The sequence below is a fragment of the Hyperolius riggenbachi genome, chromosome 2 (genome assembly GCF_040937935.1).
Source record: "Hyperolius riggenbachi isolate aHypRig1 chromosome 2, aHypRig1.pri, whole genome shotgun sequence".
NCBI classification, from domain to species: Eukaryota; Metazoa; Chordata; class Amphibia; order Anura; family Hyperoliidae; genus Hyperolius; species Hyperolius riggenbachi.
The window spans coordinates 227,138,293-227,282,471 of NC_090647.1; the positions used below are offsets into that span (position 1 = coordinate 227,138,293).

Genomic DNA, 144,179 nt, shown 5'->3' on the forward strand with positions numbered 1-144,179 from the left:
TGCATTGAATGCATAACATACCAGGATCAAGTATAACAGTAATGTGGTTAGCTCATGTATACACCTCATTGATTAATGTGTTGTATTTATGATTTCAGTCAAACACAGTTAAGTAAGGGGCAAAAAGTGCTTTCAATTACATTCCTCCCAAAAATACTTAGCCCCATGATATAGATAACTGGAAACTATTCTTACCTGGACACAGACATGCGGGTGTAGCCAAAAAAACTTGTCTGGATGCTGCCTCAAATCTCTATATAGGGTCCTAAATTGACCCTTCCGGCGCCGCTCTTGTAGCATGGGATGCACCCAGTATCTCCTTGTCCTTGGCCTACGTCTCATATATGCTGCTACACAGAGCAATAACAGCACATCAGGAAACATTTTCAAAAACAAGTAACTATTCTCTCAAAACCACAGTGTCACCTCTCCTAAACTAACCCACAATGTTGTTAAGGACCCCACCCTTTTTATATTGGTTTTTTCACTTCAATTGCTCAATGTGCTTCACATGTGTCATGAATATATCTCACTTTAACCCTTTGTTTAAGGTCTTTCTACCTCTTTACATGCAAAACGCAAAACGCTTCAAAAAACGCTAGCAAAAACGCATGCAAAAACGCGACCAAAACGCGACCAAAACGCCCCATCAAAATTACAAAAAGTGTTTCAAAAACCGCTAGCGTTTTGCGGATCTGCTAGCGTTTTTTGGTGTGCACCAGGCCTGACTTCAGTCAGAGCACCTGATCTGCATGCTTGTTGAGGGGCTGTGGCTAAAAGTATTAGAGACACAGGATCAGCAAGAGAGTCAGGCAACTGGTATTATTTTAAAAGGAAAAATCCATATCCTTCTCAGTTTAGGTTCCATTTAAACATATGTTTACAAGTATACTGTATTTAACTATGATTGCAATTTGCAGACATTACCAGAATGGGGTAGCCACATTCAGGGCTCATTCACATGGCTCTGCGATCGGAACACAATGTGCATGATCGCACGCAGGGGCGTAACAAAAGACCCTGCAAGGGATGCAGCCGCAGGGGTACCCAGAAGCCACAGGGGACCCCGTCCTGAGAGACTGACAACTAAGGGCTAGAGAAAAAAAGTTCTGCTCTCTGCACAATTATTCTAATGACTGCATCTGCTCAGTCACATAAAACAAATCATACAAAGTTTTATAGAAAAGGATTTGTAGGCAGTCCCTATTCAGTGTGCAGCATGGTCTTGTGTACAGCCCCTGGCCCCCAACCTCTCTACCCCTCCCCAAGTGCTGTGTACTGTAGTGATGCTGGAGCAGTCTGCAGAGCCAGTTCTGCTTCATCAGAGATGGACAGAGTGAGTGTAAAAAGCTGAGGCTGGGAGCACACTCGTCTGTCGGTTTTCTGTATGTGTTTTCTGCACACCATGTGTGTCTGTATGTGTGAAAACATGCACGTTTTATCACAGAAGCTAATGTAATTGATAGAGCAAATGCATGCAGTGCTTCACTGCTATCTGTTTTTATCTGCATGGGGAAAACACATTCAAGTGTGCATTAGCCAAATGAATAACATTGGTTCTCAGTTTACCTGTGCAGAAAGCGGGGGAAGGGGGAAGGGTTTGGCGTGAGGTGGCCCCATCCTAAGTTTCGCAGGTGGGCCCAGTGATTTATAGTTACGCCCCTGATCGCATGCCATCTGCACTGCTGTGCACTGTGCTGCTAATCCCATTCGCTGCAGTGAATGGGATCAGCTCTGCGCTTGGCCAAAAAATGCACTCAGCAGTGTGTTGTCTATGCACTTCGGCCATTCATATGTGCTGCTGAAATGCACACAGAAGCGCCTATGATGTGAACGAGGTCTAAGAAAAAGAATGATTATTGAAACTCCACTTTACATACGGTATATGAAACCTGGCTAAACAGATATGAATTCTCATTTCCCTGATAGATTTTTCTCCTTCTTCGGTGATAACCAGATGCGCTTATGGGAACGGGAATATGACATGCTAGCTACACCCATTACATCAATATGATGTGTCCATAAATGTTTCCTTTAGATACCAGTTCTGTAAAACAGTAACTTCTGTGATCATAGAGTTTATATGGAATTGTGAAAAGTGTGAATGTTTATGCAAGTCTTATTTGTAAAATACTGGAGGCTGGACAGCAAGTTTAGCTGTTAAAGCTGGAGGTGATTTGTAGCAAGCCGGCCATAGAAATGATAATGTGGATTGTGAAGGCATCTGAATGCTGGACTGTGGTTGCATCTCGCTGATCACTGCTAACAGATCAGGTCATTTCAAATGTTTCGATCCAAAAACAAAAGTGCAGTAAAAAGTGTAAAGTGTAATAAAGTGTAGTACTATATCCAGTTCTTGAGCAGTTCAGCTTTATGGACCCACATTATGACCTCTTTTCTCACTGTCCATATTTTAATTATTTATTTAAGTATTTATATAGCTCCAACATATTACACAGCGCTGTACAGAGTTTTGTCTTGTCACTAACTGTCCCTCAGAGGGGCTTACAATCTAATCCCTACCATAGTCTTATGTCTATTTTTAGTGGAAGCCAATTAACTTATTTGTATGTTTTTGGGATGTGGGAGGAAACCGGAGTGCCCAGAGGAAACCCATGTAGACACAGGGTGTACATACAAACTCCTTGCAGATGTTGAGCTGCCTGGGATTCGACCCAGCACTGCAAAGCGAGAGTGCTAACCACTACATCACCGTGCTGTCCATAGACTTATGTTTCTGTCATTAGTCTTCAGTGTGTATTTAGTGCAGCTCACTGTCAGATTGACGTGGGGCTGGAGGCATACGGTATCGGATATTCTTCCAGAACCTCGTGTTTGGAGAAAGCGATGCTTCTGTGAATTCTCCTTTCCACCGGACAACGCCTTGCTTCTGTTTTATATATTTAATGGACTCAGGCATGCACGAGTAATCAGTTATTTTTTCCAGTTCTATCAAAATCACTTTGAATTTGTTCCGTATTAAAGCATCATACATGGCAATTTTTTGTTCAAAGTCTTCTCCTAGAGTGCTTTCATTGGACACGTTTCCCAGAACGATAATCAGTCTTCGGCTTTGTGAAATTGCTTCATCTACTACATCTGCCATAGCTGAAATCACATACAAAATACCAGTAGTTACATTGTGTATGCATTAAATACATGTACCTATTTAACATCTTATAATACACAAAATAGACTTGACTGAAGCGAAAGTGTAGTGAAAGGGATATGGAGGCTGCCATCTTGATTTCATTTTAATCAATACTAGTTGCCTGGCTATCCTGCTGGTAGCAGGAAAAAAGGGCGCCGGCTGAGGGTGGATGAAAAGGGCTACGCCATTGACTCTACTGCAATTATCGTTAATATGGTGAAAAAAGTAGAAAAAAGGGTGCCGCAATAAATATCGTTAACAACATTAGAACATTAAAGTTTTTAAAGTATGTTATTGTTTTAGAAGCTTGCAACGTTATAGTTTTTATCATATTTTGTTTGTACATATTTTACATTATCAAAGATATTATTGTTTCTATGTGTAAAAGGTTGTTTCTGCAGAGGGAGTGGTTAGGGTTAGGCACCACCAGGGGGAGTGGTTACGGTTAGGCACCACCCAGTAGTGTTGGGCGAACAGTGTTCGCCACTGTTCTGGTTCTGCCGAACATCACCCTGTTCGGGTGATGTTCGAGTTCGACCGAACACCTGACGGTGTTCGGCCAAACCGTTCGGCCATATGGCCGAACTAAGAGCGCATGGCCGAACGTTCCCCGAACGTTCGGCTAGCGCTGTGATTGGCCGAACGGGTCACGTGGTTCGGACCCGAACGCGCTCTGATTGGCCGAACGGGTCACGTGGTTCGGGTAAATAAATACCCGATCCACATCATTTCTCCGCCATTTGTCTCTGGGTTTAGCTTTGGGTAGGCAGGCAGGGTAGTTCTCTCTCCAGCCAGGCTAGCCAGGGTCCCCCCAGTCATTGTGTCGCTGCTGGGAACAGTAGTTACCCGCTCACCCACACTATATAGCATTGTGTTTACTGCCACTCTGTGTACACCACTCACCCACCACTGTATAGCATTGTGTTTACTGCCACTCTGTGTCTCTGCTGGGAACAGTAGTACACCGCTCACCCGCCACTGTATAGCATTGTGCTCTGTGTCGCTGCTGGGAATAGTAGTACACCGCTCACCCACCACTGTATAGCATTGTGCTCTGTGTCGCTGCTGGGAAAACTAGTACACCGCTCACCCACCACTGTATAGCATTGTGCTCTGTGTCGCTGCTGGGAATAGTAGTACACCGCTCACCCACCACTGTATAGCATTGTGCTCTGTGTCGCTGCTGGGAACAGTAGTACACCGCTCACCCACCACTGTATAGCATTGTGCTCTGTGTCGCTGCTGGGAACAGTAGTACACCGCTCACCCACCACTGTATAGCATTGTGCTCTGTGTCGCTGCTGGGAATAGTAGTACACCGCTCACCCACCACTGTATAGCATTGTGCTCTGTGTCGCTGCTGGGAATAGTAGTACACTGCTCACCCACCACTGTATAGCATTGTGCTCTGTGTCGCTGCTGGGAATAGTAGTACACCGCTCACCCACCACTGTATAGCATTGTGCTCTGTGTCGCTGCTGGGAATAGTAGTACACCGCTCACCCACCACTGTATAGCATTGTGCTCTGTGTCGCTGCTGGGAATAGTAGTACACCGCTCACCCACCACTGTATAGCATTGTGCTCTGTGTCGCTGCTGGGAACAGTAGTACACCGCTCACCCACCACTGTATAGCATTGTGCTCTGTGTCGCTGCTGGGAATAGTAGTACACCGCTCACCCACCACTGTATAGCATTGTGCTCTGTGTCGCTGCTGGGAATAGTAGTACACCGCTCACCCACCACTGTATAGCATTGTGCTCTGTGTCGCTGCTGGGAATAGTAGTACACCGCTCACCCACCACTGTATATCATTCCCAGTCCAACAAACTTCCACCTTTCAAAGGTCAATGGAACAGCCAGAAATGTTGTGCCCGGATTCACAACCATTTACTGTGGGAAATGCACCGCGCACTGAAATGCAAGGCGAGTCCGAGGACTTTGAAACCCAAATCCCAGAGCAAGTTGGGCAGGAGGGGTTTCAATTGCAGGAGGTCGGCCGAGAAGATCTGGAAGACGACGTTGGAGTGAGCTGCGCAGAGGTTGTTCTGGGGAGCTCTACTCCACGGCGGCGGCCCACAATCACATATGACGAGTTTGAGGAGATGGAAGAGGAGGGTTTGGACAATGTGGACACAGACCCAGATTTTGTATGTGAAGGAGAACATCGCCGTCGTAGCAGCACAGATGAGTCTGTTGAAGAACCCACTGCTGCACGAGTTCGCCTTGTGCCACAAGGTAGGCGGCGCGAAATTTCAGGCACCACATGCGTGGACGTTCAAGTGAGACGCAAAAGAGGCGCAAACATAAATCGCCAGCAAGGCAGGTGCTCCAAAGTTTGGCCTTTCTTTGAAGACTGCAGTGAGGATGGTACCATGGTGATTTGCAAGGTGTGCAAGACCCGCCTGAGCAGGGGGAAAAATATTAACAACCTCTCCACCACCAGCATGACCCGCCACATGGTATCCAAACATCCCACTCTGTGGGCAAACACGGCAGGACAGGGTACCAGCAACACTGCCTCCCTTGGGGTCACCAGACTCACCACCAGACCCTCCTCAGCAGCAGCAGTAGCCCAGCCATTGTGTGGATTACAACAACATTCACAAACATCAGACGATGCTGACACTGTCACTTTCCGGAATAGTGCTCTTGAGGTCTCCCAGTCTTCATCAAACACAACAACCAACAGCCCTTCAGTGTGCAGCCCTACGGTTCAGTTGTCTGTCTCGGAGATGTTTGAGCGCAAGAGGAAATTGCCAGCAAATGACCCCCGGGCCGTGGCACTAACAGCCAGCATAGCCAAGCTTCTGGCCTGCGAAATGCTGCCATATCGAGTGGTGGAGACAAACAGCTTCAAGGGCATGATGTCAGTGGCCATGCCACGTTACGTGGTTCCCAGCCGCTACCACTTTGCGCGCTCTGCAGTGCCTGAGTTGCATGAGCACGTGGTCAGCAAAATAACCCGAAGCTTGAAGAATGCCGTTGCCTGCAAGGTTCACCTCACCACTGACACCTGGACGAGTGCGTTCGGCCAGGGTCGACACATCTCCCTTACCGCGCACTGGGTGAACCTTGTGGAGCCTGGCAGCGATTCCTCACCTGCTACGGCGCGGGTGTTGCCCACGCCGCAAACAGCTGCACCGCCGTCCCTCCCACTGGATAACAACAGCAGCACCTACCTCTCTGACTCCTTCTCCTCCAACGCATCTCAAAGCTGTACCTCATCCGGAAACGCTAACCCAGCAGCAGTAGGATCGTGGAAGCAGTGCAGCACAGCTGTTGGCATGCGTCAGCAAGCGTTGCTGAAGCTGATCTGCCTTGGGGATAAGCAGCACACAGGGGAGGAAATTTGGAGGGGAGTAAAGGAACAGACGGATTTGTGGCTGGCACCGCTGGACCTGAAACCGGGCATGGTTGTGTGTGATAATGGGAGTAATCTCATTCGCGCTTTAAGGTTGGCTAAGCTGGCACACATCCCTTGCCTGGCGCACGTGATGAACCTAGTAGTTCAGCGGTTCCTGAGGACATACCCAGGCGTGGCCGATCTTCTGTTGAAGGTGCGACGAGTGGCCAAACATTGTAGAAATTCCAGTACTGCTTCGGGGGCACTCGCCAAGATGCAGGAGCGCTTCAATCTCCCCCACCATCGCTTGGTGTGTGATGTCCCTACGCGCTGGAATTCTACGCTGCACATGCTAGCCCGCTTTTGCGAGCAGAAGAGTGCAGTGGTCCAGTACATGACGGCGCAGTACCGAGGCACATCCGGACAGCTGCCAAGCTTCTGTGGATCCGATTGGGCCAACATGTTGGACCTCTGCCAAGTCCTCCAAAATTTTGAGCAATCCACGTTGCTTGTGAGCAGTGACAACTCTTCAGTCAGCATTACCATACCACTGCTGTGTTTACTGAAGAGGTCAATGTTGAAAATCAAGGAAACAGCTGTCATGATGCAACTGGGGGAATCTGAAGGAGAAAACGATCAGCGTGATGATACCAACATCAGGCCATCTGCCTCAGGAAACGCTGGCCCCAGCAGCTATGATGAAGAAAAGGAGGAGGAACAGTTGGAGTTGGAGCAGGAATTTCATGCCACCACTGACGAAGGCCAGAGCGGTACACGTTGGACTTCCACAATTCAGCGCGAATGGTCAGCAGAAGCAGACCAGGAAGAAGGTGACGACTATGATGCATCACAACTATCACAACGCTCACAAGAGGATGATGAGGATTCTGGCAGGACTCTGGCACACATGGCTCAATTCATGCTAGACTGCATTGAACGCACGCATTGTGCGCATTCTGGACAACACCAATTACTGGGTTTATACCCTTCTGGATCCACGGTACAAACACAATGTTCAAAAACTGCTTGAAGAAAGAGTCAGACAGGTCAACATGGAAGAATACCAGCAGGCCCTTGTGGAGACTTTAGAGAGGAGATTGACATCCTCCCCCTCCTCTAGCCAGTTGTACGCCGACAGACTGACTTCCGCAAACCCAGGACGACCAGGAGGGCAGCAAACAACACAAGCCGCAGCTAGTGCCCAAAAGGGAATGGTATCGGCAGTGTCCTTGGAGTGGGAAAATTTTCTGACACCCATGCAGCAGCCCACAGAACAGCAAGCATGCAGATCCACCTCCAGCACCGATCACCTGGAGAAGATGGTCAAGGACTACATGTCAGATGGCGTAGCTGTGTTGAACAATCCATCTGTACCCTTCAACTATTGGGTATCGAAGCTAGACACCTGGCACGAACTGGCAATGTACGCAATGGAGGTGCTGGCTTGCCCGGCAGCCAGCGTTATGTCGGAACGCTGTTTCAGTGCTGCCGGAGGCATCGTCACAGATCGGCGTATCCGCCTCTCCACAGAAAATGCAGACCGTCTGACTCAAATTAAAATGAATCAATCCTGGATTGGAAACGACTATGCAACGCTCCCGGACCCCAACCAAGTAACATGAACAATGAACATCTGTGATGGGTTAGCGTTTCCGGTCCCTGTTTATTGAACCTCTCATCTGTATTACATTTATGACTGCATGGCGACAAAATGCATTGCTATCCGCACGCTTCTTGTCCTCATGCAAGGCCTGGGTTGTGTCTCAAAGCGTGGCCTTCTTCTCCGGCGCCGCCCTCCTGTTCCATCACGTGTGCTGCTGCTGGGTTAGCGTTACCGGTCCCTTTTCCTGGAACCTCTTATCTGTATTACATTTATGACTGCATGGCGACAAAAAGCATGTTACCTGTGCAAAGAAAAATGACATTTTCCGCATTTAAAAGACATTTTTTCCTTTGAAACTTTATAAATCAATTTTCTCAAAAACTATGAGCTCTTTTTCAAATATTTTTTTTCCTCTTGTACCCACTCCCAAGGTGCACATACCCTGCAAATTTGGGGTATGTAGCATGTAAGGAAGCTTTACAAAGCACGAAAGTTCGGGTCCCCATTGACTTCCATTATGTTCGGAGTTCGGCACGAACACCCGAACATCGCGGCCATGTTCGACGAACGTTCGCGAACCCGAACATCCAGGTGTTCGCCCAACACTACCACCCAGGCAGTGGTTAGTGTTAGCCAACACCAGGGGGGGTGGTTAGAGTTAGGCACCACCAGGGGGGTGGTTTGGGTTAGGCAACACCAGGGGGTGGCGCCACCAAGGGAATGGTTAGTTTTAGGCACCGGCAGGGGAGGGTTCTGTGTGAGAGTAGGGTTGGGTTAAGCTGTATTGTTGAATTACATAATGATTTTTAACGTTAATCGTTTCGTTATTATTTCCCGTCTGTTTTACAACGGTATGTATCGTGACAACGATGTTTATCATTATCAGATTTTGTTATCCACCGGCGCCATTTCATTATCCAGCTGTGTCTTTCTTTCCCGGCGCCCTTGTTTCATGCACGCATCCTGCTGATTGTCTGACTCTAATACTTTTAGCCATAGGCCCTGAACAAGCATGCAGCAGATCAAGAGTGTGGACTGGGACCCACTACAAAGTGCAAAGCGTTATGGTTATACCTAGTGATTTGTAGTGTCATTTTGCAAGTGATTTTGGAAGCGTTTTCCCTGCTCCTATACAATACATTAGAATAGAAACGCTCCCAAAATGCTGCATGTCCTGCAAATGCAATTTGCCTAATCACAATAGCTCTAGCAGAATCAGTCTCATCTATTTACACGTTTAGGGAAATCGCTAGCGATTTAAAGCGATCCATAAATGCTCAAAGAAAAGCTCTATTGGGTACCTACCCTTTATGACATTATTTTCAGATTCAACAAGATTAGTTGCATCATGCTTGTTTGTGGTGTGAGTCAGACACTACTGCGGCCAAATAGCTTATGCCAGGCTGCCAGGCAACCAGTATTGTTTAAAAGAAAATAAATATGGCAGGCTCTATATCCCTCTCACTTCAGTTGTCCTTTAACTAGGCTCTCCTGAGCAAGGGAACCTCTCAAACATAAGAGATCATAAGTGAGCCTGCAAGCCTGGCCTGGGCATCTTAAAAATGTATTGCTACATGGTCATAAACATTTGTGGTTCAGATGTAGGTCACACTGCACTATAGCTACTGAGTTAGCATTTTTGTTACCGGAATCACATGCACACACCCTACCACCCCACCCCTTACCCCTGACAGTCTCTATTTTGATTGTGCTTTACACTGTGCTCCATTGACAAAATACTTCTGTAAATTGTAAATGAATTCACAGGCTATCTCGCACTCAGGGCCCTTTTCCACCTGCAATCGCTAGCGTTCATGCTGAACGCTAGCGATTGCTGAATCGCAAAACCGGCGATTCCCCCGACGTTTGCGGCCGCGATTTTGCTATGCTATGCACTGCATAGCAAAATCGCGGCAATTATCGCTCCGCCGCGCGTTCGCGTTCCCGACAAAAGCGAATCGCGGTAGTGGAAATGACCTACCGCGATTTCTATGTTAGAAAGCAAACCGTAGCGATTGTAAAATCGCTAGCGGTTTGCGGTTTTGCGATTCAGCCAGTGCAAACGCGCTGGTGGAAAAGGGCCCTCATAGGAGATTATAAAGCTTATAGGCAGACCCAGAGGGGGCTCTTCTGAACTACACTGATATTTCATGCAAGATTTGAAGCCAGACAATGCAAGAAGCTAAACAGGAGGGTTAGCTGCAACTGCAGGATTTTATGTCAACAATTTGTAATAATAGGCTATTGGATTTCTGCTTGACCCATTGGAAGCATCATCATCACATTTTTAATTAAAGTAACTCTTGAAGTTAAATATATTTGTGCATTTTACGTATAGTTATACTGATCAGTATTCGTCTGTAGTTCTAATTGCCCCCTAGGGGCTATTAAATTATATCCTTCTGCAATGTGGATTTTATCATCATTTACTATGGTAAACGTATTATTCCAATGTGTGAATCTTTTTGCACACTTTTTAGGCATTTATGTATGTACACTTGTTTTATTGATTTGTATTAATCTCATACATGGAGATTTTAATTGTATTGAGATTACATTAGTTCTGGATACAGTCATTCGCCAGCTTTTAGGCCACAGCCAACCTTGTGTTTTTCTGATCATGTTTTTAGCAACACACAGGGAACATCATAAGTGCATAGACTGCGCTGTCTATTTACATTGTGCATTGTTATTCAACATGGGATTGCAACACATGGTTTTACGCAATTTTATGCAAAAGAAGGCAATTCCATTCATTATCAATGAATGGGATTGCACCAGTATTGCTGTGAATTGCACTGGTGTTGCATGTAGTGCAGAAGTGGGGAAGGGGCCTTATGCTACGTACACACATGCGACAACGATCGTTCGTTAAGAACGACGAACGAACTTTTAATTGATGAAAGAACGACCTAAGTAAAGGTAGTTTTAAAATGTGTGTAACGATCTGATCGTTAGAACGAACGTTACATCACAGAAAGCAACTATTGCGCCTGCGCATAAAAATGAGAAGTTCCATGGAGAAATAGTGAAATGCGCATGTCAAGCCTAGTACGAACGATCGTTTCCAACGATGTACTACTTTTGCAAACGATCGTCGTTGGTTTAAATCCGCCGAGACAGAACTTTCTTTTGTAGCGATTTGGCTCGTTCGTCGTTTGCCTTAATAGTCGGTGGTTCGTTTTTTGTAACGATCGTCGTTGGTAAAGATCGGGGAACGATCGTTACAAACGACTATAGTCGCATGTGTGTACGCACCTTTAGTCTATTTTTGTAACTTCTGCTTTTCAAATTATGTGTTTTTGCAGATTTTTAGCACTAAATAGAAGTTGGCATTACAAGGAAATTCAGCTGTTGTATTATTTTGTGTGCCTGGCCACCAACATAAATTCTGAAGTTGTCATGTGATACAAATTGGAATAATTGCACACTCAAATTTAAACATTACTCCAATGTGTACATCAATAATATTCGTATCTCTTAGATTTACTGTCAAGTTAACGTCCATAGCCGCAGCCATAAACCACAGTATATGCATGAGTTTAACCCTTTCACTGCCGATCCCTGCCTCCCAAATTACACACATCTACACTACTTATTTGATTGATATTGCACAAAAAGGCAGGTCTGATTTTCTAAAGTCGGATACACACATCACATTTTGAATGTTAATGACTGGCCAATTTTACCTACACTATCTGGTCATAGTTTTCAAAATGTGTTGGCACTCATACTACATGGAGGTGGTAAACTTGGGCAAACATTGGCCAATCAAATATTGGATGTGTGTACTAGGCTTAGAGCCTGATTCATCAAGCCGTACTGCGAAAGCTTAATGTGCTGTAGTGCACGCTATGCATGCCTTACATAGCAGCGCTCGCTGCCTGCCATGTAAGGAGAGAGCCTTCTTTGGTTACACGCATTGCTTCCTCAGCAATGTGTGTAACATATACTGCGGGTGTTCCTGCTCCTGAGAAGTATTGCTACTGTGATACTTCACTCGCAGTCGCTACTGTTTTAATTTACATTGTCATGTAATTTAACACAGTAGCGGCCGCGAGTGAAGCAACGCGGTAGTTATACTTGACAGGAACAGGACCACCTGCAGTTAATGTTACACGCACATTGCTAAGGAAGCAATGCGTGTAACTAAGGGAAGGCATGCTCCTCACATGGCAGCGAGCGTTGCTATGTAAGGTGTGCATAGTGCGCACTACATCACATTAAGCTGTGCTGCTTTAGCTTGATGAATCAGGCCCAAAGTCTGTACAGCCTAGCAAAACTATTGATTTAGCATAGGTAAAAAGAAGGCCGATTAACTCATTAATGTACAGTACAGGAAAGACTCTACCCTGCAGTTTGTTTGTTTTTTCATTCAGATCACTATAGTGAAAAATAAATTACACTGGCTTTGTTCTGTTTGTCTTTTATCAGCTAATTGTTTTACTGCCTTTTGATAGCCATAGCAACAAATCTTATATATTACAGCAAAGGGAGGAATACAGAGAAGTGAATGCCGGTGTTATGCTGGGAATACACAGTTCATTTTTGAGGCAGATAGATGGTTAGATAGATATATTCCGACATGTCCGATCTCCCGTTCAATCGTTTTGCCGCTCGATTCCTGATAGAAGTGAATGGAAAAAGATAAGAAAAACGAGCGGTTATAGGAGAATCGACTGCAGAATCGAGCAGCAAAAATGATCAAGCGGAGAATCGAGCGGCAGAAATAAACTATGTATGCCAGCACACCACTTGATACTGTGGGATTCACTGCTCAGAGAGGTAATAAAATAATTTGTCAGCTGAAACATACAGGTCAATTAAACAGTACTGAAATATCTGTTTATAGAATCCAACAATTCCATTTCTCTTGCAGCAGCTGTTCACCCCTATTCCCTCTATTCTTTCTTATGGGATGTTCCTGAATGCCTATAATGCATATTTACTTACTATAGTGATGTGTACATTAGAAGTAGTGGGATTTTACATAATGTAATTTATTTAATAAAATGCAGTTACATTCATATTAGTGGTCCTTTAACCCAGCTTCAAATAAATTCTCTTGTTTGAGATAGTGCACTGCTTTTGACCTCAGTTAGCAGAACTCGTTGTGTTGTATATTCTTGGAATGCTTTGATGTCTCTTTGCTGGCAGAGGATATAGAAACTAAAAGCAGAAGTTATTGTCTCACACTGCCCCCTAGTGACAAGTGACCATAAATACACATTACAGCAATACACATTAAAATAATTGGCCTGGAGCACTAAGTTGCAAGCCTCTAAATAAATTGGCAGCTGGTGACCCTCAACCCACAAGCAATTTGCTGGGTGGATGCCATCGTTCACGCTGCTCCTCCGCCCACCGCAGGTGATGCATGCGCTGCTTGTTGATCCTCCATTGCCCTCCCGCACGCGTGTGCGCAGCCCATCCCAGTAATGTCGCCCAACAGGAACAGATCCTGATCCTCCATGGGCAACATAAGTTGGTAGCATGTACTCGGCTTAACAGGAAAGTACTATGAGTACAATAGTCAGGAGAAAACAAACCAGTACAGAAAATATTAAACATGAGCACTCCCCTCTTTTGTACCTGAGGTGCTTTTACCAATAATCTCCCTCAGCAATACAATCAGTTGGGGAAAAAAAAGAAAATATTGTACAAACTATATAAGTATTGTACAATACATACCAGCTTGCTGTAATAAAAGTTTTCCCCCAGGCTCTCCCCACTTAGCTCAGTCACCCAGATGCTCTTCATTAAGGGCAAAGGAACATCCTCCCATTGTTCCCAACAAGGTCGCTGTCCGCTGCCTCTGATTGGACATTTTTGCAGAGGGGGCGGGACTGGAGGCTCTGAAAATGCATGGCTATTCTAGCGGCCATGCACACAAGGTACTTGTTGCTGCGGAGGGAGCGGTGATGGAGGGGTGGGCTGCGGGCATTTGAAAGAAGCTCTGCTTCTAATGGAGGAGGCAGGACTGGAGGCTTCCAGCTTGCGTGATCACTGCGCACGTCACAGTGAGTTACACAGCCGTGGCTGCCTGCGAGTGAAGTTAGTTACAGCAGCTGGAGCTGGATTGCAGTGAAGCAGGGGACTACGGCCTGGCACAACATGTCCTGCGGCCAGGGGCGTAGCAATAGGGGGTGCAGCGGTAGCGACCGCATCGGGGCCCTTGGGCCAGAGGGGCCCCGAAGGGCCCTCCCTCAACTACAGTATTAGCTCTCTATTGGTCCTGTGCTCATAATAATCACTTCTTTAGATACTTTGAATAGTGGTAATCATTAACAAACTGTTTCCCATCCCCTTCTTGCACCTCTGACACTGTAGTTGCCATTGGCAGGTTTTGGTGCACCGTATCAATTGCTATGTATAGAGTGCTTGGGGGGGCCCCATTGTAAAACTTGCATCGGGGCCCACAGCTCCTTAGCTACGCCACTGCCTGCGGCCTTTGGGTTGGGGAACCCTGTGTTAAAGGACACCTCACCTAAAGTGAGAGGGCTAAGAAGGCTTCCATATTTATTTCCTTTTAAACAATACTAACTAGTTTAGTGTCTGAATCACACGCCTGAAACAAGCATGCAGTAAATCTTCAATCAAACATTTAATCTGCATGCTTGTTCAGGGTCTATAGTTAAACGTTTTAGAGACAGAGGATCAGCAGGAGAGGCAGGCAATTTAGACAAGACAAGACACAGAACATTTTTTTCTCCTGGTGGACTCAAAGTGCCAGAGCTGCAGCCACTAGGACATGCTCTACAAGCAGTAGCAGAGTGAAAGGGAACCTAAACTGAGAGGGATATGGATGTTTCCTTTTTAACAATATCAGTTGCCTGACTCTCCTGCTGATGTCTTTAGCTGCAGTAGTGGCTGAATCACAGACCTGAAACAAGCATGCAGCTAATCCAGTCTGACTTCAGTCAGAGCACCTGATCTGCATGCTTGTTCAGGAGCTGTGGCTAAAAGTATTAGAGGCAGAGGATCAGCAGGACTGCCAGGCAACTAGTATTATTTTAAAAGGAAAAATCTATATCCTCAGTTTAGGTTCCCTTTAAGGAGCCTTTACGTAAAGGTCTTCTACTGAATAGGTGCTGGCTTATTGAGCAGGCAGAGCTGAGATTCAAACCCAACTCACCTGTGTCAGAGGCAGAGCCCTTAAAGGACATCTGAGGTGAAAATAAACTGATGAGAAAAACAATTGTATCTATCCTCCTTCACCTAAAAATGACTTTTTAAGATATCCCACAGTTTTATTTTATATTTAACTGTTTTTACTGTTTCATTGTCTCTGCTCAATGACTCCTTCATTGATGTATGTCAGAGCTCAGATCTTATGAATTATTGACCCCTTTTTTTATCTCTTTCTTGCTCTCAGAAGCCATTTACTGAGTACTGACAGGGAAGTGTTTTATGGCTGTTTATCAGTGACGGTTATACTAAAGTCTGACCCAGTCCGACCCGGTCCCGACCTGGACAGAAACTGTCACTTGCAAACCTGATGTTTAAATCTTTTAAGCAGAGGAAGAAAAAAGTAACACAGCATAGTTATTTGTGTGTTTGGCACTGTACATACACATGTCTAATCTCATAATGTCACATGACACCTCACTTGTACATATTACACTATACAGCCACATTTACATAAAAAATAAAAAAAAACTCTGTCCCACTCAGGTGTCTTTTAAACAAATCTTCGGGTCTAACCTACCGGAGATGTTCCATTTTCTAAATGGTGTACACTGGTACTGAGAGCCTGCAATTTAGTGTCAACACATCACTCTTAAATTTGTTTTTTTTTTACAAGCTTTTCATAGACATTGCTATTTTTGTGAAAGTGTTGAGGTGCTAAAATAAATATTTTCCTTTTTTCCATTATTTTTGTGACAGCATCTGCTTCTCTGAGCTCTTGAAAATTAATTGTTCTCAATATTGTTAGTAGTATTATTAGGCCTGATTTATTAATGTAATCCAGGACTGGACAGAAGTACAGAAGGTAAATAAATCCATCAAATCTGGCCAGGATTTCCTTCTGATCTGTCTGCTTCTAAGGCATTGTGGAAAGGTTAGTGAAATGGCAGTCATGTGATTCCAGTTGCAGCCATGAACTAGCAGCGGTACATGTCAGGAACCGGCCCGCGGCACGCCTGCGTATACGGTTCCCGACTGCGGGTTTGACCAGATTAAGCGGGGAACAGCCTTATTTAAGCTACAAACAAGGCTGGAACCCCTCAAAACACCTCTCACTGCCACCACTAGCGTTGCTAGACACTTCCACTCTGCTGTCGAGTCCTCAGCGCGCACTCCGCGTTTTCGTATTTGGGTCAGCTTTGCGCTTAGGCCAAATACGGGAACGCCACGCACCCACACACACACACAGTTGCAATCTTACACTGTCGTGAAGCAAAGACCCACTAACAGTCGTTCCGAACGATACTGTTAGCTACTCGCACTGGCGTTGTTCGTACGTTGGGTCAGCTGCGCGCTTAGGCCAACGTATGACAAACGCCCCCACACACAATGCAATTACAATTTCCTACGGTAGTGTTGCTCAAGCGTACAATTAGGCATGAACTTATACACGGTTACACTTCAGTCTCTTCTAGGCTATGAGTGTTAGTTTAGTACGGCAGAAGTCAAACTTATTAAATAATAATTTAATATTCCAGAAAAAACATAGAACAGTGCAGAACTGAATATATACAAAAAAAATTACAAAAAAACAAAGTAAAAATAGTTACAAGATAAAATGTACAAAGATAACACACAAAGCGATTTTGCTTACCAAAATAAACGGGAAATAAACGTACCAGCGTATCGATCTGGTGTTGTTGCGGGCGGTACGCACTTCTGGTCAGGAACCAGGTTAGTTCTAGCCGTGTGAGCTACCTCCAAGAACTACAAGTTGTGGCTATCCTAGCTGCGGTTTTATACTATGAAATACGCCTGGAGGCTGTAAGCCTGTGTGGACGGGGGGAAGCTAGATTTAATAACATCCTCAGACATAATTTGATTTCCCAGAGATCTGACATCCACATGTGAACAGTGTCCTATACAACAAAAGACTTTGTTAACCTCCAATCTCCCCAGTTTACAGGTGACAATTGATTAAGGCTTTCACATTGCAGCAGGATGTCCTGTGTGATCTGCTTCAAAGCAACTGTCTGATTAAGGGTTTCCTAATTACCTGTTTTCTGGCTGTCCAGAGGAACTGTATGCTAATGTCCCAGCCCCCTGCTTCCAGAGATATTCAATGCAAATGTAGTACAGCCAGATAACCATCCCTTCAAAGCAGAATACACATGTGAGATATAGCAGACAGAAAATGACAGAGATATGTTCCTGTATTTCCTAATATCATCAGCACCTCAATATATTCCTGACACGCCCCCTCTTCCAGACGGCGCCGGCAGATGATTCTAACGAATCGTCCTGCCAAAGCCGACACTGACGGCCGGGCCTGGGGGGGTAACTCCTTAGCTCCAAGCTACAGGAATGGAAAAGTTGGTCAGGTTGCTGCAATGTGTCGTTGCCCTTGGCAACCTGACGTAACCAACCAGGGGAATGCGAGTCAGTGACAACCGTGAATTTGCGACCATAGAGACAGTGCTGCAGCTGGGGAAGGGTTCCAACCGTCGCTACACGCACTTCCTCTATAGTGGCAGGAGCTATCTCTCGGTCCCTTTGGGGAACGATTATCTGCCGGTCTGCCTCCTCCACTTCGGACAGCTCAGAGGGAATAACTCCCCAGGACCCTCTCAGCCCGCCCCTCCCAGCTGGTGACCTGCTGGCTAGCCCCCTGAGCTCTTCCAGGCTGCTGTCAAATCGAACAGCCCCAGAGAGCTCAGTGCTGCCTGTCACACATTCCAGGAAGGCTGCAGACGGAGAGGCTCCTGGGCCCTCCGGGCCAGGTTCCGGATTGGATGTGGCTGACCCAGCAACATTTGCCACTTCGGTGGACAGTCCCTGTGCGGTAGACCCACTAGCGCTGCGGGTTACCACTGCAGCTGAGGGAGCGTCCACATTAGACGTATCATAAACCACCTCACCTTTGGTCTTAAAAACATCGGAAGGGTGAAGACCCGGCCTGGTGCCGTCTGCCCCTTCAGTGGGCAATCCATCTGCTGCAGCCCAGCGACCATTGCTGGTTACTCCTGCAGCCGACGGAGTGTCCACAGGACAAGCATCATTATGTAGCACAACACATATGATATCAACATTATCCGTCTTATACATATTGACATTTAGAACATCACATAAAACATCCACATTATCTGTATCATTACACACATTGCTACTCAGCACTTTACAAGTAGCCTCAACAGTTCCTGCATCGATCACCTCGATAGTCCGTGTGTCATGAATGACATCATCAGTTTCTGCATTCTCCATATCAACATGTCCCACTCCAGGCCTAGGCACTGGAGAATCACTAGGGCTGGCTCCTAGCACACAGTCCATAGCCCCTGGGGCCTCACCAGCACTCCCCACTTGCACTGCGTTATCAAATAGTACCTTGCAAGAGTCCTGAACTTCTGCTGGGGATGCAGGCTCCACGGGGGTTGGATTAGGCTCATACCGGGCTACTAACCGTCCCAGGTCAGTACCCAGCAAAACGTCAGTGGGGATTTTGTCAGTTACCCCAACTTCTTTCAGTCCACTGCCGGCCCCCCAATCCAGGTGGACCAAGGCGGTGGGTATGGCTGGGGTGACACCCCCAATTCCTCTGACAGCAATCATTTTCCCAGGTATGTACTGCTCTGGGTTCACAAGCTGGGGATGTATGAGAGTCACTTCTGCTCCAGTGTCTCTCAGCCCAGTGGCAACTGTACCCCCAACCGTGACAAGCTGCAGATTCTCTGCATAGCCAGTAGCATTCCTGGTAGCACACAAAGCCGTTGGGACTTCACTGGGGTTTGAGGCCTCACTGGATTTTGGGGCCTCCCTCTTCCTCTCTGGGCAAGTCGTGCTGATATGACCCACCCTGTCACATACAAAGCATTTCCGAGTGTCAGGTTGCTTGAATCCAGGAGACAGCGGTGCTTGCCTCCTCTGGGTGCTGGGTGAAACAGGTTTAGCAATCTGTTCTCCTCTCCAGCTGGGCGTAGTAGTCCTCCGGGACTCAGGTGCTCTATGGGCGGTGTAGGAATCGGCCATTTCCGCAGCCTCATCCACTGTCTTTGGTTCTCGATCCAGCACAAACAGCCGGACCTCAACAGGACAGGTGTGGAGGAACTGGTCTTTTATCATCAGTTCCTGCAGGGCATCTAAAGTTTCCACTGACAGTCCTTTTACCCACTGCTGGAAGGCAGTGCGCAGGTTGCAAGCATGATCCAGGTAGCTGTCATTAGGACCTCGCTGCACTGTCCTGAAACGTTTGCGATACACTTCTGGCGTGAGGTGGTATCGCGCAATAATGGCTTTCTTAATTGCCTCAAAGTCTGTTTCTTCCTCCTGGGGGAGACTCACAAACGCCTCCAGGGCCTTGCCTCTCAGCCCTGGTGTGAGATATCTTGCCCACTGCTCACGGGGCACCCCATACTGCCGACAAGTCCTTTCAAACCCCTGTAGGAAAGTGTCTATGTCAGAGTCCTTGTCCATAGCGGGGAACTTATCCAGGGGGATTCTGTGGACTTGCTCACCTTCGCGTTCTGCGGGTCCAGCAGACCGGTTCTGTTGCTGAAGTTTAGCCAGCTCCAGCTGGTGTTGCCGTTCAGCTTTTCCCTCCTCTGCTCGGAGTCTGTCCCTTTCGGCCTGGAGTCGCTGGGCAGCTTGTTCCCTCTGGGCTTGTCGTATTTCCCTCTCTGCTTGCCGATGTTCCAGAATCAGCTTTAGGCGCAGTTCGGGCTCAGCCGAACCTAGTAGCTGTAGGTCGGCTTCCAGAGATGTCATCTCCAAGTTCGGTGGATCATCCAGGACATCGTCTCCACTCGCATTCTGTGGCAGGAGCGATTCCTCCTCTGTCGTGTCGTGAGCTGCATCCGCTGACGTTGAAGCACGGGCTTGCTCTGCCGCATCATGCTCCTCGAGCGCACGAACTAACTGCTCCTTAGTCTGGCCGCTCACCGTCTCGATGCCTTTGTGCTCACACAGGTTGAGTAGTATCTCCTTGTTTTGCCTTGCATAGCTGGATGCTTTCTGAGCCATCGTGTTGCAAAAAATAAAAAGAAAAAAAAAGGGGGGGAGGGAAAGCAAACACCAAGTGTGTATCTTTGAACAAAAAAAAAAAAAAAAAAAACGTATATAGATTCTGCACTGAGTAGACTTCTGTAGGCTAGTTGCTTCTAGCAAGCTTCCAGCCTTTAGTACTCAGAATAGCGAGCTAAACTGCGTACTAATGTACTAAACGATGCCACCACTGCCAGCCAATTATGTCAAGAACCGGCCCGCGGCACGCCTGCGTATACGGTTCCCGACTGCGGGTTTGACCAGATTAAGCGGGGAACAGCCTTATTTAAGCTACAAACAAGGCTGGAACCCCTCAAAACACCTCTCACTGCCACCACTAGCGTTGCTAGACACTTCCACTCTGCTGTCGAGTCCTCAGCGCGCACTCCGCGTTTTCGTATTTGGGTCAGCTTTGCGCTTAGGCCAAATACGGGAACGCCACGCACCCACACACACACACAGTTGCAATCTTACACTGTCGTGAAGCAAAGACCCACTAACAGTCGTTCCGAACGATACTGTTAGCTACTCGCACTGGCGTTGTTCGTACGTTGGGTCAGCTGCGCGCTTAGGCCAACGTATGACAAACGCCCCCACACACAATGCAATTACAATTTCCTACGGTAGTGTTGCTCAAGCGTACAATTAGGCATGAACTTATACACGGTTACACTTCAGTCTCTTCTAGGCTATGAGTGTTAGTTTAGTACGGCAGAAGTCAAACTTATTAAATAATAATTTAATATTCCAGAAAAAACATAGAACAGTGCAGAACTGAATATATACAAAAAGATTACAAAAAAACAAAGTAAAAATAGTTACAAGATAAAATGTACAAAGATAACACACAAAGCGATTTTGCTTACCAAAATAAACGGGAAATAAACGTACCAGCGTATCGATCTGGTGTTGTTGCGGGCGGTACGCACTTCTGGTCAGGAACCAGGTTAGTTCTAGCCGTGTGAGCTACCTCTAAGAACTACAAGTTGTGGCTATCCTAGCTGCGGTTTTATACTATGAAATACGCCTGGAGGCTGTAAGCCTGTGTGGACGGGGGGAAGCTAGATTTAATAACATCCTCAGACATAATTTGATTTCCCAGAGATCTGACATCCACATGTGAACAGTGTCCTATACAACAAAAGACTTTGTTAACCTCCAATCTCCCCAGTTTACAGGTGACAATTGATTAAGGCTTTCACATTGCAGCAGGATGTCCTGTGTGATCTGCTTCAAAGCAACTGTCTGATTAAGGGTTTCCTAATTACCTGTTTTCTGGCTGTCCAGAGGAACTGTATGCTAATGTCCCAGCCCCCTGCTTCCAGAGATATTCAATGCAAATGTAGTACAGCCAGATAACCATCCCTTCAAAGCAGAATACACATGTGAGATATAGCAGACAGAAAATGACAGAGATATGTTCCTGTATTTCCTAATATCATCAGCACCTCAATATATTCCTGACACGCCCCCTCTTCCAGACGGCGCCGGCAGATGATTCTAACGAATCGTCCTGCCAAAGCCGACACTGACGGCCGGGCCTGGGGGGGTAACTCCTTAGCTCCAAGCTACAGGAATGGAAAAGTTGGTCAGGTTGCTGCAATGTGTCGTTGCCCTTGGCAACCTGACGTAACCAACCAGGGGAATGCGAGTCAGTGACAACCGTGAATTTGCGACCATAGAGACAGTGCTGCAGCTGGGGAAGGGTTCCAACCGTCGCTACACGCACTTCCTCTATAGTGGCAGGAGCTATCTCTCGGTCCCTTTGGGGAACGATTATCTGCCGGTCTGCCTCCTCCACTTCGGACAGCTCAGAGGGAATAACTCCCCAGGACCCTCTCAGCCCGCCCCTCCCAGCTGGTGACCTGCTGGCTAGCCCCCTGAGCTCTTCCAGGCTGCTGTCAAATCGAACAGCCCCAGAGAGCTCAGTGCTGCCTGTCACACATTCCAGGAAGGCTGCAGACGGAGAGGCTCCTGGGCCCTCCGGGCCAGGTTCCGGATTGGATGTGGCTGACCCAGCAACATTTGCCACTTCGGTGGACAGTCCCTGTGCGGTAGACCCACTAGCGCTGCGGGTTACCACTGCAGCTGAGGGAGCGTCCACATTAGACGTATCATAAACCACCTCACCTTTGGTCTTAAAAACATCGGAAGGGTGAAGACCCGGCCTGGTGCCGTCTGCCCCTTCAGTGGGCAATCCATCTGCTGCAGCCCAGCGACCATTGCTGGTTACTCCTGCAGCCGACGGAGTGTCCACAGGACAAGCATCATTATGTAGCACAACACATATGATATCAACATTATCCGTCTTATACATATTGACATTTAGAACATCACATAAAACATCCACATTATCTGTATCATTACACACATTGCTACTCAGCACTTTACAAGTAGCCTCAACAGTTCCTGCATCGATCACCTCGATAGTCCGTGTGTCATGAATGACATCATCAGTTTCTGCATTCTCCATATCAACATGTCCCACTCCAGGCCTAGGCACTGGAGAATCACTAGGGCTGGCTCCTAGCACACAGTCCATAGCCCCTGGGGCCTCACCAGCACTCCCCACTTGCACTGCGTTATCAAATAGTACCTTGCAAGAGTCCTGAACTTCTGCTGGGGATGCAGGCTCCACGGGGGTTGGATTAGGCTCATACCGGGCTACTAACCGTCCCAGGTCAGTACCCAGCAAAACGTCAGTGGGGATTTTGTCAGTTACCCCAACTTCTTTCAGTCCACTGCCGGCCCCCCAATCCAGGTGGACCAAGGCGGTGGGTATGGCTGGGGTGACACCCCCAATTCCTCTGACAGCAATCATTTTCCCAGGTATGTACTGCTCTGGGTTCACAAGCTGGGGATGTATGAGAGTCACTTCTGCTCCAGTGTCTCTCAGCCCAGTGGCAACTGTACCCCCAACCGTGACAAGCTGCAGATTCTCTGCATAGCCAGTAGCATTCCTGGTAGCACACAAAGCCGTTGGGACTTCACTGGGGTTTGAGGCCTCACTGGATTTTGGGGCCTCCCTCTTCCTCTCTGGGCAAGTCGTGCTGATATGACCCACCCTGTCACATACAAAGCATTTCCGAGTGTCAGGTTGCTTGAATCCAGGAGACAGCGGTGCTTGCCTCCTCTGGGTGCTGGGTGAAACAGGTTTAGCAATCTGTTCTCCTCTCCAGCTGGGCGTAGTAGTCCTCCGGGACTCAGGTGCTCTATGGGCGGTGTAGGAATCGGCCATTTCCGCAGCCTCATCCACTGTCTTTGGTTCTCGATCCAGCACAAACAGCCGGACCTCAACAGGACAGGTGTGGAGGAACTGGTCTTTTATCATCAGTTCCTGCAGGGCATCTAAAGTTTCCACTGACAGTCCTTTTACCCACTGCTGGAAGGCAGTGCGCAGGTTGCAAGCATGATCCAGGTAGCTGTCATTAGGACCTCGCTGCACTGTCCTGAAACGTTTGCGATACACTTCTGGCGTGAGGTGGTATCGCGCAATAATGGCTTTCTTAATTGCCTCAAAGTCTGTTTCTTCCTCCTGGGGGAGACTCACAAACGCCTCCAGGGCCTTGCCTCTCAGCCCTGGTGTGAGATATCTTGCCCACTGCTCACGGGGCACCCCATACTGCCGACAAGTCCTTTCAAACCCCTGTAGGAAAGTGTCTATGTCAGAGTCCTTGTCCATAGCGGGGAACTTATCCAGGGGGATTCTGTGGACTCGCTCACCTTCGCGTTCTGCGGGTCCAGCAGACCGGTTCTGTTGCTGAAGTTTAGCCAGCTCCAGCTGGTGTTGCCGTTCAGCTTTTCCCTCCTCTGCTCGGAGTCTGTCCCTTTCGGCCTGGAGTCGCTGGGCAGCTTGTTCCCTCTGGGCTTGTCGTATTTCCCTCTCTGCTTGCCGATGTTCCAGAATCAGCTTTAGGCGCAGTTCGGGCTCAGCCGAACCTAGTAGCTGTAGGTCGGCTTCCAGAGATGTCATCTCCAAGTTCGGTGGATCATCCAGGACATCGTCTCCACTCGCATTCTGTGGCAGGAGCGATTCCTCCTCTGTCGTGTCGTGAGCTGCATCCGCTGACGTTGAAGCACGGGCTTGCTCTGCCGCATCATGCTCCTCGAGCGCACGAACTAACTGCTCCTTAGTCTGGCCGCTCACCGTCTCGATGCCTTTGTGCTCACACAGGTTGAGTAGTATCTCCTTGTTTTGCCTTGCATAGCTGGATGCTTTCTGAGCCGTCGTGTTGCAAAAAATAAAAAGAAAAAAAAAGGGGGGGAGGGAAAGCAAACACCAAGTGTGTATCTTTGAACAAAAAAAAAAAAAAAAAAAACGTATATAGATTCTGCACTGAGTAGACTTCTGTAGGCTAGTTGCTTCTAGCAAGCTTCCAGCCTTTAGTACTCAGAATAGCGAGCTAAACTGCGTACTAATGTACTAAACGATGCCACCACTGCCAGCCAATTATGTCAAGAACCGGCCCGCGGCACGCCTGCGTATACGGTTCCCGACTGCGGGTTTGACCAGATTAAGCGGGGAACAGCCTTATTTAAGCTACAAACAAGGCTGGAACCCCTCAAAACACCTCTCACTGCCACCACTAGCGTTGCTAGACACTTCCACTCTGCTGTCGAGTCCTCAGCGCGCACTCCGTGTTTTCGTATTTGGGTCAGCTTTGCGCTTAGGCCAAATACGGGAACGCCACGCACCCACACACACACACAGTTGCAATCTTACACTGTCGTGAAGCAAAGACCCACTAACAGTCGTTCCGAACGATACTGTTAGCTACTCGCACTGGCGTTGTTCGTACGTTGGGTCAGCTGCGCGCTTAGGCCAACGTATGACAAACGCCCCCACACACAATGCAATTACAATTTCCTACGGTAGTGTTGCTCAAGCGTACAATTAGGCATGAACTTATACACGGTTACACTTCAGTCTCTTCTAGGCTATGAGTGTTAGTTTAGTACGGCAGAAGTCAAACTTATTAAATAATAATTTAATATTCCAGAAAAAACATAGAACAGTGCAGAACTGAATATATACAAAAAGATTACAAAAAAACAAAGTAAAAATAGTTACAAGATAAAATGTACAAAGATAACACACAAAGCGATTTTGCTTACCAAAATAAACGGGAAATAAACGTACCAGCGTATCGATCTGGTGTTGTTGCGGGCGGTACGCACTTCTGGTCAGGAACCAGGTTAGTTCTAGCCGTGTGAGCTACCTCCAAGAACTACAAGTTGTGGCTATCCTAGCTGCGGTTTTATACTATGAAATACGCCTGGAGGCTGTAAGCCTGTGTGGACGGGGGGAAGCTAGATTTAATAACATCCTCAGACATAATTTGATTTCCCAGAGATCTGACATCCACATGTGAACAGTGTCCTATACAACAAAAGACTTTGTTAACCTCCAATCTCCCCAGTTTACAGGTGACAATTGATTAAGGCTTTCACATTGCAGCAGGATGTCCTGTGTGATCTGCTTCAAAGCAACTGTCTGATTAAGGGTTTCCTAATTACCTGTTTTCTGGCTGTCCAGAGGAACTGTATGCTAATGTCCCAGCCCCCTGCTTCCAGAGATATTCAATGCAAATGTAGTACAGCCAGATAACCATCCCTTCAAAGCAGAATACACATGTGAGATATAGCAGACAGAAAATGACAGAGATATGTTCCTGTATTTCCTAATATCATCAGCACCTCAATATATTCCTGACACGCCCCCTCTTCCAGACGGCGCCGGCAGATGATTCTAACGAATCGTCCTGCCAAAGCCGACACTGACGGCCGGGCCTGGGGGGGTAACTCCTTAGCTCCAAGCTACAGGAATGGAAAAGTTGGTCAGGTTGCTGCAATGTGTCGTTGCCCTTGGCAACCTGACGTAACCAACCAGGGGAATGCGAGTCAGTGACAACCGTGAATTTGCGACCATAGAGACAGTGCTGCAGCTGGGGAAGGGTTCCAACCGTCGCTACACGCACTTCCTCTATAGTGGCAGGAGCTATCTCTCGGTCCCTTTGGGGAACGATTATCTGCCGGTCTGCCTCCTCCACTTCGGACAGCTCAGAGGGAATAACTCCCCAGGACCCTCTCAGCCCGCCCCTCCCAGCTGGTGACCTGCTGGCTAGCCCCCTGAGCTCTTCCAGGCTGCTGTCAAATCGAACAGCCCCAGAGAGCTCAGTGCTGCCTGTCACACATTCCAGGAAGGCTGCAGACGGAGAGGCTCCTGGGCCCTCCGGGCCAGGTTCCGGATTGGATGTGGCTGACCCAGCAACATTTGCCACTTCGGTGGACAGTCCCTGTGCGGTAGACCCACTAGCGCTGCGGGTTACCACTGCAGCTGAGGGAGCGTCCACATTAGACGTATCATAAACCACCTCACCTTTGGTCTTAAAAACATCGGAAGGGTGAAGACCCGGCCTGGTGCCGTCTGCCCCTTCAGTGGGCAATCCATCTGCTGCAGCCCAGCGACCATTGCTGGTTACTCCTGCAGCCGACGGAGTGTCCACAGGACAAGCATCATTATGTAGCACAACACATATGATATCAACATTATCCGTCTTATACATATTGACATTTAGAACATCACATAAAACATCCACATTATCTGTATCATTACACACATTGCTACTCAGCACTTTACAAGTAGCCTCAACAGTTCCTGCATCGATCACCTCGATAGTCCGTGTGTCATGAATGACATCATCAGTTTCTGCATTCTCCATATCAACATGTCCCACTCCAGGCCTAGGCACTGGAGAATCACTAGGGCTGGCTCCTAGCACACAGTCCATAGCCCCTGGGGCCTCACCAGCACTCCCCACTTGCACTGCGTTATCAAATAGTACCTTGCAAGAGTCCTGAACTTCTGCTGGGGATGCAGGCTCCACGGGGGTTGGATTAGGCTCATACCGGGCTACTAACCGTCCCAGGTCAGTACCCAGCAAAACGTTGGTGGGGATTTTGTCAGTTACCCCAACTTCTTTCAGTCCACTGCCGGCCCCCCAATCCAGGTGGACCAAGGCGGTGGGTATGGCTGGGGTGACACCCCCAATTCCTCTGACAGCAATCATTTTCCCAGGTATGTACTGCTCTGGGTTCACAAGCTGGGGATGTATGAGAGTCACTTCTGCTCCAGTGTCTCTCAGCCCAGTGGCAACTGTACCCCCAACCGTGACAAGCTGCAGATTCTCTGCATAGCCAGTAGCATTCCTGGTAGCACACAAAGCCGTTGGGACTTCACTGGGGTTTGAGGCCTCACTGGATTTTGGGGCCTCCCTCTTCCTCTCTGGGCAAGTCGTGCTGATATGACCCACCCTGTCACATACAAAGCATTTCCGAGTGTCAGGTTGCTTGAATCCAGGAGACAGCGGTGCTTGCCTCCTCTGGGTGCTGGGTGAAACAGGTTTAGCAATCTGTTCTCCTCTCCAGCTGGGCGTAGTAGTCCTCCGGGACTCAGGTGCTCTATGGGCGGTGTAGGAATCGGCCATTTCCGCAGCCTCATCCACTGTCTTTGGTTCTCGATCCAGCACAAACAGCCGGACCTCAACAGGACAGGTGTGGAGGAACTGGTCTTTTATCATCAGTTCCTGCAGGGCATCTAAAGTTTCCACTGACAGTCCTTTTACCCACTGCTGGAAGGCAGTGCGCAGGTTGCAAGCATGATCCAGGTAGCTGTCATTAGGACCTCGCTGCACTGTCCTGAAACGTTTGCGATACACTTCTGGCGTGAGGTGGTATCGCGCAATAATGGCTTTCTTAATTGCCTCAAAGTCTGTTTCTTCCTCCTGGGGGAGACTCACAAACGCCTCCAGGGCCTTGCCTCTCAGCCCTGGTGTGAGATATCTTGCCCACTGCTCACGGGGCACCCCATACTGCCGACAAGTCCTTTCAAACCCCTGTAGGAAAGTGTCTATGTCAGAGTCCTTGTCCATAGCGGGGAACTTATCCAGGGGGATTCTGTGGACTCGCTCACCTTCGCGTTCTGCGGGTCCAGCAGACCGGTTCTGTTGCTGAAGTTTAGCCAGCTCCAGCTGGTGTTGCCGTTCAGCTCTTCCCTCCTCTGCTCGGAGTCTGTCCCTTTCGGCCTGGAGTCGCTGGGCAGCTTGTTCCCTCTGGGCTTGTCGTATTTCCCTCTCTGCTTGCCGATGTTCCAGAATCAGCTTTAGGCGCAGTTCGGGCTCAGCCGAACCTAGTAGCTGTAGGTTGGCTTCCAGAGATGTCATCTCCAAGTTCGGTGGATCATCCAGGACATCGTCTCCACTCGCATTCTGTGGCAGGAGCGATTCCTCCTCTGTCGTGTCGTGAGCTGCATCCGCTGACGTTAAAGCACGGGCTTGCTCTGCCGCATCATGCTCCTCGAGCGCACGAACTAACTGCTCCTTAGTCTGGCCGCTCACCGTCTCGATGCCTTTGTGCTCACACAGGTTGAGTAGTATCTCCTTGTTTTGCCTTGCATAGCTGGATGCTTTCTGAGCCATCGTGTTGCAAAAAATAAAAAGAAAAAAAAAGGGGGGGAGGGAAAGCAAACACCAAGTGTGTATCTTTGAACAAAAAAAAAAAAAAAAAAACGTATATAGATTCTGCACTGAGTAGACTTCTGTAGGCTAGTTGCTTCTAGCAAGCTTCCAGCCTTTAGTACTCAGAATAGCGAGCTAAACTGCGTACTAATGTACTAAACGATGCCACCACTGCCAGCCAATTATGTCAAGAACCGGCCCGCGGCACGCCTGCGTATACGGTTCCCGACTGCGGGTTTGACCAGATTAAGCGGGGAACAGCCTTATTTAAGCTACAAACAAGGCTGGAACCCCTCAAAACACCTCTCACTGCCACCACTAGCGTTGCTAGACACTTCCACTCTGCTGTCGAGTCCTCAGCGCGCACTCCGCGTTTTCGTATTTGGGTCAGCTTTGCGCTTAGGCCAAATACGGGAACGCCACGCACCCACACACACACACAGTTGCAATCTTACACTGTCGTGAAGCAAAGACCCACTAACAGTCGTTCCGAACGATACTGTTAGCTACTCGCACTGGCGTTGTTCGTACGTTGGGTCAGCTGCGCGCTTAGGCCAACGTATGACAAACGCCCCCACACACAATGCAATTACAATTTCCTACGGTAGTGTTGCTCAAGCGTACAATTAGGCATGAACTTATACACGGTTACACTTCAGTCTCTTCTAGGCTATGAGTGTTAGTTTAGTACGGCAGAAGTCAAACTTATTAAATAATAATTTAATATTCCAGAAAAAACATAGAACAGTGCAGAACTGAATATATACAAAAAGATTACAAAAAAACAAAGTAAAAATAGTTACAAGATAAAATGTACAAAGATAACACACAAAGCGATTTTGCTTACCAAAATAAACGGGAAATAAACGTACCAGCGTATCGATCTGGTGTTGTTGCGGGCGGTACGCACTTCTGGTCAGGAACCAGGTTAGTTCTAGCCGTGTGAGCTACCTCCAAGAACTACAAGTTGTGGCTATCCTAGCTGCGGTTTTATACTATGAAATACGCCTGGAGGCTGTAAGCCTGTGTGGACGGGGGGAAGCTAGATTTAATAACATCCTCAGACATAATTTGATTTCCCAGAGATCTGACATCCACATGTGAACAGTGTCCTATACAACAAAAGACTTTGTTAACCTCCAATCTCCCCAGTTTACAGGTGACAATTGATTAAGGCTTTCACATTGCAGCAGGATGTCCTGTGTGATCTGCTTCAAAGCAACTGTCTGATTAAGGGTTTCCTAATTACCTGTTTTCTGGCTGTCCAGAGGAACTGTATGCTAATGTCCCAGCCCCCTGCTTCCAGAGATATTCAATGCAAATGTAGTACAGCCAGATAACCATCCCTTCAAAGCAGAATACACATGTGAGATATAGCAGACAGAAAATGACAGAGATATGTTCCTGTATTTCCTAATATCATCAGCACCTCAATATATTCCTGACAGTACATTTTTGTAATATAGCCAGGTTGTCCTGGTTTTTAGAGATGGCTCGAACCTCCGATTTTCGGTTCGCGAACCTCGAACGTGAACCTCTGCAAAAAGTTTGGTTTGCGCGAACTTTCGCGAACCGCAATAGACTTCAATGGGGATGCGAACTTTGAAAACTAGAAAAATTTATGCTGGCCAGAAAAGTGATGGAAAAGATGTTTCAAGGGTCTAACACCTGAAGGAGGGCACGGTGGAGTGGGATACACACCAAAACTCCCGGGGAAAAATCTGGATTTGACGCAAAGCAGCGTTTTAAGTGCAGAAATCACATTGCATGCTAAATTGGAAGCCTAAAGTGCTTATCTTGCATGTGTATACATCAATCAGGGCATGTAATTGCTTCACACTGACAGACCAAACTCACTGTGTAACGCACCGCACACAGCTGTTTGTGTAGTGACGGCCATGCTGGACTGGTGCGCACCATGGCGAGAGTGCAGGCCATGGCGGTTTTCAAGCCCATATGGTCGCCGGGCTGAGGAAGCTCAATGACAGAACAACAGCGACTGTCCAGCTGATCGAATTTGGTCTGTCCACAATGAAGCAACAGCCTTATTATCTTGGGTGTGCAGACACTCATATAGCCGGCGGTCATTGCTTCATTGTGATTTAAGGTAATGATCACGAAGGGGAATTGGCACATGTATATGCATTTTGTTTTGTTGTTGCAGCTGCAGTGCAGCCAGAAAAATTATTGCTAGCAGCGGCGTTAAAAATTCAGGAATCCGCCTGGAGTCTTGAACCCTGTTGGTGGTGGTGGAGAAGGCAGTCAAGCGGCCTGCAGGCAGAGATGCTGTGTGTGGGGACTGACTTAGTCTTCGGGCACACCTGAGCGTGCTTTGCAAACCAGGCATTCGTGGTCAGATGGACCCTTGACCCAACGCTGTGTGCCAGTGATGTTACCACTTGCCTTTCAATATCACGGTACAGTTTAGGTTTCGTATTTTTTGAGAAATAATTGCGGCCTGGTATCTTCCATTGTGGTGTGTGGCTTTGCTTTTGCGTGCGTTTTTTCCTCAGGTGGTCATCCCATTGCAGTTTGTGCTTTGTAATCCTGTGCCTTCGTAAAACATCTTGCATGTGTATACATCAATCAGGGAGTGTAATTAGAGTACTGCTGCACAATGACACACCAAACTCACTGTGTAACGCACCACAAACAGCTGTTTGTGTAGTGACGGCCTTGCTGGACTGGTGCGCACCATGGGCAGAGTAAAGGGCCATGGCGGTTTTCAAGCCCATATGGTCGCCCAGGCTGAGGTAGCTGAATGACAGAACAGTGACTGTCCAGCTGATTAAATTTGGTCTGTCCAATGAAGCAACAACCTTATTATCTTAAGTGTGCCCCCCCCCCCAAGAGACACTCATATAGCCGGCGGTCATTGCTTCATTGTGATCCAAGGTAATGATCACGAAGGGGAATTGGCACATGTACATGCCTTTTGTTTTGTTGTTGCAGCCGCAGTGCAGCCAGAAAAATTAGGCAGGCATGTACATGCACCAGAAAAATTATTATAGCGGCCGCTGCTAGCAGCGGCCTTAAAAATTCAGGAATCCGCCCGGAGTCCTGGACCGTGTTGGTGGTGGTGGAGAAGGCAGTCAAGTGGCCTGCAGGCAGAGATGCTGTGTGGGGAGCGACTTAGTCTTTAAGCAGGCAGTCACACGGCGTGCAGGCAGAGATGCTGTGTGTGGGGAATGACTTACTCTTCGGGCAGGCCTGACCATGCTTTGCAGACCACGTGGTCAGATGGTCCCTTGACCCAACGCTGTGTGCCAGAGATGACACCACTTGCCTTTCAACATCATGGTACAGTTTGGGTATCACCTTTTTTGGGAAATAATTGCATATCTTCCACTGCGGTGTGTGGATTTGCTTTTGTGTGCTGCTTTCCCTCAGGTGGTCATCCCATTGCAGTTTGTGCTTTGTAATCATGTGCCTTTGTATGGTAGTTGTCCCTACGTGGGTCTTGGTCTTTCCATGGCTCAATTTTCGGTGGCAGTTTGGTGGTGGTGGCCGACTGAGTGTTAAGTGGGGTGCCAGAATCAGAGCAGGAGGAAGAAGATATGTCACGCTTCCGTGCGGAAGCTGAAAAAGATGAGGTGTTCTGTGTTAAATAGTCAACTACGTCCTGACAATATTGGGGGTTGATGGCACGTGCCTTCTTCTGAACACTGTAGTTTGGTCGCGGGCCGCACAAAATCACGACAGCGCAACCTCGAACAGACCTGCCAGGTGGCCTGCCTCTGCATTTTGTTTTGTCCATATTGGGGGTGATGAAGTGAAAGGTATGCACTGACTTGACTTATACAATGTGCAGTCAGTTACACAGGTGCAGTTAACAGGAAGTTCGGTTCGCCTCCATAGTGTTCTCAGCCCGGCGACCATATGGGCTTGAAAACCGCCACGGCCTGCACTCTGGCCATGCACGGTCGTCACTACACAAACAGCTGTTTGCGGTGCGTTACACAGTGAGTTTGGTGTGTCAGTGTGAAGCAGTACTCTAATGACACTACCTGATTGATGTATACACATGCAAGATGTTTTAAAGCACTTTAGGCCTGCAATTTAGCATTCAATGTGATTTCAGCCCTTAAAACACTGCTTTGCGTCAAATCCGGATTTTCCCCTGGTACTTTTGGCGTCTATCCCACTCCACCATGCCCCCCTCCAGGTGCTAGACCCCTTGAAACATCTTTTCCATCACTTTTGTGGCCAGCATAAATTTTTCTAGTTTTCCAATTTCGCCTCCCCATTGAAGTCTATTGCAGTTTGCGAAAGTTCGCGCAAACCGAACTTTTGCGGGAGGTTCGCGACCCGAAAATCAGAGGTTCGGGCTATCTCTAGTAGGTAGGTGCACTGAACAGGTGAGTATGCAGTGATTGGTATTACAAATGTGCAGCTGCCTTTCACACACAGAGGTACCGTGAACAGGTGCAGTGACACTGCGTGCGCTCACGTAGGTGGGTAGGTGCACTGAACAGGTGGGTATGCAGTGATTGTATTAAAATTGTGCAGCTGTCACACATACAGGTAGTCACTGAATGTGCTGGGCCTGGCAGTGGCACAGTAGGAATTACCAAGGGGCCAAGGTCCCAGCAGCAGCTGCGGCTGACTGACAGGTCTGTATATGCAACACAAGTGTTTGTGGGACGCACACACACACAAAAATAGATCACAAGAATAACATTAGCTTTCAAAAGAGCTGTTGAGGATGAGGAGTGCTTTTTAGCAATAAGATCAGCAAGAAGGAGCAACCTAACAAGCCTAACACAAGAGCCTAACTAAGCTTTCCCTATGTCAGCAGCAAGGTTCCCTCCCTTCTCTAATTACTGCAGCCACACGAGTGAATTAAATGGCTGATGCTGCCTGCGTTTTATAAGGGGGGGGGGGGCTCCAGGAGGGAGTGTAGCCTGATTGGCTACCCTGTGTCTGCTGACTGTGATGTAGAGAGTCAAAGTTGACCCTAATGATGTAGTATAGGGGGTGGGTCGAACGCGCATAAAGTTCGCGTTCGATTGCGAACACGAACCACCGAAGTTTGCGTGAATAAGTTTGCGTGCAAACCATTCAGGCCATCTCTACTGGTTTTATTACAAATAGTTCTTTTCAGGGGAGTAACTAGAAATTACTGGGCCCCTCTGCGAAAGTAAACTGAGAACCAATGTTATTCAGTTGGCTAGTGCACATTTGAATGTGTTTTCCCCATGCAGATAAAATCAGAGAGCAGTGAAGCGTTTTCTCTATCAATTACATTAGCTTCTGTGATAAATCGTGCATGTTTTCACACATACAGACACACATGGTGTGCAGAAAACGCATATAGAAAATCGACAGAAAAGTGTGCTCCCAGCCTCAGCTTATTACACTCACACTGTCCATCTCTGATAGAGCAGAATTGGCTCTGCAGACTTCTCCAGCATCACTACAGTACAGAGCACTCGGGGAGGGGTAGAGAGACTGGGGGTAGAGCAGTGCTGTACACAACAACCTGCTGAACATTGAATAGGGACTGTCTACAAAACTTTGTATGATTCCTTATCAGTGGCTAAGCAAATGCTGTCATTGGAGCAATTGTGCAGAGAGCAGGAAGTTTCTTCTCTCCGTGCCCTTAGTTGTCAGTCTCTCAGGACAGGGACAAGAAACTTTTCCCCCATGGGGCTCCCCCTGTGGCTTGTGCCCCCCAACCCCCCCCCCCCCTTGCGCGCGGCTGCATCCCTTGCAGGGCCTATTGTTACGCCCCTGAGCTTTTTAATGCTTGTATGCTATATACCTTCAATTATCCTTGCGGACACAAGAAATTGTCAATTAAAGCCATAGACCTAGTTCAGTGATCTGCAAACTGGGCTCTCCAGCTGTTAAGGAACTACAAGTCCCACAATGCATTTGCCTTTACGAATCATGACTGTGGCTGTCAGACTCCTGCAATGCATTGTGGGACTTGTAGTTCCTTAACAGCTGGAGAGCCAAGTTTGCAAATCACTGACCTAGTTCATGAGCACACACATATGTCAGCAAGGAACTGACACCAAGCCTTGTGTCCTAGCTAACAGATATTTATAGATATGCATTATGGTTTTGTTTTGTTTTTTCCTACAGACTATTCTTTATAGGTTACTGTATATAATTCAGAGAGATTATCAGCTTACTACATCATTAAAGATCAACGAATTGTATTGAACGATCTTGTTTAGCAGCCAGCATCATACATAAGATCTCAAGATACTTGCCTTGTCCTGGTAAATCATCTCTTCCTATTATAAACAGTCGATAAGCACACTGTGTCTCTAAAACATCAGGAAGTATCTTAAGCACAAACAAATCCATTTCATAAGAACTGTTCCCAGTGGCATTTTTAGGGTACATAATGTAGGAATCATATGCTTTCCCATCTGTAAAATATATCAGTATACATCTCTAAATATATTAAACCACGTTCATTACATGTAGTTTTATTGAGCAATTATTAATTTGTACAAATACATTCTGTATTAGATTTACATTTGCACCAGAGTAAAATACACTTTAAATGACTTTTTCCCTATGTAGCGATCACTTACAGTAGATATCATTAATATGATTGCTAGTAGTACTGTGCAGTAAGCCGCGTACAACGTGGGCTTGATTGACAGCAGCAGTTCACGCAGGTGCAGTGCGGACGACCTCGGGGTTGGCTTCCGCACCGAGTACGGAGACCAGGACGACGGCGGGGAGCAGAGCAGTTGGCGTGGGACAGAAGGCTGCTAGGAGCTGGAGAAAGCCCCAGGTGAGTAAAGCTCATTTTTCCTATTTTAGCTGATAACTCGTTTAAGGTTGTCTTGAATTATCTTATCAGCCTTGCAGGCCTGAGAATGAGAAACTTGAAGCATGAAAATGTGTAAAGGTGGCTATACATCAGTTTATTATAATCAAATTGGATGAAAATCAAGTGCCAAGTGCATGCCCAATGGCATTGTCGATTGCCCATGCTTCAAGATGTCGTCCCGAAGTTGGTTGGTCAGGTGTGCAGCGGTACGGCGGCCGATTTTGGAACGAGCGACAAAACAAAGAAACCCCTGGTGATGCAATGTATAAATGTGCACCTACACCCCCGCGCCCGTGTTTGTGCATTTATACATTACCTGTCCGATGTCAGCCTCCATGCGGTGTCTGTCCATTTCTCCAGGTTCCGCATAGACTCATACACGCTAGCGGACGGTCACCATGTGGAGGCTGCTACAGGACAGGTAATGTATAAATGCACACACTGGGGGGGCACATTTATACATTGGGGGGCAACGGCGGTGTGGACGCGGCGGGCACAGTCGATTCCCTGAATATGTCATGTTGAAATCGGATGGGAAATGGCCTGTAGTATATCGGCAGCTTCGACGAGATTCGTCAAGAGACAAATTTATCTCTAATCAGATTTAATTAGAGATCAATTTGTCTCTTTGCCGAATCTGCCCATAATCTTCAGGTCTATGGTTACCTTAAGAAAACACTCATCCTTTACTCACTTAGCAGATTTTACAGTCATAATTATTAATAACAATAACTATTATTCTTTAGTGCTGTACTTTGATTTCAGATTTGATGGTTTTGCAAGCTTACACAATATCAAATCATAAAAGATGTATTAAGTATTATTATTACAATAATTATAATGTATTTTCCAATTTTTAATAAATATTTTTTTCTGGTTTCATTGGCTTTCCCATATGTAAACATACCATTTAGATGTGGACGAGAAAACAGGGAACTTCTATACCAGAGAACGATATCAACTTGAAAGAATTTTACAACAATTAAAGAGGTAATGATCAAGAAAGCCCCCACAGCAAAGATTGCAATCAAAGGTCCTCGGAAATTTGGATCTGCGGGCAAAAGAAAAATGCAATTTGTGAGCATCCACTTACATTTTCTGAAAAGCAATACAGAGCACTGACCAAACATATTTCTCTTTTTTTTATGATTTGGACGCCTCAGCCAACTTTAATCAAACCTGTGTACGCGGCTTTAGCGAGTCTTGCCCCATGACTCCTTACTGAATAAATACTTGCTATAGGAAGAGCCTAGATTTGAACCCTGGTCTCCAATGTCAGAGGCAGCAACTAGTACACTATCCAGCCAGGATACACAAGCACATATTAAATGTGGGTTTCCTGGGGTTTAACCACCCTGGCGTTCTGATTAAATCGCCAGGGTGGCTGCGGGAGGGTTTTTTTTAAATAAAAAAAAAACTATTTCATGCAGCCAACTGAAAGTTGGCTGCATGAAAGCCCACTAGAGGGCACTCCGGAGGCGATCTTCCGATCGCCTCCGGCGCCCAGAATAAACAAGGAAGGCCGCAATGAGCGGCCTTCCTTGTTTTGCTTATATCGTCGCCATAGCGACGAGCGGAGTGACGTCATCGACGTCAGCCGACGTCCTGACGTCAGCCGCCTCCGATCCAGCCCTTAGCGCTGGCCGGAACTTTTTGTTCCGGCTGCGCAGGGCTCACGCGGCTAGGGGGGCCCTCTTTCGCCGCTGCTCGCGGCGAATCGCCGCAGAGCGGCGGCGATCAGGCAGCACACGCGGCTGGCAAAGTGCCGGCTGCGTGTGCTGCTTTTTATTTCATTAAAATCGGCCCAGCAGGGCCTGAGCGGCAGCCGCTGGCGGTGTTGGACGAGCTGAGCTCGTCCAGACCGCTCAGCTGGTTAACTTATTTCTAAATATTATTTCTAGCCCATAGCACATTACCTGTAAAAATGTGTTGATCCATTACAGTTTAATTGCATTATGGTTGCAGGGGTGTAACTAGAGAGAAGCTGTCCCATGTGATTGTAGGTGGACCCAGAGCTGTGGAGGCCCCAACTACTAACCTTCCTGCCAGCCCCGTTTCTTGGACTCTGAGGGAGGAAGTAGAGTGTGCATAAGCGGCTTTGCAGAGGAGACCAACGGCAAGTAATCGTCGATTGGAATGAGCAGGGAGGTGAGTAGCTCAATAGGAGGTTTCCCTGCGCTTACGCTGCAGTGGAGGAAGGAGCATGGAGGGCGGACCGGAGGAGAGGAAGGGAGGAAGAAGCCGGGCTGCCCTCCCCGTTGCTGACTCCTCCCACTATTTGGGGGGGGGGGGCACCTACCTATCTCACCTATATTGCGGGCACCTACCTATCTAACCAATACTCGGGGCATCTACCTATCTAACCTATACTGGGGGCTCCTACCAATCTAGCCTATACTAAAGGCACCTTCCTATCTAACTTATACTGTGGGCACCTACCTATCTAATCTATACTGGGGACACCTACGTATCTAATCTATACTGTAGGCACCTACCTATCTAATCTATACTGGGGGCACCTACCTATCTAACCTATACTGGGGACACCTACCTTATCTAACCTATACTGGATTTCCTACCTATCTAGCCTTACTGGAGGCACCTACTTTTCTAACTTATACTGTGGGCACCTACCTAACTAACCTATACTGTAGGCTCCTACCTATCTAACCTATACGGGGGGCTCCTACCTATCTAGCCTATGCTGGAGGCACCTACCTATCTAACTTATACTGCGGGCACCTACTTATCAAACCTATATTGGGGCACCTACCTATCAAACCTATACTGTGGGCACCTACCTATCTAACCTATACTGTGGGCACCTACCTATCTAACCTATACTGTGGGCACCAACCTATCTAACCTATACTGGTAGCTTCTACCTATCTAGCCTATACTGGGGGCACCTACTTATCTAACTTATACTGTGGCCACCTAACTATCTAGCCTATACTGTGGGCACCTACCTATCTAACCTATACTGGGGGCACCTACCTATCATGCCTACACTGTGGGCACCTACCTATCTAACCTATACTGGGGGCACCTACCTATCTAACCTATACTGGGGGCACCTACCTATCTAACATATAATGCGGGCACCTATCTAGCTAATCTATACTGGGGGCACCTACCTTTCTTACTTATACTGCAGGAACCTACCTAGCTAACCTATACTGGTGGTGCCTACCTATCTAACCTATACTGGTGGCAACTATACCTATATTGGAGACACCTACCTAGCTAACCTATACTGGGGGCAACTATACTGGCTACCTACAGTATATTGACGGCACCCACCTAGCTAACCTATACTGGGGGCACCTACCTATCTGACATATACTGGGGGCACCTGCCTATCTAACCTATACTGGAGGCAACTATACTGGCTACCTATACTGGAGGCACCTACCTGGCTAACCTATACTAGGGGCAATTATACTGGCTACTGCGGGGGGATTCAGGTTACTGTACTTTAGTCCCTTTGATTCAGGTTACTGTACTTTAGTTCAGATGTGTTTTGGGGCTACACTTGTTATGGGTGTGAAAATCATGATGGCCACACTTGCGTAACAAAGATTGTGATCCAAGTCTACTATGGTACCAAGGCAAAACTAGACTGTACCCATACTTCAACTAGTAGTGATGGGCGTCTGGCAAGGTTTCTAAAGAGTCTTCCAGAAATAAAAACACAAAGAGCCCCATAGGGTGTAGTATAGCAAAACAAAAAATGTGTAAATAATATATTATTATTATTATTATTTAGTATTTATATAGCGCCGACATCTTCTGCAGCACTGTACAGAGTATATTGTCTTGTCACTTAACTGTCCCTCTGAGGAGCTCACAATCTAATCCCTACCATAGTCCTATGTCCATGTATATATTGTGTAGTGTATGAATAGTAGTCTAGGGCCAATTTAGGGGGAAGCCAATTAACTTATCTGTATGTTTGTGGGATGTGGGAGGAAACCCACACAGACACAGGGAGAACATACAAACTCCTTGCAGATGTTGACCTGGCTGGGATTCGAACCAGGGACCCAGCGCTGCAAGGCGAGAGCGCTACCCACTACGCTCCTACAGATGGATAAGTTCCTTAACAGAGACACTGTATTAACCTGATGAAGCGGACAGCAACCCATGAAATGCGTTATTTCCAGTGCTAATAAGGAATATTGAATTATTAATTTTAGTAGTTTACTGCCTTCAGGTAAGCCTTTTTTTAGTTATATATATCATTCATTTAAAGGGGCTCTATGGCGAAAAAGTAAAGTAAAGTGTAGTAGAGTAAAATGAGCTATTAATTACTTTTCTCCTATGTTGCTGTCACTTACAGTAGGCAGTAGAAATCTGACAAAAGCGACAGGTTTTTGACTAGTCAATTTCTTCATGACCTGTGGATGGTTATTTTGACTTTTTATTTTCAGTTCAGGTTCTCTTTAAATCCTTTTAGGGAATATCCTTATAAAGAATAAAAGCTTTGCTGAGAATCCCCTATGAAGAGATGGAAGAGATGGACTAGTCCAAAACCTGTCACTTCTGTCAGATTTCTACTACCTACTGTAAGTGACAGCAACATAGGAGAAAAGTAATTTATGGCTCATTTTACTCTGGAAAAAATGTACTTCTTATTTGTCTATGTTTGCACATATTTTAAATTTCACAAATTTTTGCCATAGTGCCCCTTTAAGTCATCTTTTCTTTGGGGAAACTCTTTCCTCCCAGTTTCAACTATGGGTACACACAAAAGGCTAATTATCAAGCAAGGGAGGTTCTAAGGTTTAACTATGGCCATCTGAATTAAGATAAAGACCAAATAAAAAAAATGACAGCATAATAACAGTTAAAGAAAAAAAAAATCTTTGTTACAGCTGATACAAATCCTACAATAATTCTACTTCCTGCTTTCATGGATGCAGATATATTGCTAATATCCTGTTCTTTCAAATAAGCTTATCTGCCTTATCTGCTGTGGTAGTCAGGTGACACAGGGAGAGATCAAATTACAAGCTGTGATTAGACACAGATGAGGGGGAATTAAACAGGCTAAACTCTCAAAATACATACTGGGTGCATTTCTCTGTTTCCCTTCTGTCCTGTGCACGAGTTCAGGTTCAATACTCTGCAGCCAATCTTATAGCCATGTAGAACTGCAAGGCAGAAGAAATGGTGCCCACAGCAGGTCATGCCATACTGCTGGTTGTGGCTTTGCGGGGATTTATCGTTCACTTCCAGGATTGCCAGCTTTCCCGGAGTGGACCTACTTGCTGCACACACATTTGTTGACATCTGATAGAGGTACACTGATTTGGCTGCATGTCGCACTAGTGCTATGCATTACAATACACAAGTTACTCCTACTTAAACCATACTAAGATGCACAGGTGGTTCCTGCACTCATGGGCTAATCAGGGATCCCCATGTGCAGGGCTAGTTCTAGGTAAAATGGGGCCCTGGGGCAAAAAAAGATAGTCTCAACTCTCGGATTCCATCTGGTGCAAGCCAGCAACAGCGCGCTTCTTCTCCTCGCTGGCATGGAAGCACGGACCATGCCTGCATCACATGGGGGAAGCACTGCTATTGCTGGCCACGTCACCCACATGTATGTACAGCCAGGGAAACATTGAGGCCAGGACGCCAACACCATCAGGAGGAATCAGGTATGTATGGTCTCTCCCTGCCTCCCTCTCCACCTCAGTCGCATTCGCTTGAACCACCGCCACCCAGCCCAGGCAGACCACATGCATCTGGTGGCTGCCACGGTTACAACAAACGTCGTCAGGCAAATATCTTTGCTGGCAAAGGGGGACTCTAGGGCCCAGGGGCAATTGCCCCCTGGCCCATGTGCCTAAATGTGACTTCCTTCAACTACTGTGATTCCTTTTGTAGTACAGAGTGAATGGTGAGCATCTTTGATAATAATCACTGAACTGGAGTCTGCAGCTGTTTGGGGGTTTCCAGGAATGGCGTCACACAATAAGAACATGGGGCCTCCCAGCAAAACAGTAGAGCAGTATAGTCAAGCTACTTTGAGGGCCCATTTCCACTAGAGCGAATCTGCATGCATTTTTTGCATGCAGATTCGCATAACCAATATAAATCAATGAGCCTGTTTCCAGAAATTCTGTGTGGTGGACTGTGCAGAAAAAATCTGTACAGCAGAGCCATCAGAATTCGCACACCGCAAGGCTAGTGTGAGGTTCGCCTGTAATGTATTTAATAGGAAATTTACCTGCGATTTCGCTATGCGAATTTTCCATGCAAATTTGCGTACCTTTTCACTTAAAATCAATGTAAAAGCACACAGACAATGACATGGTTACATTTGCATACTTACAAACAGATGCGAATTTTAACGCATTTTCACAACATACGCATACAAACGCGTACGAATTTGCATCCGCATGCAAACACTTTTTCGCAATGGAATCGCACCGCACTAGTGGAAACGGGCCCTGAGATTTTGCCATGTTTAACAATACATTGATTAGGAGCAAGAGAGCACAGAACTCACCTGGATACTTCAGTATTACATATGCCTCACTAATGCCAGCATCATTTCTAGCCTCACATACAATTTTTTGGTTGTAGTCCTCTCTTTTCACTCTTAAAAAGGTTAGGTTATGGTAGATAAATCTTTTTCCATCTGCAGTAACTATGTTCCTATTAAAATGGAGATCACATTGTCAGTTCTCACAAATGTCTGCCATACTCACATACTCACATACAAAATGTTTTTTCTTGGTTATACGTTGGACATAAAACAAGACTTCTGTTCTAAGACTTTTTTCTTATTGTATTTCTACTATTTAGCAGCCCCAGTGCTAGACTGAAATGAGATCTGCTCCAACATTATGGAACTCCAGTCCCTACCTCCACCGATTAGGGCAGCCCCCTCCTTCAACATCTTCAAGAAGGCCCTCAAAACTCACCTTTTCACACTGGCCTACCACTCCTCATAAGTGCTCTAAACCCACAGCCACAGCTGAACTCTGGTCCCCTACCTTTCGTGTCCTTACCTCTCCCTCTAGATTGTAAGCCTTTGGGCAGGGTCCTCCTCCTTTTGTGTCCTACCTGATCATGCACCTCCATTACTGTGAACCCATGCTATGCACTTGAGTGAACCTGACTTGCCTAATCTCCATGCTCAATCCAGTGACTGACTAAGCATTACCTTGTACTCATACTGTGCTGCATGATCTGGTCTTTCTTGTATTCCTGTATTGTCATTTTGCTGTATGTCACCCCTAAATATTGTCTGTAACCTAAACTAATGTCCAGCGCTGTGTAATATGTTGGCGCTTTATAAATACAATAAATAAATGAATAATAAATAATACATAAATAAATCTGTAGAGTATGGAGGTAAAAGAGAACTTCAGCCACCAGCCCAGGCTTCTTCCAATGCTCCACTGTGCAGTTTTGATGCTCATGTGCTCATTGTAGTTACTTTTAGCAGAGGACAGAGCTCAGCAAGAGGATTCTGGTCTGACATCTGATCAAAAACACACGATTGGTTCGCACGATGACCTGGGGCCCCGGACCTCTCTCACTGGCCGGGGCCCCAAGGCCAATATGCGATACCTGGAGGGGAGTGCAGGTGGGCCTGGACCTCTCACACCCAGGCTAACATCTGATCAGAAAGGGATGTATTACACACTGCACATTGATCTTTACTAGCATGATATCTTTTAAAAAGCTATAGTACAGCTGCTTCCCCAGAGCTGTTGATGGGCTCCACAGGTCTCTCCCCCCCAACCCCCCCTCCCCAAGCTATATTGCTCCCCCGGAGTACCTGGTGAGTGTCACAATTCTTGAATCTGTCAGGGAGAATTGTATAGTGAATAGGCATCTTTATGCCCTGTATATGTTAGTGGTTTTAATTAATTGATCTTACTTTCGCAAGAGTACAGTCAAGAAAGTGCCAGATTCCGCCTAACATTATACTTATATTTAAAAACAAACATATATGTGATTAGCGGAAATATTATGTTTGGTATATATATATATATATATATATATATATATATATATATATATATATATATATATATATATATATGTACACAGTGCAGCCCATAATTATTCATACCATGGGCAAATTTTGACTTAAAGTTACTTTTATTCAACCAGTAAGTAATTTTTTGACAGGAAATGACATAGGTGTCTTCCAAAAGATAATAAGACGATGTACAAGAGGCATTATTGTGGGGGAAAAAAACATTTCTCAGCTTTTATTTACATTTGAGCAAAAAGTGTCCAGTCCAAAATCATTCATACCCTTCACAAACTGGCAGAGCCTGTGGGAAAATCCAAAGTTCTGTACCATTCCAAATAGTCCAAGCTGTTCTAATGCATCCTAATTACCCTGATTAATTGGGAACAGTTGTTTTAATCTACTCAACAGGTGAAAAACAGCAGCTCTCTGCAGTTTGTTTGTGGACAGTCATGGCTAAGACAAAGGAACTCACTGAGGATCTGTGGCTGCGCATTGTGGCTGCTCACAAGTCAGGAAAGGGCTACAAGGCCATTTCTAAATGTTTTCAAGTTCCAGTGGCTACATTACAAAGTATTATTAAAAAATAAAATATGTTCCGCACTGTGGAAAATCTCAGAGGACGTGGTCAGAAGCCAAAAGTGACACCTATGCTGGCCAGGAGGATAGTGAGAGTGGTGAAAAACAATCCAAGGATCACCACCAAGGCCATCCTGGTGAATCTGTGCTTTGCCTGTGGCAATGTCTCAAGGCAGACAATCCAAAGGACACTGCACACTGCTGGGTTCCACGGATGCAGGAGGATGCCACTTTTCCAGATAAGGCACACAAAAGATCGCTTGGCCTTTGCAAATGCTCATCTGGACAAAGAAGAAGACTTCTGGTCTTCTGTGTTATGGTCAGATGAAACAAAAATTGAATTGTTTGGTCACATTGATGTTTCCTTCATTTAGCATAAAAAAGGAGAAGCCTTCAACCCAAAGAACACCATCCACACTGTCAAACATGGTGGTGGGAACCTAATGCTTTGGGCATGTTTTTCAGCCAATGGATCAAGGAACCTATACACAGTAAACAGCACCACAGCACCATAAAAAAGAGCTATAAAAAAAAGGATTCTCAACGAGAACATCATGCAGTCGGCAGAGAAACTTGGCCTTGAGCATCAGTGGACATTTCAGCATGACAATGACCCAAAACACACAGCAAAAGTGGCGAAGAAATGGCTAACTGACAACATTAATGTTTTGGAGTGGCCCAGCCAGAGTCCTGACTTTAATCCAATTGTGAATCTGTGGAGGGAGCTAAAGGACAGGATGATGGCAAGAAGACCCTCCAACCTGAAAGATTTGAATAAAAAACGTTAAGTCAAAAGCGAAATTGGCAATCTTTTTAATTCTCATGATTTTCCTGTATAAATCGTTGGTAGTTACAATAAAAAATGTCAGTTAAATATATCATATAGGAGACACACAGTAATACTAAAGAAGTGAAATGAAGTTTATTGGATTTACAGAAAGTGTGCAATAATTGTTTAAACAAAATTAGGCAGGTGCCTAAATTTGGGCACCAAAAAAAAGAAATAAAATCAATATTTAGTAGATCCTTCTTTTGCAGAAAGTAAAGCCTTTAAACACTTCCTGTAGGTTCCAATGAGAGTCTGGATTCTGGTTGAAGGTATTTTAGACCATTCCTCTTTACAAAACATCTCTAGTACATTCAGGTTTGTTGGCTTCCGAGCATGGACAACTCTCTTTAACTCACACCACAGATTTTTAATTATATTCAGGTTTGGGGACTGAGATGACCATTCCAGAACATTGTACTTGTTCCTCTGCCTGAATGCCTTAGTGGATTTTGAGCAGTGTTTAGGGCCGTTGTCTTGTTGAAAGATCCAGCCCAGGTTCCGCTTCAGCTTTGTCACTGATTTCTGGACATTGGTCTCCAGAATCTACTGATACTGAGTGGAATCCATGTGCCCTCAACCTTGACAAGACTCCCAGTCCCCACACTGGCCACACAGCCCCACAACATGATGGAACCACCACCATATTTTACTATAGGTAGCAGGTGTTTTTCTTGGAATGCTGTGTTCTTCTTCCTCCATGCATAATGCCCCTTGTTATGCCCAAATAACTCCGCTCCTTATTCTCAAATGAAGCTGGCTTGTCCAAATGTGCTTTAGCATACCTCAAGCAGCTCTGTTTGTGCCGTGGGCGGAGAAAAGGCTTCCTCTGCATCACTCTCGCATACAGCATCTCCTTGTGTAAAGAATGGTTGAAGGATGCACAGTGGCTCCATCAGCAGCAAGATGATGTTGTAGGTCTTTGGTGCTGGTCTGTGTGTTGACTCTGACTGTTCTCACCATTCAGTGCTTCTGTCTATGCGAGATTTTTCTTGGTCTGCTACTTCGAGCCTTAACTTGAACTGAGCCTGTGGTCTTCCATTTCCTCAATATGTTCCTAACTGTGGAAACAGACAGCTGAAATCTCTGAGAACGCTTTCTGTATCCTTCCCCTAAACCATGATGGTGGACAATATTTGTCTTCAGGTCATTTGAGAGTTATTTTGAGACCCCCATGTTGCTACTCTTCAGAGGAAATTCAAAGAGGAGGGAAACTTACAATTGACCCCCTTAAAAACTCCTCATAATTGGATTCAACTGTGTATGTAGGTCAGGGGTCACTGAGCTTACCAAGCCAATTTGAGTTCCAATAATTAGTTATAAAGGTTTTGGAATCAATAAAATGACAACAGTGCCCAAATGTATGCACCTGCCTAATTTTATTTAAACAATTATTCCACACTTTCTGTAGATCCAATAAACTTAATTTCACTTCTCAAATATAACTGTGTGTGTCTCCTATATGATATATTTAACTGACATTTTTTATTGCAACAACCTACAATTTATACAGGAAAATCATGAAGATTAACAAGGTTGCCCAAATTTTCGCACCCCACTGTATATATTAGTTGACCTCAGCCCATTTAAAAATGGGCTCTAGGTCTCTCTCTCACCACCGCCACATGTCAGTGCGCATGCGCGTGCACCCGCTGCGCGCTCACCTGCCTGTCGAGCATTGACCCTGAGTCGGGTCCATGGAAGGTGTATAATGTGTAGCCTTGCGAAGAAAGAGACGGGACACCACTGCCTGCAAAAACGTTGCTGTGTATTGCGGAACAGGAGCACTAAATTACAGACTGTAGTCCTTCATCAGGTGCATAATCAGGTGTTATGCACCTGATGAAGGACTACGGTCCATAACATGTAGTGCTCCTGTTCTGCAATACACAGCAACGTTTTTGCAGCCAGTGGTGTGCCGTCTCTCTTTCTTTGCAAGGGTAGACCCAGGACCATTTGAGCAATCCGGTCAAGACTTGGCACCGGCCTATTCACAGGTCTCATACACCTGAATTGCTGTTTCTTTGGCACCACACATACAATTGTATAACGTCCAGATCTATTTAGCGGTATAACTTTTTGGGTCTAAAAGCTTGCGAAAAAATTGCACCGCTTTTAGACAATAAAATCTGGAAGTAATCGTACCACTAGGGAGGTTAATGGCTGCACTTGGGGACCAAGAGGGGTTAACAGCTACACTGCATAAAATACTGCACCCATTAACCCCTCCTGGTACCAAAGTGCAGCCATTAACTTCTCCTGGTTCTTAAGTTTGCCCATTAACCCTCCTGGTCCACAAATGCAGCAACGATCTACTCCCCCCCACTTTTGAACCTTAGAATAGAGTGTTACCATTATTTGTCCTTCTCCCCTTCCTTGTTAACTAGCAAGGCCAGTACCTACACCCCATCACGTGACATCGGGAGCCTACAAGCGTACATACTATCCCTGTAGCCGCTAAATTCTCCGGCAGTATTAGATACTATTCCCCCTCTGAGTCGTTGCAACTTGGAGGGAGGTGTAATTCTGGGTCAGAGCCCCAAATTACTCTCACAACATTGCAAGTGCTAAGTGACAGTGGCAAGCTATGTTTGTATTGTCTTAAATGTCTTGCCCAAGTCCAACTTAGTCAGTAGGATTGTTATTAAAAGACACATGAGATTTTAAAGAGGACAAAAAAAAGATACTTCAGTAGGGGAAGCCTCTGGATCCTAATGAGGCATTCTCCGTCCTCCTCCAGCTGCTCGATCCAGCTCAAAGACCTCTTTCCACAACGATAACAATCCTTTGGCACGTGACTGCACAGTGGAGCAGACCTGGTCAGGCTCAGTTATTTCCGCCAGAGCCTGAACAAAATGCTGCTAGTGCACCTGCGGGCCAATGGATTGTTATGGTTCTTGGAAAGATGCTACTGCTCATGCATGCAACACTGACAAGCCCCGACAAGTGGATTTTTGGGGTCCCAGCGCTGAATCCCCTCTGCTGGGGAGGAAGGGGGAAGCATCTTTAATCTGAAGCACTTAATTTGTGCTCTGTAGGCGGCCTGGTAAAATGGCACTCCCAATAGCGCTAATGTTAATAGCTATGATTAGCGGCTATTAAGGGTAATTTTGGAGGCAGAAGTGCACATTATTTGTAGTGGCAGTTTGTATAGCGAGTGGCCCTGGGGCCTGCTGTAATAGCTTATTAAAAGACATCTAAGGCGGTGCCCAAAATATCTGCAGATAGGATTAGGCATTGACGGGGGGCTTTAGGGTTAGGCGCCGATGGGGGAAGGGGTCCTTGGTCCTTAGTGTTAGGCATCAGCAGGGGGTCCTTAGTGTTAAGCATTGTGGAGGGAAGGGGTCTTAGGGTTAGGCATCTCCAGCGGGGTCTTAAGGTTAGGTATTTCTGGGGGGGGGGGGGTTCTTAGGGTTAGGCATCAAGAAACATGGCTTATGTGAGGGTAAGGTTAGGCTAGGTCATGGTAATGTATCGGTAAAGACTACTGATATTTTTACTATCCGAATTAACAGGTGGAATATCCATAATTTTACAGATTCCACTAGCGGTGTTTTCCGTTGCCCAAATTACAGCAGTGCCCTTTTAAATGTACACCTTAAAGGATACCGAGGTGACATGTGACATGATGAGATAGACATGGGTATGTATAGTGAAACTTTTTATGACAGTTAAGGTTCCCTTTAAGGACCAGAGTTATTTTTTCCTATCGTAAACAGTGATTACTGTGATTGGCTCACGGTCATCACAAGGTCTAGAGCCATAGAAGTTGGCTTCTGACTGAGATTTGGAGCTCTGCTGTCAGTGCTACAGCAGAGCAAGCGAACAGCTGCGTCACAGTTTTGGTGGGGACAGCAGCCACGTGGAATGCGGATGTTGAAATCTACACCCTGGCAGACTTAGGCCAACGTACCAGAGCATAGATTTCAAGTATGCTAGTCTGGTACCAGGTAATGCCGATCGACTCTCCCGCTCGATCGTTTACAGCAGTGCCCTTTTAAATGTACACCTTAAAGGATACCGAGGAGACATGTGACATGATGAGATAGACATGGGTATGTATAGTGCCTAGCACACAAATAATTAGGCTGTGTTCCTTTTTTTTATTTCTCTGCCTGAAAGAGTTAAATATCAGGTATGTAAGTGGCTGACTCAGCCCTGACTCAGACAGGAAGTGACTACAGTGTGACCCTCACTGATAAGAAATTCCCACTAGAAATTCCCAGAAAACGGCTTCTGAGAGCAGGAAAGAGATAAAAAGGTTAATAATTCATAGATTTTAGCTCTGGCATACTTTAATGAATGTGTCATTGAGCAAAAATAATAAAACAGTTAAAACTAAAAAAGTAGATTTAAACATTTTAATGTTTGCCTACTTACAGTTTAAGCCGTAAGTAGGCAGAACTTAAGCCAGGGAGGACAGCTCTATTTGACTGACAAACCAATATTGGTATATATACTGTACTTCACAATATGTATATAATTTCCCAATATATCCAAGCTCACTGAGAAAAAGCAGTGTTATTTTCTATGTAGCCAGGTTAAAATCAAATAGTTTATTAATATATATTGCTTTAATTATATCCTGAAATGTTTACACTCTAATTTCTAGACTTTTTGCTGCTTGAGGCAAACTTGTGAGGATGCTGTCTGTTTGTTAATAAGGAAGTGCTGAATAAAGTTGTCACAGCTGAATGACTTTCAGAAGGAAGAGTACCATGATCTCGGTCTGCAGTCATTCCTGTATTGGAGTAAACTGAAATTCATTAGATAACACCAGGCTCCCCAAGTGTCCCAGATCCTGCGGGACTGCTCCGGGTTGGGGGGGTCTGAACTTCTGTCCCACGGCACTCCTTGTGTGTCCTGGCTGGCTGGGGAGAGGAGAGAAAAAACAATCGAGGCACCAGCCACCGGTGGCCGCTGAAGTGTAATGCGGGGAGGGGGGCCGACATCACTTCTGCCTCCCTCTCCATCATTGGCTTTGTTTCTCTTACTGCACCTACGCCGGACACACTTGACGATGGTAACACGTACAAGGAGACGCGTGGATAGGGGCCAACTCTTAGCTGAAAATGAAACTAACCCACGGCAGGGGAACTGAGGATTGTCAAAGACCGACGAGGACACAGGGTGGCTGCAGGGGGCTTGGGGAAGCCTCAGGTAAGTGAAACTTTTTTTTTAATGACAGTTAAGGTTCCCTTTAAGGACCAGAGCTATTTTTTCCTATCGTAAAACAGTGATTACTGTGATTGGCTCACGGTCATCACAAGGTCTAGAGCCATAGAAGTTGGCTTCTGACTGAGATTTGAAGCTCTGCTGTCAGTGCTACAGCAGAGCAAGCGAACAGCTGCGTCACAGTTTTGGTGGGGACAGCAGCCACGTGGAATGCGGATGTTGAAATCTACACCCTGGCAGACTTAGGCCAACGTACCAGAGCATAGATTTCAAGTATGCTAGTCTGGTACCAGGTAATGCCAATCGACTCTCCCGCTCGATCGTTTAGTAGCTCAATTCCGCAGTCAATTCTCTTATCTTCTGCTCTTTTTTCTTATCTTTTTTTTCACTTCAATCTGGAATCGTGCGGCGAAATGATAGGGCCCGATATCGGACATGTCGGAAATTATCTATCGAACCATCTTAATGGCTCAACATTTAAATAAACTGCCATAAGAATGTAAAGAAATTACTTAAAAAATATCAACCCAGAGCTTGTTCCCACCGTATCATATTTACCTTGGATACCAGAATGACCAGATTTGTATAAGTAATTTAACAAACTTTATTGATTGGGGTTGTTGTTTCTGCCTTTTTATCATTTTATGTACCCTTACCCTATAGCACATTCTGTACCTATTGACTAATAGTATAGTACCGCAACAATTCATGTTTGGTATAGTTCTTGTCCGCTTTCTTTGGTTCCTTACTACATCATTTATCTTGAATATGTCAGCATTTGTAAAAAAAAAAAAAAAAAAGATACACATTAACGCTTTACTTCCTGTAAGCGTAATGGTACACTTACAGGGTGCTTAGGAAAAAAAATGAGGACATCTTGTGGCCAAATAGTAAAATTACTCCTACATACTTTTATTTATTAAAAAAAAGCACAATTACATTTAAAATTCACTCTTTCCCTCCCACACTCTCCCATAGTACCCCCCCCCCCCCCAAAAGTTTTGCATAAAAAAAATGACAAATAGTTACCTTAGGGGCTGAACTTTTTTAATACGTATGTCAAAAGGGTATATTACTGTTACTGTGGTTTTTTTTTATTATTATTATTTTATTAAACTTAGTGAGTTTACAACACAGTATTATTTTTTAAATTATAGGCGCAAAACTGATGGACGCAAAACTGAAAAAAATGTATCTTTATTTCCAAATAAAATATTGGGGGCATACATTGGGATAGGGAAATCATTTAAACAGTGTAATAACCGGGACAAATGGGCTAATACAATAGATGGGTTTTAATTATGGTAGCACAATGGCTGAAAACTGAGAAATGATATTTTTTTCCATTTTTTTATATTATTCTCGTTAAAATGCATTTAGAATAAAATAATTAGTTATTTTAAGCATAATGTAAGACCCACAGTAAGCCTAATTGGTGGCGAAAATAACAAGATAGATAATTTTACTGTGATGAGTAGTGATAAAGTTATTGCTGATGAATGGAAGGAGTGTTGAAAGGTTTAAAAAAAAATGCTCTGGTGCTCAAGGGGAAGAATCCCTCAGTGGTGAAATGGTTAAACTCCTATTCATGCATTCAGTATTAGAGACCGAGAGTGCAAAATAATAACTTAAACCAAGAATCTCAAAATACTCGTATTGGTACCACTTGTATTCAAAACATAGGTAGACTTATACTATAGATAATGCACAGATGTTCATCCTATTTATAGAGAGAAATATAGTCTGCATCTACAGGGCCGGAAACCAGATTTTGGTCCCCCCCCCCCCCCCCCCCCATTCATCCTCTTCGCACACACACAAGTCCATAGGCAATTCACCTTTTCTCCTGAGATATCTCCTAGGAGATAAGTTTCATCTTCGCTTTAAAATAATGTAATTTTCAGCATTTTACAATTGAAAAAGTACCTAAAAGTTAGTGAAAAAGTGCTATCAAAATTGTTTTTTCTTGCTTGCTGGGGGTTTAAAAGTCATTTTATGACAAGCTGTGAAAATATCTCCTAGGAGAAAACTCAGGAGAAGAAGTGAATTGCATATAAGCCACTTACTTTTGTTTTAGCAAGAATAAATAGTAACAGCAAAAACCAATAAACAGCCGTACATGTTTATGGAAACATGCTCTGTAGTCATTATAACAGATGACAAAACTCTGAAATGGAAATTAAATAAAAAGGAATATAAAAACTGAGCACAGGAGGATAACCATTAACACCCCCCCCCCCTGTTTAGTACATATAGTCAGCCCCCCACCACCACCTTTAGTGTATATACCGTAGGTAGATCCCCCTTAGTGCATATAGTCAGATCCCCCTTTTAGTGTATATATGGAGATCGCCCCCTTTTAGTTTATATAAGCAGATCCCCCCCCCCCCCGCTTAGTGTACATATGCAGGTTTCCCCCCTTTAGTATGTATAAGCAGATCCCCCCCCCCCTCCCTTTAGTGTACATAGGCAGATTCCCCCCTTTAGTATGAATAGGCAGATTCCCCTTTTAATGCATATAGTCAGATCCCCATTTAGTGTATACAGGCATATCCTCCCCTTTAGTGTATATAATCAGATCCCCTTTTACTGTATATAGCCCCCCCCCCCCCCCCCCCCCCACTTCCCCAACCAGGGGGCATTTGGGGAACCTTACTTTTCTGTTTGTCTGCTGTGTAGCTGGGGCCAGAAGATGGCCAGGAGTCAGGAGTGACAAGTCTCTGATTTGAAGTGCGCATCTCCGGAGCTGCCTGTATTCCCCATTGAAGCAGCCATCTAATCAGACATCTCTGTGAGCAATTGTGAATGCCCGTTCACCCCCCTGGAAGCCGGCGCCCTGAGCGACCGCTCCAGTCGCTCAGGTCAAAGGCCGGCCATGTGCATCTACATTATGTTATGAATATATATAGATGCAAAGTTTGTGTTATTTGGCTAATGTTACGCATATGTATCCCACAATTCAATCTAAAATGTCTGTTTTTTTCGACGTTATAAACTTATGTTTTTACAATATTAATAAAAGTTACATTTTAGGGTGGACTTTTGCCAGTACCTCTTTGTGCTCTTTTGCTATAGTGAATTTTTAGTAATAGATCATGCATAAGAATACAGTTATCTAAGCTGCTTCTTAGTCGATTCCATTCCATGACTTTCTAAGGGCAGTAAAAAACATATTGTATAATATAAGATATTATATAATGCAGTTATACTTACACGTTCTTTCCCTCTATCACTCTTTCACCATCTGTGTAATTCCGAATCCAGAACACAAAAGTGATTCCACTTTTTTCTGCTTTACAAGTTAGAGTAAGAGGAGCTCCTTAGAAAAAAAATGTATTGTTCATAATACAGGATTAACACATACTTAACATTTCAAGATACCAACTTTTTGTTGCTCATATAGTGTTCCTAGCAGCCTTTATCCCAAAATAATGTAATCTGTGTAAAAATCACATTTTCTTATGGCACAGTACTGGAAACAACCATTGTGTGTATGCTTTACAGGGCCAGCCTTTTCCCTGAGCACCACCCAAGCTGAGTGCCACCCAACAGCCACCCAAGGTCTGGGCCTTTGCGAGCTTTCCACAAATCCTGCTCTGGTAGAACAGATGAATAAATCGGAAGTTTTACACAGAGATAATTTTATGCCATTTAACCCTTACTGTGCCATTATCCCTGCAAAGCTTGATAATCTTTTAGTAAATCCAGCAAAGTCAGCACAGAAAAACTTACCCAACTCCACACTTAGGTAGTTGTTTGTAGGATATATTATGTTGGATTTTCTTGCCTCTGGTGTTGCTAAAAGAATGAAAAAAAAAGTCATTACATTGCCTGTACTAATTTTCACATTCTGGTAATGACATCAGATTGCATCGTGTGCTGCCAGCAAGAAATATAAAAGGCAATGGCACTTAGGGCCCTTTTCCACTAGCAGTCGCTAGCGTTCGCGCTGAACGCTAGCGATTGCTGAATCGCAAAACCGGCGATTCCCCCGACGTTTGCGGCCGCGATTTTGCTATGCTATGCACTGCACAGCAAAATCGCGGCAATTATCGCTCCGCCGCGCGCTCGCGTTCCCGACAAAAGCGAATCGCGGTAGTGGAAATGACCTACCGCGATTCCTATGTTAAAAAGCAAACCGTAGCGATTGTAAAATCGCTAGCGGTTTGCGGTTTTGCGATTCAGCCAGCGCAAACGCGCTGGTGGAAAAGGGCCCTTATTCAATTCAATTTTTCTCCTGAGTTTTCTCCTAGGTGATATATTTTAAAATAACTTTCAGCACTCTGCAATTGAAAAAGTATCAAGAAGTAGGTAAAAAAAAAATTGACAAAATTACCATAGTATTTTCTTGCTTGTTGTTGGCTTAAAAGGCATTTTATTAATAAGGCGAGAAAATATCACCTAGCAGGTTTTTTTTGTGTTTGGATTGAAAAAAACAACACAAAAAATCCAGTCGTGCAGTGCGTATACACCCAAAATGCCCTTTGCCCATAGGGATTAGAATTTCATCCCTTGGGCGACAGTTTGGGCCTGAGTGCTGTACAGATGGGTTGCTAGGCTACAGCTGAGTGATGCATTCTGTTGCTATGGAGGGAGAAGAGGAAAGACAATGCAGCGCACAATAAAGCAACTTCCAGCTAGAGATGATTCGGCACTCTGGCTTTTTTGGCTACACATTGGAGCTGTTAGATCCGTGGCAGAGGCCGCCCAACAGGCCACCTCTACTAAGTTTAACCTAACATGTGTAGAAGGCTTAGGCCACATTCACAGTGACTGCTGCACTGCGTTCCCTGTGAGAGCAGACACGCAACGGATCGGGAAAGCGAGGCTCCATGTGACCGCAAACAGTGAAGCATACAGTCAATAAAAGCCTGCTTCACTGCAACCATTAACACCTGCGGTTTGCGATAACACACTTCATGCATTGCGTTACCATGCTGCACCCCTTTGTACCGCAACGCACCCAGCGCACTGTGAACGTCTCACAGGTGGTGCATTGCAGTACAGTAAGCCATGTTACATAGTATCCATTGCACCGCAACGCACCACTATGAACACGGCCTAAAAATCTAAACTACAGGAAGACACCTACCATGTTACAGAGCTGCCAGTAATATTCACAAATGCTTGTGTACAAATGTCTGAGAATTCTACTAGAAAAGGCTGGTTCCTGGAACTCACAGGTATTAAACTATGAATACCACAAAATTGTGGGAGCATGGGACTGGCAATGGAAAAACCAGAAACAACAATCTATAAGGACAGACCCTGCTTCACATTCAGTAGAAAAAGTTTTATTAAAGCATGAAAAACATCACTGCATGAACACCAAAATGTTACTTTAAAATCATACTTCACTGCTGATGTAAACAAGCGCAGCCGGCTGGGCTCACACATGCACCTTACACTTGTATCACATCAGTCACACCCGGGATCCCATCACTCATCCACTATGTAGCAGGGGACTATCTATAAGTGCAGCATGCCAGAGTTCAGCAAAGTTCCAAGCAAGGAGATGTAAAAACCCACATGGGGCTTAGCAAGCCAGTGGAAGCACATGCAGGTCACAAGGGGCGAGGGCAAAGCATAGATTCATGTAGCCTGAAGCATAGAAGTGCAATAAACCAGCTCGAATCTGCCTCACTGAGGCTCTCACCACTCAGGAACGTTTTCTGGTCATCTCCCATCTACTGTGTCAGAATCATGGCAGTCTCTTAACAGGCCGCTTCCACTCCCCTGGGTAGTCCACATGCTCAGCAGGGCAGGCAGGGTCCTTAGGTGTCTCATATAGCTGATGGATAGCGTGTGCACACGTGTTTTGCCAGCCAGTAACCTCTCCGGCCACACAGACCTTCTCTTGTATGTCCTCCCACACGGTCAGCCGGCGCCAGGCTCCGTGGTCGGCTTCATGCAGGGTGTGTGGTCAGGCAGCGCTTGGTAGTCAGTGAAGAACGTCTTCACCACGCGTATCGGCCGCTTCCGGCCTTAATCATGTGATCTGGAGGCGGTGGTTGAGAGCTGCTATTTAAAGGGATACTGTAGGGGGGTCAGGGGAAAATGAGTTGAACTTACCCGGGGCTTCTAACAGTCCCCCGCAGACATCCTGTGTTGGCGCAGCCACTCACCGATGCTCCGGCCCCGCCTCCGGTTCACTTCTGGAATTTCAGACTTTAAAGTCTGAAAACCACTGCGCCTGCGTTGCCGTGTCCTCGATCCCGCTGATGTCACCAAAAGCGCACAGCGCAGGCCCAGTATGGTCTGTGTCTGCGCAGTACACTCCTGGTGACATCAGCGGGAGTGAGGACATGGCAACGCAGGCGCAGTGGTTTTCTGACTTTAAAGTCAGAAATTCCAGAAGTGAACTGGAGGCGGGGCCGGAGCATCGGTGAGTGGCTGCACTGGCACAGGATGTCTGCAGGGGACCATTAGAAGCCCTGGGTAAGTTCAACTCATTTTCCCCCGACCCCCCTACAGTATCCCTTTAAGTAACGTCACGCACCAGTGTGATCCAAACGTCACCTCTCTTTGCTGCCATCATGTGGTTGTTTTCTTTATTGCAGGACATTTTCTCCGTCCGCATGAATGCGGCCATTAGGCCGCCTCCTATCATCGCCATCTTGTGGATAGTACTCTAACTGCATTGTATCATTATTTTCCTAAATGCAGTGCGTTTAATTGTCATCATATATACGCATCAATGCGGCCAATGGGACGCTTTCAGACATCCCCATCTTGTGTTGATTTTCTTAATAGCATTTCACGAACTCATATATATCTATCCAAATAGCAACAGTTCAGTCCCAAGGCCTATTTCCTATTATAGATGGTAGAAATGGTAAAAATGGCAAAAATGGTAGACACAGTTCCGATCGCATTAGGTTCCAAGGGGTTTGGGATATGTTATTATTATACTTCCTGTCCTTGGCTAGGTTATCATACTTAAGCTTTGGGCAGGTATTTTTCCACTTAGCACACACACCCTAAATGCATACAGTCACTCCATATTAAGAACCTTCGCTCCCATGCAAAGCCACTAGTCCATTACCAACCATGTTTGCATCCATTGCTATCTGGGCCACAATGGTCTCATAGCTATTTGTGACCTATGCAATAGAGTCCCCTAGGTACACACCGACCTCACATCACCATACCCATCCCAAAGTTTGGGACATGGCTGACTCCAACACCATTAAGTCTGTATTGGGACACATATATGAGCCGTGCTGGCTTTTATATGTGGGGAAAACATATGTGGGGAAAATATATGTGGTGTTGGAGTCAGCCATGTCCCAAACTTTGGGATGGGTATGGTGATGTGAGGTCGGTAAAATGGAGAATCAATTTTAAGATCTGCCTGCTGACATTCAAGGCTCTACACCACATGGGACCCAAATACATAGCGGATCTATTGGAACTTTATGCCCCTCCACGTACCCTCCGCTCTGCCAACAAGATGAAGCTGGTTATTCCCAGGATACACCTAACATTTGGTGCTCGGGCCTTTTCCTATGCAGCCCCTACTCTGTGGAACTCACTTCCACAATCAGTACGAGAGGGTTCTTTCTTCTCTGGACAGCTTTAAAAAAGGCTAAAAACTCACCTCTTTCCCCTAGCCTTTGAGACTGCATAATGCAGAGTCATAGCGCTTGGAGTCCCCAGGGAGAAAAGCGCTATATAAATATTATTGTTGTTGTTATTCATTTTTCAGTTATGTAAATCATGCTCTTTTCCCCGGGTCTCAAACTGAGTCAGCTGTATTTTCTTCTTTACTTTTTGCATACTTAAAGGAATTATCAACCAAATACTGCTGCCCTATAATATACTTACCCGGGGCTTCTTTCAGCCCCTTGCAGCTGACATGTCCCACCACGCAGCATCTCCGCTCGCAGCCGTCGGCCCAGGATTCCTGCAGGTGCAGAGGCCGACCTCAAAGTCGTCCTCTACTACGCAAACGCCGCTGTCACTCAAGTCCACAGCATACTGCGCATGTGCAGAACTACTGTGCCTGCGCAGTACACTGTGGACAACGTGGACTTGACTGACAGCGGCACTCGCACATGCACAGTAGAGAAGGTCGGCCTCTGCATCAGCAGGGACCCCAGGCTGGCGGCTGCTAGCGGAGATGCTGCGAGGGACATGTGGGCTGCAAGGAAGACCCAGGTAAGTATATCATAGGGCAGCAGTATTTGCCTGATAATTCCTTTAAGAATACATATAAAGCTTACAACAGGAAAAAGAACTGAGAAATGTAAAAATATATTTGCATATAACAATAAATAGTTATAAATACCAGTGATAATACAATTCATGGATCGTGTGATTTTATATTCTGTTCCACGGTGCATCAACGAAGTTTCACATGTGTAGATTCCTGAATCTCCTTTCGTCACATTAATTACATTCAACTTATTGTTGCTGCTGATATAATATTTGCTTCGGCCACCTGCCAGATTCAACGGCTTGCAATCCTATTCAGAAATATTACAGTTGCAATTGTGTAAATATAGCATGTACCGTATATGTTTCTGACAAAATCTTATCTCTGCTTGTGAACTCCAACTCTAAAGCCATACAGGGATCGGGACTTGATGGAGTGGTGCATAAGGAGTGTTACAGAGTGGGCGGGGTGAGTGGGGAGAACAATGCCCTTGGTAAGGGCTTGATCGAGTCGATCTACTAGGTGGGTCACTTGCTAACGCATCGAGGGGGATCAGGGGCCGCTGTACACATGCTAGATTTTCGGCAGAGGCAATTGTAATCTGTTGCATCAGCTGGAGTATGGAACCATGTCTGCTTATTTATAGCAATATCATTGCACTCCAGTGGGAAACAGACAAGGACTAATAGCAGGGGATCGCAGTAATAAAAGGGTGACCTTCCCCTAAAAACATACACAGAAAAGGACCCCTGCTCTTCCTCACTCCACTCAAGTTCCAGATAGGAGTGAATACCCTGTAAAAAATGCACATAGTGCTGAGTAGTTCCTAGTCAGAAACACAATTGGCACCTTGCGCTACACTCCATAGGGTATTGATGGCCAATGGGGCAGAGCTACAGACTGATAGCTAAGAAGCCTTGCCTCCCATCCATTAAGCTCCACCTCCCACCAGAAGGAGGCTCTGATTCTACCCAGGACACAGTGGAGAGACTGTCGGGACACAGAATACCCAAGCAGCTCAGGGTGACCTAAAACCCCTAGGACTTGTCTGTTGACAGAGGCGCTCTGCTTGCTATAACTGAATTGCTGTTGTTTATCCCCTGCTTATTGCCTGAAGAAGTGGGCTGCGCCCACGAAACGCGTTGCATCTTTGGGGTATTTTCAATAATGTGTATATCTATATATTTACAGTCCTTGGTGTCTGCTTTAACAGAGGCAAGTCCACCACTTCCTCCCAGCAATTTTTTAAAAATTGTATGTACTTTTATCCTTCTGGCACCTCTGTTCACCTACCAATATATTTGAGTCCACCCCAGGTGGAGGGGTGATCTACCCCCTTTCTTCCTATCTACAGAGAGCGACTTCTTAATCCTGAGTGAGGACAGGTCTAATCTCCTCACCTGCCTAATGAGTGGTTACCTAGGTGGTAACCCGTGTTTGTAAGTATTACCATCTCACTGTTTCATTTATCCAATCAATTTTGACATACTACACCATATTGGGCTCTCGATTTCTCTTCAACTTTATTTTTTTTTTATATGCATTTTAAAGGGAAAAATAAGGGGGGAGAAAATGAAAAAAAAATCCACTAATTCTCCATTTTTATCTATTTTAATGGTACTGTCTTTTCTGTGATGCAAGTGTCCCATCCTAAAGGTGGCCACACTAGATACAACTAAATGATCCGATTTTACGGCAATTCGATAAAAACGATCGGATCTTCTGAAAAAATGGCAAGTTTTTTTTTCCCTCGACTGAAAAATAAGATCGGATTTCCTGTTTTCTTCGATTTTTATTGATCCAGAATGCCAGATATTTTTCTTCAATATTTCTAAAGATTGTATGGTGTGTGTTAGATTGTCAATTTATTAATATACAAACCTAGCAATTTTGTCAGAGTTTCCAATAATTTTTATCATAACTGGAGAAAAATTGAACATATGTGTGTGGTACATTGGTCATATTTTTGAAATGTTACAATCAGTCAGCAAAATTGATTTCAATTCTTAAAATGAACAGATATTTAAAAAATTGTATGGTGTGTGGCCACCTTAAGAATGCTAACTGTTACTGGTTGTAAAAGAGATCATTCACAAAAAAAACCCAAAAAACAGGAACAAATTGGCTCAGGAAACACATTTCCTTGTGCCCATCAGTGCTGCTTTGAGAGTCATCAGGCACGTCTGTGTACACCAGAACATGTACACACCAGCCATGCATGAATGTGCAGGATTGCATGTACATGTGCGCAGTTGTGTGTATGCAGGTGTGATCGTGCATATAAGCTCACAATTGTGCACAGGAGCAGCAAAACTGCAAGTATGTGAGACCTACGTTCTTGTGCTAGTAGAGGTTGGAAAAGAGGACATGAATATCATGTCCAATTTCTGTAAGTGGAGAATGATCATTGTTACTGGCTGTAAGACATAATTCGAGGTCCGGCTATTGCCTGCCGACACCCAAATTACATTGAAAAATCCAGCTGCGCTGCTATAGCTGTAATTCATATTACAGTATGCAGTGGCGGACAAAGCCAACGATGGGCCCCTGTGCAGAATAAATGAAGCAGGCCCTATGTGAGTGGGCGTGGTCATAACAGATCATGGTTGGATCCAAACAATGCTGATAACATAAAAGTACATGAAGCTAGGTCACATTCTGTAGGTAATATATTAATTTAGCACACATTTTAAACTTATATCTGACTGGGGTACAAGTTATTATCACTGTTTCTCTTGAGTTTCAGAGAGAAATACATGGAGAAAAGTCTAGAGGAAAATCAGGCTCTAAGTGGTGCAATTGCATGGGCCCGAGAAGACATCTCCTGTGCGGTTGGCCTATGTCTGCCTCTGAGTCTATGGGAGTGCCCAAGTCAGGCACCGCGCAGTATGGATCAGGAGCCTAGATGACCTGATCTGCCTACTCACTCCCTCATTGCAGAGTACTGAGAGAGGATAGGATGTTTACAGTCTGGGAAGAAAGCTCCCAAATTCAGCTGGCCAGTGACACCCACTTGGCAAGAGCAGTATTTGTGCCAAATCATGGCAAGAAAGAGAAACTATATTACTGCACAATACTCAATTCCTACATTGCTAACAATGCAGTGTGTATTCTAACATTGTGCCTGGTTTAACCACTTGAGGACCTAACCTTTACCCCCCCTTAACCACTTGAGGACCCATCCTTTACCCCCCCTTAAGGACCAGCATTATTTTTTGTGATCTGTGCTGGGTGGGCTCTGCAGCCCCCAGCACAGATCATGTTTCATGCAGAGCGATCAGATCGCCCCCCTTTTTTCCCCCCTATGGGGATGATATGCAGGGGGGGTCTGATCGCTCCGGTCGCCCCCCTTTTTTCCCCCTATGGGGATGATGTGCAGGGGGGGTCTGATCGCTCCGGTGGGCAGGCATGTTGCGGGGGGGGGGGGGGGCACCTCAAAGCCCCCCTTCGCGGCGAAATTCCCCCCTCCCTCTCCTACCTGCTCATCCCCGGTGATCGGGGCTGCACAGGACGCTGTCACATGGCGGCGATCCCCGGCCGCTGATTGGCCGGGGATCACTGATCTGCCTTACGGCGCTGCTGCGCAGCAGCGCCGTACAATGTAAACAAAGGAGACAAACGTCTCCTACGTTTACATTTAGTCTGCGAACCGCAATCAGCGGCTCGCAGGCTATTCACGGAGACCCGCTCCATGATCTAACAGGAAACAGCCGCTCGCGCGAGCGGCCTTTCCTGATTAATTAGGGAGGCACCTGGCGACGCACAGTTGCTTCGCTGGTCCTCCAGCTACCACTTTGCCGCCGCACAGTATGAGTGTGCGGTCGGCAAGTGGTTAAGGACCAGCGCTGCTTTTTCAGATCTGTGCTGGGTGGGCTCTACAGCCCCCAGCACAGATCTAATGACAGGCAGAGCGACCAGACCGCCCCCCTTTTTTCCCCACTAGGGGGATGATGTGCTGGGGGGGTCTGATCGCTCCTGCATGCTGTGGGTGGCAGCCGCTCTCGCGAGCGGCTATTTCCTGATTAATTAGCCTGCAGCCGGCGACGCAGAACTGCATCGCTGTTCCTGCAGCTGCCACTTTGCCGATGCGCGGTATGAGTGCGCGGTCGGCAAGTGGTTAAAGGATGTACAGATTTTCACATTGCATTTGTTCCTGAAAGTAGATAAAAAACTTGGAATCTGACTGTTCCAGGAATCATTTCAACATTCCTCCAGTTTTCATTGCATCAGTCCAATGTTCTAATACAGTTTGCAGGCAGTTTGTATTAAAGAGGAACTCCAGTGAAAATAATGTAATTAAAAAAAAGTGCTTTATTTTTACAATAATTATGTATACAATGATTTAGTCAGTGTTTGCCCATTGTAAAATCTTGTAAATCCCTGATTTACATTCTGACATTTATTACATGGTGACATTTTTACTGTTGGCAGGTGATGTAGCAGCTACATGCTGTTTTGGCAGTTGGAAACAGCTGTAAACAGCTATTTCCCACAATGCAAAAAGGTTCACAGACAAAAAACTGCCAGAAGTACCACGGTACTCAGAGCTTCTTGTGGGAGGGGCTTCACCACAATATCAGTCATACATCGCTCCCTGGTGGTCTGTTTGTGAAAAGGAATAGATTTCTCATGTAGAAGGGGGTATCAGCTACTGATTGGGATAAAGTTCAATTTTTGGTCGGAGTTTCTCTTTAAAGAAAACCTGAACTGAAAATTAAAAGTCAAAATAAGCATACACAAGTCATACTTACCTTCCATGTAGTCTACTCCTCAGTGTCTTTCTCCTGTCCCACTTCCTGTTTGTTCACTGTGATCAAGGGAATTTTCCGTCCTCCATTTTGAAAATTGCCATTACCCTATAACAGCTTTCTGGTCAGCACACTGTTAAACTGTAACATCGCCCACTTGAGCCATAGGGAAACATGGACATTACCTGGTACATCAGTTTTCCTCTCAGCTATAACTGACAGCAACTGATATTTTACTGACAGCAACTGATATATTTCAGATCTGACAAAATATTGTCAGAACTGGAAGGGATTGTTGTCAGAAGAAAATGGTGAGCTTCTGAGAGGAACTGATGGCAAGGTAACTATGCAATGTTCATTTGAAGTTACCTCATGTGTTTATTTTAAATATTTTTACTCAGTACAGGTTCTCTTTAAGCCCTTGTACATAAAACTTATGCAGCAACAGTTAGACGTACACTACAAATGACTCCATCTACTTAATCTTCATAAAACTGTAAACAGATATGTGTAAATACCTTATACCACTTTGGAGACTTTCCAGCAATGTTATAAGCCTGTATATCTGGACATGAAATTGTTATAGATGCAGTCTGAAAGTATTTAAAAGGGTACCACATCTTGGAATTATAGCACAAGCCATCATCATTCTGAAATACATTAAGTTCAATGATATACTGCTGGCAGCCTGCTGCATTCCTGTGGAAATAGAAACAAACAACAATGTTTTAATCCTAAAATAAAAAGGATTATTATATCTGGCTACAAACACTACATCACTCTATTACTTTGGTATGTACAACACTGAAAGTCATTATAAGTTTGGATCTTTGTGGAAGATTTGCCTTAAAGTGACACTAAGGCTTCTTGCACACCAAGACGTTGCATTAGGTGGCACGTTAAGGTCGCATAACGTGCACCTAACACAACGTATGGTGCTGCAAGAGCCGACGGTAGAGTGAGCCGCGTTAGGCGGCTCGAGTCCTATAATGTCTCCCAGAGTGGCGCTGATTGGCCAGCGTGACCACGTACAGCTGTTGCGTTGGCAGGGCTAAGCTGTAGCGGTGTGTGGAACATCATCCTATGTAATAGAAGTCAACTATGTGTACGTTGCTTTAGGATCAAGGATTACTGCAGTGCCGAGTGGCTGTTTGTATGCACATAAAAAAGATATACAGTATGTTATAATTGGGGAAAAAAAGTCCTTTCAAAAGGAAGGGCCAAAAGCTACTACCCTTAATAGCAGGGGCGCCTCTAGCCATTTTGCCACTCCAGGCGAGAAAACCTGTGGAGGTACAGGGGGACAGAAGAAGGCATAAGGGCCAGAAGGAGGCACAAAAGAGGACAGCTGTTGCGTTGGCAGGGCTAAGCTGTAGCGGTGTGTGGAACATCATCCTATGTAATAGAAGTCAACTATGTGTACGTTGCTTTAGGATCAAGGATTACTGCAGTGCCGAGTGGCTGTTTGTATGCACATAAAAAAGATATACAGTATGTTATAATTGGGGATAAAAAGTCCTTTCAAAAGGAAGGGCCAAAAGCTACTACCCTTAATAGCAGGGGCGCCTCTAGCAATTTTGCCACTCGCGAGAAAACCTGTGGAGGTACAGGGGGACAGAAGAAGGCATAAGGGCCAGAAGGAGGCACAAAAGAGGACAGAAGGAGACACAGGGAGATTGAAGGATGCATACAGGGGGACAGAAGGAGGCACAAGGTGGGGCAGAAGGAGGCACAGAGAGGGGTAGAAGGAGGCACAATGGGGGACAAAAGAAGGTACAGGAGGAAATTAGGAGGCACAGTTGTACTGAAGTAGGCACACAGGGGACAGAAGGAGGCACAAAGGGGGAAGAAGGTGGCACAAAGGGGGCAGAAGGAGGCACGATGGGGGGCAGAAAAAAAGCACAAAGGGGGGGGGGGCAGAAGGAGGCACAGCGAGACAATAGGAGGCACAAAGGGGAACAGAAGGATGCAGAAAAAGGGACAGAAGGGGGCACAAAAGGGGGACAGAAGAAGGCAGAGGTGATGTAAGGAGGCACAGGGAGGCAGAGGTGTACAGACAGAGCCATGGGGAGACAGAAGGCACAAAGGGGCACAGAAGGAGGCACAGGGAGATAGAGGAAGGCACAGGGGACAAAGGTGGCACATGGGGACTGAAGAGGCACATAGAGACAGAATGAGGCACAAAGGGAAACAGAAGGAGGCACATGAGGACAGAAGGAGGCAGAGTGGGACTGAAGGAGGAACAGGGGGGTAGAGGTAGCAAGGGGGACAAAGAAAGGCACAAGAGGACATAAGGAGGCACAAAGGGGCGCAAAAGGAGGCAGAGGTGGCACAGGGAGCCTGAAGGAGGCACATGGAGACAGAAGGATGCACAAATGGAGACAGGAGGCATAAAGGGAGACAGATGTGCAAACAGTCAGACATGGTACAAGGAACTGAAGGAGGCACAAAAGGGACAGAAGGAGGCACAAAGGGGAGAAAAAGGATGCACAAGGCAAAGGGGGACACAGTGGCAGCTGTCTGCAACTTATGCTAAGCAAATGCAGCAAAAGCAAGTAATAGATCACCCATGAGGGTGGGGCTTAGTCAGGGGGTGGGGCTTCACTCAGGGGGCGAGGCTTAATCCATCAACATGGCGCCCCCAGGACTAATGGAACTCCAGGCAATAGCCGCCTGTACTGCCTAAGCGTCCCTGCTTAATAGGGTGATCCACTTCACCCAATTTGAAAATTAAACTAATCTTTGCCATTAATAGTAGCAATTTCTACAGCTGAACTGAAGGTATTTAATTTCTGCCTCAGAATTAGAATGTACATCAAGCATCTTGATTCTAGTATTTGCATGCCTGTCACACAGCACATTACAGAGTACACTGAGCAATTCATGTCGCCAGTTGTTCCTCAGGGCCCTTTCACACTGGTGCTTTGCATTGGCCTATTTTACCTCAGGCCAATGGTACGCCAATGAAAGTCTATGGGGCCATTCACATTGACGCAGTGTGATGTAAGTGACATTTTCACCGCTTCCCCGATGCAAATGCATACCTACGTTAACGGGCAATGACAGGAAGTCGTGCAAGTCTATGGCAACGCGTATGTTTTTAAACTTTCGCCATAAGTTTTCAAACTGCCACCTGAAGCATCAAGTCCGGTCCGTGCAGGCAACAGTAATTGTGAGTGTGTACACACACTTTTCTTTTCAAAGGCAGTGTTCTCCCCAAGCCCTATTAGCCGGGTGATCCACTTGTCTAGTTCTGTGAGCGCCCAGCTGCCATGGATCTCTTATCAGGGCAGCAGATACAGAGGAGGTGGGGCCAGCCAGCAGACCAGTGAATAAGAATTAAGGGGTGGGGTTACACACTCACAGCTCTGGTGCCCCACATCAGCAGTAGATCAGGAGAGTGTGTGAAACATTGTCTCCTGTACCTGTGTACAGCACTGCTGCCGCCTAGAGTTTGCTAGCTGAATTACCATCATGCCAACTAGAATCATGTAATTCAGGCAGCAAACTCTAGGGGGCAGCAGCGTTGTACACTGGCAGTAGAGATGGTTCGAACGGTTTGCATGCAAACTTATTCACGCGAACATTGCGGGTTCGCTTTCGTGATCGAACGCGAACATTATGCGAGTTCGACTCGCCCCCTATACTGCATCATTGGGCTAAACTTTGACCCTCTACATCACAGTCAGCAGACACATGGCAGCCAATCAGGCTGCACTCCCTCCTGGAGCACCCCCCCCCCCCCTTTATAAAAGGCAGCAGCGTCGGCCATGTCCTCACTTAGTGAGAGAAAGAAGAGACATTGGAGAGATAGGGAAAGCTTAGTTAGGAGGTCTGTTAGCTTGCTTCTTGCTGATACTTATTGCTAAAAAGCAGCCCAAAACAGCTCTTTTGAGAGCTAATGTTCTTGTGATGTTTTTTTTTTGTGTGTGGCCCACTGACACTGCATATACAGCCCTGTCTGTCGCAGCTGGCCCTTGCTAATTGCTATACTGTGCCAGGCCCAGCACATTCAGGGCCTACCTTTTCACTGCACCTGTGTGTGTGTCAGTTACACATTTGTAATATCAGTCCGTGCATACCTGCACCTGTGTGACCGACCGCACGCTGTTTTATATACCAGTCCGTGCATACCTTTGAACTGCACCTGTGTGTGTGACAGCTGCACATTGTATTTTAATACCAGTTACTGCATACCTTTCACTGCACCTGTGTGACCGCACATTGTATTAGTCAAGTCAGTGCATACCTTTCACTTCATCACTCCCAATATGGAAAAAAACAACAGGCAGTGGCAGAGCCAGAGGCAGGCCACCCGGCAGGTCTGTTCGAGGTTGTGCTGACGTGATTTTGTGCGGCCCTGGACCAAAGTACAGTGCTCAGAAGAAGGCACGTGCCATCAACTCCCAAGATTGTCAGGACGTAGTTAACTATTTATCCTCCCTAGCGTTATTGACGGTTATACATGTCAATACAAAACATGGTGTGAACAGTATTGATGTGCATACACGTCAATACTCTCCTGCACTGTATACTAGACCCTTGCTTTTGGCAAGTTACAGGGAAAAAAAAGGTTATGAAAATTAACTGGATCACTTTTTGCACAAAAATCCTGGGGAAATTGAACGCTAGGGAGGTTAACATAGAACACCTCATCTTCCGCAGCCACCAGCGCTATTACAAGCACCACATCCGCTCCATTTGGCTCTTCACAGGAGTTATTTGGTGGGGAACTAACTGATTCACAGCCATTATTGTTACAACAAGATGAAGGCGCTAAGCAAGTTACAGCACCTCATATGTCTAAGTTAAGCGTCACTATGGCCATAAGGTGTGAGGAGGATGATGAAGTACCTGCTGTTGGTGCAGTTTATGAGGTGTCTGATACAAGTGAAGCTGTGGAGGATGATTATGATGATTACAATTATGATGATACTGCCATGGATGTCACGTGGGATCCAAATAGACATGATGACCAGGGGGACAGTTCAGAGGGGGGGGGTCAGAGAGGAGTAGGAGGAGACGAGTTGCTGAAAGAAGCAGGGGGAGCTCGTCATCAGAAACAGCTCATGGCAGTGTTCGGCAGCATGTATCGCTGTCGTCCTCCTCCTTGGCTGACTGGCAGTGTTACTCTACTGGTGCTGTGATCTCCTCTCCAGCTACACAGCCCCACCTCCCCAGGGCCTATGCTGCATGCCAGGTACGACGGTGACACGCCATTTTGGACATGTCTTGCCTCAAAGCCGAGAGTCACACTGAAGCAGCTCTCCTGGCTGCTCTAAACAAACAGTTGGATCAGTGGCTGACCCCGCACCAACTGGAGATTGGCAACGTGGTGTGTGACAATGGCAGCAACCTCATTTTGGCTTTGAGTTTGGGAAAGTTGACACATGTACTCTGCATGGCACATGTGCTGAATCTAATAATTCAAAGATTTGTGTCTAAGTACCCAGGCTTACAGGAGGTCCTGAAGCGGTCCAGGAAGGTGTGTGGGCATTTCAGGCGGTCCTACACGGCCATGGCACGCATGGCCGATATTCAGCAGAGAAACAACTTGTCGGTGAGGCGTTTGATTTGCGATAGCCTGACTCACTGGAATTCAACCCTCCTGATGTTTAACCGCCTGCTACAACAGGAGAAAGCCGTCAACCAGTATCTATACAGCTACAGTGAAAGGTCATGCTCTGGGGAGCTGGTGCTTTTCTGGCCGAAGTACTGGATACTCATGCATAATGCCTGCAGGCTCATGCGTCCTTTTGAGGAGGTGACAAACCTGGTGAGCCGCAGTGAAGGCGCCATCAGCGACTTGATCCCATATGCTTTCTTCCTGGAGCGTGCCGTGCATAGAGTGGTGGATCAAGATGTGGAGGAGCGTGAACAGAAAGAGGCGGAAGAGTGGGAACAATTATCAGCAGAACCAGATGTTTCCTCAACACCTGCAGCAGCACAGAGGAGGAGGGAGGAGGAGGAAGTGTCGTGTGGGCAAGAGGAGGAAGATTTTTTTTTGAGGAGGAGGCAGAAGAACAACCGCAGCAGGCGTCGCAGGGGGCTTGTGCTGCTCACCTTTCCCGTGGCATTGTTTGTGGCTGGGGGGAGGAGGAGAACTTACCTGACATCACTGAGGAAGAGCAATAGGAGATGGATAGTACGTCGGCATCCAACTTTGTGCGGATTTTTCATGCTGTCCAGCCTATTGAGGGACCTCCGTATAAAAAAACTCAAGGGGAATGACCTGTACTGGGTGGCAACGCTACTAGACCCTTGGTATAAGCACAAAGTGGCGAAGATGTTTCCAAATCACCACAAGGCAGGAAGGATGCAGCACTTGCAGAACAAGCTGGCAACTATGCTTTACAGTGTAGGGTGATGTCACTCCTCCCATGTCCACGCAGGCATGGACAGGACGCTCTAACGATTTCATGGTGATGTCAGACTTGCGGACATTCTTTAGTCCCATACCTCGCCTTAGCCCTTCCGGATCCACCCTCCACCAACGCCTCGACCGGCAGGTAGCCAACTACCTGGCCTTAAGTGCGAATGTACACACTATGAGCAGTGATGAACCCCTGGACTACTGGGTGCGCAGGCTTGACCTGTGGCCAGAGCTGTCACAATATCCAACTTCTGGCTTGCCCTGCCTCAAGCGTCCTGTCAGAAAGGACCTTCAGCGCAGCTGGAGGCATTGTCAGTGAGAAGAGAAGTCGCCTAGGTCAAAAAAGTGTTAAATACCTCACCTTTATCAAAATGAATGTGGCATGGATCTCGGAGGGCTACTGCCCACCCCGAAGACTAAGTCAGTGTCAACACACAGCATCTCTGCCTGCATGCTGTGTGACTGCCTGCCCCAAGACTAAGTCGGTCCCCACACAGCATCTCTGCTTGCTGCTTGACTGCTTTCTCCGCCACCACCAACAGGGTCCAGGACTCCAGGTGGATTCCTGAATTTTTAAGGCCGCTGCTAGCAGCGACCACTATACAAATTTTTCTGGTGCATGTTCATGCCTGCCTAATTTTTCTGGCTGCACTGCGGCTGCAACAACAAAACAAAAGGCATGTACATGTGTCAATTCCCCTTCGTGATCGCTACCTTTCCACTGTGAAGGGGCTTGCGTATAACAATGAAGCAATGACCTATATGAGTGTGTTGGGGGTCACACCTGACCAGTGGCATTCCTACTGTAGTGCGCAGGGGGGCGTGGCGCACCGGGTGACAGACAGCTAGGGGGGTGTCACCACGACCCCCCACAGCAGCAGAGCAGGAGGGGGGAAGCAGCGCTAGAAGGAGGGGCAGTGGCGGCAGCGGTGGGGAGGGGGGAAATATCCCCCCCTCCCTCACCTGGGACCCCTCCTTTGCCTCTCTTCCCCTCCATAGAGTAGCGGTGGCAAGTGCGGGCTCGGCGGCGGGGAGACATGCGCAGAATTACTCACCACTTCCGCGTTCCAAGCGCCGGCAGCGTCATGTCGTCACAGATCTCCGCCTTCAAAGCCGCCCACTGTGCTTCCTGATTAGCGGAAGCACAGTGGGCGGCATTGAAGGCGGAGATCTGTGACGACATGACGCTGTCGGCGCTTGGAACGTGGCGTGGTGAGTAATTCTGCGCATGTCTCCTCGCCGCCGAGCCCGCAGTTGCCACCGCTACTCTATGGAGGGGTAGAGAGGCAGAAGGAGGGGTCCCAGGTGAGGGAGGGGGGGATATTTACCCCCTCCCCACCGCTGCCACCACTGCCCCTCCTTCTAGCGCTGCTTCCCCCTCCTGGGGCATCTATACTGGGGGCAACTATACCAGCTATACTGGGGGCAGCTATACTGGGGGCATCTATACTGGGGGCAACTAAATTAGCTATACTGGGGGCAACTATACCAGCTATACTGGGGCAACTATACTGGGGCAGCTATACTAGCTATACTGGGGGCAACTAAACTAGCTATACTGGGGGCAACTAACTAGCTATACTGGGGGGCAGCTATACCAGGCCAGCTATACTGGGGGCAACTATACCAGCTACATTGGGAGCAACTAAACTGGCTATACTGGGGGGCAACTAAACTAGCTATACTGGGGGAAGCTATACTAGCTATACTGGGGGCAGTTATAATGGGGGTAACTATACTAGCTATACTGGGGGCAACTATACTAGCTATACTTGGGGCAACTAAGCTAGCTATACTGGGGGCAACTATATTAACTTCATTGGGGCAACTAGTTTCACTGGGGGCAACTATACTAGCTTCACTGTGGGCAGCTATACTGGGGAAACTACTAGCTATACTGGGGGCAACTATACTAGCTATACTGGGGCAACTATACTAGCTAATACTTTAAATTACAGTTAGCTCCGCCTTCATCCGGTCATGACCACGCCCATTTTTGCCGCGAAGCCTGCTGCAGGTTGTGGCCACGCCCATTTTTTAGGGGGGGGGGGGTCTTTTAATACCCAGAACCGGGTGCCAAATGCCCTAGGTACGCCACTGCACCTGACCCAAGATAATAAGGTAGTTGCTTTATTGTGTGGACAGATCAAATTCGATCAGCTGGACAGTCACTGTTCTGTCATTGAGCTACCTCAGCCCAGCGACCATATGGGCTTGAAAACCGCCTGTACTCTCGCCATGGTGCGCACCAGTCCAGCACGGCCATCACTACACAAACAGCTGTTTGAGGTGCGTTACACAACAAGTTTGGTCTGTCAACATGAAGCAGCACACTAATTACACTACCTGATTGATGTATACACGCGCAAGATGTTCTAAAGCACTTTATGCCTCCAATTTAGCATGCAATGTGATTTCTGCCCTTAAAACCCTGCTGTGCATCAAATCCAAATTTTTCCCCGGGACTTTTGGCATGTATCCCACTCCGACATGCCCCCTCCAGGTGTTAGACCCCTTGAAACATCTTTTCCATCACTTTTGTGGCCAGAATTAATGTTTGAAGTTTTGAAAGTTCGCCTGCCCATTGAAGTCTATTGCGGTTCACAAAGTTCGCGGAAGTTCGCGTTCGAGGTTCGCGAACCTAAAATCGGTGGTTCAAGCCATCTCTAACTAGCACCAGAGCCAGATTAAGACCACACAAGGCCCCAATCAGAGCCATAAATTTAGAGCCCCCCTCCTCAGCCACCCTGTTGAAAAGATGTCCCCCCACCAGTATAGATGACCGGATGTCTATGCAGTATAGGTAGTTGGATGTCCCCCTACTATAGGTAGTAGCCAGATGTCCACCCAGAATAATGAGACAACCCCCCAATAAGGGCCTGTTTCCACTACACTCAGATTGGATGCAGAATGGATGCAGAAAAACTGACTCCGCATTCATTGGAGTCAGTTTTTCTGCATCTATTCTGCATCCAATCTAGGCCCTATAGGTAGCCAGATGTTCCCCCAGTATAGGTAGCCAGGTGACTCTCCCCCACTATAGGTAGCCATATGACCTCCCAGTATAGATTGCCAGCTGTTAACCCCCTCCTCAGTATAGGTAGCCAGATGACCCCACCCCCTTACAGGTAGCCAGATGTCCCCCCACCCAAGCAGCATGCTATTTCCACAGTATAGGTGGTCAGATACCCCATTAGTATGGATAGCCAGACAACTCCCCCAGTAAAGGTAACCAGATCCAAATTTCTCCCAGCCAGTGTCTCACAGGTGGGTCACATGATAAGAAACCCTACCTGTCACCATGGAGAACAGACACATAAGGTCCGTACACACGCCGGACTTTAGGCAACGACGGGTCCGTCGTTGCCTCCCGCTGGGTGGGCGTGCCAGCGACAGTCCGGCGTGTGTACGCTTTGTCGTCAGACTGATACGGCTGTTTCTGAGCGATCCGCCCGGCGGATCGCTCAGGAACAGCCGTATCAGTCTGACGACAGAGCGTACACACGCCGGACTGTCGCTGGCACGCCCACCCAGCGGGAGGCAACGACGGACCCGTCGTTGCCTAAAGTCCGGCGTGTGTACGGACCTTAATAAGCACTGAGGAGAACTTACACCGAAGATGTGGCACGGGCATGGGCGTAGGGCCCGTGGTCGCAGTGGTCGCCTTGGCGACCGGGCCCGGCTCCTGAGGAGGCGGGGGAGGGGCCCGGGGGGCCCATCTCCGTTTGGAGGGCCATGCGACCGTGCGCGCTGGTAGGAGGGAGCCGCAGCCGCGAGGAGGGCAGCCCGACCTCTCCCTCCCTTCCTCTCCCCGGGCCCCCCCCCCCTCAGATGCAGAGTGCAGCTCACGGAAGCGCTGTAGGCAGAACTCACCTCCCTGCGTTCCACTCGCCGCTGATCTCCTCTCTGGCTGGCTCTGCATAGATGTTGTTATACACGCAGCTTCCGGCTAAACAGGAAGCTGCGTGTGTAAGCATCTATGCAGAGCCAGCCAGAGAGGAGATCAGCGGCGATTGGAACCAGGGACGGAGGTGAGTTCTGCCTACAGCGCTTCCGTGAGCCGCTCACTCTGCATCTGAGGGGGGGCCCCGGGGAGAGGAAGGGAGGGAGAGGTCGGGCTGCCCTCCCCGCAGCTGCGGCCCCCCCCTCCATTATGGGGACGGGGCACCTACCTACCTGCCCTATCCTGGGGGGCAGCTACCTAATCTATCCTGGGGGGCACCTACCTAATCTAACCTATACTGGGGGGCAGCTACCTAACCTATACTGGGGGGCAGCTACCTAATCTATCCTGGGGGGCAGCTACCTAATCTATCCTGGGGGGCAGCTACCTAATCTAACCTTTACTGGGGGGCACCTACCTAATCTATCCTGGGGGCAGCTACCTAATCTATCCTGGGAGGCAGCTACCTAATCTAACCTAATCCTGGGGGGCAGCTACCTAATCTAACCTATACTGGGGGGCACCTACCTAATCTATCCTGGGGGGCAGCTACCTAATCTATTCTGGGGGGCAGCTACCTAATCTAACCTATACTGGGGGGTACCTACCTAATCTATCCTGGGGCAGCTACCTAATCTATCCTGGGGGGCATCTACCTAATTCTGGGGGGCAGCTACCTAATCTATCCTGGGGGGCAGCTACCTAATCTATCCTGGGGGGCACCTACCTATTCTAACCTAATCCTGGGGGGCAGCTACCTAATTTATCCTGGGGGCAGCTACCTAATCTATCCTGGGGGGCAGCTACCTAATCTATCCTGGGGGGCAGCTACCTCATCTAACCTATACTGGGGGGCACCTACCTAATCTATCCTGGGGGCAGCTACCTAATCTATCCTGGGGGGCAGCTACCTAATCTAACCTATACAGGGGGGCACCTACCTAATCTAACCTATACTAGGGGGCACCAACCTAATCTAATTTATACTGGGGGCACCTACCTATCTAACCTATACTGGGGGCACTTACTTATCTAACCTGTATTGGGGGCACCTAGCTAGCCTATACAGGTGGCAACTAAACTGGCTACCTATATTGGAGGCACCTACCTAACTAACCTATACTGGGGGCACCTACCTATCTAACCTACGCTGGGGGCAACTATTCTGGCTACCTATATTAGAGGCACCCACCTAGCTAACCTGTACTGGGGGCACCTATCTATCTAACTTATACCGGCGGCGCCTGCCTATCTCACCTATACCGGGGGCAACTATACTGGCTTACCTATGCCTGACTACCTATACTGGGGGTACCTATAGCTGGCTATAGGGATTTTGATATGTGTGTGCATCCGTCGGGTGTTGCCGGGGGAGGGGGGGCTGTTGTTGCCGGGGGGGGGGGGGGGCACATCCAGATTCCGCATCGGGGCCCAGAGGTTTGTAGCTTCGCCACTGGGCACGGGAACCTGGAGAGGTAATAGACACTTTACTCCTCTCTGCTCACACTCTGCGAATTACATATTTTTTGCCACTAGGTAATGTCACAACATGTCAAACTAACAAGATTCACGTCTGAGCATGGCTGTGTCCACGCTCAGGTATAGCTCGGGTGATAAAACTGAGGCTAATTAGCTCAGCAATGACAGGAACCAATTGTAAACATCACAAACAAAACTCTAGACTGGGAGCACACTTGTCTGTGTTTTCAGCCCGGAAAAACTGAGAAGGTGATTTTCCTATCCAGAAAAAAAAAAATCTGACAGCAGTGAAGCAAAGTGTGGATTTTCTATATCAAAGTAGCTTCTGTGAAAAATGTCTGGATTTTCCCACATACAGAAAAACATGTTGTGTAAAAAATGCCTGCAGAAAAGCGCACACAGAAAACTGTGCTCCCAGACAAAGGCTTTTTATCAGAGCAGCCTGTCTAAATGATGATGCTATCATGGAAGAAACGTTAACTACAGATGTACCTGTGTATCCTTCCTGGCTAGCAAGCAGCTTTGCTGTTTGAACACTGGACAGAGATCACACAGATAATATTAGTCATTCCAGCCACCAGCCTGTGTCTGACAGCTAAACTAAAATCAGCCATACACTGGTCGATTGCCACCAGATCGACCAACAGATAGATCCCTCTCTGATCGAATCTGATCACAGAGGGATGGCTGACCATTACTGCACACAGATTTTGAATCGATTTCAGTTTGAAATTGATTCACAACCTGTGGAGCTGCCATCTACTCGCCGCCACCGTGTGCTCCCCCGGCCAGCAGCAATACATTATCTGTCCGCCGGCGCGAGTCACCCAGTCCGTGCTGTCCCTTTCTCCAGCTGGCCTGTCTCCTCATTACTTCCTGTCCCATCCTGTGACAAGCGGAAGTACAAACAGTAGAGGGAGCTATACTGTTTGAACTTCGGCTTGTCACAGGAGGAGACAGGAAGTAATGAGGAGACAGGACAGCCGTAAAAAGTGTCAGCATGGACCAGGGACTCGCGCCGGTGGATAGGTAATGTATTGCTGCTGCTATGCTGCGTCAGTCATTGCCGAATCAATCGCCACTAAAAATGCGCTCCTGACCCGCCGGCGATCGAGCAAATTTTTCTAGCGAGACAGATCGACTTAATCGATCGATTTTGGATGGAAATCAATCGATCGGTCAACAGTGATTGAATCTGCTGTATATCGACAGGAAATCGACGTAGTGTATGGGTAGCTTAAGGAGAGGAGGCAGGAGGGGTGGAGGTTCCAGGAGGGAGAGAAACACTGTATGTGTCTTATTTATGTTACAGAGAGCATTCCTGCAGACTTTGTTTTTAACGGACCATAAAGAGTTACATGAACAGGGACAATAAATCTTTTTTGGGGTAGCAGGGCCCCTGACCTTTCACTAGATTGAAGCAACTGCCTCTGTTGCCTGGTGGATAATCCAGCTCTGACTGGTACAGGAGACAATGTTACTCATCCTTTCCCCCTTTGTTGCTGACACACGGACTGAAGAGGTGCAAGTGTGTGCATCCCACCTATTTGTCAGTTAGTTATTTTAGTTATCTTAGTCAGATAGTTCTCTACTCTATATACACACAAAAACAGGCTGAAAATATGTTTGCCATTAATCCTTGCAATATTTAGAACCAAACTGAAAATAGTCATTCTTCTCAACAAAGGTACACTATTACTTATAGCACACTGTACTGTCAGGAGAAGACTTTGATCAAGCTAACATCAGTATTTCTTACTGGAAAATGCAGGTAAAGAAGCCATTATCGTCCCGTCTTGCTGGAATAATCTTCAGGTAGCCATTTTCTTGAAAAATCCTTTCTTGTGTGTCTGTAGAGATAGCTGTCTGCGAGCCATTTCTAAACCAGGTGATGTTACTGTCCACTGATGGGTCAGGTGGGCATTTGCAAAACAAGGGTTCTCCTTCGCGTACATAACAATGGTCATTGATACCTGCAAGTGAAAGCACAATAGACACATGCTAGTAATATCTATACAAACATTTCATTACGTATAAAGAAACCAGTGCGAGTGAACCAGGTGCAATAAATACATGTTACATACATGTACACCAGTTAAAACAAAAAGAGAGGCGCCACACTGGTTCAGACGGGCGTCTTAAAGCGGACCTAAACTTAGAACATCTTCTCTGCTCTAAAAGATACGAAACAGCATAATAACCCTTAAACAAAACATTTCTTTGTTACAGCTGATACAAATCCTAAAATAAATAGACCCAGACATATTGATAACATCCTGTGCTTTCAAATGAGCTTATCTGCCATGGCAGTCATGTGACACGTGAGGAATCAAATTACAACTTGTGATTAGACACAGATGAGGGTGAATTAGACCGGCTAAACTCTCTAAATACATACAAGGTGCATTTCTCTCTGTTTTCCTTCTGTCCTGTGCAGGAGTTCAGGTCTACTTTAATAGACAGTACTTAAAGAGACTCTGAAGCGAGTGAGGCTGCGTAGCTCTAGGGTCTCCCCCCTGATCCACGCTACAGGAAACAGCCTGTAGCGTGGATCGGGGGGGGGGGGGGGGGGGGTAGGCCCTAGAACTGCGCAGCTGCACTCGCGGCTATGCGGACTGCGCAGCCGCGGCCAGCTCATGCGGCCATGTTAGTGGAGGCAGGGGAGCATGACCCGGGCCGTGCGGTCGGGAGCCGTCCCGGGGGGCTATTGAGCGGCGGGGACCCGGCAGAACGGCATGGAGGGCGCAGACAGCGTCCTCCGTGCCTTCAAATGTGATGCAGGTATTTAACTTTTTTTTAGAGTTGGCCTCGGAAGTCCTTTAAAAATGCATGTTTTATTGCATAATATTCAAAAACGCATTAAAAAAACGCACATAATGAAAGTCAATGGAAATGCAATGGTATGCCTTTTTTTATGCGTTTTCCATGCATTTTTATATGCTTTTTTTTATTGTATTTCCGCTTCCTGTTAAATTCCTAGTTATTTGCATAAAACAACTCACACAAAGAAAACCGCACATGACACAAAACGTGACCTTTCATGTTATGTTATCTGTGCACCCAGCCTTAATGTTCTCACATAACATGCTGCAGCTCAACACAATAGCACACTGGCTGTCTGTGAGTCTGTAACAAACAAACTGCTCACCTTCAGCCACTCTAGTCCTCTTCAGTCAGGACAGCAGTGCCTCCTCCTCCCTTCTGCTGTGCAAGTCAAATGAAACACTCCTCCCTCTCATCACTCACTGTCAGACTCCTCACACAGCACAACAAGCTGCTTTTCCCCAATGATGATCTCTTCACCTCTCTCACTCTCCTCTTGCTTCTCTTCCTACTCTGACTGCATGCTGTTAGTGTAAACACAGTAGAAACATGCTGCCCCTGTATTTCCTGATGCAAATGTTTCACCTTGCTTCATGAGAGAACCGGCTCTGGCTGTAAGAAGTTCAACATCGTTTTCTCGCTGTGTCAGGTATACAATGATTGTACATGTGTAAAGAAGCAAAGAGTCTGGAAGCACATTTACAATGATGTAGCAATGTTTCTAGGGATGCACGTATAACAAGGTGCCAAAATATCTAGGAATATGTGTGACCAGATTGCAAAGCTTCTAGGGACTTATATAAATGAGGCTGGTGTATAGGGGGGAATGCATGAATAACCAGCTGGCGCCAGTGTTTACAGATGTACTGTAAGTGTAAGGGGGCACAAGTGTAGTGTGATGTCTTCATGCTAATGCTAACACTGTGATTGGGGTACGTAGATGACAAGTTGGTAAGGTGTCTGGAAGGCAGCCCATGCATAACGAATTTACATAGTATCTGGGAGGAACCATATAGTATTAGTGATCACCTATTCAATTTACTTTTTTTTGCATAAGATATGTTTTCATAAAACACCTTTTAAGCCCCCAGCAAGCAAGGGAATACTCAAAATAAGCCCAGGTATTGCTTCTTTACCTACAGTTTGGTATTTTTCAATTGTTAATTACTGAAAAATGATATTGTAGTTACGATGATAACTTATCTCCTGGGAAAAGTTGATTGATAAGGGTCCATGGTGTTGAATAAGGATGGTGAATGAGATGCAAATAATTCTGAGATGATGTAGGATTGGGCACATTGTATATGCAAATGTATGCAGCTGGAAATGGACCAATCAAAAGAACCTTAAAGGGATTGGTCCATTTACAAGCTGCAGAAATTTGCATACAAACTGGGCATAATCCTGTATCAACAGGGAATTATTTGCATCCCATTGACTATCCCTAGTGTCCAGAGACACATGGTATTTTAACTCATTTAGGACAGACCGTCTCTGGCCCTTTAAGGACAAGAGCCTTTTCTTCATTGTTTACTTCCTGACCACTTTGATTGGCTCACAGGGATCAGCGGGTCAGAAGCCAACTAAATTGAGTTTTGTGCCAGCGGGGATGCACTATTGCATGGGGGCCGTGGCATTAAAATTATGCTGTATCAGGCTTAAAGAGACTCTGAAGCCAATTTAAAAACGTCTTTTTACCTTTTATTTATGTTAGGCATATTTGCCCCTGTTAAAACGCCACTATCTCCCGGCAGAATGAGGGCTTTTTACCCCCCAAATCCAGTGGGGCACATTGCGGGGAGCGCTTCAGTGAGAGGCAGAGCTTTTGGTTGCAGCTCTGCCTCTACTCACGTCCATCAGCGCGGATCGCCGCCTCTCCCTGCCCCTCTTAGTCTTCCTTCACTGAGAGGGGTAGGGGAGAGACAGCGATCAGCGCTGATTGACACACATGGAGGTAGAGCTGCAGTCGAAAGCTCTGCCTCCCTAAGCAGCAAAATCCACGACCAAGAAAGTCGTGGATTTTGCACAGGGGATTTGGGGGGTAAAAAAATCCTCGTTCTGCCATGGGATAGCGGCGTTTTAACAAGGGCAAACATGCCTAACATAAATAAAAGGTAAAAAGCCGTTTTTTAAGAGCCTTCAGTGTCTCTTTAAGCAGCCACAAGTGCAGCCTAGTTTTAATTACATGTGGTTCCAAATGGGTTAAAGTGTATTCAAGGTGAACTTAAGGCTCCAAAGGTTTACCACATCATAAGACTCGAAGTGTGCTGCTTCCTTGTTTCCTGGCAGTGTGTTTCCCCTTCATAGCTAAAGGTGTCACATTTGAATAAGTACCATATATCTTCTTCACAGAACTAGGACATCACTGTTTATCCTATAATGTATTATCATTAGAAATTGTTTTCATTACATCTTGACATGTTGATGCTTACATTGCTGTATAATTGTCTTCCTTCATGCTTGACCTGTATTTTACCTTCTGCCTCAGTTCGGACTGATTTATGGGGAATATATAAGTAGACGCACCTCTAAGTGCTAAATGATCTCTAAAGGTGCGTACACACGCACTACGGCCGCCAACGACGGGACCGTCAGACCCTCCCGCTGGGCGGACTTTCAGCAGACTGTAGTGCGTGTGTATGCACTGTCAGCGTACTGATGAGGCGGTTTCTGAACGATCCGCTCAGCTCCTCGTAATGCTACAGCATCGTGCTATTATTCATTCCCTTCACAAACTGTCACAGTCTGTAGGAAAATCCAAAGTTTTATACCACTCCAAATAATCCAAGCTGTTCTAAAGCATACCCTGATTAATTGGGAAGAACTGTTTTAATCAATTCAACAGGTGAAAAACAGCAGCACTCTGCAGTTGGTTTGTGGACTCATGGCTAAGACAAAGGAGCTCACTGAGGACCTGCGGCTGCGACCTGCGACTTGCGGCTGCTCACAAGTCAGGACAGGGCTACAAGGCCATTTCAAAATGTTTTCAAGTTTCAGTGACTACAGTGCAAAGTATTATTAAAAAATACAAGATGTTCTGTGGTCAGAAGCCAAAAGTGACACCTGTGCTGGCCAGGAGGATAGTGAGAGAGGCGAAAAAGAATCCAAGGATCACCACCAAGGCCATCCTGATGAATTTGAGCTCTGCTGGTGGCAATTTCTCAAGGCAGACAATCAAACAATCACTGCACATTGCTGGGTTCCACGGATGCAGACCAAGGAGGACGCCACTTCTCCAGATAAGGCACACAAAAACTCGTTTGGCCTTTGCAAATGCTCATCTGGACAAGGAAGAAGACTTCTGGGCTTCTGTCTTGTGGTCAGATGAAACAAAAATTTAATTGTTTGGTCACAATGTTGTTTCTTCAACCTAATCACAGTAAACGGCACAATGAAAAAAGAGCAATACATGATGATTCTCAACGACAACATCATGCAGTCTGCAGAGAAACTTGGCCTTTGGCACCAGTGGACATTTCAGCATGACAATGACCCAAAATACACAGCAAAAATGTGAAGAACTGGTTAGCAAACAACAACATTAACGTTTTGGAGTGGCCCAGCCAGAATCCTGACTTGAATCCAATTGAGAATCTGTGGAGGGAGCTAAAGATCAGGGTAATGGCAAGAAAACCCTCCAATCTGAAAGATTTGGAGCTCATTGCTAAAGATGAATGGACAAAATACCTCTATAGACATGCAAAAAGCTGGTCTGCAGACTCTGCAGTTACAGGAAGCAGTTAGAGAGAGTCTGAAGCCAGATTAAAAATGGCTTTTTAGCTTATATTGAGCAGGGGCATGTTTGCCCCAACTAAAACGCAGCTATCCCGCAGCATAATGAGGGGTCTTTACCCCCCAAATCCCCCCTGCTACCTCCGGGGAGCACTTCCGTGTGAGGCAGGGCTATGAGCTGCAGCCCTGCCTCACACGTGTCTATCAGCAGCGGATCTCCGCCTCTCCCGCGCCCCTCTCAGTCCGCCTTTGCTGAGAGGGGCGGGGGAGAGGCGGAGATCCGCCGCTGATAGACACGTGTGAGGCAGGGCTGCAGCTCATAGCCCTGCCTCACACGGAAGCGCACAGGGGCAGCAAAATCCACGACCAAGAAAGTCGTGGATTTTGCAGGGGGGATTTGAGGGGTAAAGACCCCTCGTTATGCCCCTGTTGAATATAAGCTAAAAAGCCATTTTTAATCTGGCTTCATACTCTCTTTAAATGCTGTAATAGCCAAGAAAGGCTTTTCTATTGATTATTGAGAGGAGTATGAATAATTTGGGACTGGACACTTTTTGCTCAAATGTAAATAAAAGCTGAGAAATGTTTTTTTTTTCACCACAATAATGCCTCTTGTACCTTATCCACCTGTGTCATTTCCCATTCCCATCAAAAAAATTACTTGCTGGTTGAATAAAAGTAACTAAGTCAAAATTTGCCAGGGGTGTGAATAAATATGGGCAGCACTGTAAATGTTTAATGTAAGACACTGTGAAGCTGCAGCTCACTGCTGGGGACACTGTGAAGCTGGGACACAGTATGTGCTGGAGCTGCCATAGAGGTAAAGGAGACAATTGGCCCAGGGCCCCTGAGCTCTGCAGGGTCACCTGCACTGCTGGACCCCAAGTTGCCTTCCCCTCCTCCTGCACACATTCCAGCTTACAGATGCTAGAATGTGCTTGAACACATACATTAGTATTTATGACATTTAAAAACTATGACTAGTCCTGGACAAATGTTACTTTTTTATATACAGTATATTTTTTTATTTAAATCTTCCTTCAGTGATGGAACTATTTGAGGCTTGGCTGGATGAGTGCATGTTAGGTAATGAATGCTAAGTTTGCTATGTTTTTAAAGCATACACAATTAAAGTACACACTATTTAAATTATTAATAACAAATAATTTTGTATGCGCATAATTCTTTAACAGCGCAAAGTATTACGCGCATTAAAAACATCAACGCTCTTTTAATGCTAATGGCTGCTGGATGTGGTATGGCAGGTAAAGGGTGTATGACAGTGCACCCTGATTGGCTGACGAGCACCTGCTGACCACTTATATGTAGCTGGATGCATGTACTGCTGTGTTCTATTGCTTGTGTGTGTTGAATTTAGCATTCAGTATGGAGGCAGTGTTGGTGGGTTTTCTGGATGTGAGAGGTCCAGAGCCTGGGTGTGAGAGGTCCAGGCCCACCTGCACTCCCCTCCAGGTATCGCATATTGGCCTTGGGGCCCTGGCCAGTGAGAGAGGTCCGGGGCCCCTGGCCATCGTGCGAACCAATCGTGTGTTTTTAAACGTTTTCTTTCAGCTCTAGGACATGGCGGACAGGTGAGCGGTTAGGGAGGGACTCCTGTGGGAGGGATGCCTGCATGGGGCGGTCTTGCTAGCGACGCAATCTTGCGATGGCGTCCAACTGAAGCCTCCCACCTGAATGCTAATGGCTGCTGGATGTGGTATGGCAGGTAAAGGGTGTATGACAGTGCATCCTCATTGGCTGACGAGCACCTGCTGACCACTTATATGTAGCTGGATGCATGTACTGCTGTGTTCTATTGCTTGTGTGTGTTGAATTTAGCATTCAGCATGGAGGCAGTGTTGGTGGGTTTTCTGGATGTGAGAGGTCCAGAGCCTGGGTGTGAGAGGTCCAGGCCCACCTGCACTCCCCTCCAGGTATCGCATATTGGCCTTGGGGCCCCGGCCAGTGAGAGAGGTCCGGGGCCCCTGGCCATCGTGCAAACCAATCGTGTGTTTTTAAACGTTTTCTTTCAGCTCTAGGACATGGCGGACAGGTGAGCGGTTAGGGAGGGACTCCTGTGGGAGGGATGCCTGCACGGGGCAGTCCTGCTAGCGACACAATCTTGCGATGGCGTCCAACTGAAGCCTCCCACCTGAATGCTAATGGCTGCTGGATGTGGTATGGCAGGTAAAGGGTGTATGACAGTGCATCCTGATTGGCTGACGAGCACCTGCTGACCACTTATATGTAGCTGGATGCATGTACTGCTGTGTTCTATTGCTTGTGTGTGTTGAATTTAGCATTCAGCATGGAGGCAGTGTTGGTGGGTTTTCTGGATGTGAGAGGTCCAGAGCCTGGGTGTGAGAGGTCCAGGCCCACCTGCACTCCCCTCCAGGTATCGCATATTGGCCTTGGGGCCCGGCCAGTGAGAGAGGTCCGGGGCCCCTGGCCATCGTGCAAACCAATCGTGTGTTTTTAAACATTTTCTTTCAGCTCTAGGACATGGCGGACAGGTGAGCGCTTAGGGAGGGACCCCTGTGGGAGGGATGCCTGCATGGGGCGGTCTTGCTAGCGACGCAATCTTGCGATGGCGTCCAACTGAAGCCTCCCACCTGAATGCTAATGGCTGCTGGATGTGGTATGGCAGGTAAAGGGTGTATGACAGTGCATCCTGATTGGCTGACGAGCACCTGTTGACCACTTATATGTAGCTGGATGCATGTACTGCTGTGTTCTATTGCTTGTGTGTGTTGAAGTTAGCATTCAGCATGGAGGCAGTGTTGGTGGGTTTTCTGGATGTGAGAGGTCCAGAGCCTGGGTGTGAGAGGTCCAGGCCCACCTGCACTCCCCTCCAGGTATCGCATATTGGCCTTGGGGCCCCGCCCAGTGATAGAGGTCCGGGGCCCCTGGCCATCGTGCGAACCAATCGTGTGTTTTTAAACATTTTCTTTCAGCTCTAGGACATGGCGGACAGGTGAGCGGTTAGGGAGGGACCCCTGTGGGAGGGATGCCTGCACGGGGCAGTCCTGCTAGCGACGCAATCTTGCGATGGCGTCCAACTGAAGCCTCCCACCTGAATGCTAATGGCTGCTGGATGTGGTATGGCAGGTAAAGGGTGTATGACAGTGCATCCTGATTGGCTGACGAGCACCTGCTGACCACTTATATGTAGCTGGATGCATGTACTGCTCTGTTCTATTGCTTGTGTGTGTTGAATTTAGCATTCAGCATGGAGGCAGTGTTGGTGGGTTTTCTGGATGTGAGCGGTCCAGAGCCTGGGTGTGAGAGGTCCAGGCCCACCTGCACTCCCCTCCAGGTATCGCATATTTGCCTTGGGGCCCCGGCCAGTGAGAGAGGTCCGGGGCCCCTGGCCATCGTGCAAACCAATTGTGTGTTTTTAAACATTTTCTTTCAGCTCTAGGACATGGCGGACAGGTGAGCAGTTAGGGAGGGACCCCTGTGGGAGGGATGCCTGCATGGGGCGGTCTTGCTAGCGACGCAATCTTGTGATGGCGTCCAACTGAAGCCTCCCACCTGAATGCTAATGGCTGCTGGATGTGGTATGGCAGGTAAAGGGTGTATGACAGTGCATCCTGATTGGCTGACGAGCACCTGTTGACCACTTATATGTAGCTGGATGCATGTACTGCTGTGTTCTATTGCTTGTGTGTGTTGAATTTAGCATTCAGCATGGAGGCAGTGTTGGTGGGTTTTCTGGATGTGAGAGGTCCAGAGCCTGGGTGTGAGAGGTCCAGGCCCACCTGCACTCCCCTCCAGGTATCGCATATTGGCCTTGGGGCCCCGGCCAGTGAGAGAGGTCCGGGGCCCCTGGCCATCGTGCAAACCAATCGTGTGTTTTTAAACATTTTCTTTCAGCTCTAGGACATGGCGGACAGGTGAGCGCTTAGGGAGGGACCCCTGTGGGAGGGATGCCTGCATGGGGCGGTCTTGCTAGCGACGCAATCTTGCGATGGCGTCCAACTGAAGCCTCCCACCTGAATGCTAATGGCTGCTGGATGTGGTATGGCAGGTAAAGGGTGTATGACAGTGCATCCTGATTGGCTGACGAGCACCTGCTGACCACTTATATGTAGCTGGATGCATGTACTGCTGTGTTCTATTGCTTGTGTGTGTTGAATTTAGCATTCAGCATGGAGGCAGTGTTGGTGGGTTTTCTGGATGTGAGAGGTCCAGAGCCTGGGTGTGAAAGGTCCAGGCCCACCTGCACTCCCCTCCAGGTATCGCATATTGGCCTTGGGGTCCCGGCCAGTGAGAGAGGTCCGGGGCCCCTGGCCATCGTGCAAACCAATCGTGTGTTTTTAAACATTTTCTTTCAGCTCTAGGACATGGCGGACAGGTGAGCGGTTAGGGAGGGACCCCTGTGGGAGGGATGCCTGCATGGGGCGGTCTTGCTAGCGACGCAATCTTGCGATGGCGTCCAACTGAAGCCTCCCACCTGAATGCTAATGGCTGCTGGATGTGGTATGGCAGGTAAAGGGTGTATGACAGTGCATCCTGATTGGCTGACGAGCACCTGCTGACCACTTATATGTAGCTGGATGCATGTACTGCTGTGTTCTATTGCTTGTGTGTGTTGAATTTAGCATTCAGCATGGAGGCAGTGTTGGTGGGTTTTCTGGATGTGAGAGGTCCAGAGCCTGGGTGTGAGAGGTCCAGGCCCACCTGCACTCCCCTCCAGGTATCGCATATTGGCCTTGGGGCCTCGGCAAGTGAGAGAGGTCCGGGGCCCCTGGCCATCGTGCGAACCAATCGTGTGTTTTTAAACGGCTCTTTATTGTTTCCATACCAACCAATATCTAATGAACGCGCGCTATACCGTACTTGCTGCTAGCGCAATTGCTTGTAGCGTTATGCCAATAGTGAACACAGCGTTAACCCGTACGCGCGTTATGAAATAGCGCTGTTTAGTGAATCAACCTCATAGATTTCAGAATTAACTCTAAAATAATAATAACTCAGTAGGCAACAGTCCTAATCAGGATTTTTAAAGGTGCGTACACACACACAATAACTGATCAGTACTTAACCACTTGGGTGACAGTTCAGGGCCAAAAGGTGTACAAATGTGTCACTAGGCTATAGCCTACCAATGTGCTCTGTTGCTATGGAGGTGAGTGGAGAGACTTAGCTCTGCAAACGACAGAGAGGATTCCTGGGAACGGGGTAAAGAGAGAAACAATGCACTTGCCACAGATTATGCATTACTTTGGATTGCTTAGTATTGCATTGGAGCAGCTGTACACAGGCTAGATTCTCAGCAGACATGGCCCTCAACAGCCACCTCTGCCAAGCGTAGACTAGCATGTGAATGAGGCTAAAGAGAGGTTAGAGTGCAAAGATCAGGGGAGGTTTTGGTAATCATGTGTTATTTGCACATTGAGTTAAAGAGACCCTGTAACAAAAAAAGTTCCCCTGGGGGTACTCACCTCCGGAGGGTGAAGACTCAGGGTTACAATGAGGCTTCCCCTCCCCTGTAGCTGCAGGCAGTCCTGCGCTGGCTCCCCCGAAGTGTCCTGGAATCCTTCCTCGACAAGCCTGACAAGCGCTGATTTATTTACCTTTCCTGGCTCTAGCGGGGCGCTGTTGCGGCTTTCTGCACGGAGATAGGCGAAAATAGCCGATCTCCGTCGGGTCCGCTCTACTACTCATGCGCAGGAGACTTGCGCCTGCGCAGTAGAGCGGCCCGATAGAGATTGGCTATTTCCGCCTATCTCAGTGCAGAGAGCCGCTGCACCTGCGCTGGAGCCGGGGAGGTAAATATTTACATCACCGGCGGAAGGATTTTCGCCGCCGCCGTGGGACCGAGGAGAAGAGACCGCCACTGTGGGACCTGAGGGGAAGCCTCAATAGGATCTGGAGGCTTCCCCACCCGAGGTGAGTACCCCCCAGGGGAGATTTTCTTCGTTACAGGTTTTCTTTAAGCACAAAATTGAAGATATTGCAGAGAATCCATGCAAGTTTAGAATATAAAAATCTACTCTGATTCTTTCTTATAATAACATAATATGCAGCCTCACTTCTATCCTTCTTTCATTGCAAGTTTCACATTTAGCTGCTGGGATATGTAAGAGCTTCCATTTCTGGACTCTTGTGCTTCTACTTTTAGCATCTGCTCTAACAGTCTGGAATATCACTACACACTTGCTTCTAAACTGAGCTGATCTAACAAGCAAAATATGATCTGGGATTGGCCTAATTCACCCCAGAAGTAAAACTAGTGTGACTTTCAGCTTGCATTATAATGCAGTCCCAATTGGTTTGATCCTGCCACAGGGGTGATGTTTATCAACTGCCAACACCAAGCACAGCCTGAGAATCCTCAATGTGCACAAAATAGAGTTGATTTTGAGTATAAGCCAACCCAAAACTCTGAAAAGCATTAAAAACCTCCTACTGAATGGTTAGATGGTGTGATGCCACAACAGAAGGGTATAAGGAAAGTACTGTGCAGCCTTTCCCAATGTACGCAGTTTGGACTGTTGTGATCTAGTCTCTGCTCCCGGCTGTACAAGGTTGCTTAGTGTGATTACATCTGGCACAGTGCTAGGGTGAATTTTGGAACCAATGGATGCAGGTTGTGTGTAAATGTGAAAACACTGATTCTGCATTCACAAGCTACTGTATTCACATTCCATTCTGTGCTTTTGGGCACACATTCTTGGATCTTCATGGGACAAGTCAGAGTAAAGGGGACCATACATCCAGTCGACCATCCAATTTCATTATTTTAACAAAATTTGATGAAAATCTGTGCCGCCAAGAGCATGCCCGCTCAACAGTGCAACCAATTTTGGGCCGATATTGGTCACGTGTATCGATCGGACATGCTGCCAGATGTAAAGCCGACATGCTCGATCTGGTGCACAGTGGTAATGTCGCGTGATATCGGGATGAGCAACAAAAGCAGCAAAACCCCCGGCGCTGTCCCCCCTAGTGCAAAATGTGCCCCTCAGTGCTGTGTGCTTGAATAATTTTCCTGTCGATGTCCACATCTGGGTCCATGCTCCATCCACACACAAGCGCCCCATGTGGTTGCCGTTGTATACATGGTCATGTGTGTGACACGTGCACCCACGTTACGCTGGTAACCACATGGGGCGCATGTATGTGGACGGAGGAAAGTACATGGAGCCAGCGGCAGATACCAATGGGTAAAGTACTTTATACTGCGGTGGACAGCCCCGGGGGCAGTAAATGCAGAGTCACAATACCGATTCCCAGGAGATTTCATGCTGAAATCAATTGGGGATTGTCCTGCGGTGTATGGGCATGCAACAGATCTCAGTCCCTCCGATCAGATTTGATCGGAGACAGATCTGTCTCTTGGTCAATCTGTCCATACATGCAGAGCCCTTAACCACTTGAGGACCACAGTCTTTTCGCCCCTTAACCACTTCCCGACCGCCTAACGCACAGAGGCGGCCGGGAAGTGGAGCCCTTAAGGACCGGCTCACCCACAGAGGCGGCGGTCCATTTAAGGGCATGGGCGGAGCGATCGCGTCATCCGTGACGCGATCCTCCGCCGGCGCCTGTCACCGCTCGCTCGCCGCAACATCCCGCCGGCTATACGGAAGCGCCGGCGGGATGTTAACCCCGCGATCGCCGCATACAAAGTGTATAATACACTTTGTAATGTTTACAAAGTGTATTATACAGGCTGCCTCCTGCCCTGGTGATCCCAGTGTCCGAGGGACCACCAGGGCAGGCTGCAGCCACCCTAGTCTGCACCCAAGCACACTGATTTCTCCCCCCCCTGCCCCAGATCGCCCACAGCACCCATCAGACCCCCCCCCTGCCCACCCCCCAGACCCCTGTTTGCACCCAATCACCCCCCTAATCACCCATCAATCACTCCCTGTCACTATCTGTCAACGCTATTTTTTTTTTATCCCCCCCCCTGCTCCCTGCCCCCTCCTGATCACCCCCCACCCCTCAGATTCTCCCCAGACCACCCCCCCCCCTGTTTACTGTATGCATCTATCCCCCTGATCACCTGTCAATCACCTGTCAATCACCTGTCAATCACCCGTCAATCACCCGTCAATCACCCCCTGTCACTGCCACCCATCAATCAGCCCCTAACCTGCCCCTTGCGGGCAATCTGATCACCCCCCCACACCAATAGATCGCCCACAGATCCGACATCAGATCACCTCCCAAATCCATTGTTTACATCTATTCTCTCCTCTAAACACCCACTAATTACCCATCAATCACCCATCAATCACCCCCTATCACCACCTGTCACTGTTACCCATCAGATTAGACCCTAATCTGCCCCTTGCGGGCACCCAATCGCCCGCCTACACGCTCAGATTGCCCTCAGACCCCCCCTTATCAATTCGCCAGTGCATTAATTACATCTGTTCTTCCCTGTAATAACCCACTGATCACCTGTCAATCACCTGCCAATCACCTATCACCCATCAATCACCCCCTGTCACCCCCTGTCACTGCCACCCATCAATCAGCCCCTAACCTGCCCCTTGCGGGCAATCTGATCACCCACCCACACCATTAGATCGCCCGCAAACCCGCCGTCAGATTACCTCCCAAATGTATCGTTTACATCTGTTATCTTCTCTAAACACCCACTAATTACCCATCAATCACCCATCAATCACCCCCTATCACCACCTGTCACTGTTACCCATCAGATTAGACCCTAATCTGCCCCTTGCGGGCACCCAATCGCCCGCCTACACGCTCAGATTGCCCTCAGACCCCCCCTTATCAATTCGCCAGTGCAATATTTACATCTGTCCTTCCCTGTAATAACCCACTGATCACCTGTCAATCACCTGCCAATCACCTATCACCCATCAATCACCCCCTGTCACTGCCACCCAACAATCAGCCCCTAACCTGCCCCTTGCGGGCAAACTGATCACCCACCCACACCAATAGATCGCCCGCAGATCCGACATCAGATCACCACCCAAGCGCAGTGTTTCCATCTATTCTCTCCTCTAAACACCCACTAATTACCCATCAATCACCCATCAATCACCCCCTATCACCACCTGTCACTGTTACCCATCAGATCAGACCCTAATCTGCCCCTTGCGGGCACCCAATCGCCCGCCTACACGCTCAGATTGCCCTCAGACCCCCCCTTATCAATTCGCCAGTGCAATATTTACATCTGTTCTCCCCTGTAATAACCCACTGATTACCTGTCAATCACCTATCAATCACCCATCAATCACCCCCTGTCACTGCCACCCATCAATCACCCCCTGTCACTGCCACCCATCAATCACCCGCTGTCACTGCCACCCATCAATCAGCCCCTAACCTGCCCCTTGCGGGCAAACTGATCACCCACCCACACCAATAGATCGCCCGCAGATCCGACATCAGATCACTACCCAAGCGCAGTGTTTCCATCTATTCTCTACCCTAAACACCCACTAATTACCCATCAATCACCCCCTGTCACTGCTACCTATCAGATTAGACCCTTATCTGCCCCTAGGGCACTCAATCACCCGCCCACACCCTCAGAATGCCCTCAGACCCCAGCCCTGATCACTTCGCCAGTGCATTGCTTGCATCTATTCCCCCCTCTAATCACACCTTGAGACACCCATCAATCACCTCCTGTCACCCCCTAGCACACCTACCCATCAGATCAGGCCCCAATTTGCCCCGTGTGGGCTCCTGATCACTCGGCCAAACCCTCAGACCCCCTTCCGATCACCTCCCCAGTGCATTGATTGCATCTATTTTCCCCTCTAACCACCCCCTGAGACACCCATCAATCACCTCCTGTCACCCCCCTAGCACTCCTATCCATCAGATCAGGCCCAATACAACCTGTCATCTAAAAGGCCACCCTGCTTATGACCGGTTCCACAAAATTCGCCCCCTCATAGACCACCTGTCATCAAAATTTGCAGATGCTTATACCCCTGAACAGTCATTTTGAGACATTTGGTTTCCAGACTACTCACGGTTTTGGGCCTGTAAAATGCCAGGGCGGTATAGGAACCCCACAAGTGACCCCATTTTAGAAAAAAAAGACACCCCAAGGTATTCTGTTAGGTGTATGACGAGTTCATAGAAGATTTTATTTTTTGTCAAAAGTTAGCGGAAATTAATTTTTATTGGTTTTTTTTCACAAAGTGTCATTTTTCACTAACTTGTGACAAAAAATAAAATCTTCTATGAACTCGCCATACACCTAACGGAATACCTTGGGGTGTCTTCTTTCTAAAATGGGGTCACTTGTGGGGTTCCTATACTGCCCTGGCACTTTAGGGGCCCTAAACCGCGAGGAGTAGTCTAGAAAACAAATGCTTCAAAATGACCTGTGAATAGGACGTTGGGCCCCTTAGCGCACCTAGGCTGCAAAAAAGTGTCACACATGTGGTACCGCCGTACTCAGGAAAAGTAGTATAATGTGTTTTGGGGTGTATTTTTACACATACCCATGCTGGGTGGGAGAAATTTCTATGTAAATGGACAATTGTGTGTAAAAAAATCAAACAATTGTCATTTACAGAGATATTTCTCCCACTTAGCATGGGTATGTGTAAAAATACACCCCAAAACGCATTATACTACTTCTCCTGAGTACAGCGGTACCACATGTGTGGCACTTTTTTACACCCTAAGTACGCTAAGGGGCCCAAAGTCCAATGAGTACCTTTAGGATTTCACAGGTCATTTTGCGACATTTGGTTTCAAGACTACTCCTCACGGTTTAGGGCCCCTAAAATGCCAGGGCAGTATAGGAACCCCACAAATGACCCCATTTTAGAAAGAAGACACCCCAAGGTATTCCGTTAGGAGTATGGTGAGTTCATAGAAGTTTTTATTTTTTGTCACAAGTTAGCGGAAAATGACACTTTGTGGAAAAAAACTATTAAAATCAATTTCCGCTAACTTGTGACAAAAAAATAAAAACTTCTATGAACTCACCATACTCCTAACGGAATACCTTGGGGTGTCTTCTTTCTAAAATGGGGTCATTAGTGGGGTTCCTATACTGCCCTGGCATTTTAGGGGCCCTAAACCGTGAGGAGTAGTCTTGAAACAAAAGTGACCTGTGAAATCCTAAAGGTACTCATTGGACTTTATGCCCCTTAGTGCAGTTAGGGTGCAAAAAAGTGCCACACATGTGGTATCGCCGTACTCGGGAGAAGTAGTACAATGTGTTTTGGGGTGTATTTTTACACATACCCATGCTGGGTGGGAGAAATACCTCTGTAAATGACAATCTTTTGATTTTTTTACACACAATTGTCCATTTACAGAGGTATTTCTCCCACCCAGCATGGGTATGTGTAAAAATACACCTCAAAACACATTGTACTACTTCTCCCGAGTATGGCGATACCACATGTGTGGCACTTTTTTGCACCCTAACTGCGCTAAAGGGCCCAAAGTCCAATGAGTACCTTTAGGATTTCACAGGTCATTTTGAGAAATTTCGTTTCAAGACTACTCCTCACGGTTTAGGGCCCCTAAAATGCCAGGGCAGTATAGGAACCCCACAAATGACCCCATTTTAGAAAGAAGACACCCCAAGGTATTCCGTTAGGAGTATGGTGAGTTCATAGAAGATTTTATTTTTTGTCAAAAGTTAGCGGAAATTGATTTTAATTGTGTTTTTTCACAAAGTGTCATTTTCCGCCAACTTGTGACAAAAAATAAAATCTTCTATGAACTCGCCATACTACTAACGGAATACCTTGGGGTGTCTTCTTTCTAAAATGGGGTCATTTGTGGGGTTCCTATACTGCCCTGGCATTTTAGGGGCCCTAAACCGTGAGGAGTAGTCTTGAAACGAAATTTCTCAAAATGACCTGTGAAATCCTAAAGGTACTCATTGGACTTTGGGCCCTTTAGCGCAGTTAGGGTGCAAAAAAGTGCCACACATGTGGTATCGCCGTACTCAGGAGAAGTAGTATAATGTGTTTTGTGGTGTATTTTTACACATACCCATGCTGAGTGGGAGAAATATCTCTGTAAATGGACAATTGTGTGTAAAAAAAATTAACAAATTGTCATTTACAGAGATATTTCTCCCACCCAGCATGGGTATGTGTAAAAATACACCCCAAAACACATTATACTACTTCTCCTGAGTACGGCAATACCACATGTGTGGCACTTTTTTGCAGCCTAACTGCGCTAAGGGGTCCAAAGTCCAATGAGCACCTTTAGGCTTTACAGGGGTGCTTACAATTTAGCACCCCCCAAAATGTCAGGACAGTAAACACACCCCACAAATGATCCCATTTTGGAAAGTAGACCCTTCAAGGTATTCAGAGAGGGGCATGGTGAGTCCGTGGCAGATTTCATTTTTTTTTTGTCGCAAGTTAGAAGAAATGGAAACTTTTTTTTTTTTTTTTTTTTTCACAAAGTGTCATTTTCTGCTTACTTGTGACAAAAAATAATATCTTCTATGAACTCACTATGCCTCTCAGTGAATACTTTGGGATGTCTTCTTTCCAAAATGGGGTCATTTGGGGGGTATTTATACTATCCTGGAATTCTAGCCCCTCATGAAACATGACAGGGGGTCAGAAAAGTCAGAGATGCTTGAAAATGGGAAAATTCACTTTTTGCACCATAGTTTGTAAACGCTATAACTTTTACCCAAACCAATAAATATACACTGAATGGGTTTTTTTTATCAAAAACATGTTTGTCCACATTTTTCGCGCTGCATGTATACAGAAATTTTACTTTATTTGAAAAATGTCAGCACAGAAAGTTAAAAAAATCATTTTTTTGCCAAAATTCATGTCTTTTTTGATGAATATAATAAAAAGTAAAAATCGCAGGAGCAATCAAATAGCCCCAAAAGAAAGCTGTATTAGTGACAAGAAAAGGAGCCAAAATTCATTTAGGTGGTAGGTTGTATGAGCGAGCAATAAACCGTGAAAGCTGCAGTGGTCTGAATGGAAAAAAAGTGGCCGGTCTTAAGGGGTAGAAAGCCCTAGGTCCTCAAGTGGTTAAGGACCAGAGCCTTTTTCTCCATTCAGACCACTGCAGCTTTCACGGTTTATTGCTCGCTCATACAACCTACCACCTAAATGAATTTTACCTCCTTTTCTTGTCACTAATACAGCTTTCTTTTGGTGCTATTTGATTGCTGCTGCGAGTTTTACTTTTTATTATATTCATCAAAAAAGACATGAATTTTGGCAAAAAAATGACTTTTTTAAATTTCTGTGCTGACATTTTTCAAATAAAGTAAAATGTCCTATACATTTGAGCGCGAAAGTTATTCTGCTACATGTCTTTGATTAAAAAAAAACCATTCAGTGTATATTTATTGGATTGGGTAAAAGTTATAGCGTTTACAAACTATGGTGCCAAAAGTGAATTTTCCCATTTTCAAGCATCTCTGACTTTTCTGCGCACCTGTCAGGTTTCATGAGGGGCTAAAATTCCAGGATAGTATACCCCCCAAAATGACCCCATTTTGGAAAGAAGACATCCCAAAGTATTCAGTGAGAGGCATGGTGAGTTCATAGAAGATTTTATTTTTTGTCACAAGTTAGCGGAAAATGACACTTTGTGACAAAAAAAAAAAAAAGTTTCCATTTCTTCTAACTTGCGACAAAAAAAAATGAAATCTGCCACGGACTCACTATGCTCCTCTCTGAATACCTTGAAGTGTCTACTTTCCAAAATGGGGTAATTTGTGAGGTGTGTTCACTGTCCTGGCATGTTGCGGGGTGCCTAATTGTAAGCACCCCTGTAAAGCCTAAAGATGCTCATTGGACTTTGGGCTCCTTAGCGCAGTTAGGCTGCAAAAAAGTGACACACATGTGGTATTGCCGTACTCAGGAGAAGTAGTATAATGTGTTTTGGGGTGTATTTTTACACATACCCATGCTGGGTGGGAGAAATATCTCCGTAAATGACAATTTTTTTTACACACAATTGTCTATTTATAGAGATATTTCTCCCACTCAGCATGGTTATGTAGAAAAATACACCCCAAAACACATTATACTACATCTCCTGAGTACGGCGATACCACGTGTGGCACTTTTTTGCACCCTAACTGCGCTAAGGGGCCCAAAGTCCAATGAGTACCTTTAGGATTTCACAGGCCATTTTGAGAAATTTGGTTTCAAGACTACTCCTCACGGTTTAGGGCCCCTAAAATGCCAGGACAGTATAGGAACCCCACAAATTACCCCATTTTAGAAAGAAGACACCCCAAGGTATTCCGTCAGGAGTATGGTGAGTTCATAGAAGATTTTTTTTTTTTTTGTCACAAGTTAGCGGAAATTGATTTTTATTGGTTTTTTTCACAAAGTGTCATTTTCCGCTAACTTGTGACAAAAAATAAAATCTTCTATGAACTCACCGTACTCCTAACGGAATATCTTGGGGTGTCTTCTTTCTAAAATTGGGTCATTTGTGGGTTCCTATACTGCCCTGGCATTTTAGGGGCCCTAAACCGTGAGGAGTAGTCTTGAAACCAAATGTCGCAAAATGACCTGTGAAATCCTAAAGGTACTCATTGGACTTTGGGCCCCTTAGCGCAGTTAGGGTGCAAAAAAGTGCCACACATGTGGTATCGCCGTACTCAGAAGAAGTAGTATAATGTGTTTTGGGGTGTATTTTTACACATACAGATGCTGCGTGGGAGAAATATCTCTGTAAATGACAATTATTTTATTTTTTTTACACACAATTGTCCATTTACAGAAAGATTTCTCCCACCCAGCATGGGTATGTGTAAAAATACACCACAAAACACATTATACTACTTCTCCTGAGTATGGCGATACCACATGTGTGACACTTTTTTGCAGCCTAGGTGCGCTAAGGGGCCCAACGTCCTATTCACAGGTCATTTTGAGGCATTTGTTTTCTAGACTACTCCTCACGGCTTAGGGCCCCTAAAATGCCAGGGCAGTATAGGAACCCCACAAGTGACCCCATTTTAGAAAGAAGACACCCCAAGGTATTCCGTTAGGGGTATGGTGAGTTCATAGAAGATTTTATTTTTTGTCACAAGTTAGTGAAAAATGACACTTTGTGAAAAAAAACAATAAAAATCAACTTCCGCTAACTTTTGACAAAGAATAAAATGTTCTATGAACTCGTCATACACCTAACAGAAAACCTTGGGATGTCTTTTTTTCTAAAATGGGGTCACTTGTGGGGTTCCTATACCGCCCTGGCATTTTACGGGCCCAAAACCGTGAGAAGTCTGGAAACCAAATGTCTCAAAATGACTGTTCAGGGGTATAAGCATCTGCAAATTTTAATGACAGGTGGTCTATGAGGGGGCAAATTTTGTGGAACCGGTCATAAGCAGGGTGGCCTCTTAGATGACAGGATGTATTGGGCCTGATCTGATGGATAGGAGTGCTAGGGGGGTGACAGGAGGTGATTGATGGGTGTCTCAGGGGGCGGTTAGAGGGGAAAATAGATGCAATCAATGCACTGGGGAGGTGATCGGAAGGGGGTCTGAGGGGGATCTGAGGGTTTGGCCGAGTGATCAGGAGCCCACACGGGGCAAATTAGGGCCTGATCTGATGGGTAGGTGTGCTAGGGGGTGACAGGAGGTGATTGATGGGTGTCTCAAGGTGTGATTAGAGGGGGGAAATAGATGCAAGCAATGCACTGGCGAGGTGATCAGGGCTGGGGTCTGAGGGCGTTCTGAGGTGTGGGCGGGCGATTGGGTGCCCTAGGGGCAGATTAGGGTCTAATCTGATGGGTAACAGTGACAGGTGGTGATAGGGGGTGATTGATGGGTAATTAGTGGGTGTTTAGAGGAGAGAAGAGATGTAAACACTGCACTTGGGAGGTGATCTGATGTCGGACCTGCGGGCGATCTATTGGTGTGGGTGGGTGATCAGATTGCCCGCAAGGGGCAGGTTAGGGGCTGATTGATGGGTGGCAGTGACAGGGGGTGATTGATGGGTGGCAGTGACAGGGGGTGATTGATGGGTGATTGACAGGTGATCAGTGGGTTATTACAGGGAATAACAGATGTAAATATTGCACTGGCGAATTGATAAGGGGGGTCTGAGGGCAATCTGAGCGTGTGGGCGGGTGATTGGGTGCCCGCAAGGGGCAGATTAGGGTCTAATCTGATGGGTAACAGTGACAGGTGGTGATAGGGGGTGATTGATGGGTAATTAGTGTGTGTTTAGAGGAGAGAAGAGATGTAAACACTGCACTTGGGAGGTGATCTGATGTCGGACCTGCGGGCGATCTATTGGTGTGGGTGGGTGATCAGATTGCCCGCAAGGGGCAGGTTAGGGGCTGATTGATGGGTGGCAGTGACAGAGGGTGATTGATGGGTGGCAGTGACAGGGGGTGATTGATGGGTTATTGACAGGTGATCAGTGGGTTATTACAGGGAATAACAGATGTAAATATTGCACTGGCGAATTGATAAGGGGGGGTCTGAGGGCAATCTGAGCGTGTGGGTGGGTGATTGGGTGCCCGCAAGGGGCAGATTGGGGTCTAATCTGATGGGTAACAGTGACAGGTGGTGATAGGGGGTGATTGATGGGTGATTGATGGGTAATTAGTGGGTGTTTAGAGGAGAGAAGAGATGTAAACACTGCACTTGGGAGGTGATCTGATGTCGGATCTGCGGGCGATCTATTGGTGTGGGTGGGTGATCAGATTGCCCGCAAGGGGCAGGTTAGGGGCTGATTGAAGGGTGGCAGTGACAGGGGATGATTGACGGGTGATTGACGGGTGATTGACAGGTGATTGACAGATGATTGACAGGTGATCAGGGGGGATAGATGCATACAGTACACAGGCGGGGGGGGGGGTCTGGGGACAATCTGAGGGGTGGGGGGTGATCAGGAGGGAGTAGGGGGCAGATTAGGGACTAAAAAAAAAAATAACGTTGACAGATAGTGACAGGGAGTGATTGATGGGTGATTAGGGGGGTGACTGGGTGCAAACAGTGGTCTGGGGGGTGGGCAGGGGGGGGTCTGAGGCGTGCTGTGGGCGATCAGGGGGCGGGGGGGGGAAATCAGTGTGCTTGGGTGCAGACTAGGGTGGCTGCAGCCTGCCCTGGTGGTCCATCGGACACTGGGACCACCAGGGCAGGAGGCAGCCAGTATAATAGGCTTTGTATACATTACAAAGCCTATTATACATTGTTTCAGCGGCGATCTGGGTGCTAGTAACCCGCCGGCGCTTCCGAAGGGCCGGCGGGTTACAGCGAACGGTGGGCGGAGCCAGTCCCCGGCGGCTGATCGCGTCACGAATGACGCGATCGCCGCATAGCCACTCCCGCAGCCGCCTCCGCCGATGGGCGTATTGCGGTCGTTTGGGCCCGGACTTTGCCGCCGCCCATCGGCTGGGGGCGGTCCTTAAGTGGTTAACCAGTACATTATCCAGCCACTAAGGGGAAAACAGGTCTAGGTAGGAAGTGGTTAATATTGGTACAATATCAATGTAATACAGGTAGTCCCCGACTTACGAATGCCTGACTTACGAAAGACCCGCCGATATGAACGGAATGTATTCTTTGTTTCCATGGGAACAAGTAAAGAAACATTTTTCAAATTGGACTTGTAGTTTTTGAGAAAATCGATTTTAAAAAAATCAAATAAAAAATGGCTTTTAAACTTGTATAAACTGGTACAAAGGGCAGAGATGACACAGAGGGGGACACTGGAGGCACAGGGGGGTACAGAGGAGGGAGTATACTGAAAAACACGTTATCTGATTCACATATCTATACCAGTGGCGTCCCTACCATAGGGCGGCAGGGGGCGCCCCGCACCGGGTGTCGGGCGCCCCAGGGGGTGTCATCAAGGCCTCCCACAGAGGCCTGCGCAGGACAGGAGGGGAAGCAGCACGGAAAGGAGGGGTGGCGGGGAAAGCGGCGGGGAGGGGGGCCGGACCCCCCACCTCCCTCACCTGGGTCCCCTCCTTCTGGCGCTTCCCCCTCCTAATTAGTAGCAGCGGGCACGGGCAGCAGCGGGCAAGAGGACTTACTCACCTCCTTCCTGCGTTCCAGGCGATGGCAAATAGCGTCATCGTCACGTGACGCTGGTCTCCGCCTTCTCCACCGCTCACTGTGCTTCCTGATTGGCGGAAGCACAGTGAGTGACAGAGAAGTCGGAGACCAGCGTCGCATGAGGATGACGCTATGCGCCGCCGCTATCGCCAGGAGCAGGTGAGTGAGTCTTCTTCGCCGCTCCTGCCCGCTGCTGCTAATTAGGAGGGGGAAGCGCCAGAAGGAGGGGGACCCAGGTGAGGGAGGTGGGGGGTCCTGCCCCCCTCCCTGCCACCCCTCCTTCCAGGCTTTCCTCACACTGGGGGCAACTAAACTAGCTATACTGGGGGCAACTATACTAGCTATACTAGGGGCAATTATACTAGCTATTCTGGGGGCAACTGTACTGGCTATACTGGGGGCAACTAAACTATCTATACTGGGGGCAGCTATACTAGCTATACTGGGGGCAGCTATACTGGGGGCAGCTATACTAGCTATACTGGGGGCAGCTATACTAGCTATACTGGGGGCAGCTATACTGGGGGCAGCTATACTAGCTATACTGGGGGCAGCTATACTAGCTATACTGGGGGCAGCTATACTGGGGGCAGCTATACTAGCTATACTGGGGGGCAGCTATACTGGGGGCAGCTATACTAGCTATACTGGGGGCAGCTATACTAGCTATACTGGGGGCAGCTATACTAGCTATACTGGGGGGCAGCTATACTGGGGGCAGCTATACTGGGGGCAGCTATACTAGCTATACTGGGGGCAGCTATACTGGGGGCAGCTATACTAGCTATACTGGGGGCAGCTATACTGGGGGCAGCTATACTAGCTATACTGGGGGCAGCTATACTAGCTATACTGGGAGGCAGCTATACTAGGGGCAGCTATACTGGGGGCAGCTATACTAGCTATACTGGGGGCAGCTAAACTAGCTATACTGGGGGCAACTAAACTAGCTATACTTGGGGCAGCTATACTAGCTATACTGGGGGAAGCTATACTGGGGGCAACTATACTAGCTATACTGGGGGCAGCTATACTGGGGGCAGCTATACTAGCTATACTGGGGGCAGCTATACTAGCTATACTGGGGGGCAGCTATACTGGGGGCAGCTATACTAGCTATACTGGGGGCAGCTATACTAGCTATACTGGGGGCAGCTATACTGGGGGCAGCTATACTAGCTATACTGGGGGCAGCTATACTAGCTATACTGGGGGCAGCTATACTAGCTATACTGGGGGCAGCTATACTGGGGGCAGCTATACTGGGGGCAGCTATACTAGCTATACTGGGGGCAGCTATACTAGCTATACTGGGGGCAACTATACTAGCTATACTGGGGGCAACTATACTAGCTATACTGGGGGCAGCTATACTAGCTATACTGGGGGCAGCTATACTAGCTATATTGGGGGCAGCTATACTAGCTATACTGGGGGCAGCTATACTAGCTATACTGGGGGCAGCTATACTAGCTATACTGGGGGCAGCTATACTGGGGGCAGCTATACTAGCTATACTGGGGGCAGCTATACTAGCTATACTGGGGGCAACTAAACTAGCTATACTGGGGGCAGCTATACTGGGGGCAGCTATACTGGGGGCAGCTATACTAGCTATACTGGGGGCAGCTATACTAGCTATACTGGGGGCAGCTAAACTAGCTATACTGGGGGCAACTAAACTAGCTATACTTGGGGCAGCTATACTAGCTATACTGGGGGCAACTAAACTAGCTATACTTGGGGCAGCTATACTAGCTATACTGGGGGCAACTAAACTAGCTATACTTGGGGCAGCTATACTAGCTATACTGGGGGCAGCTATACTGGGGGCAACTATACTAGCTATACTGGGGGCAGCTATACTAGCTATACTGGGGGCAAATATACTAGCTACACTGGGGGCAAATATACTAGCTACACTGGGGGCAAATATACTAGCTATACTGGGGGCAACTAAACTAGCTATACTGGGGGCAACTATACTAGCTCCACTGGGGGCAGCTATACTGGGGGCAACTATACTAGCTAATACTTTAAAATACAGTTAGCTCCGCCCTCATATGGTCATGACCACGCCCATTGTTTTGCTGCGAAGCACGCCGCAGGTTGTGGCCATTTTTAGGGGGGGGGGGTCTTTTAATACCCAGCACCGGGTGCCAAATGCCCTAGGTACGCCACTGTACACATCATCAGAGTATTATAACACTGGAAGACATTATAAAGTAAATAATAAGATAACAGTATACTTACTGCTTTGGTGAAAAATGCATGACAAAACTGGACTTTTCAGAAGCAGCAAAATAAATAGTTGTCCCAACATGTTATGGACCTGTAAAAAGAGCACAATGAATGTATACTCAGGATGGTAAATTTAAATATTTTACCAGAAACGAGTTAATATAAAAGATTTATACATACCTGGGGCTTCCTCCAGCCCCATCCGCACGGATTGCTCCCATACGATCCATGTGCATGGGGCTGGAGGAAGCCCCAGGTATGTATAAATCTTTTATATTAGCTCGTCTCTGGTACACTTTAAGTGGAAAAAGCCTACACGGTTCCTTGCTACTGGCCAGGTACAGTGCAGCCATGCTTCGGGGGGTTTAGCACTAGAATGGCCAGATGGAGGATAAAGGGAGAATCCTCGGCAGGATCCAGAGATTTTTTTCCTCTGAGGTAAGTATCAGTTTTTTGTGTTGTTACCATCACAGGATTACATGAAATGACCTGTCAGGAGGCATTTCCACCTTTTTCTCTGTGCTAATAAAGCATATCTAACTATCTATCTATCTACCTATCTATAATATATATAGGGCAGCACGGTGGCGTAGTGGTTAGCACTCTCGCCTTGCAGCGCTGGGTCCCTGGTTCGAATCTCAGCCAGGGCACTATCTGCAAAGAGTTTGTATGTTCTCTCCGTGTCTGCGTGGGTTTCCTCCGGGCACTCCGGTTTCCTCCCACATTCCAAAAACATACAGATAAGTTAATTGGCTCCCCCTAAAAAAATTGGCCCTAGACTACAGTACGTACACTACATAATATAGATTATGGCAATGGTAGGGATTAGATTGTGAGCTCCTTTGAGGGACAGTTAGTGACAAGATATATATTATACACTGTACAGCGCTGCGTAATATGTCGGCGCTATATAAATACTAAATAATAATAATAATAATATGGAATTCCAAGTGCACTGAATTAACTAATAGACTTTAGGTTGAACACGTACCTGATATACCTGATACCTGTGTTTTCAGATCTGCCAAAGAGACAACTATTGAGTCAGGAAAGTTCATATATACCTGTTAGATGTCACTGCTCCTCTGGTAGCTATCAGACTGGATAATTATTAAATGTATAATCTTGATACTTGTCCTCCTTTATATTCAGTACATGCTAAATGAAGGTGCTCATAGAGTAAGGGATTTCCCAGTGACTAAGTGACCAGCCAAAGAAACAACAATAGTGAACATTGGCCTCAATTCACTAAGCAGTTTAGACTAGTCTACTGCTGGTCTGATGAAAACCAGTAATCAGTCGCATCAAAGGGGAATTCACTTATATCTACAGAATTTTTTAGACCTGTTTGTAGACCTGGTCTAAAACATTCGGTAATTAGGTCGGTAAAGCAGGGGGAGTGATCAAAAGTTGCAATTCACAAAGGCAAACAACAAGTCACCACGCCCACTTTTTCCGACAGAAATTAGATCAGCTAATTTCTGTCGGTAAAGTACATATTTGAGGTATTTTAGATGTGAGGATAGATCCTTTTGAATTAATTATGCAGGAGTTTAATTGTATCCAGAGGAGAGCTCGTCAGAGGAGAAGGATGTCAGTAATAAAGTCTTTCCCTGAATATAAGCCACTGTCTTATATTATTTTTGGGGGGGAAATATGTGCTAGGGCTTATTTTCGGGAGAGGGGGCTTCCTTTTAGGATAGGGGTAGATGCTATGTGTATGGGGAGGGGTGTGGTCTCTTACTGCACCTCCCTTGTGGCTGCGTCCCCCTCCGTTTCTTGTAACTTCTCCAGTGTATGCGGCAGCATAGTATTGATGCTGTGAGGGCACCCTTTGACCCTCACGCTGATGCTGTATGCAGTATGCTAGGTCGGCTCTGCGCTAGCGCTCTCCTCTTGTCATAATCAATGTGCACCTGGAATGCATCAGCCGGGCGCACATTGATTATGACAAGATGGGAGCGCCAGCGCAGAGCCGACCTAGCGTACTGCATACAGTGTCAACTTGAGGGTCAAATGGCGCCCTCACAGCAGCAATACTATGCTGCCACATACACTGGAGAAGTTACAAGAAACGGAGTGGGACTCAGCCAAAAGGGAGGTGCGGTAAGAGACCACACCCCTCCCCACACACACAGCATCCCAGCTAGGTCTAATTTTCAGGGGATGGTTTATATTTCAAGCATGCTTGAAATATAAACTAGGTCTTATTTTCGGGGGAGGTCTTACATTCTGCTCCAGGTAAGTATGGTACCTAGGATGGCTTCCATCTCAGGCAGAGGCGGGACAAGGTCCTCCAGCACCCAAGGCTGAGACACCAAAGTGCTCCCCTCTATCCCTGCCACTCCAGCCATCACACACTGATTGCTATTAGACTAAGAGGTGCCACAGGGCCCACAACCTCCCCAACACCTTAATATCTAGTTTTCGGGCTTGCAGTCACTGCTATGTATCCCCTTTTCTTATTTCTTTCTGCTTCAAACACAATTAGTAATGACAGCTGAATGAATTGTGCGCCCTCTCCTACACTGCGCCCTGAGGCTGGAGCCTCTCCAGCCTATGCCTCAGCCCGGCCCTGATCTCAGGTTCACTTTAACTTGCTCACATAGATTGACACTGTCAGATTCTCTGACATTTGACTCACCCACCTACACTGACAGACATGGATTCATTCACGCTGACTGACAGGCTCACTCAGAGATGCTCTCAGGCCTCATTCACACTGCAATATTTTTTTATTAGAAACTTGATAAATGCTACTGAAATTTTATGTGACTGGCAGTGTTCACACTTAGCAATCGACAGCGATTTGATGAAAGCACAAACAACGCTGCAGTTAGGGGGGGGGGTTGTGATTTTTGAAACCGTTTGTGTTTCAATGTTATTAAATAACAAAATGCAATTGCTCTAAAAATCGCTTTCCTGTACAGCAAAACATTTTAGTAAAATCGTTTAGCAACATACTAATGATTGAGCATGTGTTTTTGTTTCTTTTTTTTTTTTTTTAATACCTCAGATTATTCACATGCTCAACTAATAAGTACATAACTTCATTGCCATGCTCCCGAGTTGAGCTGAACTATCATCGTTGGTTATCTTTGACAAATTGCTTCATTACTTTATTGTTGCTACTTATAAAAATCCTTTTTGAGCAGAACAAAGACAACCACTCTTGCGTATACAAATCATCCACAAAGCATCTTTCTGCTTTATATGTTTCAGCACAATCAATCATTCACCATTCAATCCTTCTCGATTCTTGCTGCCCTTGACTCTAACGCCACGCACCCCTTGTCCCAAATAGCATTACTGCCCAAATATCTTCATCCATTTTAATCGCCACTTATCTATTATTCTACAATGGGTACGTTCGTCTGCCTCCCACTCCTCTAATTTCAAGAAATTACCCATTTCTCCTATCCATTCCCTCAGATCTGGTACATTTGTGCTTTTCCATTTAAGTGCTATCAATTTCTTAGCTACTACAGCCGCCGGAAATATCAAATTAGAGTCATCTCCTAGTCCAAAAATAACCTCCTCTTCTGTAAATTTACATATATTTGGCGCCTGCCTGTTGCAGAATGTTTCAATATCCATCCAAAATTTTTGGATCCTAGGACAGGTCCACCACATATGTCTAATACCTTTTTTCCATGGACTGTTGATAGGCAGTGAATTGTCCCTCAAACTTTCACAGATGCTAACTGCTGCCTGGTAACTGCTCGTTGCTGCCTGATAACTGCTCATTGCTGCCTGGTAACTGCTTGCTGAGCACACAGCTCAACAGTCCGTGGAAAAGAGGCCTAAGTGAACCCCTATCAGTTTGGCATCCCCAGCATATATATCGCCCATATTTGCCCCCATCTTTCCCAATTGACCCAGAGAGACGTACCATCTTGCCACCAGCTTATAGTTGACCAGCTGGTACCCGGGGTTTTGAGATAGCCAGATATTCTGGAATATTTTCCCCCAGTCCAGAGCATATGAAAATTCTAACTCCTTTGCCCATTTGGTACCGAAGGGGGGAAGAGGCACTTACCAGGCAGCAGTGAGCAGTTGTGAGTGTTTGAGAGGCATTTCACTGCCTATCAACTGCCCATAGAACTCACAACTGCTCCCTGCTGCCTGGTAATTGCTCGCTGCTGCCGCCTGGTAACTGCTCACAGTTGTCTGGTAACTTCTCACCACAGTGATCAGCAAGCAGTTACCAGGCAGCAGTGAGCAGTTGTGAGAATTTGAGAGGCATTTCACTGCCTATCAACTGCCTGTGGAAAAGAGGACTAAGGCCTCTTTTCCACGAACTGCTGAGCTGTGTGCTCAGCAAGCAGTTACCAGGCAGCAGTGAGCAGTTACCAGGCAGTGACAAGCAGTTACCAGGCAGCAGTGAGCAGTTGTGAAAGTTTGAGAGGCATTTCACTGCCTAGAAACAGTTCATGGAAAAGAGGCCTAAGGCCTTTCTTTCACAGGCAGTTGAAGTTTGTGTTCAGCAAGCAGTTACCAGGTAGCGGTGAGTAGTAACCAGGCAGCAGTGAGCAGTGACAAGGCAGTGGTGACAAGCTGTGAGAGTTTGAGAGGCATTTCACTACTTATCAACTGCCTGTGGAAGAGAGCCCTTAGTCATTTACTTATTGAATGACTGACATACAAATTGACATTTTTTAAATCACTAACTCTCATAGACAGTAACTCATTGAATGGAACTATAGGCTCATGTCCATGGGCAGCTGAATTGTGTGGTCAGCAAGCAGTTACCAGGCAGCAGTGAAAAGTTACCAGGCAGCAGTGAGAAGTTACCAGGCAGCAATGATAAGTTACCAGGCAGCAGAGAGAAGTTACCAAGCAGCAGTGAGAAGTTGTGAGAGTTTGGGAAGCTTTTCAATGCCTATATCAACTGCCTGTGGAAAAGGGGCCTGAGGCCTCCTTTCTACGGGCACTTTAACTTTGTGATCAGCAAGCAGTTACCAGACAGCAGTGAGGCATTTCACTGCCTATCAACTGCCCGTGGAAAAGGGGCCTAAGTCCTCTTTTCCACTGTGTAGTTGAACTTTGTGATCAGCAAGCAGTTACAAGGCAGCAGTGAGCAGTTACCAGGCAGCGGCGGACAGTTGCCAGGCAGCAGCGGACAGTTACCAGGCAGCAGCAAGCAGTAACCAGGCAGCAGCAAGCAGTAACCAGGCAGCAGCAAGCAGTTGTGAGTTCCAGGGGCAGTTGATAGGCAGTGAAATGCCTCTCAAACTCTCACAACTGCTTGCTGATGCCTGGTAACTGCTCACTACTGCCTGGTAACTGCTTGCTGAGCACACTGTTCGACTGCTCGTGGAAAAGAGGCCTAACAGACTAGATACTCACTGAATTTGTGAAAGAGTAACTGACAAACATTAGTTAGAAATGTGAAAAATGCTTTAAATTGTGCAAAATATTTTTATTTTACAGGAGAGTCTGGCTTTCCGAGCCTTCCCTGGCTTTTTACACCTGTACTGAGGCCAAAAATGTGTGCAGAATTGGCAGGGCCGGATTTACCATAGGGCACTGTAGGCACATGCCTACAGGTGCCTGATTGCCCAAAGGCGGGTTTTAATAATATCCCCGCACAATGAAAAACCTTAGAAATGATCCTTAACCAGCTGAGCGGTCTGGACGAGCTCAGCTCGTCCAACACCGCCAGCGGCTGCCGCTCAGGCCCTGCTGGGCCGATTTTAACGAAATAAAAAGCAGCACACGCAGCCGGCACTTTGCCAGCCGCGTGTGCTGCCTGATCGCCGCCGCTCTGCGGCGATTCGCCGCGAGCAGCGGCGAAAGAGGGCCCCCCTAGCCGCCTGAGCCCAGCGTAGCCGGAACAAAAAGTTCCGGCCAGCGCTAAGGGCTGGATCGGAGGCGGCTGACGTCAGGACGTCGGCTGACGTCGATGACGTCACTCCGCTCGTCGCTATGGCGACGATATAAGCGAAACAAGGAAGGCCGCTCATTGCGGCCTTCCTTGTTTATTCTGGGCGCCGGAGGCGATCGGAAGATCGCCTCCGGAGCGCCCTCTAGTGGGCTTTCATGCAGCCAACTTTCAGTTGGCTGCATGAAATAGTTTTTTTTTTATTTAAAAAAAACCCTCCCGCAGCCACCCTGGCGATTTAATCAGAACGCCAGGGTGGTTAATGAAAGCGCAGCTTGCCCAGCCCACCCACGACATGATCCGGCGACCGCAGCCGCAACTACAGTGAGGGGCGTCTGGGGCAGGCAGCTAGTCACACAGTCAGTCCGTCCCACTCTCCCTGCCGCCGTATTCATGCCTGCGTGCTGCTGCATGTGTCCACAACACAGATAAGGACTCATACACACTTTGGAATTTGTACACTGTCCCTGCTCCCTAGGGTTCGTAAAAAAACATCTGTCTCTCACTGCTGCAAAGTTCTGATGACTTCATGTACAACCTTACAAAGGAGTCACATTTTGAAACAAAAGTTTTAGACTTTCCCTTATCAGCAATCACTCCGAAAGGATTCCTAGATTCTTATCACACACATGCTAATGACCTTATGGCTCTGATTACTTTTACGACACAGTCGCGTGGAGATTGATGTTGCTGTTACTGTTGCTGCTTCATTGAGAGCTTTTTGTCTCATACTGAGTCCAAGTTCTTGTAATAACAGTATCGATCAGTGACATTCTGAATGTTTTGCCAAAGTTACAGTAAATACTATATCTTATGTTCAGCATGTCATTGTTGTTCCTCCATTTAGCATGTGCTCTCATGTAGTAAAATAATAAGGCTGTGTGTGTATGTATGTACTGGAAGCAGAGCTGCAACGAGGAACGTGTCGGCTGCAAGGGGCTGGAGGAAGCCCTGGGTAAGTAGATCTGCTGCTTGCTGTTTTGGCAGTTGGAAACAGCTGTAAACAGCTATTTTCCACAATGCAACAAGGTTCACATACAGGAAACTGCCAGGAGTAGCATGGACCTCAGATTTTCTTTGGGGGGGGGGGGGGGTGTGTTTCACCACAGGTCTTCCTTTTTTATGTAAATTGACGGATGATAGATCTCTCAGCCGCATGTGAGAATAGTCTCAGCTCTGTAGTGCAGGATTGCTTTCTCCCCCTACATCAAAGGTGCTCAGTGCCCACTAAACTTGTCTGGCTCTGACACTCCTGCACTGTCTGTGAGTAATCTGATATCTTCCCTCTGCCTACCTAACCTGGCTGGACTGTGTGATAACAAAAGACAGAGAGTACTGAATGTGAACTCCTGCATGTAAACCAGGTACTTTTTTCTTTCTTATAGGTTTCCTCTCTGCTTGCACCCCAAATCTCCCCCAGCGCCTGTACACATGCTTGTCCCTCAGAGCTTACACTCTGCACAGTGGTCATTGAGTCAGGTTATCTCTGCCTCCATTTCAGCTCCTGGCCTGACCTGCTATCTGCACACACTGATGCAGGGTCCCTTGTGTGTAATGATGTATCAAGGCCAGGGCTGGCCCTAGACTTTTTGCCACCTGAGGCAAATTTTGAAAAAATTGCCGCCGTCGCCCTCGCCTGGGTCCCCCGATCTGCGCTCCCCTCCAGCTGTAAATAGGAAGCAGACGATGCCCGATAGTAAGAGGCACGGGCGGGGAGGACTCACCTTTTCCGCGTTCCAGCGTGCGCTCCACTGACGTCACTTCCTGCAACGCCGTCCACTTACAATACAGTGGGCAGCGTTGCAGGAAGTGACGTCAGTGGAGCGCACGCTGGAACGCGGAAAAGGTGAGTCCTCCCCGCCCGTGCCTCTTACTATCGGGCATCGGCTGCTTCCTATTTACAGCTGGAGGGGAGCGCAGATCGGGGGACTCAGGCGAGGGAGGGGGGGGGTCCGAGCCCCCTCCCCACCGCTAGGACCAATAAACCCGTCCGGCCCGCTACCCCTCTGGCTCGGCGGCCCTGCACCCATGGAAGGGCGGATGCTGCCCCTAGAAGTTTGCCACCTGAGGCAAAAGTTTCACCCCGCCTCATGAGCGGGCCGGCCCTGATCAAGGCCCAAGAGGGGCTCCTGCTGCAGTGACCCCCTAGCTTATCAATGCATGAGTGTTGATTTGTCAGCTAGCTGTAGAGGAGATGGTTATAGCTGGCTATGAAACTTATGGCATTACAAGTGACAGAATGCCCTGTCCTGTCCTATATTGCTTAAACTTCTGGTCTCAGCATGCCCTGTGTCCTGTCAGTTTTAGCTACCCGTTCAGTTTTGATAGAACAATAGTCAGTGCATGCTGTGGTCCAGTCTGTGTTAATAGGACACCTTATTCGTTTGACTTTTTTTGCTAAGAGACTAGTGGACACAGGGGGGACTTGGCGGACACAGAGGGACCTTCAAGACTACGGAGGGCTAGAATTAAAAGCCAACTTTTTACACCCCACCTAAGGCTTCTATTAAAGAGAATCTGTATTGTTAAAATCGCACAAAAGTAAACATACCAGTGCGTTAGGGGACATCTCCTATTACCCTCTGTCACAATTTCGCCGCTCCTCGCCGCATTAAAAGTGGTTAAAAACAGTTTTTAAAAGTTTGTTTATAAACAAACAAAATGGCCACCAAAACAGGAAGTAGGTTGATGTACAGTATGTCCACACATAGAAAATACATTCATACACAAGCAGGCTGTATACATCCTTCCTTTTGTATCTCAAGAGATCATTATACACAGGCAGTGTGCATAGAGGGGCCAGGAGGGGGGAGATGCATCACAGAACCACAACACTGAAGAACTTGGCAGCCTTCCAGACACAGGCTGACAAGTCTGACAAGAGAGAGATAAGTTGATTTATTACAGAGATGGTGATAGTAGAACGTGCTGCAGTAAGCCAGAACACATTAGAATAGCTTTTGGAACTTGTAGGATGATAAAAAACAGGATGTAATTTTTGTTACGGAGTCTCTTTAAAAGGCGGAAACACAGGATAAAAAGTTAATTGAATAGGTGAAGGGTGGCCTTTTGTAATATCCACCATTATGCTGTGAATACACAATAAGCTTTTTCGACAGATTTACTGGCTGATCAATTTTCCGATCGTTTTTCTGATCGATTTCCATTCACTTCTTTTACAAAATCGATCAGAAAAACGATGGAGATCAGATTGGACCTGTCGGAAATTATTTATGGAGTCATCTATCTGCCGAAGAAACTTATGGTGTATTCCCAACATCAACTACTACTCCTGGTGAACTAATCTTCAATTAATGTATGGCATATACTTCTTAAGGAGGAGAACATTAAAGGACCATATACATACTCCACAAAAAACCTTTCATGTTCTCAATCTGCATAACAAAATGTATTGTATCAATAAATTTTGTTATGCAGATTGAGAACATGAAAGTTTTTTTGTGGAGTATTCCCAACATCAGTCTCCACAGTTGTGCTGCTCAAAAACTCCTAGCAGCTTTTATTACAAACTTTTTCACTGCACTCTGACAGTACTATAAGTCACAGCCAGTGGCGTAGCTAGGGAGCTCTGGGCCCCTGTGCAAGTTTTACATGGGGCCCCCCAAGCACTCTGTACATAACAATTGATACGGCGCACCAAAACCTGCCAAGGACAACAACTATTTATTTATATTTTGTTATCTGATGGTGGACTCAGTTTTAGAATAGAATGAGTCCGTATGCTCTTATAACATTTTTCAAAGACGTATTTCATGTGTGTACATAGCTTAGTCACTCTAGTCATACCCAAGTTTACCTGAAAATGTATGGTGGCAGAGGCTTCTGTCATGCCACTCCCTAATCTTTACCTCAGTAGATCAGAACAGCTCCATGTCTGGATTTTTTTTAATTCCAGACCAGGGGCGTTGCTAGCCCCAAAGATCAAAGGCACGTGCCCCAGATCTATTCTGGGGTGCCCGGATGTCCCTAGGCAGAGTCAGCTGTGGTGCCTCAATGGCAGGCATGCTGGGAGCTGTGGTACATCAATCAGTAGAATGCTGGGTGCTGTGGTGCATCAATCAGTGGTATGCTGGGTGCTGTGGTGCCTCTATGTGGGCATGCTGAGAGCTGTGGTGCCATTTTGTAATTTTTCCATGAACATTGCGCTTAAAGAAACTCTGAAGTGAGTTTAAATTTCCATTTCTTCCGAGTTTAAATTTAGTATTTATGTAAAGCACTATAGGTAATGCTAAACCGACGCATTCCCGCAGCAAAACGAGGGGTTTATACCCCCCAAATCCCCTCTGCAAATTCCATGACTTTCTTGTTTGTGGATTTTGCTGCTCATGGAGGCAGAGCTTTGAGCTGCAGCTCTGCCTCCGTGTGTGTCAATCCACCGTGGATGTCTGGCGCTCCCCCACCCCTCTCAGTGAAGGAAGATTGAGAGGGGCGGGGAGAGGCGGCGATCAGCGGGGATTGACGCGCCAAGAGGCAGACCTGCAGACATAAGCTCTGCCTCTATGAGGAAGTGCTCCCCGGACATAGCAGAGGGGATTTGGGTGGTATAAAACCCTCGTTTTGCCACTGGGATGCGGCGGTTTAGCATTGCTTATAGTGCTTTACATAAATATAAGTTAAAAACAGGAATTTATACTCACTCTCTTTAATGTCTTGGAATCTTTTTTTAACATTATAAATACTTCGAGGAATTTTTCTGACACTATTGACTGCTTCACCTACAGATTTCCAGAATTTGGAACGTGTATATGTATCCGTACTGGACATTTTAATCCCCGCCAATTTATCAAAAACTGGGATAACATGTTCAATTAGTGCTAGATTCTCGTCAAAAGAAAATCATAGCTTGTGCTCTTTGTTATGTTTTTTTCCCCTTTTTTGAACAAACACCAACCGAATAGGGTAACGTACCAGGGAAAACAGTTAACCAAACACTTAGGTCCAGAAGGACATAGCCCTATAGGTACAGGTATAAAAGCATATAACTTTATTGTTATTCACACAATGAGAATTAAAAATCAGGTACCACTGTTGTGGCTATTCAGTTGTGAAGGTATCAAATGAATCACCTTGCCAAACCCTGGGGGTCATTGCTCATCCCCCTGGGCTACAGTCTCAAGTACCGAGTCCAGGTGTAGCTATCCCAGTGATTAGCAGGTGCCGAGACATTTGTGGACATGGTCACACGTGCACTCAGAAAGTTGGAAGTTAATATTGTGGGCGTCCCCATACAAGACAATCTAAGTAAAGAGGAGAGGTTGGCCCTAGACACACTCAGGAAAAATGAACAACTTATTATTAAGCCAGCAGACAAGGGGGGTAACATAGTGGTGATGGATAGGGACAACTATGAACAAATGTGTTTATTGATTCTTAATATTGAACAACAATATGCAGTTATTAAATCCAATCCAACCAAATTACACTGTACCAAACTCCCGCACCTCTTGAAAGAGGACCTGGTAAAAGGCTGTTTAGATCCAGAGGATTACACATGCCTGAAAAAAATCCTCAGGACACCCCACCACTTCAGTATTTTATGCCTTACCTAAAATACACAAAGGCCTCCCCCCCCCCCCCCTGGCAGACCAATCGTCTCAGGTCGAGACAATTTAACCGACGGGGTCAGTCAGTACATTGATACGTTTTTGCTTCCTTTTGTTGAGGCTTTACCGTCATATCTCAAAGATACAAAGGATGTTTTAGTGCGTCTACAAGATTTAGAAGTATCATCCACCACACTGTTGACGAGTTTAGACGTGGAATCACTCTATAGTAATATCCAGAATGACTTAGGGATAAATGCGGTCAAGTATTTTCTCAAAACACGAGGAAGACACCTTGATGAACACAGCAGTTTCCTAATACGACTTTTGGTATTTGTTTTAACTCATAATGTCTTCCTGTTCGGTGGCCGCATGTACCACCAGCTCAGGGGCAGTGCGATGGGGACAGTGTGTGCCCCATCTTATGCAAATCTGTTCATGGGCTGGTGGGAAGATACCCATGTTTTCTCAGTTCTATTGTTTTTCACGTCACACATCCTCTATTGGGGACGCTTTATAGATGATGTGGTGATGTTATGGGAGGGCCCTAGTAAACTCTTTGAGGATTTCGTATCAATCCTTAATGACAACACGATTGGTATGAGATTCACATATGAAATTCACCCGTCATGTATCAACTTCCTAGACCTCACCATTACCATTGGTAAAGATGGTAAGCTGAACACAGCTATCTATCGCAAACCTACATCCACAAATGCATTATTAAAATGGGATAGTTCACATGCGAGGTCCCTGAGAAAGAGCATTCCAGTTGGTCAGTTCTTGAGAGCAAGAAAGAACAGACAAGGCATTTAACGAGGAATGCCAATTATTAACCAAACATTTTAGACAAAGAGGTTTTCCTGATTTGGTGATAGAACAGGCTCATAGAAGAGCCCTAGAGACACCGAGAACTGTTCATAGCACATTTACCAAAAATTCAACACCCCTACAGACTTGGTTGCCGAATAAACCCAATGGGTCATTCAGATGTGGAAAATGTAAAGCATATAGGTACATGCCAACAGTAAAACAATTCATGGCACCTAATAGTGGGCCGGTATTTGATATTATATCTTTTATCAATTGCGATATCCGTGGGGTTGTGTACGGTGCCAGGTGTACATGTAACCTCTGGTATGTGGGCAAGACCACAAGACAATTGAAGGACCGTGTTCTTGAACATGTTGGAGACATCAAACATAGAAGAGAAACATCCATAGCCAAGCATATGAATGAAACACATAGTACTGATAGATTCAACATTTCGTTCTGGGGTATTCAATGCTGGAAGAAAGGGATAAGGGGAGGAGATTTTGATTGCAAATTAACTCAAATTGAATCGCAGTGGATTTTTAGACTAGACACGATTGCACCAAAGGGCCTCAATGAGGACTTTAATTTAGCGTGTTTCCTATGATGGATATCACTTTATGCCAGTCTGTATAACTTCCTAACACAACAAGTTGGAGGTATACCTATCCAAGTATCCTTTTATCCTGATCGTTCCCCCTACCTATCCGGCTTGTCTCCACGGTATTGGTTTCTCCTTGCGTATGTTCTGTCAACACGGGGATGCAATCTGCACTGTCTGCCCTTATAGAAACACCATTGCATTGCAAGGGTATAGAGATTACCCTACGTATAATATAGTGGATACATCTTCCATGAGGATTATATACCCCCGTTTCTCCTCTATGAGGAGTAACTGATCCATTTAATTTATGTTTATGATTATGTATATGGAAAAATGAATTCCTTCGACATACAGGGTGGGGATCACACAGGCACGCAACAACTGACTAGTTTATCCATGACTCGGATCTATGAAATACATCAGATGAGTCATATCTGTCATTAGCAATCCCTATATACTTACCAACTTTGGCTCCTATGGATTACAACCTTTTTTTACCCCTCTATATTAATTTTAAGATCTGTTTCCGATATGGATTTGTAACGTGAACACATTACCCTATCCTTTTGTCTTATGCAATCAACAACCGATCTGTAATGTGTAGATGGTGATGTGTGGTATTGCGTTGTATATTGAAGATGAGTATTGAAGACATGATATTCATTTGGTCCACATATTGGTTCCACAAGTGTATATAAATCGAGCCGATTGGCTATCCATAAGGAGATATTTATGCTCCTCTACGCTGTAATTACATATAGCGGAGGGTTGCATAGCAACCAAATACTACAGCGATAGGTGCCGCCCTCAGTGGGAGGGACAATGATTCCACTCGAAGACGAGAGTTGGAACCCAAGCTGCGCCCCACTCAGCGCATACAGGAAATGGACGGGCGTGCGGACGGAAGTGACGTCAGCGCCGCATCGCAGTCCATTCAATTAGTTTGCCGGTAAAGACGCTGGCTGTTTGAAACGCTTGGATGCCCAATCAACATGAAAAATGCATGCCCATAAATAGGTGAGGAGGGGGGAGAATTCAGAATATGGTGGGGGGGTGTCATCCACCACCCACCTTGTGGTTATATCCACGTTGCAGGGTGCCTATATAATAAAGATGCTCTCACCTAAATATGGATGTGTATGATCTGGGATCTGTATATCCAATACAACCCTTGTGGGTATGAAAAACCACCCTCCAATATCCCACCAATCAGGTGGGTGGGTAGTTCCTCAGGAGGTGGAGCGTTATTAGGTAATTCACTATTGTGAAGGCACCTGCTAATCTCTGGGATAGCTACACCTGGACTCGGTACTTGAGACTGTAGCCCAGGGGGATGAGCAATGGCCCCCAGGGCTTGGCAAGGTGATTCATTTGATACCTTCACAACTGAGTATCCACAACAGTGGTACCTCCATTTTTTATTCTCATTGTGTGAATAACAATACAGTTACATGCTTTTATACCTGTACCTATAGGGCTATGTCCATCTGGACCTAAGTGTTTGGTTTTCCCCTTTTTTCTCAAAAGATTCATCTGTTAAAGAGGTTTATCTTTCTTGAGTTTGACTTTCACACGACACTTCAGCATGGCATCTCTTCACACCCTTTTTTTATTTTGTCACCATCTTACTTCAATCTTTTTTGTTCTCTCTCTTTTCCTCCATATTTTTTTGGGTCAAATTCACTTGTACCATACCATACATCTTGTTCTGATGCAGAATTCTCAGGTCTCTGGAAAAAAACTAATTCCCTTATTTTGTATATTTGTTCTGCAAAAAACAGTAAGTACTGCACTTTAAATTATTTCCAGAAGGTAATAGTGAATGTAAGAAATAGTAAATTTCATATCAAAAGACAATGTAATGTCATGAAACATTCATGGTCATTAAAATAGACTATAATCTGTTTATAGTCCGATTAACAACATAATTAGGTCTGAATTTTTAACAGTATTGCAGCATTAACGTTGTACAATAACGGGACTATCGATGACACCCACTTATGCTCTACTCCCTTGATAAGATTCTGCATGGCTGCAACTCAAATTTAACGTTACACCTATCGTTCATGGGTGACTCCATTTTCCGAATATATACAGAGGACTAAGCTTGAACGTTTTTAGGAAAAGATTGAATTGCACGATTTCTGTCAGAAATTGCAATTTTAATTTGATTCACAATTTTCAATACACAATGATAAGCACACTAATGGTGAATATGAGTTCCCCCAGTATAGTTTAGCCAGCTATAGGTGCCCCAGTACAGGTTAGCCAGTGTATAGGTGCTGCAGTACAGGTTAGCCAGTGTATGGTTTCCCCCCTCGCTGCCACTGGTACCTATTACTCTGCTCCCGGCCCCCTCCTTCGCTCCTAGCCCCCCTACTCCAGTAAGTTTGATCCCATTCAGATCACCTTATTGCATTGCCACACTGTGAGTCGTGGTGAAGAGGCAGCAAGTGTTGCCTAGTTTGTGGAGCACTAGGCCATTTCCTAGGTTCTTGTCCAGAAAGGAAAACCCCTCAAGACCCCTAGCCACCACCATACCCCCAATAGCAACTAACCATTTCATTGTTCCTATCTCCTTCCAGCTTTCTGGAAGAAACCTTAAAGAGGAGCTGTCAGTCATACTATCTAAAAAAAAAAAGACCCACATATATACAGCCCCGGCAGCGCTGTATGCTTGTAAACAAAGGGGTTTTCTTTCCCCTTACGTTTACAAGCAGCCTGCTAGCCGCGATCGGCGGCTAGCAGGCTATTCACGGAACTCCGTTCCGTGAAGCGGCAGGGAACGATTGCGCATGCGCGCGGCAGTTCCCTGGGAAACTGCAGCCCCAGGACTTGACGCTAATTGGCGTTAGGCGGTCCTCGGGCTGCCGCCGCGGTCACGCCCATTGGCGTGAGAGGCGGTCGTAAAGTAGTTAAAGGAATCCTTAAGCCTAAGCAAAAAAAAATCAGTTTTATTCACCTGGGGTTTTTACCAGCCCCCTGGAGCTGTCCGGTGCCCTCATAGTCATGATCGGATCCTCCTGTCCCCCGCTGCCAGCTACTATCGTTTTTGTCCAACAGGCTTACTGCGCCAGACGCTATTGCGGACGGAAACGCGTAGAAGGCTACGCGTGGCCTGGATTGTCGGCGAAGTGAAAGTAGCTGGCTGTGGAGGCAAGGAGGATCTGATCGTGACTGCAAGGGCCAAGACAGCTGCAGGGGGCTGGGAGAAGCCCCAGGTGAGTAAAACTGATTTTTTTTCTAGGCTTAAAGAGGAACTCCAGTGAAAATAATGTAGTTAAAAAAGTGCTTAATTGTTACAATAATTATGTATAAATGATTTAGTCAGTGTTTGTTCATTGTAAAATCTTTCCTCTCCCTGATTTACATTCAGACATTTATCACATGGTGAAATTTTTACTGGTGGCAGGTGATGTCACTGGAAGGACATTCTGCTTGCTTTTTTGGCAGTTGTAAACAGCTGTTATTTCCCACAATGCAACAAGGCTCCCACAGTGTAATGTCAGTACCTCAGTGCTGTGAGGTGCTGACATCACACTGTGGGAGGGGTTTCACTACAAAATCAGCCATAAAGAGCCCCCTGATGATCCGTTTGGGAAAAGGAATAGATTTCTCATGGGAAAGGGGGTATTAGCTACTGATTGGGATGAAGTTCAATTCTTGGTTATGGTTTCTCTTTATGTGTCTCATTATAGTGTATCTGCGATGGGAACTTGCATATAAAATAAAGATACCTTGGGCTTCCTTTAGCCCCCTCCAGGCATATTACTCCCACGCCATCCTCCTCCCTCTCCTCGTTTGCCCTCAACTGGCCCCAATAAGTCATCTAGTGTGGGCCAGTCGGCACAGGTGCAGTCCAGCTGAGCGATTTCCCCGGTGCCACTCTGGTTACCAAGAGCGTACACTCCCGGCGTCAGGAGCGCACAGCCAGGCATGCGCAGTTGGCCCCGGATTGGAGGACTTTCCAGGGCCAATTACAGACAAACAAGGAGGCAGAGGAGGATGGCGTGGAAGCGATATGCCTGGAGGGGGCTGGAGGAAGCCCCAGATATGTATATTTTATATATACATTCCCATCTCAGAGTCACTTTAAGCATCCTGACCTGACCTTCCTTTCATTCTATAAGAAAATGTATCTGAGTCCACTGTGGGAGCCATCCTGTCACAGAGACAGGGGACCAAGTCTCTTCTGCATCCAATGGCATTCTTTTCTACAAAAAAAAAAAATATTTATCTATGGCCAAGAAAAATTATGATGTAGGAAATTGACAACTGTTGTTCTTCAAAGAAGCATTGGAGAAGTAGAGGTACTTACTGAAAGGAGCTAATCACCCTATACTGATATATACAGTCCATCAGAATCTAGGGAACCTTAAATTAGCTAAAAGACTGAATCCAAGACAAGCCAGGTGGGCCTTGTTCTTTTCAAGATTCACATTCCATATACTGTAACATTCCGTACTGGGTCAAAAAATACCAAACCCGATGCATTGTCTCGAGTGTTTCCTGATACAGGTCTGCAAGTCATTCCAGATACCATACTGTCCAGCCAAAGTTTTCTGTTACTTCAGTCAGATTTGGTCTATTAAATCTCCAAGACAATCTTCACTCCCTTAGCCAAGTATGAATCAAAATTAAGAAAGACCTTTTTGTTCCTTAACAACACTTCTCAGAGGTCTTTGGGCTTTGCCCTGACCACCAGTTGGCAGGTCACTTTGGGGTAAATAAGACACAAGATCTATTACTACATTCCTACTGGTGGCCTGAGGTAAAAAAGACTTATGTTCATTCATATGCAACATGTAACCGTGCAAAGGGATCGAACTGTAAACCAAGGGGGCTTTTAGATCTACTATCTGTTCCTCTGAGACCTGGCATTCCATTTCCATGGACTTAATCGTAGAGCTATGCAAATCTGAAGCTTACAACACAATCTTTGTTGTAGTGGATCGATTGTAAAATATTGTGCATTTTAACCCTACACATAAGATTCCTTCTGCAAAATCAACGACCACGGCATTTATTTAAGAGATTGTTCGCTTGCACAGTATACCTAGTGACATTGTTTCTGACAGGAGAGCCCAATTCACCTAAAAATTCTGGAAAGCTCTCTGTCAGTTACTAGACATTCAGTTACACTTCTCCTCCGCCTATCATCCTCAATCAAACGGTCAGACTGAACACACAAATCAAACCTTGGAACAATATCGCAGATGTTTTTCAACCTTCTCACAGGATAATTGGCTCTAGTTATTACCACTTGCAGAATTTTCATAGAATTCCATTCATTTATCCACCGTCCCCATTTTTTGAAAACTATGGTTACTCCCCTTTTTTCTGCAAGGTACTCTTTTTGAAACTTCTGTTCTTGATGCTGTAAAACTAATCAAGTTTTTGTCTAAAAACAATAAGATTCTCCAGGACACTATTGCCCAGGCCCAGAGAAACTTCAAGAAAAAGGCTGATCTTCACAGGAGAGGTGACATGGAGGTGAACGAACGGAATAGTTTGGCTATCAACGCTCAACTTGAATTTGTTATAACCATCTCAATCAATGGGACCTAAGTTTGTAGGTCTATTTCCTGTCAAAAGAAAGTTAGGTCGGGTGGCCTACAAATGTATCTTACCTAGTAATTTCAAAATCCATCCAGTTTTTCATACATCCTTGTTGAAATTGGTTTCTTCAGACCCATTTCCTGGGCGAAGTTCAGATCTTGTACCACCAGTTTTGGTAGATGGAGAAATGGAATATGAAGTAAAAGCAGCTGTGGATTCTAGAAAAAAGGGCAACAGTCCTTAATACTTGGTTAAATGGTAGGGCTATGGACCAGAGGAAAATACATGGAAGCCAGCCTCAAATATTCATGCTCCACGTCTGGCTAAAGGATACCTTAGTGCTGTGACAAATTTAAAAATGGGGAGCAGGCATGTGTAGGATACTCTCCTCATGCCCACCGCTCCTCCTGTTCTCCTCTGTCCCCCTCCGTTACATTATAATAGCCCCCCAAAGCAACCAGCCAGAAAGCAGTGCACAGGCACTGTTTGCACAGGCACTGTTTGGCGACTCACATCCTTCAGTGTTCTCCCCAGGCCCTTTTAGCCGGGTGCTCCACCCGGCTAGTTTTGGTGAGCACCCGGCTGTCATCGCCTTACTTCCTCCTTGCTATTAGCAGAGTTGTGCAGAGAAGCACCAGCCCTGTATTCTCTCATCTCGCCCCACCCGGCTACTTCTTCATGCCACCCGGCTACTTTTTTATGCCACCCGGCTGGATAAAATTTCTGGGGAGAACACTGTCCTTGATCACACATCGGTGGCTGGGAGTGTTCTGGGCATGCACACTACAAAGTTGTGCCATTATTATGTGTAGTGCACATGCACAGAGCACTCCCAGCTCGAAGGCGTGCGATCAAGGGTGCGCATTTGAGTCCTATGGGAGAAAAGCGCTTTACAAATGTTATTGTATTATATTGTATTATCGCCAGGCAGTGCCTGTGCACGGCTCTCCGACCCTCCCAAACCCAGAAGTAGCTTCGAGGGGGCTATTAAAATGTAACGGACTGCTTCCCGACCCTTCCAAACCCAGAAATAACTTTGAGGGGCTGTTAAAATGTAACAGAGGGGATGGAGGAGAACGTTGTGAGCATGAGGTAAGCATCCTGTTCCCCTCGTTTTTAAATTTGTCACAATGCAAGGTATCCACAGAATTTCCTGAAAAGATTGCTCCAAAGGGCTTCCCCGTGGGGGTGGATCATTGTCACGGTCAGTTACCTGTCCAGATGATGGTTCTTCCTTCGCTAACTGAGGAAGTTCGGGATGGCACAGGAGCTTATGTCAAACTTCTACTCTGCCACTATAGAATCCGTCATCTGCACCTCTATCCTGGTGTGGTATGCTGGATCCTCAAACAGGGACAAATACAAGCTTCAGAGGGTCATCAGGTTGACGGAGGGAATCATTGGGAAACCACTCCCTTCGCTCGACCTCCTCTTCAACTCCGGACTGCGCTCCAGAGCACAAAGGATCACTAATGACCACTCACACCCAGGCCACCGTTACTTTAATGTGCTCCCATCCGGCAGAAGGCTACAGACCATTTCCATCAAGACAGCTAGGCATATGAACTCCTTCTTCCCTGCTGCCGTTAAACTCTTGAATTCCATTCACTGGCTCCCCCCCTCAGGCCAGTAGTCTGATCATATGGTTCCAACGATATGAGTGATAGGTCATCCACTGGCTGTGTTTTTGTTTTCCTGCCACCATTGTTCCCTTTTAGTGCCTTACCTTGCTAAAGCTAAACCTAGTCTACTGTACAATTTACTGCACAACTGTGTTTTATTTGTAATGCGTCATCCATCCACTGTTTTTGGTGGATAGATGTCATGTCATGGTTGTCTTTTAATGTCTGTGTTGTTGCCTTTTTGTATCGCTGTTGTTGCCTTTTTGTGTCGCTGAGTTCTCTGTTTGTGCCAAACCCAATTCTGGGCATGACCCAGTCATGCTTGGCAAAATAAACTTGATTCTGATTCTGATATGGCTGGTAGATGTGGTTGTCGGCAGGCCTTCAGGTGTATCTCGCCGGGTGCACAGGAAAAGGTGCTTGGCGGTGTGTGCTCACACACGTTGCGTGGGAAAAAATCCAAACCAAAAAAACAATAATCTGTAAGCATTTGTTTTGTGGTTGAGCTATAGGTAATAAGCAGCTTATATCACATGATTCTCTTCTGATGACTGTGGCTGTGGTTAGAAGGAACACTGTTGCTGTTTGGCGGTTTTACTTCTGCTTACTAGACTCTGCTAGTGGCGGCCAGCCGGCCACCTCGGGTTGCAAATTGACTTTAGGTGTTGTATTTCACCACTGCTGGGACAATAATATGGCAGTCACAATGCTAAAGCTACATTCAGATAGAAGATTGATGTCACCTGTAACACTGCAGTGTGATTCATTCAAGTGACATTTTCTCCCTGACTGGTGTGTGCACAGATGAGCTGCTCGACTGTGCTAAAACTGTTCTATGGTAGATGTGAGAAAAAGCAGATTACATACTACAGCTCACAGTGAGGTGTATTCACTAAACTGCGGTAAGCAGAGTAATGTGTGTGTAGTCTTATGCACGATTATTAGAGTGTAATGCAACACATTACAAGCAACTCATAATGCATGTAATTCTGTCCACCGCAGTTTTGTGAATATAACCCAAAGAGAGGTCTAACTTGGTGGGATGCTGAAGGCAAAATTGTATGATTTAAAGAGGACCTGTAATCAAATTAAAATAATATATAAAATGTCTTATATTTTTACAATATTTATGTATAAATTATTTAGACACTGTTCGCCCATTGTGAAATCTTTCATCTCCCTGATATACATTCTGAAATTCATCACAGGTGCCAACATCTTTAGTACTGACAAGTGATCTCTGTGGAATGTTCATTTACTGCGAGTTCTAAAGACAGTAGAAAATATACCTGGTCTCCCAGAATGCTGAGGGGGGGGGGGGATTATGCATTATAAACAGTCTAGGGTGGCTAAGCTTCAGTGGGAGGGCAGGGCTACAGATCAATATACAGTGATATATTGTTAAGATATGTGATGTTTTATATGCCCTTATACAGCTTATGCACTGATCTAGAGTCATATGACAATGTTGTCTGTTTGTTAACCAGGAAGTGTTAAATAAAGTTTTTACTCAGAGAACAAAAAAAAAAAAAAGAAAAGAGGAAGAGAAGAGAACAGTGTGTGTTCCTGAGAAACCCAAGCTCGGTGCCTGTGTGAATTTATCCTCCATCAGAGATCTGCTGTAGTTCACAAGATAAGGTTAGAAAACAGCATCAGACCGGTTATCCCTGCTCTTAAATCAAAATGGCAACATATATACTGTATATATAGGAATTATTTCTGATGTTAAAATCAGGAAAATTACTGCAAAACTGGGTGTCACGGAACAGCCATGAGAAACGAGAACGCAATCGCAATCGCTTTAGAATCTAGATTGGTTGTGTAGGAGCATCTGCAGTCAATCTGGGCTCCCTCTTTGCTCAGCAGAGAGCTAGCAGTACTTAGATGCAGGATGTCTTTTGATGTGTTAATTAGCTTGGGCCAGGCCTGTGTCAGGGAGAATGTTTATTTTTAATTACCTCAGGCAGATGTCAATTGCCCACCATTTGGTGAGCCCTTTTCATACAGGAAGAGCAAGGAAGCTACTCACAGCAGGAAGCCTATTCCAAACCTGCTTCCCACAGACTGACGGGCACCGCAAGGGCAGATGCAGGTATTATATAATTTTTTGCCTATTTACAGAACACCGTAAATAGGGTAGTTATGAGAGCAGTATCATTGGATCCGTAGGGTCATGCTGAATCTCTTGATACCAGACTTGATACCTGAGAAGTTTAATAACTGGGTTGTAGGGGCCCCGGGCCCCTACAACTCAGTTATTAAACTTCTCAGGAACTGAATCCTCTACCCTAAGCAAGTTTGGTATTAAATGAACTGGCATATTCTGAGGAATATGAATCTGTGATGGTCATGTGTGTGCGAGAAGCGTAAGCCGAGATATGACAAATGTCATATTTGGTGGGCATGGGAAACCCACCCAGGAGATTAACCGCCCTTGTCCAGCCCCTGGGCTGAACCTGAGACTCCACCCAAAGATGGGGGTCAGTCAAAAGTGTTTGCGAGGGACTCCTCCCTCAATCCTCCACCTTGAAACACCATCTTGATCACATCTGTGGCAGCTTGAGGATATGCTGGCATCCACCTGGTCTGAACTCTGAACTTTGAACTGAAACAAAAGGAACTCTACAAGTTGTTCCCACAACAGGACATCTTTCCACAAATCCTAAGTATTTTCTCCCTTTTTATTTCATACTGGCTATTAATGTTTCTATAATTGTTGATCTTAATAATTTTCTGTATATATTAATTATTTATATTGCACGTAAATAAAGACTTTATCAAAGTCGCTTACTGTTCCGCTACACCTGCTATACAGCCATACACAGAAACTGAACTCAGGTCTCTGGGGAGTCGCTACTATTGTTGAGATCTAGACAGAATACAGCGTGTTTTAACCGTTTTATTTGCAGGATCAGTCAGTCAGTCGGTAGGGACCACTGGCCCATACCAGTGGTGGTGGCAGATATACACTGAAATAGTGTGTAAGTTGTAATTACCGTACCTCAGAGGCTCCCTTCTAGTCGGGCTGCTGCCCAAATTCCGTCGATTTCCGTGCACCGATTGCGACCACAGTTTGCATGGTCTGTGTGCTGAAACCGAAATTGCGTTCCGTCCACTAGGGCTCCTGTGACAGTGGGTAACCTGAATCATTTCATTCTAGCATATGTTGTTATGGTTGCTCTTTAAATATGTCACTCACATGAGTGCTTTCACATAGTTCAAATGAGTACATATTGTTTTGGCGCTGCTCAGTTTGGCACAGGGAGAGCAAAATGACAGCTCTCCCTGCTGCCGCTAAACTCCAAGGCGTCGTTAAATACTATTCCACCTCCAAGTTGTCGCAACTCGGAGGGAGATGTAATTTGGGGTCTGGCGATCGCTGGAGCCCCGAATTACCATTACGCAGGGCGCACAGCATAGCATTGCTGCTATGACAGCGCCCAGCTTCGGCGCTCAGCGTCGCGCTCCGAAATAACCTGCTTTGTTTCAAATACAGGGACATAACTACAGAGAAGAAACCTCTGCAAGTCAGGGGGGCCCAGAGCGACTACTTCACCGGATCAGTTAATTTTGGCACGCAGCTCTGAGAGCCGAGCACTGAAACTGGGCGCCGTCATAGCAGCAGTGCTATAATGTGCCCCCCACGTAGTGATAATTCGGGGCTCTGGCAGCTGCCAGACCCTGAATTACATCTCCCTCCGAGTTGCGACAACTCTGAGGGGGAATAGTATTTAACGCTGCCTCGAAGTGTAGCGGCAGTGTGGAAAGCCGTCATTCAGCTCTCCCCGTGCCGAACTGAGCGGCGCCGACATAATATGCACCCCTACTTCACTCCCTCCAATAAGGGACTTCATCCTTACGATCAAGTGTTTTTGTGGCTACACTTGTTATAGGTGTGAAGATTATGATGGCCACACTTGTTTTATGACCTTTGCAAGATGTGCTCCTTAGCTGTGAGGGTCAATAGGGGTAGGCAAAAGACATAGCCCAGGCCATGGACCTGACATCACACTGTGAGAGGGGTTCTGCCACAATATCAGCCATGTATATGTCCCTGATGATCTATTTGAGAAAAGGTAAAGATTTCTCATGGGAAAAAGGGTATTAGCTACTGATTGGGGTGATGCTCAATCCTGGGCTAAAGTTCTTCTATAGGGCTGCATCTGAGCTACACATCAAAGGTTCTGGATGCACAGGGTGTTTAAAAGAGTATGAAGAAAAAAAATCGTATATATTTGCAACACTTACAGTAACAATCAAAAGTATGTGAACCCTTTGGAATTATATGGATTTCTACACAAACTGGTCATAAAATGTGATCTGATCTTCATCTAAGTTATAACAATAGACAATCACAGTCTGCTTAAGCTTATACCACACAAATAATTAAATGTTTCCATGATTTTCTTAAACACACCATGCAAACATTCACAGTGCAGGTGGAAAAGTTATATGAACCCCTAGACTAATGACATCTCCAAGAGCTAATTGGAGTGAGGTGTCAGCCAGCTGGAGTCCAATCAATGAGATGAGATTGGAGGTGTTGGTTACAGCTGCCCTGCCTTATAAAAAACACACACCAGTTTTGGGCTTGCTTTTCTTAAGAAGCATTGCCTGATGTAAATGATGCCTCACACAAAAGAGCTCTCAGAAGACCTATGATTAAGAATTGTTGACTTGCATAAAGCTAAAGGGTTAAAAAAGTATCTCTAAGACAAACTGTCTATAAATGGAGAAAGTTCAGCACTGCTGCTACTCTCCCTAGGAGTGGCTGTCCTGTAAAGATGACTGTAAGAGCACAGAGCAGAATGCTCAATTAGGGGAGGAAAAATCCTAGAGTGTCAGCTAACGACTTACAAAAGTCTCAGAAATATGCTAACATCTCTGTTAGATAATCTATGATACATAAAACACTAAACAAGAATAGAGTTCATGGAAGGATATTACAGGGGAAGCCACTGCTGTCCAAAAAAAAAAAAACATTGCTGCACGTTTAAAGTTTACAAAAGAGCACCTGGATGTTTCACAGCAGTACTGGCAAAATATTCTGTGGACAGATGAAACTAGAGTTAAGTTCTTTGGAAGAAACACACAACACTATGTTTGGAGAAAAAGAGACACAGCACACAAACATCACAGCCTCATCCCAAATGTAATGCTGGGAATACACAGTTCGTTTCTGCCGTGCGTTTCTCCTCTCGATCGTTTTTGCCGCTCGATTCTGCAGTCTATTGTATTATCTTCCGCTCGTTTTTTCTTATCTTTTTTCCATTCACTTCTATCAGAAATTGAGCAGAAATTATCGGAAATTATCTATAGAACCATCTAATCACCTAAAAAACGAACCGTGTTGTCAGAAACCGGCCCGCGACACGCCTGCGTATACGGTTCCCGACTGCGGGTTTGACCAGATTAAGCGGGGAACAGCCTTATTCAAGCTAAAACAAGGCTGGGACCCCTCAGAACACCTCTCACTGCCACCACTAGCTGTTCGCTAGACACTTCCACTCTGCTGTTGAGTGCTCAGCGTGCACTACGCGTTTTCGTATTCGGGTCAGCTTTGCGCTTAGGCCAAATACGGGAACGCCACGCACCCACACACACACACAGTTGCAATCTTACACTGTCGTGAAGCAAAGACCCACTAACAGTCGTTCCGAACTATACTGTTAGCCACTCTGCTGTCGCTACTCGCACTGGCGTTGTTCGTACGTTGGGTCAGCTGCGCGCTTAGGCCAACGTATGACAAACGCCCCCCACACACAATGCAATTACAATTTCATACGGTAGTGTTGCTCAAGCGTACAATTAGGCATGAACTTATACACGGTTACACTTCAGTCTCTTTTAGGCTATGAGTGTTAGTTTAGTACAGCAGAAGTCAAGCTTATTAAATAATGATTTAATATTCCATAAAAACATAGAACAATGCAGAACTTAATATATACAAAAGATTACAAAAAGACAAAGTAAAAAAGTTACAAAATTAAGAGTTACAAAGATAACACACACGGATATTTGCGTAAAAATAAAAATGGGGATTAAAAAACGTTACCAACTTGAAGGTCTCAACGTTGTCGGCAGGAGCATGCCCCTTGTTCGACCAGAAGTCGAGATCAACTCTAGCTATGCGCTAACTCCAAGAGCAGATACCGGTGGCTGTCCTGGGTCAGCTTAAATAGTCTGAAGTGTCCCCTGGGGCATTTAATGTCCAGCCCCCAGGAACTAATGCAGTTTCCTCGTTTGTGACATCACCGAACGCTTGTCATAATCTTTCTTGTGATACGCAAACTTCAAAGGGGTTCCTGTTTTAGCTTCTTGAAGTCTGCAGAATTCAATAGGTGAGATTGTATCCTACCAGACATCAAAAAGCTTCCTTGCCTATTGAAGGGGACTGGTCCATTCACTGAAGACAATGGCAGCTGTCTACATCAATACAAAAGATCACAGCGTACAGTTCCTCTGGACAGCCAGAAACAGTTAATGAGGTTCCCTTTTGTCTGTCTATTGACACCACACACAATCACATTAATAGTCCATGAAGCTAGCTGCCAATATCTTCAGGCCATACTGGCTGACCTCCACCTCTGAAAGATATACAGCAGACATAAAAATGATAGAATAGGTTTCTGTACTCCCTAATATCATCAGCACCTCAATATATCTCCACACCTCCGCCGTTAACTTGGTGCAAGGCAGATGATCTTCCCAGTTCATCCTGCCTGCACCTACACTGTTGGTTCTGCTTGACGGGACAGCCCATCAGCATTCCCATGATTGCTCCCCTTCCAGATAGCGCTGGCAGGTGATTCTAACGAATCATCCTGCCAAAGCCTACATTGACGGCCTGGCCGGGTGGGGTAACCCTTTAGCATCCTCAGGAGGGTTCCCCACCTGTCAGTTAGCTCCAAGTTACACGACTGGAAAGCTAGGTCAGGTTGCTGCAATGTGTCGTTGCCCTTGGCAACCTGACGTAACCAACCAGGGGAATGTGGGTCAGTGACGACCGTGAATTCGCGACCATAGAGACAGTGCTGCAGCTGGGGGAGGGTTCCAACCGTCGCTAGACGCACTTTCTCTATAGTGGCAGGAGCTATCTCTCGGTCCCTTTGGGGAACGATTCTCTGCCGGGCTGCCTCCTCCACTTCGGACAGCTCCGAGGGAATAACTTCCCAGAACCCTCTCAGCCCGCCCCTCCCAGCTGGTGACCTGCTGGCTAGCCCCCTGAGCTCTTCCAGGGTGCTGTCAAATCGAACAGCCCCAGAGAGCTCAGTGCTGCCTGTCACACATTCCAGGAAAGCTGCAGACGGAGAGGCTCCTGGGCCCTCAGGGCCAGGTTCCGAAGTGGATGTTGCTGACCCAGCAACATTTGTCACTTCAGGGGACAGTCCCTCTGCTGTAGACTCGCTAGCGCTGCGGGTTACCACGGCAGCGGAGGGAGCGCCCACATTACACATATCATACCCCACATCACCTTTGGTCTTGAAAACTAGAGTTTGGCCGAACGGTTCGCCTGCGAACGGTTCCATGCGAACTTCCGTGGTTCGCGTTCGCGTCCCGCAGGCGAACTTTTGCGGAAGTTCGGTTCGCCCCATAATGCACCATGACGGTCAACTTTGACCCTCTACATCACAGTCAGCAGGCCCAGTGTAGCCAATTAGGCTACACTAGCCCCTGGAGCCCCACCCCCCTTATATAAGGCAGGCAGCGGCGGCCATTACGGTCACTCGTGTGCCACTGCCTGCCTGCATTAGTGAGAGTAGGGCGAGCTGCTGCACTGTCTCTCATAGGGAAAGATTAGTTAGGCTTAGCTTGTCCCTGGCTGCATACCTGTTCTGTGAACCCACCACTGCATACCTGTACTGTGAACCCACCACTGCATACCTGTTCTGTGAACCCACCACTGCATACCTGTTCTGTGAACCCACCACTGCATACCTGTTCTGTGAACCCACCACTGCATACCTGTTCTGTGAACCCACCACTGCATACCTGTTCTGTGAACCCACCACTGCATACCTGTTCTGTGAACCCACCACTGCATACCTGTTCTGTGAACCCACCACTGCATACCTGTTCAGTGAACCCACCACTGCATACCTGTTCAGTGAACCTGCCACTGCATACCTGTTCTGTGAACCCACCACTGCATACCTGTTCTGTGAACCCACCACTGCATACCTGTTCAGTGAACCTGCCACTGCATACCTGTTCTGTGAACCCGCCACTGCATACCTGTTCTGTGAACCCACCATTGCATACCTGTACTGTGAACCCACCACTGCATACCTGTACTGTGAACCCACCACTGCATACCTGTTCTGTGAACCCACCACTGCATACCTGTACTGTGAACCCACCACTGCATACCTGTACTGTGAACCCACCACTGCATACCTGTTCTGTGAACCCACCACTGCATACCTGTTCTGTGAACCCACCACTGCATACCTGTTCTGTGAATCCACCACTGCATACCTGTTCTGTGAACCCACCACTGCATACCTGTTCTGTGAACCCACCACTGCATACCTGTTCAGTGAACCCACCACTGCATACCTGTTCAGTAAACCTGCCACTGCATACCTGTTCTGTGAACCCACCACTGCATACCTGTTCTGTGAACCCACCACTGCATACCTGTTCAGTGAACCTGCCACTGCATACCTGTTCTGTGAACCCACCACTGCATACCTGTTCTGTGAACCCACCATTGCATACCTGTACTGTGAACCCACCACTGCATACCTGTACTGTGAACCCACCACTGCATACCTGTTCTGTGAACCCACCACTGCATACCTGTACTGTGAACCCACCACTGCATACCTGTTCAGTGAACCTGCCACTGCATACCTGTACTGTTCAGTGAACCCGCCACTGCATACCTGTTCTGTTCAGTGAACCCGCCACTGTATACCTGTTCTGTTCAGTGAACCCGCCACTGTATATCTGTTCTGTTCAGTGAACCCGCCACTGCATACCTGTTCTGTTCAGTGAACTCGCCACTGCATACCTGTTCTGTTCAGTGAACCCGCCACTGTATACCTGTTCTGTTCAGTGAACAGTTTGGTGTGTCAGTGTGAAGCAGTACCTTAATTACACTACCTGATTGATGTATACACATGCAAGATGTTTTAAAGCACTTTAGGCCTGTCATTTAGCATTCAATATGATTTCTGCCCTTAAAACGCTGCTTTGCGTCAAATCCAGATTTTTCCCGGGGACTTTTGGCGTGTATCCCACTCCGCCATGCCCCCCTCCAGGTGTTAGACCCCTTGAAACATCTTTTCCATCACTTTTGTGGCCAGCATAAATTTTTTTTTTCAAAGTTCGCATCCCCATTGAAGTCTATTGCAGTTCGCGAACTTTAACGCAAACCGAACCTTCCGCGAAAGTTCGCGAACCAGGTTCGCGAACCTAAAATCGGAGGTTCGGCCCAACTCTATTGAAAACATCTGAAGGAGGAAGATCTGGCCTGTTGCTGTCTGCCCCTTCAGTGGACAGTCCACCTGCTGCAGCCCAGCGACCATTGCTGGTTACTCCTGCAGCCGACGGAGTGTCCACAGGACAAGCATCATTATGTAGCACAACACATATGATATCAACATTATCCGTCTTATACATATTGACATTTAGAACATCACATAAAACATCCACATCATCTGTATCATTACACACATTGCTACTCAGCACTTCACAATTATCATCAACAGTTCCTGCATCGATCGCCTCGATAGTCCGTGCGTCATAAATTACATCATCAGTTTCTGCATTCTCTGTGTCAACAGGTCCCACTCCAGGCCTAGGCACTGAAGAATCACTAGGGCTGGCTCCTAGTACACAGTCCATAGCCCCTGGGGCCTCGCCAGCATTCCCCACTTGCACAGCATTATCACACAGTACCTTGCAAGAGTCCTGAACTTCGGCTGGGGATGCAGGCCCCACAGGGGTTGGATTAGGCTCATACCGGGCTACTAACGGTCCCAGGTCAGTACCCAGCAAAACGTTGGTGGAGATTTTGTCAGTTACCCCAACTTCTTTCAGTCCGCTGCTGGCCCCCCAATCCAGGTGGACCAAAGTGGTGGGTATGGCTGGGGTGACACCCCCAATTCCTCTGACAGCAATCATTTTCCCAGGTATGTACTGTTCTGGGTTCACAAGCTGGGATGTATGAGAGTCACTTCTGCTCCAGTGTCTCTCAGCCCGGTGGCAACTGTACCCCCAACCGTGACAAGCTGCAGATTCTCTGCATAGCCAGTGGCATTCCTGGTAGCGCACAGAGCAGTTGGGACTTCACGGGGGGTTGAGGCCTCACTGGATTTTGGGGCCTCCCTCTTCCTCTCTGGGCAAGTCGTGCTGATATGACCCACCCTGTCACATACAAAGCATTTCCGAGTGTCAGGGGTTGGTTGCCTGAATCCAGGAGACAGCGGTGCTTGCCTCCTCTGGGTGCTGGGTGACACAGGTTTAGCACTCTGTTCTCCCCTCCAGCTGGGCGTAGTAGTCCTCCGGGACTCAGGTGCTCTATGGGCGGTGTAGGAATCGGCCATTTCCGCAGCCTCATCCACTGTCTTTGGTTCTCGATCCAGCACAAACAGCCGGACCTCCACAGGACAGGTGTGTAGGAACTGGTCTTTTATCATCAGCTCCTGCAGGGCATCCAAGGTTTTAACTGATAGTCCCTTTAGCCACTGCTGGAAGGCAGTGCGCAGGTTGCAAGCATGATCCAGGTAACTGTCATTAGGACCTCGCTGCACTGTCCTGAAACGTTTGCGATACACCTCTGGCGTGAGGTGGTATCGCGCAATAATGGCTTTCTTAATTGCCTCAAAGTCTGTTTCTTCCTCCTGGGGGAGACTGACAAACGCCTCCAGGGCCTTGCCTCTCAGCCCTGGTGTGACGTATCGTGCCCACTGCTCACGGGGCACCCCATACTGCCGACAAGTCCTTTCAAACCCCTGTAGGAAAGTGTCTATGTCAGAGTCCTTGTCCATAGCGGGGAACTTATCCAGGGGGATTCTGTGGACTCGCTCACCTTCGCGTTCTGCTGGTCCAGCAGACCGGTTCTGCTGCTGAAGTTTAGCCAGCTCCAGCTGGTGTTGCCGTTCAGCTCTTTCCCTCTCGGCCTGGAGTCGCTGTGCAGCTTGTTCCCGCTCGGCTTAGTGTCGCCGTTCAGCTCTTCCCTCCTCTGCCTGTCGGTGCAGTAGGATCAGCTTTAGGCACAGTTCAGGATCAGCCGAGTTCAGTAGCTGTAGATCAGCTTCCAGAGATGGCATCTCCGTGTTCGGTGGATCATCCAGGACATCGTCTCCACTCGCATTCTGTGGCGGGAGCGATTCCTCCTCTGGCGTTTCGTGAGCTGCATCCGCTGACGTTGAAGCACGGGCTCGCTCTGCCTCATCATACTCCTCGAGCGCACGAACTAACTGCTCCTTAGTCTGGCCGCTCACCGTCTCGATGCCTTTGTGCTCACAAAGGTTGAGTAGTATCTCTTTGTTTTGCCTTGCATAGCTGGATGCTTTCTGAGCCATCATGTTGCAAAAAATAAAAAGAAACAAAAAAGGGGGGAAGGGAAAGCAAAACACCAAGTGTGTATCTTTGAACAAAGAAAAACGTATATAGATTCTGCACTGAGTAGACTTCTGTAGGCTAGTTGCTTCTAGCAAGCTTCCAGCCTTTAGTACTCAGAATAGCGAGCTAAACTGCGTACTAATGTACTAAACGATGCCACCACTGCCAGCCAATTATGTCAGGAACCGGCCCGCGGCACGCCTGCGTATACGGTTCCCGACTGCGGGTTTGACCAGATTAAGCGGGGAACAGCCTTATTCAAGCTAAAACAAGGCTGGGACCCCTCAGAACACCTCTCACTGCCACCACTAGCTGTTCGCTAGACACTTCCACTCTGCTGTTGAGTCCTCAGCGCGCACTCCGCGTTTTCGTATTCGGGTCAGCTTTGCACTTAGGCCAAATACGGGAACGCCACGCACCCACACACACACACAGTTGCAATCTTACACTGTCGTGAAGCAAAGACCCACTAACAGTCATTCCGAACGATACTGCTAGCCACTCTGCTGTCGCTACTCGCACTGGCGTTGTTCGTACGTTGGGTCAGCTGCGCGCTTAGGCCAACATATGACAAACGCCCCCCACACACAATGCAATTACAATTTCATACGGTAGTGTTGCTCAAGCGTACAATTAGGCATGAACTTATACACGGTTACACTTCAGTCTCTTTTAGGCTATGAGTGTTAGTTTAGTACAGCAGAAGTCAAGCTTATTAAATAATGATTTAATATTCCATAAAAACATAGAACAATGCAGAACTTAATATATACAAAAGATTACAAAAAGACAAAGTAAAAAAGTTACAAAATTAAGAGTTACAAAGATAACACACACGGATATTTGCGTAAAAATAAAAATGGGGATTAAAAAAACGTTACCAACTTGAAGGTCTCAACGTTGTCGGCAGGAGCATGCCGCTTGTTCGACCAGAAGTCGAGATCAACTCTAGCTATGCGCTAACTCCAAGAGCAGATACCGGTGGCTGTCCTGGGTCAGCTTAAATAGTCTGAAGTGTCCCCTGGGGCATTTAATGTCCAGCCCCCAGGAACTAATGCAGTTTCCTCGTTTGTGACATCACCGAACGCTTGTCATAATCTTTCTTGTGATATGCAAACTTCAAAGGGGTTCCTGTTTTAGCTTCTTGAAGTCTGCAGAATTCAATAGGTGAGATTGTATCCTACCAGACATCAAAAAGCTTCCTTGCCTATTGAAGGGGACTGGTCCATTCACTGAAGACAATGGCAGCTGTCTACATCAATACAAAAGATCACAGCGTACAGTTCCTCTGGACAGCCAGAAACAGGTAATGAGGTTCCCTTTTGTCTGTCTATTGACACCACACACAATCACATTAATAGTCCATGAAGCTAGCTGCCAATATCTTCAGGCCATACTGGCTGACCTCCACCTCTGAAAGATATACAGCAGACATAAAAATGATAGAATAGGTTTCTGTACTCCCTAATATCATCAGCACCTCAATATATCTCCACACGTGTATTCAGCGCTGCGTAATATGTTGGCGCTTTACAAATACAATAAATAAATATAAAAGTATGGTGGTGGGGGCATCATGGTTTAGGGCTGCTTTTTTGCATCAGGACCTGGATGGATTTCTATCATTGAAGGAAAAATGAATTCCCAAGTTTACCATGACATTTTGCAGAATTTAAGGTCATCCTAATACCAGCTGAAGCTCAGCAGAAGATGGGTTTTGCAACAGGACAACGACCCAAAGCATAGAAGTAAATCAACAACAGAACAGCTTAAACAGAAGAAAGTACACCTCAAGTCCTGACCTCAACTCGATTGAGATGCTGTGGCATGACCTCAACAAAGTGATTTATGCCAGACATCACAAGAATATTACTGAACTGAAACAGTTCTGTAAAGAGGAATGGTAGAAAATTACTCCTGACCATTGTGCACATCTGATCTGCAACTACAGGAAAGCAATGATTAAGGACCAATCGGTCCAAAACATGTCAGTTGTATGATGTGTGGTGATTCTTGAATACATCCACAATAAAGGAACTTGCTTTTATGGGCATCGTGTGGGTATTTTTTTGTACAGGAAACGTTGAAGTTGCCAAAAGGAGGTTCAACCAGTTTTTAAGTCCAAGGGTTCACATACCTTTTCCACCTGCACTGTGAATGTTTACATGGTGTTCAATAAAAACATGGAAACATTTAATTATTTGTGTGGTATTAGCTTAAGCAGATAGTGATTGTCTATTGTTGTGACTTAGATGAAGGTCAGATCACATTTTATGGCCAGTTTGTGCAGAAATCCATGTAATTTCAAAGGGTTCACATACTTTTTATAGCTACTGTGTGTAGTCAAGAAAAAGCATCTCAAATTTGACTAAAGTAGACCTGAACTCTTGCACATGACAGTAGGAAAACAGAAGAAATGCACCCTGTATGTATTTAGAGAGTTTAGCCTCTCTACTTCCCCTTCATCTGTGACTAATCACAAGTTGTAATTTCATCTCAGCTGAGCCAGCTGGCTGCCACAGCAGAGCAGCTAATTGATAAACACAGGATACCAACAATATGTCGTCTTCCATAAAAGCAAGAAGTAGACACACTGCAGATTGATTGCAGGATTTGTATTATCTGTAACAAAGAAATGTTTCTCTTTAAGGTTAGTATGCTGTTGATTATCTTATAGAGCAGAGAGGAAGTTCTGAGTTCATGTCTGCTTTAAATACTTCAGGACTAATCTATACTTTTTATATTTCCATTCACAACAAGCACCTGAAAGGCTTTATAAAGTTCTTAATAAACATAATTCACAAGTAGCTGGACAGCAAGGGCAGCACTGCTCAGTACACCTATGCTCATAACCACAGAGGGTAATGGAGCAGCAAAGGCAAGTCAGCAATGCTGCACAGCACGTAGCCAGAGGCTGGAATAATTGGTACAAAATCATGGAACTGAGACATGCCACGTGGCTAACTGGCAGCGACAGCAGGTGGCACAGACGCTAATGGAAAATGTTTGTTCAACAAGCTTGAGGTCTGACAAAGCAGAACATTTGTTTTTTAAAGGACAAGCAAGAAAATACTTTTACAGTCTAATGGCCTGACAGAATGACAATCACTAGATCATCTGATGGTCAGCCAGCGTTCTTTTATTTTTTTCCTGTGTGGTTGATTGCCCTGTATTGAGTTTGGTTAAGTGAGCCAGCATTTGCATTCATTGCACATGGCAGCGCATTACTAAAATCATCACAGCAAAATGTCTCTTCTCATCAGTGCACCTCCTTCTTCTTTCACTGGTTTCCTGTTTGTTCTCTAGGTAAATACAGAGCTGTGCTAGATTAGTCTGTTATTATGTGACATGAATATGGGCTTATTCACGCTAATGTTCAAATGGGACATTCAGTGAGCATTCTTGAAGCTCAACAAGAACCCCCCAAATGACCCCAAAAGAAGTACCCCTCCCAAGTACCCCTAAAGTGTGATCTGCCACCTCGGCCCAGAACTTTCTAGGGCATACATATCAAACTCCACCTCGAGGGCCAAATCTGGCCTGCAGAGCCATTACATTTAGTCCGCAAGTGCTTTCCCCACTTTGCATTATGTTTGACCCACTCTAGACCACCAGGTAAGCTATATTGGAGGTGAAGCCCTAGATCATCAATGAAGCCATATGGGGAGGGAGGAAAAAGCACTAGTCTACAGGGAACTGTTTAGGGGAGGGATGGAGGGGTGTCACTAGACACCAGGGAACTGTATAGGAGAGAGTAAACTACTAGACACCAGGGGACTGATTAGGGTAGAGAGGGGGCCACTAGACTCCAGGGAACTGTATAGGAGAGGGAGAGGGTCACTAGACCCCAGGGGACTGTATAGGGGAGGGAAGGGGTCATTAGACCCCAGGGAACTGTATAGGGGAGGGAGGAGGTATTAGACACGAGGGAACTGTGCAGGAGATAGAGGTGGGCCACTGGGCACCAGGGAACAGTGTAGGGGATAGAAAAGGGCCACTAGACACCAGGGAACTGTATAGGGGATATAGATGGGCCACTAGACACCAGGGAACTAGGGGAAAGAGGGGGCTATTAGCCACCAGGGAACTTTATAAGGGATGGAGGTGGCCACTAGACACTGAGGTTGGCCTGTCATTTGGAGTTTGACACTCTTGATCTAGCATGTGTACAAGGTGTAACTGGCTCAGTCTTTTACATCTTAAATTATATCACAATATCACATAGTGGAGCAACAATTTAGGTTTGTGATTAACGACTTGAGGACCACAGTCTTTTCGCCCCTTAATGACCAGAGCCTTTTTTTCCATTCAGACCATTGCAGCTTTCACGGTTTATTGCTCGGTCATACAACCTACCACCTAAATGAATTTTACCTCCTTTTCTTGTCACTAATACAGCTTTCTTTTGGTGCTATTTGATTGCTGCTGCGAGTTTTACTTTTTATTATAGTCATCAAAAAAGACATGAATTTTGTCAAAAAAATGACTTTTTTAACTTTCTGTGCTGACATTTTTCAAATAAAGTAAAATTTCCTATACATTTGAGCGCGAAAGTTATTCTGCTACATGTCTTTGATTAAAAAAAAAACATTCAGTGTATATTTATTGGATTGGGTAAAAGTTATAGCGTTTACAAATTATGGTGCCAAAAGTGAATTTTCCCATTTTGAAGCATCTCTGATTTTCTGACCACCTGTCATGTTTCATGAGGTGCTAAAATTCCAGGATAGTATAAATACCCCCCAAATGACCCCATTTTGGAAAGAAGACATCCAAAAGTATTCAGTGAGAGGCATGGTGAGTTCATAGAAGATTTTATTTTTTGTCACAAGTTAGCGGAAAATGACACTTTGTGACAAAAAAAAAAAAGTTTCCATTTCTTCTAACTTGCGACAAAAAAAAATGAAATCTGCCACGGACTCACTATGCTCCTCTCTGAATACCTTGAAGTGTCTACTTTCCAAAATGGGGTCATTTGTGGGGTGTGTTCACTGTCCTGGCATTTTGGGGGGTGCCTAATTGTAAGCACCCCTGTAAAGCCTAAAGATGCTCATTGGACTTTCGGCCCCTTAGCGCAGTTAGGCTGCAAAAAAAGTTCCACACATGTGGTATTGTCGTACTCAGGAGAAGTATTATAATATGTTTTGGGGTGTATTTTTACACATACCCATGCTGGGTGGGAGAAATATCTCAGTAAATGACAATTTTTTAATTTTTTTTTTACACACAATTGTCCATTTACAGAGATATTTCTCCCACCCAGCATGGGTATGTGTAAAAATACACCCCAAAACACATTATACTACTTCTCCTGAGTACGGCAATACCACATGTGTGGAACTTTTTTGCACCCTAACTGCGCTAAGGGGCCCAAAGTCCAATGAGTACCTTTAGGATTTTACAGGTCATTTTGCGACATTTGGTTTCGAAACTACTCCTCATGGTTTAGGGCCCCTAAAATGCCAGGGCAGTATAGGAACCCCACAAATGACCCCATTTTATAAAGAAGATACCCCAAGGTATTCCGTTAGGAGTATGGTGAGTTCATAGAAGATTTTTTTTTTTGTCACAAGTTAGCGGAAATTGATTTTAATTGTGTTTTTTCACAAAGTGTCATTTTCCGCTAACTTGTGACAAAAATATAAAATCGTCTATGAACTCACCATACTCCTAACGGAATACCTTGGGGTGTCTTCTTTCTAAAATGGGGTCATTTGTGGGGTTCCTATACTGCCCTGGCATTTTAGGGGCCCTAAACCGTGAGGAGTAGTCTTGAAACCAAATGTCGCAAAATGACCTGTGAAATCCTAAAGGTACTCATTGGACTTTGGGCCCCTTAGCGCACTTAGGGTGCAAAAAAATGCCACACATGTGGTACCGCCGTACTCAGGAGAAGTAGTATAATGTCTTTTGGGGTGTATTTTTACACATACAGATGCTAGGTGGGAGAAATATCTCTGTAAATGACAATTGTTTGATTTTTTTTACACACAATTGTCCATTTACAGAGAGATTTCTCCCACCCAGCATGGGTATGTATAAAAATACACCCCAAAACACATTATACTACTTCTTCTGAGTACGGCGATACCACATGTGTGACACTTTTTTGCAACCTAGGTGCGCTAAGGGGCCTAACGTCCTATTCACAGGTCATTTTGAGGCATTTGGATTCTAGACTACTCCTCACGGTTTAGGGCCCCTAAAATGCCAGGGCAGTATAGGAACCCTACAAGTGACCCCATTTTAGAAAGAAGACACCCCAAGGTATTCTGTTAGGAGTATGGTGAGTTCATAGAAGGTTTTTTTTTTTGTCACAAGTTAGCGGAAAATGACACTTTGTGAAAAAAAAACAATACAAATCAATTTCCACTAACTTGTGACAAAAAATAAAATCTTCTATGAACTCATCATGCACCTAACAGAATATCTTGGGGTGTCTTCTTTCTAAAATGGGGTCACTTGTGGGGTTCCTATACTGCCCTGGCATTTTAGGGGCCCTAAACCGTGAGGAGTAGTCTGGAAACCAAATGCCGCAAAATGACCCTTGAAATCCTAAAGGTACTCTTTGGACTTTGGGCCCCTTAGAGCAGTTAGGGTGCAAAAAAGTGTCACACATGTGTATCGCCGTACTCAGGAGAAGTATTATAATGTGTTTTGTGGTGTATTTTTACATATAACCATGCTGGGTGGGAGAAATATCTCTGTAAATGACACATTTTTGATTTTTTTTAAACACAATTGTCCATTTACAGAGAGATTTCTCCCACCCAGCATGGGTATGTGTAAAAATACACCACAAAACACATTATACTACTTCTCCTGAGTACGGCGATACCACATGTGTTACACTTTTTTGCAGCCTAGGTGCGCTAAGGGGCCCAACGTCCTATTCACAGGTCATTTTGAGGCATTTGTTTTCTAGACTACTGCTCACGGTTTAGGGCCCCTAAAATGCCAGGGCAGTATAGGAACCCCACAAGTGACCCGATTTTAGAAAGAAGACACCCCAAGGTATTCCGTTAGAGGTATGGTGAGTTCATAGAAGATTTTATTTTTTGTCACAAGTTAGTGAAAAATGACACTTTGTGAAAAAAACAATAAATATCAATTTCCGCTAACTGTTGACAAAAAATAAAATCTTCTATGAACTCGTCATACACCTAACAGAATACCTTGGGGTGTCTTTTTTCTAAAATGGGGTCACTTGTGGGGTTCCTATACTGCCCTGGCATTTTACGGGCCCAAAACCGTGAGTAGTCGGGAAACCAAATTTCTCAAAATGACTGTTCAGGGGTATAAGCATCTGCAAATTTTGATGACAGGTGGTCTATGAGGGGGCAAATTTTGTGGAACCGGTCATAAGCAGGGTGGCCTCTTAGATGACAGGTTGTATTGGGCCTGATCTGATGGACAGGAGTGCAAGGAGACAGGAGGTGATTCATGGGTGTCTCAGGGGGTGGTTAGAGGGGAAAATAGATACAATCAACGCACTGGGGAGGTGATCGGAAGGGGGTCTGAGGGTTTGGCCGAGTGATCAAGAGCCCACACGGGGCAAATTAGGGCCTGATCTGATGGGTAGGTGTGCTAGGGGGTGACAGGTGGTGACAGGAGGTGATTGATGGGTGTCTCAAGGTGTGATTAGAGGGGGGAAATAGATGCAATCAATGCACTGGCGAGGTGATCAGAGCTGGGGTCTAAGGGCGTTCTGAGGGTGTGGGCGGGTGATTGGGTGCCCTAGGGGCAGATTAGGGTCTAATCTGATGGGTATCAGTGACAGGGGCTGACTGATGGGTGATCAGTGGGTGATTAGATGGCAGAACAGATGTAAACAATGCACTTTGGAGGTGATCTGAGGGTAGGTCTGGGGCAATATGATGGTGTGGGCGGGTGATCAGATTGCCCGCAAGGGGCAGGTTAAGGGCTGATTGATGGGTGGCAGTGACAGGGGGTGATTGATGGGTGATTGATAGGTGATTGACAGGTGATCAGTGGGTTATTACAGGCAAGAACAGATGTAAATATTGCACTGGCGAATTGATAAGGGGGGGGGGGGTCTGAGGGCAATCTGAGCGTGTGGGGCGGGTGATTGGGTGCCCGCAAGGGGCAGATTATGGTCTATTCTGATGGGTAACAGTGACAGGTGGTGATAGGGGGGGATTGATGGGTAATTAGTGGGTGTTTAGGGTAGAGAACAGATGTAAACACTGCACTTGGGAGGTGATCTGACATCGGATCTGCGGGCGATCTATTGGTGTGGGTGGGTGATCAGATTGCCCGCAAGGGGCAGGTTAGGGGCTGATTGATGGGTGGCAGTGACAGGGGGTGATTGATGGGTGGCAGTGACAGGGGGTGATTGATGGGTGATTGACAGGTGATCAGTGGGTTATTACAGGGAAGAATAGATGTAATATTGCACTGGCGAATTGATAAGGGGGGGTCTGAGGGCAATCTGAGCGTGTAGGCGGGTGATTGGGTGTCCGCAAGGGGCAGATTAGGGTCTGATCTGATGGGTAACAGTGACAGGTGGTGATAGGGGGTGATTGATGGGTAATTAGCGGGTGTTTAGAGTAGAGAACAGATGTAAACACTGCACTTGGGAGGTGATCTGATGTCGGATCTGCGGGCGATCTATTGGTGTGGGTGGGTGATCAGATTGCCCGCAAGGGGCAGGTTAGGGGCTGATTGATGGGTGGCAGTGACAGGGGGGTGATTGACAGGTGATTGGCAGGTGATCAGGGGGGATAGATGCATACAGTACACAGGGGGGGGGTCTGGGGAGAATCTGAGGGGTGGAGGGGTGATCAGGAGGGAACAGGGGGCAGTTTAGGGTTAAAAAAAAATAGCGTTGACAGAAAGTGACAGGGAGTGATTGATGGGTGATTAGGGGGGTGATTGGGTGCAAACAGGGGTCTGGGGGGTGGGCAGGGGGGGGGGGGGTCTGAGGGGTGCTGTGGGCGATCAGAGGGAAGGGGGGTCAGGATCAGTGTGCTTGGTGCAGACTAGGGTGGCTGCAGCCTGCCCTGGTGGTCCCTCGGACACTGGGACCACCAGGGCAGGAGGCAGCCAGTATAATAGGCTTAGTATACATTACAAAGCCTGTTATGCTAAGTACATGCGGCGATCCGGGTGCTAGTAACCCACCGGCGCTTCCGAACGGCCAGCGGGTTACAGCTCGAGGGGCGCGGAGCCAGTCGCCGGCGGCTGATCGCGTCACGAATGACGCGATCGCTGCATAACCACGCCCGCAGCCGCCCCCGCCGATGGGCGTATTGCGGTCGTTTAGGCCCGGACTTTCCCGCCGCCCGTCGGCTGGGGGCGGTCCTTAAGTGGTTAATAAACAGAAGTGTACAAGCTGCGTAAGGTTCTTGCCCTGACAGGTTCCCCTACAGTCAATTTAAACAGAAGTTGTGGATGGATTTACTATACTGCAAAACATCTTTATCTTTGTCTCTTCTTTTAGTTGACATTAACATTATACATTGGACTGGTAGCTTAGAAAAGTACAGGTAAAAAATAGCAGTCTATAACAAAACAATTACTGTACACATAAAGATGTCACAAATGACACTAGTACTTTATCTTGCTGAAATCAGAGACAGAAATATGAGAACAGGAAATATCACTCTTTTATTGTGAAAGTTGTCCTGTGTAATGTTTGTCTTGTTGAATCATGAAGGTGTGCCTGGACTGGTTATTTGTAAAATTAGCTATTTTATTCAAACATTTCAGATTCATTGTTCTGATTTTCTAGCTTCTAAATCTTTTGGCAGGAGCACAGCTAAACGTGCCACTATCCCATAGCAAGACTGTGAAGAGTCCCCTATCCTTTCTTGATAACTGCTGAGGGTACATTCTTACAAATAAACATTTTATGGGAAATAACAATATGATCAGCGTGAATCTTGGGGAGGGTGGAATACAAGTTGCAGTGTACATACAGTATTCCAATTCCAGTTCATAATGTTTCCTACGTTTTTGAATTTTGTGGAAAAATGTTGTGTCACTGCCACTGTGCCAGGTATGTGTTCCTGTTTCCATACATGTTGTAGAGAGTGTAATGATTAGAGATGATCAATGAAATGCAAATAATTCCTTTTTAGCAAATGTCATGCAAGCTGTATGCAGTGGGACAATCAAAAATATGATTGGTCTAATGCAAGCCGCCTACAATTTGCGTGAGATTTGCATGCAAGCCATTATTATTTGCATCTCATTGACGGTCTCTAGTAATTATTACTTTCATGTTTACTAACTATCTGTAATGATTTGCTCAGCTGCCTGTGCAGGCAGGCAGCTTTTTGACCATTGTTTAGATTTGCATGCTGCAGGACTCTGGAAAGAAGAGCTTCTGTCAGTTTTGCAGCTTGTGCTTGCAGAGGAATTTGCATACGTTGTCATGCAAATTGCCTGGCCACATTCATTGGAGGCGTGTACTATAAGTACTATGTCTTTCCCACAATGCTTGGCTGGTCATAAGGAGTCTTCCTGTGAAACACTCTGGAGAGTGTCAGCCATGCTCTTGGTTTGAAGATCAGCTTAGAGTAATTCCTGGAAACTGTGCTAGGCAGATTCCTTAGTGCAGTTAGGATTGTTTATCTGTTTGTTTGTTCTGTTGCTGTTGTCCTGTCCCAGCGGTGGTCGACAGGGAATGGTTCTGATCTCTGTTCTTGGAGTATAGCTGGTGCAGCGGTTGCTACCAGCTATCTCTTCTGTTCTGTCTCCTGGGATCGCGCTAGCCACTTTTCGCTAGCGCTGTGGATCCTTCTGTTCTGTCTCCTGGGATCGCGCTAGCCACTTTTCGCTAGCGCTGTGGATCCTTCTGTTCTGTCTCCTGGGATCGTGCTAGCCACTTTTCGCTAGCGCTGTGGATCCTTCTGTTCTGTCTCCTGGGATCGCGCTAGC

At 46.5% G+C, this 144,179-nt stretch overlaps 1 protein-coding gene and 1 long non-coding RNA gene across 2 annotated transcripts in view; both read right to left on the bottom strand.

Moving 5' to 3' along the window:
* LOC137544239 (uncharacterized) overlaps positions 1 to 345 on the bottom strand; it is a 5,934-nt gene extending 5,589 nt beyond the window's left edge. Inside the window, exon 1 of the long non-coding RNA XR_011025794.1 lies at positions 196 to 345. This is a non-coding gene — a long non-coding RNA (uncharacterized lncRNA). The remainder of the gene's footprint in view (positions 1 to 195) is intronic.
* Positions 346 to 2,437: 2,092 nt separating this feature from the next.
* Positions 2,438 to 102,748, bottom strand: LOC137544240 (interleukin-1 receptor-like 2). Its single transcript, XM_068265290.1, has 11 exons — positions 102,719 to 102,748; positions 101,667 to 101,745; positions 76,620 to 76,833; positions 63,584 to 63,764; positions 58,450 to 58,627; positions 53,892 to 53,957; positions 53,373 to 53,478; positions 42,098 to 42,246; positions 36,485 to 36,628; positions 35,003 to 35,164; positions 2,438 to 3,108 (listed from the first exon to the last, which is right to left on the bottom strand). The coding sequence occupies exons 2-11, from the start codon at positions 101,734 to 101,736 to the stop codon at positions 2,762 to 2,764; spliced, it is 1,617 nt and encodes a 538-aa protein (XP_068121391.1). The 5' UTR covers positions 101,737 to 101,745; positions 102,719 to 102,748; the 3' UTR covers positions 2,438 to 2,761.
* Positions 102,749 to 144,179: the final 41,431 nt, after the last annotated feature.

Bases quoted from the DNA above. Each gene is read 5' to 3' on its own strand.
- LOC137544240 (XM_068265290.1), bottom strand. From the start codon at position 101,736: ATGTTGGGACAACTATTTATTTTGCTGCTTCTGAAAAGTCCAGTTTTG. The intron at 63,765-76,619 runs GTAAGAAATACT...CTATTTCCACAG, and splicing joins TTCTTTACCTGCATTTTCCA to GAATGCAGCAGGCTGCCAGC. The intron at 36,629-42,097 runs GTGAGTTCTGTG...TTTTGCCCGCAG, and splicing joins TGTAATACTGAAGTATCCAG to ATCCAAATTTCCGAGGACCT.